The sequence below is a fragment of the Leguminivora glycinivorella genome, chromosome 4 (assembly GCF_023078275.1).
Source record: "Leguminivora glycinivorella isolate SPB_JAAS2020 chromosome 4, LegGlyc_1.1, whole genome shotgun sequence".
NCBI lineage: Eukaryota > Metazoa > Arthropoda > Insecta > Lepidoptera > Tortricidae > Leguminivora > Leguminivora glycinivorella.
Genome location: NC_062974.1, coordinates 18,623,395 through 18,767,573, shown reverse-complemented (window position 1 = coordinate 18,767,573; position 144,179 = coordinate 18,623,395). Strand labels below are relative to the sequence as shown.

General features: G+C 36.3%; 3 protein-coding genes across 3 annotated transcripts; 2 read left to right on the top strand and 1 right to left on the bottom strand.

Moving 5' to 3' along the window:
- Positions 1 to 10,397: 10,397 nt before the first annotated feature.
- LOC125225398 lies at positions 10,398 to 17,268 on the bottom strand. Its single transcript, XM_048129101.1, has 4 exons — positions 17,103 to 17,268; positions 16,756 to 16,841; positions 15,228 to 15,488; positions 10,398 to 11,011 (listed from the first exon to the last, which is right to left on the bottom strand). The coding sequence occupies exons 1-4, from the start codon at positions 17,115 to 17,117 to the stop codon at positions 10,783 to 10,785; spliced, it is 591 nt and encodes a 196-aa protein (XP_047985058.1). The 5' UTR covers positions 17,118 to 17,268; the 3' UTR covers positions 10,398 to 10,782.
- A 24,968-nt stretch (positions 17,269 to 42,236) lies between these two features.
- LOC125225236 (serine protease inhibitor swm-1-like) lies at positions 42,237 to 128,251 on the top strand. Its single transcript, XM_048128845.1, has 4 exons — positions 42,237 to 42,326; positions 109,582 to 109,721; positions 126,012 to 126,229; positions 127,713 to 128,251. The coding sequence occupies exons 1-4, from the start codon at positions 42,237 to 42,239 to the stop codon at positions 127,904 to 127,906; spliced, it is 642 nt and encodes a 213-aa protein (XP_047984802.1). The 3' UTR covers positions 127,907 to 128,251.
- A 1,788-nt stretch (positions 128,252 to 130,039) lies between these two features.
- Positions 130,040 to 143,699, top strand: LOC125225710 (zonadhesin-like). The gene is made up of 6 exons (XM_048129542.1): positions 130,040 to 130,195; positions 136,228 to 136,410; positions 140,803 to 140,988; positions 141,601 to 141,780; positions 142,650 to 142,859; positions 143,574 to 143,699. Exons 1-6 carry the CDS (start codon positions 130,120 to 130,122, stop codon positions 143,603 to 143,605), a joined length of 867 nt encoding a protein of 288 aa, XP_047985499.1. The 5' UTR covers positions 130,040 to 130,119; the 3' UTR covers positions 143,606 to 143,699.
- Positions 143,700 to 144,179: the final 480 nt, after the last annotated feature.

Genomic DNA, 144,179 nt, shown 5'->3' with positions numbered 1-144,179 from the left:
TTTAAGAGATAATAAAAAATTACACCTCCCAATTTATACTTAATAAGTTTTTTATGCAAAAATTTCATTTTTGGCACAAGCTATTATCGCCGACTGTACCTTTCTTTCAACAATCATCTATTGCTCTCCGAGACATTTCTAAAAACCCCTGACTCAATGGGGATACGACGTTTCATAACAGAGTTCCTATGATCACCTTTCTGCTTCATCATCAGATTAGCTCCATGATACCATAATATTACATTGTCACTTGATTTACATATGTGTGCAAAATTTCAGCTCAATCGGAAACCAGAAAGTGGGTCAAATTTAGCTTCTACGTTTTGACTCAAACTAACATACCTACTAACAAGGCAAGTTGAATAAAAGCTTGTATAAAGGCCTCTGATACTAGATTTGCAATAAGTTTACTTGTCATAATTTAAGAACAAATAAGACAGACATATCCAATGAAAAGTCTACACCATTTTCGTGAACTGTCAAATCACCTCATACAATTTACGGCTGTAAGGCAACCAGGTAGGGTTTGTTATTGCACTTTAATTACATATTAATGATTTCTAGCCCGTAAGATATATATTTGCTTTAACAATGGATAGATATTTATGCGGGTGAGAGTGTAATTTAGGTTTTTATAAGGAATCAAATATTTTTAAGCAACCCGATCAGATATTTATGCGGATAAGGACCCTCCCACATCTACCGTCTTGCGATCGTAGTGTCGGGCCAACTGTATGGCTAAGCCGCGCTGACGCGGCGTCTTTTTCCATACAGTTGGCCCGAAACTACGCTCGCGAGACGCTAGAAAGAGAGACGATGTTTTTGCCGGTCACGGAGCATCACAAATTTTTGCCGAGAACATGTCGTCAATATACCTACTTATGGCCCCCTATAGAAAATCAGATATTTTTGCACGGCCGTTCATAGTAATTTATGCTGGTCACCAGCTGGTATTCCATGAATATTTGGTCTAGTTGAGTGGAGAAGTACCATTCAAAACAAGCGCTTTCTAAACAACGATGTATTTTGGTACTTTATAATTATTATTGTTTTCAACTTACGATTACGTGTTCGCGGTATGCACAGAGTAAATCTTTAATGAAATTGAGACATTTTTATATATACAATTAAATTTGAACCAGAAGCACTATACCTATACCCGCTCGCATTCCCCTTTTTTCTATTCTAAGTAAGAATCGATTAATAAGTATCTGAATATGTATGGATAAATTAAATTGTAATTGTTTACATACAACCTGTGAAGTTTGGTTGACAAAATTTGACATATATATTTTTAAAATGACGTACTGTTAATACCAGCGTAATGAAAATGTATTCCAATGAGTAAAAGAAAACATGAAACTTTTTTCAATTTAACCGAACTAGAATGAAATCATTTATACTCATTTGGTTGTGTTCGTTATTTTCTTTAATAATGTGATATATTTTTATTTATTTTTTATGCACAAGCCATGCACCTTTAAACTTTAAATGAGATTGGATCTCCACCTGACATATTTGATTTACCCTATTTATTTTGAGCACAGTTTTACACTGGTATGGTTTTTCGTGTACGTACACTATTTTCTGTCAAAATATTTGTCAAATTTAATTGTCAACGCGGAGCGACCGGCGACACGTCTGCCTCCGATGAGCCGCTCACGGCATCTAATCGAAAGGAGAATTCTGACAGCAATGGCGAATGTATGGAAATTTTACGATAGTTTAAATTTAAGGTAAAATTTCTTTGTTGCCTTTGAGAGGAAAAATATAAAAAACGTCAAAACTTCTAGTCCATTTATCTGGCTTTTAGAATCACTTAATGTTATAACTAAAGTATTGAATTTTTTAACAAAGTTTACTAAACGGCAACATACGTTTTTCTCATTTTAGGTCAACTTTGCGTGGGTTTATTTATTATACCTTTAATAATTAGAGATTCTGAATAGTCAAAAGTTGTAGACACACTCTTTAAGATAATAACTACATTTATTTTATTTTATTTAATTTAGAAATGTGAGCAGCATTTGTTAAACGCCGAATGCACTTTTCGAGGATTTCGTACGACCCCCTCTTAAGTATTTGTTTGTTTGAAAGTTAAACATTGTTTATTCATTAATTACTAAATTTGTAACTTTTATTTGTTATGCGGGGAAGAGTGTAGTATATTGAGTTTCCTAATTTAAATGTTCACGCTTGCGCGGTATGAATATTCTCTAGCTGACATGCTCTCTTCTGTCAAGTTTTGTACAACTAGTGAAATGTAATATTTTATATTAATTAATATAAAATATATTGGTGTGTTTCTCAGAAGTGATTTGTGTATTAATTAATTGCCATCCTCCTGAGGCACCCGGATATACAACAGAAAGAAACAAAAAGTAGCATATGTCACTCTCCATCCCTTCGACTATCTTCACTTAAAAAATCACGTCAATTCGTCGCTCCGTTTTGCCATGAAAGACGGACAAACAAAGACACACTTTCCCATTTGTAATATTAGTATGGATTAGAAAAATGAATACGATCTCGACTCGTTTTTTTTTGTATTAAGTATTCAAGAATCCTTTTAGTAAAAACAAAAAAAAATTAGACGGTGGTAGATATTAGGTAACTAGGTATAGTAGGTATTATCATTGATTATATATTTATAATTTTTTTGCTGTGTTATTTGTTACTTCACTCACCTTCTTTATAATGCTAAAAGTAAGAGTTTGTGTAAACAGTGTGTTGTAATTCGGGATTAGAAAAGTTTCTAATAAACATCTAAGAAATGTACGAACTCGCATTAAAACTAACCAATTCTTAAGACCTTACTTTTTATATTTTCTGTTGATTAAGATAAAGTAAGGAGATTCAGTACAAATCCGATAAAAACAACTTCAAGTAAATAAATAAATGTAATTGAAACCTAACGCTGTTTTTGGGTTTGTTTCTTTGGGTCTTACAATACAATACAATACAAAACTTTATTTATAACATCGAGTTACAGGTCAAAATACATTCAAGTACATGTACTTAGTAGTTAGATGAAAAAAAAATCAGGTTTATTTATTAAAAGACGGACAGTAATGTTAAATATAAATAGGTAAAATCTTGCACAGTTCTCCAATTTGTATAGTTTACCAAATAATCCAAAACTTTTTTTTATTATGGAATTTATAGTTGACAAAATTCGTTGATAGGAAAATATACTCGTATAGTAGAATCGCAGTCAGTGATAAAAATTATGTGTTTTTTTATATAATTGAAACAAAAAATGAGAAATAACAAATATTATTATCCAAATAGGGAATAAATCAAATTATTGCCGTTTTTTTCTTTCATGTATGATATATATTTAAGTTAATGAGTATTTTTATGTTATTTTATAAAGCGCACAAATGATTCATAAATATCAATTTGATAGTTTAATCCCTAATATGGAGTAGATCCTCTGTATCATTATTTTCTGTGGGAGGCGCCGGCGCCCGCCCTTCTTCCGGCCGAGACCATGGCTACTCGTATTTTATCATCGCTTACAAAGCTAACTGCATCGCCGTAACCAGTTAGTATGATTTCTTATTTCTTTATTTTTCATATCACAAAAATTACAAACAGAGTTATATATATAGGCCCTAGCTGTAGGCATTCAATGGAGCCTTATGGATGTCTGCAACTATAAGAGTGGCATCTCATATCCCACACTTTTTTATATACCACGTCAATGGAAATAATTAAAACTATAGCTTGTAGAAATTTATTGGAACCTAGTGATTCCTGCAACTCCAAGAACAATAACATGTGCAGTGCCGATCCTTTCAAAACCTTTATATTTACTGTTTGAAGAATCCGACTCTGCAGCCTCCTAAAAACCTCAAAACGGAACTCCTTGGCAACAAGAACAAAGAACTTAAATCGCCCTTTTACACCCAAGATTAAGTTAGCTGAATACTGTGCTTGCTACCAAAGTGTTAAAGTTTATAATAAATTACCCGTTGAGCTCAAATCTATTTGTGATCCCGATGCCTTTAAAATTAAGTTGCGTTCATTTTTGCTTCAAAAATGTTATTATTCTATTGATGAATTCTTTTATTGTGACATTGGAAATTAATAATAATTCTTAATACATTGTAGATTACTTTTGTTTGTATTTATTACGTAATGTCTTTGGCAATATCTGTCTATTAAATTGGTTTCTATCTTTATCTTTTCAACATTATTTTAACCTATTAATAACTTAATGTTAATTAGTAATTTTCTTGTGGACATTTATTTTACCTACATATATATATTTTTTAATGTATCTTTCAATGAATTATTATTCTTTAAATTCTGTTATGTAATTGTATTTTTTCTTCCTCCTCACTATTTTGACAAATGAATTATTGAATGTTATGTTTCTCTAAATATTATGTTTTGTTATTGCATGCATGTGAATATTATGTTTTGATTTTGTGTGCCTAGATTTAAGATTCAAACATAATGTAATATTGTTAATGAATAAATCACTATGAACTATGAACTATGAACCTTCCCCGTCAAAGGAAATATATTTCTAGAACATTTACGAGTAGGTTCTTGTCTGTGATGATGAACATCCTTCAAAGTAAGTCAAAGCGATTTGTTTTCAGAGGACCTACCACAAACCACGTTCCACGTGTTGCTCTGTCACAATTAGATTTTGATTATTATGAATTTTCGCAAAGTAACGCCTGATTACATCAATTAATTACATGAAAATGAAATAGTACGATAATGGTTCGCTGTAAGTCCTCAATAATGTGCTATTAGGCTCCTTCTGTAGACTTTTGCGTGATCTCCCCATAACCATTAGTTTCCAAGCTTTTGGAGTAACAGCTTAAATCGGCCGCAGCAATGCCGCTAACTATTGCGTGCTCCATTTTGGGGATTTCGTTGTTGGTTACATTAGATTATTATCGCAGAGTTAAACGTGGCCGGTAAGTGATTGGTATGACGATTGTGGGTCTAATTTTATTTGTGAAAAGGCATAGTCATGAATCAGGTTATAAAAGTTATACTACAGACGCCATTATGGCGTAAAGCTGTCGGCCGTCAATTTTCACCATATTTATGATAAAAAAGTTAGGGCAAAAAAATCAGAATCTATGCAGAAATGGGAACTGCAAACATTGGCATATACATTTTTGTGTATTCTGAAAGGAATATTTTTACTAAAGTTTGTACACCAACTGATTGTTTTACCCAAATAGGTATGTATTAGGTATACAAAGAAAATAATCCTGTAAAATCATATACAACGAAGGACAACTTTGAAATTTATATTTTTAATCTATTTTAACGTAAGTATTTAATAAAAGGTAGTAAGTGGCAATCAAAAACTTTATTAAGTGCTTTTAAAATGTCGTCCAAAACAGAAGTCATTATCGACATAATTAAACGCCCACGGACGCTTCCAATTTAATATAAATAAAACGAGGGCATTAAATTGATACAAATTTCTGTTGATTTTTATCTTTTTGACTTCCTAAATCGTATCGGTGTCCGGTCCGCCCATTAGTATGTCTGTTCATTTCATTACACATTACGAATATCGCGTTTTATGTGATAATTAAAAATCGTCTGAACAATGGTAATAAACTTGTAATTAAATACATGCTTTAAAAAGTTTAACATGCATTGATAACAAGGTACGCTGATTTGCTACAGAAAACTACAAATTAAGTAAATTAAGTAAATTATAAGTCCTCAATTAGTGTCAATGTTTTTAAAGAAATAATTAAAATAATTCATAATAGGGTACGCTGATAACCTATTGAAAAGTCTAAATTCTTTTTCGAAAAAACCAATTCTTAATTAGTCGTAACGTATTTAAGGATATATATTTTATAAACGATTAAAAAAAGTCTTTATAAGTTGTAAGGCGTGAAACTTGTCAAAAAATACGGAACCTCGCACCTTAAGCCCGCGTCTTGTAGGCTCTGCATTTTTATCACATCTCAGAAGTAGTATTTCATGTCGCGTAACGAAGTAGCAATTTCACGTCTCGCTACAGGCGATACGATAATCGAGCCTGAACTTATTTAAATAAATAAAATAAACGTTTACGATTATTCCCCGATGGTATTTGGGGCGCCGTAAATTTTCATCACGGACGCTTATAAAAGTTCTGTAACAACTGATATCGGACGTTTTTAAACATTTATATGCGAGAGCATGTGCTGAAGTTATTTTACTATACTGTAAATATCTTAAACAAATTTTATTGGGATGTAAAAAGTACTTAAGTAACTTGCTTCTTTGGTTGAAGCAAATAGGTGCACTATTTGTGACCGTATTAAAGACTGCTTTGAAAACTGTAAAGACCATTTTGGTTTGAAAAATAAACCCTCAAAGTAAAATAAGCGTTCTCTTTTTATACCTAATTACCTATACATAAACAATTAATACACTTATTGTCTTTCAGGTCAAATGAATAGGTTACAAAATAAATTCTTGTAAAAAATAAAACAGTCACAAATTATTATCGTGGCTGAACTAATTTACTGGTGATACGTCGTGAAACTAGCGACAGGGGCCAAATTAACAAAGTTTATTTCGATTAGAAGCTGTATTATGTCGGAGTTCAGATTACTTATTACAACTATTTTATTTATTTTTTTATTTAAACGTGATAGACTTAGTGATTAATCGAGTATCTTTCTAATTAATACAGAGAAAAACAGTAAAATATTTGTCACATGACGACTGACACGTGAAGCTCTGTATGATAAAAAAAATAGGGGTAAAGTAACAAATATACAGCGCGTAAACGTAATAAGGGCGATAAATGAAACCAGGCATATAATTCAATATTGTTATCATCAATTAAGGCGTGTTTTTGAGTTACTCTTAATTTTCAGCCCATAATAAATTTTTGAAAAATTTCCCAGCAGCAATGTACTGTAAACGTCGTTGCGATGACAATCAATGACAACTGTCAACGAGCGTTTAACGCGAGTGTGTTTGCATTACGTTGCGGGCCGAATTAATTTGTATGGATAAATAAAATATTTCAATTTGAAGTAAAAGTTATCTAATTCCATTTGTTATGTCCTATACTCACCACCGTTAAGAGGTTCGCCCGTATTAGGTTTACACCCTGTATATTATTTTCTGTAGGATTATCTACATCTAATTTGGAAAAGTAATTCTCAAAACACAGAAATTATTGTGTACCTAAGGTCAAATCTATTTACTTAATATCTCCCATAATAAAGGTTAATTGTATAGATACTTTAACGCCTCATAATAAAGACATTATCGTTATAGGCCTATCGAATTTTTGGCCATGAATTTCCTCTAAAGTGGGAATGAATTGTATAGCATTGTTAGTCCATTTTATTATGAAGTTAAGGGATTTAACGCCGTTTGCTATCTATTTACTACGCAATTTTTTTTTAGATAAAATCTCCATGTACAGTAGATACCTATTTAAGTAAAGTCTTCCAAAAGTTAAAACATGAGTAATTTTTTTTTAGTCTATTTATGACATGGTGAATCGCATTCAGGGTACAAATAGTAACACACAAAAGGAGAATATGTACTTGTAGTGATAAGTTCCTTCTACGTGATAAGCTCCTTTTAAGAGTGCTTAGCCCCTGTGACCTTAGAATTCACAATCGTCCATATAAAAAGCGCTAAGTTTTTATTCTAAAACGGTTATAAATTCCAAAGTTTATTCTGCTAAGACAAGTAAGTAAAATTTACTTAAAATTTATTTAATACTGGCTAACTGTGAGTAGGACTTAAACAAAACCGGCCAAGTGCGAGTCGGACTCGCGCACCGAGGGTTCCGTACAAACCTGCATTTGATATGAATTTCAACTTGATAGCTCTACGCGTTCATGAGGAAAAAAGTAATAAGTTTATATTTATTAAAAAATATATATTTTGTAATGTAACTAAAAATTTAAGGTTTTCGGAATTTTTCCTTTATGTGTGCTATAAAACGTTGCTTCATGCCAAATTTCAAGATTCTAGGTCGGCTGGAAGTACCTTTTAGGTTTTGATTCCCTTGCGAGTACTTGCGAGTTTCAAAATATGCAGTTTAAATTGCTGTTTCTTTTGATTGCGTTGACATAGAAGTTTGATTTTGTTACAGCTTAAAGGTATTATAGACCTGAGTATTTGGTATGAATTTCAATTTAATACCTCTACGCGTTTATGAGGAAATGGGTAGTAAGGTTAAAATTATTAAAAAAAATATATTATGTGATGTAACTAAAAATTTATGGTTTTCGTAATTTTTCCTTTATCTATGCTATAAGACGTTGCTTCGTACCAAATTTCAAGATTCTGAGTTCACGGGAAGCACCCTGTAGGTTTTGATTCCCTTGCAAGTGTCGAAAATTTGCGGCATAAACGGCTGTATCTTTTGATTGCGTTGGCTTAGAAGTTTGATTTTTTCACAGCTTCAAGACACAGTAGACCTGAGTAATTGATATAAATTTCAGCTTCATACCTCCACGCGTTCCTGAGAAAAAGGGTCTTGACAGACGGACGGACGGACGGACAGACGGACAACAAAGTGATCCTATAAGGGTTCCGTTTTTTCCTTTTGAGGTACGGAACCCTAAAAACAAAGTGATCCTATAAGGGTTCCGTTTTTTCCTTTTGAGGTACGGAACCCTAAAAATAATACTAAAAACTGTAAAATTAATATGGTTTATAATATATTTAGTGCGTAAGCTCCATTAGCAGTTACCCGTTATATTTTTATTTGTCTCCTTTTATGCCAACTTCCTAAATTGTCTATTCTGCGGTCTAGGTGAAAGAGTCAAGAGCTCTATCTTAAGTGGAGACTTCCGAGACCTTGAACGTCCTTGATACCTCTTGTCTGTTCGGTCGACCTTAATTGGGGAAACTTGTCAAGAAATGCATTCGAGTTCTTAATGCTGTTGAACAAACACTATGTGTGACAAAACTAAAACGAAATCTACAAATAAATAAAAGCAAAAAACGAATAACGTCGCTGCATTTTCGTGTTTACGGTTGTTTATTTTATTTCGGATTAAATTGTAAGATTTGCGCAAGTTGGAAGGATAAATCAATTAGAGTTAAGCGTTGTTTTAAAATTGCGAAGACAAATTCTGGAGCGCAACGGGTTCCGGCCGGCGTCCAAACGGGAACGCAAAATGTATCGTTGGTATAATAAATAATTTCGTTAGAGAAGGAGAGATAAGAGTGCGCAGTGCAGCTGGGAGCATTGCGTCTGAGGCGGGCAGAGCGGCGCCGGCCACTTGGCACCGCTCTCGGTCATCGTCCCCGCGCCTCCATAAAAGCCTCCACAGGCTTGAGCCAAAACAATTTCGACAAATTCCTTCGGCAGTGCCTTAACACGCATGACTTTACGATCCTTCCGCTCTGTACCCGCGAACTCTCGTTTATTTTTGGCGACGCTCGCTCGAAATATTTTTATTGATATTCGAGGCTGCTTGGTATTTTTTTATCGCGTTATCAGATCAAATATTGCCCTTAAGCGCCGGGTTATTGCTGAAGGTGCCGGGTCGGCGCTTCGAAGAATGTCCCCAATTTGACAAACTGAAGCAGCACTACCTGCCTAAGTAGTTTATTAAAATCGGATTACGTTTTTAATAGTTTGGCAGAGAATTACTTTTGAATCTTTAAGACCTTGCAAATTTATCACCCAAAAAAAAATTTTTGAAAATGTAAACGGTAATTAATGTATAAGAAGTGAGCTTTGTACGTCTCATTATTCTACATATGAAAACATTTCCATTACTTAAGTATAACTTGCAACTGTTTGCACTGCAAACTTAGCTTGGTTTGATGTTTTCTGGCTACGAGCTACGTTGCCAACATGTCAATCACGTGCTTTTAACTGCAGCGAACTAAACGCAACTGCCACTATCCCACTAATATGTATAGAGGAGTGATAGAGGGACACAAAGAGTATCATTGGCGTAGCGTAGGCGATTGTCGCCTTGGATGAGTCAGCAAGACATGAAAAGTTATGACATATTTGAGATACAGTATTAACGACTGTAATTGTTAATTTCAGGTTCCATGCTAAGCGAACTCTGAAGCGAACTATGTTTAATATTAATATTTACCCCATATATTATAAGATATAGGTTCATATAATATGGAAAGGTACGGTATTTGTATAGACTCGTACATACCTATACCTACATTTCATGTCTCGGTATAAGGTACTAAGGCTGAGATGTGTCATGAAATGAGTGAAATACTTATTTCACGAATTTTGTTCTAATTTAAAATTCGAGAGTTAAAATGACTATCAATAACGTCAAACAATCTTGCAACCCTATTTTTGTGTAAGTACCTAAATATTTTCAAACAACAGCTACTGGTATAGCTTTGGAATAGGTAAGGAGTAAGGATAGGCTAAAATAAATCTCAAAAACAAAACGCATTTTTCATTAAGTATTATAATTTATTATCACAATTATAACATTTCTAGGCATCTACATCTAAATATAAATAAAATAGTCTAACTCGATAATATGGAACGCCGAACTTAAGGAGCTTTTGTACTTTAACTAACTACAATCTGGTACTTAACTCGCTACGGAAGAACATGATTGATAATTATGAAAATACCACTGCGGTGGATCTCAGAGGAAACTAAAATGTTGGGCAAAATCAAAATGTAAATGTCAAGTTCATGAAACAGATCGTGACCTACGAAATGGCAGTTTAAATAAATAGCAGGCGTGCACTAAAGAAATAATTGTTGCCTACTTATATACAATACTGATTTATGAGTGAGTTGGTTTTTGGTATGAATTGATTGATCTAGTAGTTGTTGACTTTTTCTCTAATCCACTTGCCAGAGTAGGGGGTCTCTAACCTCTTCACCTTGGGCCTGAATCCCTTCTCGTCGGCAGTGTAGTCTACGCGGTACATGAAACCGTCGGGCCCTATGTACTCGTAGAAACCTTCGGACGCGATGCCCTCGTCGATCGAGTTCGGGTTCTTCAGAATGGCTTTCTCTTCAGCGCGGATCTTGTTCTCGGTCTCGAAACTGGAAAGAAAATTATAAAGTTAGTTATGCAAATTGTAAACTGAAATAGATGGGATTTCAATAATAATGTGACGAGCCCCCCAAAGGTAAAGGTCAGATTCAAACCGGCGCCTTTAACTATCACGATTGTCGTTCTGAAACCCTGGCTGAATCGGTCTCAATTTCTCAACTAAGCATCTAAGACAAACAAGACGTCTTTGACCTTCTTACATCTACAGGTGCTCTTTCGGATACACATCCCCATGTGTATCTTTTGTCCGTCTTTAACCAGCTCCAAGTCTCTGTTATGGAAGTTCAATCTCTTGATTCCATACACACGTCGGAAACTATAAATCATCATTTTCACGAATGTTGACATCAAGGGCGTTTTTATAAGCTTTTTTGAATGGTTGTTAAATACAAATTTATTGAGAGTTTACTTAATAAAAATATAAATCATTCTTTCGTCCGTCGGATTATGAGCTTACCATGATTTGACTCAAATTTTCAATGTTACGACTTTACCTTCACTATGAATGTGCATAATTGTCTACCGCGATGCTGATGTGCTTACAGTGAGACAACTTTATATATTTAATAGTATTCTTAAAGTCCACAAAACTTTGAAAATTGACGAAAATATACTAAGAAAACGTAATCCATATACCGTAATTATACAACCTTATGCTAAGACTTCCTTTGCACGAAGACAACTTTATGTACTATTAATAATTCTATACAACAAAGTAAATAGACTAATAAACATTTACACAAAGAGCTACGGCGAATGCAAGACACTTTTGTTAAGCTGGCTAAAAAGCAAAACTTACGATGAAACTGAGTCACTCATAGAATAGTCCTGTTACTTACTAAAAAAAAAAGGAAAAAAACAAATTATTGTAGTCAAATCAGCTTCTTTATTCTTCTTTTTTAGAACTGTCAATACGAATTAGAACGAATTTATAATATGTAATATAGATATATACGAAATCGTGTTTAGATATGTCACAGTCAACTTCGTTTACTTAATATCTTTCCATCCGACCTATTAATTAGAATGTGGATTTTAAAAATGACTATTGTCCATGTTTTTTCTTTATAATTACTAATATGATGCTTGATTTCGTGCATGGTATAAAATATTTTATTTTATATTCGTTAATCTAATAATTAAAACGTGATAAATATACTTACTTTGTCGTGCGACTCGCATGTGCGAGTATTTGCATGGACAATCCTCTGTCTTTATCTTTATTATAATAATGTGTTTTATATTCCTGGTTCACCCTGTTTAATATTGAATTTACCTTAACCTAAATTTACTTTCAAATGTACATTCAAATTTAGTTTTAAATTTACTTTCAGATACAAAAAAACATTATTACCTAACTACCTAAAAATCTACTTTGAAAATTGTAATGTAACATAGTTGAGAATAGCATGTACCTACCTATTTTATATAAGATCACAATTGTACTTTAATATTATTTTAAGCGCTGAAGATAACCCTGTATGAAAGAGCGAATACCTCCTAATACAAGTTTTAAACTTAAAAGGAGGATTCGGCCCCTACGCATGTGTACTTTGCTGAAAAATAAATAATTTTGAATTTTTTTGAATTTTGAATTTTTGAATAATAAGCAAATTATAATCAACGAGGACATTTTATTAGAAGACATTATGCAACAATTTGCTATTTAATTAATTATTCTACTTTTAAAATCCTGTTGCATTTATTAATACATTTTTATACGTGATTTTAAACTACAGATTCTATAGAGACTATTTTGTATTATTACGTTTGTAAACAAATACTACATCATAATTAAATTCCAAATGTCCAAACAGGTTTCCATAGTTGTATAATTTTGCACAATTGATATAAAAATAATTTGAATATTCTGTCAAGGTTTCTCTTTGTCAAGGTTACTCTCTGAATGTGTAATCTTAGTATTAGTACTAATACTCATTGCAGTTGTGATTTACAAATGTCAAGATTGCCTGCATAATGATAATCATTTCCGAATAGCAAGTTCAATCGAACTGCGAAATGGAAACAGGTAATAAGTCATTCATGTCCGGCTAAGCAGTAAATTATTCAACTAGCTAATTTTGTAAAACTAGTTGATTAATTCCTTTATCGTAACGATACATCACGGAGCTATTTTTCTATGCTAATGACAATGATAAGCTTGACATTCAGTGAGTAAGGCCAAGAACCTTTACCACGAGTTTCGAACGCTTAGTCGTTACTCGATAGTGTCAACGTCACGGAAATTATAAGTAATTTGTTGTTCTAGTAATTAACTTTTTTGGGTCACTGTTGGTCTAGCCGAAGTGATCATTGACGCTTCGTGGCGATCGAAACGCAGATAGGAACAGCTTGCTACCATACGCTAGTGAAGCGTAATTTAAGCGACTGTGACGTTCAGTGGGTCCCTAATCAGCCGACCTAGCCAAATGACAATCGTAGACGCTAGTCCGATTAAAACGCAGACATGCTCTGTCACGCAAGTACCAAAGAGATCGCTAGATCGCTTCGAAAACGTTATTATCGTGAGCGTTTTGCGCATTCGGCTATGTGCAATGAATTGCAATGCAAGTAAGTTTTAAAACTACAGAACCCCAAAAAAAGTTGATAACTTATGGTAGCGGCTAAGTTCTTTCTGCCGGTAAAATAAATCTTGCATGTTACATGCCCAATTTGAAAGTAAAATTAGAAATTAATTTTGAATTGAAACGGCAATGTAACTTTCTTTTCCATTGTTATATTAATGATTATATTCTTTTTTCTGCAAATTATACCGAAAGCTCAATGAATGAGTTTCCAACTAAAGTAATATGACTTATGACTGATAACTTCGCCAACCCAATTTTAGGAAAACCATTATTATAAAACTTAATTCAACCTCTATTTTAATTTAGGATAAGTTCTCAATTTTATATTTTTTTTGCTTGTCTATTCAAAGTAGCGTTCTAAATAGGTACAGTCAGTCAGTAGTTGTATAAGTCCTTTTAAAATGGTATATTTTTGAGTTTTTGAGAATCTGTATACTTTTACATGTATGTGTCTGTAATACAACCACTGTCATAATAGTAATGTCATCACTATGAGATTCCTACCTATTAGATTTTAATTTGACCTGTATTTTATTGTTTACATATTTACTTAATGACGGTAGTTTTGAAATACCATTTGTAATTCAAATTGTTCTTTCATGTTTTCTATTGCTTATGATTACCATTGACATTAATATTATTGTACCTCTTATATGTTTGCATGCCTAATTATAATTATCATTATTGACGATCATAATGTAAATTCATATAGGTTAACGTAGATTAATTTATACTGCAATTTATCACTATGTAATAAATAAACTAAACTAAACTAAACTAATGTTTATTTTCCTCAGTAACGTGCAACAAATAATAAGCGGAGACATAAACATATCCGTTTGGTTTTATTTTCTGACAGTTTCTGGTAATGTAATTTTCACGAAGATAAAGCGTTTATATCTTTGCTATCTCTGTTTTACACGAGATATTATACTAAGGATTACTGATGTGCCGACGGAAAGTTTCCGAAATTCTGAAATGTTCACATAGGAAAACTTCGGAAACTTTCCGTACTTTGTATGGACAATTGTATGGATGGAAACTTTCTATTTCATAAATTTAAATTCCCTTTGTTTTCGTGAAAGTTTCGTGAATTTTTCAAGAAATTTAAGGTTTTTTTGAAAAGTTTCCGCAACTTGCACATCAATACTAGGGATACATTGTTTTTAAATTTAGTCCGACTTTTGTAATTATGCGCACTATCAATTATGTTACTTTCTAAACAATGCCTATTATGTCCCCTTGTGGTGACGGATTAAGAATTTTATCACCACCTTTCCTCCCATAGGTGTCGTAAAAGTCGACTATGGGATATGGGTTCCATTGTGGTGTGGGCGATGGGTTGACAACCTGTCACTGTATCACAATTTCGTTTTCATTGAACCCTTGCTAAGAGTGTCAATGAACTTATATTTAGATTCATATGCTCTGCGTACCCTGTTTATATAATTATGTATGAATTTAACGATGTAGGGAACAAATCAAATTATTTAATTAATTTTATTTTCATTTGTTTTTTTACCAGTGGGCTTGATCGCTTTTTCTTTAGTGTATGGTATCTATTTCAGTTTATAATGTATAAATTTATGTATATTTTTGTATTTAATTGTTTACTTACTCAAAATCGTATTTATCCTCATGGTAATTATGCTTCTGGCTGATGATCTTAATCCCGTTATTCCTATAGTATCCTTCCTTATAGTACGGATTGTCATCGCCAGGCTGCAGCACTAGTCTGTACTGGTCAACGGATTCTGCACCCTCGTAGGGCTCATATAGGTGTGCGTAAGGCCCGTAGCCACCGTCGTATGGGTTGTCGATGTGTATGTAGGGGTTTGGTATGTGGACGTATTTACCCTCATCTCGTGGTCTGTTGTACCTGTGATAGAAGGATACGACGTTTGAATGTACAGTCAACCAATTGGAACCCTCTAGAACAAGGCCACTGTAGAACTATATCATAGTGACATTATAAATCAGATTGTAAGAAATCTCTTACTGCTTGTCATTTTGACATGGTTGTAGAGTGGCCTAGGGTTCCAATTGGTTAGTATTACTGTACTCGTTTTAAATAATATTATACAAAAACTTCAGTGAACTACATTGTAGATTTTTATCAAATCGATATAAAGTACTGGATGGCAATCTCTGCTGGGCTGTTCATGTGTTCATATATGACACTCTAGTTAATATTTAAAACATGGAAAATGTTTTGATTAGTAGAAATTAATCCGCAGTCATGATTGTCGCCCTGTACCTTACGTAAGTAAGACCGATAAATAAGTAGGTACTTTTTTTATTCTATTAGACTTGAAGCGCGAAATATATTAAACTTAATTACAAACCATCCTGCTAGAGTTCGAAAAATTAAAACCATATTTTATTAATATATTTGATATCATAAATGAATACTTAAAGGATATTGCTATCCATGTTTGCAACAGAAATTCACATTAAAATGTCAATGCTCACTTAAGGCACTGAAAATTAATAACGTGATATTTAATGACTACCAAATATGTAAGCACTAAATTAACCTTTTGTGTATCTACTTAGTTCAATGTTAGATGAATATGGTACCGGCGCCTACACTGAGAGAAATTTGCATTGTGAATTTAACAAGTTCGACTTGTTGCGGTTTATCCGTTTGAATTAGCCAAACGTATGTTTAAAACAATATGTGTCAGGTTGTTTTTATAAAATCGACTTGTTGATTCAAATATATTGCCGATTCAAATGACAAGTAGCTTGTTGTTTGAACCAAAGAGCACGTAGGCGCTATTTTAACCAAAAAACTTGTTGAACGAACATGAAAACTGGTTGTATTTTCTCTCAGTGTAAGATGACCCGTCATTATTTTTATTTTTTATTCCTCTTATTTTTATGATCAACTTTTGGGTTTGCTTAATTATTTATTTGAAACTTTATTGCACACAAAAAAGTACAATTGGCGGACTTAATGCCTTCAGGCATTCTCTACCAGTCAACCATGCGGCGAAACAGAAATGCGTCAAGGTACATATTATGGTAAGGTAGGTTTATGGTATTAACGAATGAAGATACATAATTTAAGCTCATTTGCACTTGCAAAAGTATGAAATTTTGAAAATGGATATAATTCAAACAAACTGGATATTAGATTTTACCTGCCAGATTCGCCGTACTTTTCAGGAATCCATTTGCCACTGCTCACTGGTGAACCCACCGCCGCTGTGCTGACAATAACCAAGCACTGCAAAAAATAAAGGAACATAGTAAAATACTAAAATGTATTATATTAAAAAACAAAAATAAAAATCAGTCGAATTGAGAACATCCTTTTATTTGAAGTAAGACTTTATTTACTAGAATAAATTCGTTTTTATGAAAAAAAAAATTAAAACAGTGTCTAAACCATAACAAACTTTAGTAATTCAAAACTATTGATTACTTATAAAATTATTAACTGCCTTTAATCAAAATTTCTCAATTTAAACCAAATAATTTAAATTACCACTAAACGGAGCATCCTTGAAACTCCAAGAGTCCTTGTAAAATAACACGTCACGTTACAGTTCTTTCAAAAAATCACTTATTCACTGCACCCGTGTGCACGATGCGGAAACCGCTGCGTATGTACACTCCTTAGAGGATTTCAAATCGTTGTGTTGATTTCGAAATCGACGCTTCGCTTTTTATACATTTGCAACATCAACTCATCTGCAGCAGCGAACACGCGCGAGTCTACGTCACTCCGCATACCTACCCGTAACACACACTACTTATTTTTTTGTTGCATACCATTGTTGATCACTTTATTGGGGTATCCGTGTTACAAAAATGACTTTCCAAAAAGCTATAAAATTCTAAATCGCGGGTGAGCGTGAATAATAACTGTGTTAAAAGGTGTATTGTTTGCGAATTTCAATTGGGGTTGATATTGGCCGTTTTTTGACTTAATTGCTGGAAGAGCAACGATTACATGATTCACTTTGAAAGAACGGATTTTTGGTGTCGAATGACTTCTATATTTGGTAGGCCCAATGCAATAACATTAAAACGCGCCTTTTAATTGTATTACAACGCAATTGAGACTTCATTTAAGCTGTTATTTAATATTAAAACATTTTTTTTACAAGGTTTTAAAAATATTTAAACTAAGTATTTTTTAAGGCAATAAACCTCAAAATAATTAAATTTTCATTAAATTATAAAAAAATATCAGTCTTCCCTTCCCTTCCTTCCCATCCCCCTGTCCCTTTCTTTCTGTGGGTGTCGTAGAAGTCAACTGTGGGCGAAGGACTAACAATGCAGTGGGTAACCTTATGATTGTTAAGAGTGGCAACTTGAGCAGTTTCATGTTCTCTGCCTACCTCTTTTAGGCATATAGTCGTGACTCTATGTATTAAAATTATATGTGTGTATGTAAATCATAAATCATTGATTTACATCGTATTAAGTATAGATAGGTACCTACTTTAATATGTATGTAAGATCAACGGAGATATTTGCGTGTGGTGAATGCGTCTTTTGAAGATGGAACATTTTAGTACCTACTATTGCAAGTATTGCAACCCTTTTTTTAGTTTCGAGAATTTCTTCAAAAGACGCAATTACCACACCAAACACAAACGGTTGACCTTTGACCCAGTACGAAAAAAGTAAATTTTGTTTATCTAACAATCGCTCTATCAACATCAATAGTGCAATATTTTAGGCAAATTAAAATCTGCTTTCACTGCATTCCTTTATTGCGACCTTGTAAAATTCACTTGACAAATTAGTGTTTAGCATACACGAGTGGTTGGTTTCCTCTTAATGGGGGAATTTACGCTAAACATGACATAAACATGTTTTGTTACTTTTTAAAAGAATGACGAAGCAAGAAACTTGTACTTTCTTTGGGTTTTTCAATTTAAAAGATGATGTTGCTATTATATCTACTATATGCTTAGGTGGTCCATTAATTTTGCTTAAATATATTAAGTATGTGCAGATAATTATGTACCTCCTATCTCTGCATCTAAAGAGATGTTTATTGATGATTTATTATAATTCCTCTCTCATACATTGTACGTCGTTTTCAATCTAGCATTATTTCTGCTTTCATAAGTTCCGTTTCCCTATTTTTTCAAGTTTTTTTTTGGGTAAGTGTTTCAGACTGCAATTAGTCTTTGCATTTCAAATTCGCATAACTTTCCTAAATGAAAAGGTCCAGAATCAGAATATCTTTATTTGTGAAAACATAGGTACATTTTAGGTGGTAACAGTACATGTTGTTTCTCTATGTTTTACCCGCGAGTGCAGGTATACAAACTTTTTGATTGCAAGCAGCGTGCAGCTTAGCTATAGAGTAGCAATTTATACAACATTCATTCAAATTAAAAAATAAATCTCTTTTTACTTCAATTTGACGACCGGTCTGGCCTAGCGCGTAGTGACCCTGCCTGCTAAGCCGCGGTCCCTGGTTTGAATCCCAGTATTGGTGTGATGAGCACAGGTATTTATTCCCAAATCATGGATGTTTTCTATGTATATAAGTATGTATTTAACTATATAAGTAAGTATATCGTCGCCTAGCACCCATAGTATAAGCTTTGCTTAGTGTGGGGCTAGGTTGATCTGTGTAAGGTGTCCCCCAATATTTATTCATATTATTTATATACTCATAATTTCCATTATGGTAAAGTCCTGTTTCTATTTATCAATAATAGAGGTATATTACAGATAAAAACATCACGTCATCAATAGTTCAAGCGCAGTTGTCACGAAAATTCTTTCCACGCCCCAAAACGGCTTTATTATTCGGATCATTTCATAAATTCCTTAGTGTTTACGTCGCCGGTCAAAGTTGACAAAAATATTATTTTCAACGATTATGTGTAACATTTATTTGTCACCAAATTCATTTGAAATAGTTGAATATGAAATTAATGTTTCCGTGAAGTGTGACGCAGAGGTTGCGGATTCTCGGCGCCATGCGCTAGCGTCGATAAGACACGGGGTCAATAAACATGATTGAGCTATTAAGTACCTATGGAGTGTTTGTTTGCATAATTAGGAGCGCTTATTTGAATAGATATGTAGTTTATTTCAAAGTATAATTGCATGCTTGAGAAGATAGTGGACGACACAAACTTAGTCCATAATTGTTTTCCTTCCTGGATGTTGAAATTATGGAATGTGTTATAAATATCTGTGTGTGTCGCAGAAGTCTACTGTGGGATATGGGTTAAATTGTGGCGTAGGCGAGAGGCTGGCAGCCTGCACTGCAATGTCACAATGTAGTTTTCTTTCATTTCAACCCTTTTTTGCCAAGAGTGGCACTGAAACTTGAATAGTTCATGTACTCTGCCTACCCCTTTATAGGATACAGGCGTCATTTTATATATGTTACTAATATTCCTATATTTATTAGTATAATCTCTTGACATATAGTCATAGTAAAATTTTGTTTTTGGAAGTTCATAATAAAATTAATCAACAATTTAGATATTTATGATAAGTCGATTAGTGGGAAAGATGCCTTTAAAATTAATTGAACTTTAGACAATAACTAAAAATCATAATAATTATTATGTTAAGTATTTCCTTTTCAAACACGCGCAAACTGTTTCACAGGAATTGTTTACCTCTGCCTCTGGTTATTATTTCGTCTGGCGGATGTTCAGTGATTCAGGCAAATTCTAACCGAACTCATGACCTTTGCCAGTCTACTCTGAGAATTAAAATCAATTTCTGGCCACAATAATATTCCAGTTACAAATAATATGAGTGGGCCATTTTATTGGTAAAGCCCCAATAGTAGGAAGTCGGAAATCGACTTTTTAACAGAAACAATTTGTTGAATCACTCGTCTCAATTGATAGTAATATAATTATAGTTTGTATTACAGAAAACAATACATAATGCAAGAGACACGTAGTGAAATTTATTTGTGTTTTAAAATGAGGATTCGTTATTTGCTATTATGTAAAACTAGACTAGAGGCAGTTTTTCGTTAATTGGACAAAAATATTTCTAAACGTAAGTATATGAATCCATGGGATCGAATTTTGAATTTCGAACGCACGAATTCGCCGTTCGAAAGTCTGTGGAAAACGACGTAATGCTATTTTTGAAAAAGGACGACTAGTAATTTTAAAACAAGTGGTAATTACCACTCGTTTTCGATTCTGTTAATAGAATTTAATTCGTTAGTAGTGGACATATTATTGAACGAATTTCACGAAATCGACTGGCCGAGATTCAAATATCGGCCCCCAGGTCCAAACACTTGTAGATTAATACCAAAAGTCACATAAAAAAGTAGAATTGCAATGAACATTCCACAGGACGTTAAACACCAATATAACTTTTATGGTACTTACTTTTTAAGCAACTATAAAAGAAAACGTTAGCACGAAGAAGTGTCTCGCTATCACATAATTCACGTGCCAGAAGGGCAAAAAACAAGACTGACGCAATGAATAAACAATATCGGGACAAAAAAATGTCGAGCGACATCGAAACCTTAACAAAGAGGTACCGTCTTTTGCAGACACACTTCAAGTCACTTCACTCGAATCCTTATATTATCATCTTATACTTTTATAGCACACCCACGGTTTACTGTAAAAGTTTAAAGAAAAATCTTAGTATCCAAAAACCTTAATGGGTGAGTCGTAAAGTGTCTGAGTCAGATATAACGACGAAATATCGGTAAACAGTTATAAAACCTTAATCGTATTAAAATACTTCATAAAGCCATCCGCTCATACAAATCAGAATCGTTTTGTATCGTTAGGGTTTAAGATATGGGTCTGGGAACTTGGTAGGTAGCGATGCTGTTGTTGATGTTTTAATGACATTTGAAGAGGCTAACAATCTAATTATTTTCCTTCGAAGACTTTTAAGGGTTTGTAAAATAAAACGTGTCATGCAGGATGGCGCCGGACAATCGCTTAAAGTATAACAAATGGGCAATATTTTAAAAGATGAGCTTTACAATACAAATACGTTTTGGTTCTTTGAAAAAATAAATAATTTGCCCATGACCTTCCTAGAACTCAGTGTCAGTGTCAATACTGTCATTCGCGACTGATTGCACAGAAAGTATGTTATGCACAATCATGCTAGCGAATATTTACCGACTCATTCACTTGATGCCTCTTAAATGTTACTGTTTTATAAGCATTGTTTTAGTTTGCTTTTCCTCTCACATTTTAAATAAATAACTATTAACCTACCATAAAAGCATACATTTAATATACTTACGGTAAAGCGGTGTGATGCCGACACATTGTTAACGTAACGCTGTTATATTTTAAATTATTTGTTCTAATATGTCCTTTATTTCCAGCATTTCTTCAGCTACGCTACGCGCGACGGCGCCATGTTATTGCTACAATATGGGAACATCTGCTACGTTCCTTGCTACGAGTTAAGAGTAACGGCCCTATTCGATCTCTCAGATACATCATAGATACGATATGGATTGGATATGTCAATGACAAGTGATGTATTCTTTGAACATATCCGGAACAACAACGGCATTTTATCCGAATTGACAGGTATGCACAATCGACGGGGTTTCGTTGCAAAAGCTATGAAAGTCCTAGGCCTATCCGTGGGTATTTAAATTAGGCTAAAAAAATTGAAATCAAAAGGCCGAAACATTAACTTGACATTGCATTCTAGAGAATATCTAATTAAGTTATGAAATGAACTAAAAAATATTTTTCTCTCTATTTTGTTAATTAGCCAGTATTACTAAGTACCAAGTACCTACTTGGGTTTATTATAGCAAAAATATTTTGATAATATTGTATTTACGAAATGCTTGGGATGAAAATTCGCAGAAGACTAATTTGAGTATAATTATTTGACGTCATCCAAACATCTGGTGCCGGAAACTACCGTCACGCTTGTGACGCTCCAGCCCTCTGCGCAGCTATACAGGGTGTTTTTTAATAACCTGCAATATGTTACGATGTAAATAATATACATACAGGGTGAAATGACCTCGAAAGTCACTATGCAAAGTTTGAACGATCCTTTTTATTGTATTTTAACCAATACGCTCCATGATTTTGATCCACGATTGGTCGTAGAGAATGGTCCTAGTCTGACCCCCTGATTTAAAATTCATTAAGATTAGCGTTTTCAGATTATGGAAAAGAGCGAGAGTGCGAGAAAAGGTCATTTTTTAGGGTTCCGTAGTCAACTAGGAACCCTTATAGTTTCGCCATGTCTGTCTGTCCGTCCGTCCGTCCGTCCGTCCGTCCGTCCGCGGATAATCTCAGTAACCGTTAGCACTAGAAAGCTGAAATTTGGTACCAATATGTATATAAATCACGCTAACAAAGTGCAAAAATAAAAAATGGAAAAAAATGTTTTATTAGGGTACCCCCCCTACATGTAAAGTGGGGGCTGATAGTTTTTTTTTCATTCTAACCCCAACGTGTGATATATTGCTGGATAGGTATTTAAAAATGAATAAGGGTTTATTTAGATCGTTTTTTGATAATATTAATATTTTCGGAAATAATCGCTCCTAAAGGAAAAAAAAGTGCATCCCCCCCCCCTCTAACTTTTGAACCATATGTTTAAAAAATATGAAAAAAATCACAAAAGTAGAACTTTATAAAGACTTTCTAGAAAAATTATTTTGAACTTGATAGGTTCAGTGGTTATTGAGAAAAATACGGAAAACTACGGAACCCTACACTGAGCGTGGCCCGACACGCTCTTGGCCGGTTTTGACAGAACTTTTTTATACCAATTTGGTAGCTGCCTTCACTGACCAACTATCAAAATATAACTTGGATAGACATACTAAGCAAGCAGAAAAAAAATGTACTGACCCTTAGAAAATATGAAATCCGACTAACCAAACTGTATGAAATCAGTTTTTGGTTTACTAGAGAAAGACGCTAAGAAGTGATAGGGTAAGAAATATATTTTTATTATTTTTAAATACAGCTTGAATATTCCATACCTACAGGCGAATACCTTAATAACAATTAGTATCGGACCTGAGGAGCCTAACTAGATTTTTTTAATAGATGAGATTTTTTTTTCATACATAATATTGTATATATAATAATATGAATGTATTACGTCCACATCAATTAGTGTACCCTTCGTCAACTGAATACAAAATCCGTTATTAGCTACAAGCTTCGTCAAAAAGTAAATAAAAGTAAATAAAATAAATAAATAAAGTAAATAAAAGTAATTAGTGTACCTACATAAATGTCATTACGACATGACGTTTATGTCATGTCAAATTAACTTGGACGGCGTACATTGCTGCTTGGTCAGATTAAAAAAAAATACTCTTCATTAATGACACTATTTAACAAAACCTATACGATTCGTATGATCAGATACTATAAGTAGATTCGCCTGTAAGGAATTCACACGCTGTATGTTTTGTCTCTTAATACTTTTAGGCCGGAAATGTACAATAGGCGGACATACTAAGTAAACCAACATGTGCCTGATACGTATAAAAATGCCTCGTTTATATACAACCTGCATATTGAAGACGACACATTAATATCGATTACGCCGATGAAAGTGAATCATCAAAAAAAGAAAGCCAAGTTCCTGATGCTTTTTGCAACCAAATAAATAAGGCTAAGTACTTTTTTCTGTAAGTAAAAGATTCACGTTCACAGGACGCCATCGCGAATTATAGTGCCAAGTGTGTGAATCTGTTTATAACCCTTATAAATTGTATGGGCGGCGCATAAATTGAAGAATACGGTCAAAGATATGTGCAAACGTTATTTCATTACGTTTGATAGCCTTTCACTTCGCGATAAAATAATATGTAGACGGGTTTTCAATCAAAATGTGTAATTGTGTTACGATAAATAACTGTTCGTGTCTGATTCGAGTAAATGGTTAGATATTAGACATATGTAGGTATACGAGTATATGAATAATAATGAAAAAATCTCGACAAGTTGCATATCTGTATATTTATAATTTATAAAAGAGCAGAATAAATTGACATTATTATTCTTAAACTTAACCGTGATCTTAATTTCATTACATACATATATACATACAATCACGCCTGTATCCCATAAAGGGGTAGGCAGAACACATGAAACTACTAAAGCTTCAGTGCCACTCTTGGCAAATAAGGGGTTGAAATAAAACGAAACTGTGACATTGCAGTGACAGGTTGCCAGCCTCTCGCCTACGCCACAATTTAACCCATATCCCATAGGATTTAGAGCACATCCGTCAGTTTCCTCTTTCGTCAGATCTCTCATATTTTGCGTATAGGTCAGAATTTTTAAACTGCTGACTAAACAGCATTCTCGTGACGAACACGTCCGTCAGATTCCTCTTTCGTCAGATCTCTTATATTTTCCATGTAGGTCAGATGTACCATAATGTTTTAGGGTTCCGTGCCTAAAATCAAAAGGGTAAATCGGAACTCTTATGATCATTTTGTCCGTTCATCCGTCTGTCTGTCTGTATAAAATCTTCACTCGGGCACTCGTGGAGAAAACGAGTGGAAAGTGAAACCATATAATATACGTACCACAGTCTTGAGCTACAATTCTACACCCTCAAGAGAGCGTCCATTAATCACGTCATACGTTTTTGGATTATTTTGGACATTTATTTTACTTACGAATCCGACTCTCCCAAAGAAAGAACTGACGACAGCAGAATCTGACGAAAAAGGCGTAAGAGGTTTTCCGCATAGGTCATGCCTGACGAAACTGAACTAAAATGATAAAAATAACTGCTTCTGACGAAGGAGGAAAATGACGAACTTGTTCTAATTTCATTTCGATCTCAAATAAACAACTGACGTAAGCGGAATCTGACGAATAGGGCGTGTAAGAGGTTCTCCGCATAAGTCATTCCTGACAAAACTGTACTAAAATTCTAAAAAAAACTGCTTCTGACCAAAGAGTAAACTGACGGATGTGCTCTAAATCTCCCATAGTCGCCTTCTACGACACCCACGGGAAGAAAGGGGGTGGTGAAATTCTTAACCCGTCACCACAAAGGCTCAACATCAACTGAATCATCAGGTTCATTAAGAAACTAAAATTGAAATTTTATTATTTTTTAACAAAACAATGACAACAACAATGTACATCATAGTATGCACCTATCTTAAAATGACAACTCTTGAGTGAGTCTCGTTTAGACAAACTCGCATGTTATTTTAATATTGTTGTACTTAGTATTATTTTAATATTGTGTGTATATGAATTTGTAAAGTTGAATAAATATGTTTTATGTTTATATTTTTAGTTTAGATAAATTGCGGACTAGGTAATTGAGGTCACATCCAATCCAGCACGACGATAAAATTGTTTGTAGTATAAGTTAGCTGTTACTTAACGTACGGACTGACTAATAAGAGTTATAATAATCATGGAGCTACCTACCGTCACACTATGCAATAGCATAATTAATTGCAGGCTGTCAACGAGTTTGTAAGCATACGCCGACACCTTACCATCTGAATTGCCTGAAAAATACCCGCTGAATATGACGTACGATCTTAGGCACAGATTCCTAGGTCAGTATCTCATTCTAGCGATTTAGATTTATTTTAATTTGCAAGTCATATGTTATCATTATAAGAATGTTAATGGCGTCAAATATATACTTCGCTCATAATTATTAAGTGTCTGTTTATTTAAATAGCATTTAAGTAATACTGACGTGACGTGACAGACGTGTCAAGAGAAAAAAATTTATCAAAATATTTACTTTCTTACCCATTTTAGCGCAAAAACCTAAATTTAATAATAGTGAAGTTTCCTTTTCAGCCCTTAAATATTGTGAGTTTTCATTTTAAACCGAGCTCTGCCTAGCAGCGCTCAAAATACATCTCAGTATGAGAGATTCCTGTCAGACGGCGTTTTATACTATCAACTGTAAACAATACCACCAAAAATAGATATGCTTACGAGATTGCGTAGTAAAGCTGGGATAAATATACGACCTTCACCTCGGCCCGTTGCGCCCAACACTCTCCGTGGGAATTCTTCTTCCAACGATGAATTTGCATCAGCAACCGACACAGATGATTCTTGCGATGAACGCGGATCGCCGCTGCTGTTCCTGCCCCTTTCCTTGCTACCGCGGACCCCGTCACCGTCGCTGCCATCGGTGCTGCCACCATCCCCGCAGCCACAGCCGCTGTCCCCGCCGCCGCCGCCTCCGCCACCCCAACCGCCGCCTCCGCCACCATTATCATCATCGCGACAAGTTTTGCCACCACAGCCCGTATGCCCTGGGCCTACGGGTCGGCCCGCTCCGCCCAGCCAGGATAATTCAACGCTTTGTCCCCTTTGCCCTCAGAGTCGCATGTTTAAGGGACAGAGAGGACTCAACGCCCATTTAAGACTCATACACGGCACCAACCACAGCATTTCTGATACCAATACCAATTCTATCCAAGCCGGAAACTTGAGCAACACACCGCAGGCAAGATACCGGCTGAGTGACCTGCCTCGGCTCAAATCCAGTGTTCCAGTGCTGAGACACATCCCCAAAGGAGCCCGCTGCCTCGCTGCTGAGAAGCTTTGCTCGATTATCGACAATTGTTTACACACGAATAGCGTTGACGACTGGATTGACCTACTGTCGTTCTCATACACAGCCTTAAAGTTGCCAGATGCCACTGATCGCCACTCTCTTACATATAAAGTAAAAAGTAACATTAATACAATTAATCAGTACTTTCCATCCACGCAAACCACAACCAAACCTACCTCTTTATATCGCACCATCGAGACTAAAGTGCATGACGGCGATTTGAGGGGAGCTGTTCGACTGCTTCTGTCAGACTCCGCCCTTGCTCCTTCTAATGAGAATACACTACTTGCTTTGAAACAGAAGCACCCGCCTCCATCTAGGTTAGTAGTTTTGCCACCTGAGCCTTGCATTACAAGCCCGTTTCTGACCGTAACGCCTTCAAACGTAGCCGCGGCAATCGCATCTATCTATAATGGGTCTGCCTCTGGTCCCGATGGGTTGCGACCCCAGCATCTCAAAGAACTGATTTCACCTGCCGCAGGTAACAACGGTCCCCGTTTGTTGGATTCCCTAGCCAAATTATGCAATTTCTTACTGAAAGGTATGCTAAACCTGGAAGTAAGACCATTTCTTTATGGGGCCTCCCTTTGTGCCCTATCTAAAAAAGACGGCGGAATCAGGCCAATTGCGGTTGGTAGTATTTTTCGACGCCTCACGGCTAAACTGTGTTGTCGAGCAGTCAGAGAAAGCATGGCTTGCTTCTTGCAGCCCCGACAGTTGGGGTTCGGCACAATTCTGGGTTGCGAAGCGGCAATACATGCCACGCGCCACTTCGCAACAGAACATAATAGTTCTCATGACATCATCATCAAGATAGATATAAAAAACGCATTTAACAGTGTAGAGAGAGACACAATTCTGAATGAAGTCCTAGATCAAATTCCACTCCTTTATCCCTTTATCTACCAATGCTACGCCTTGCCGAGTAATCTCTTCTACTCGGGTAACCTCATCCAGTCACAAGTCGGCGCTCAACAAGGCGACCCCTTAGGACCTCTTTTATTCTGTTTGGCCATACACAAAATTATTTCCGCAGTAAGCGCGCCATTGAACGTATGGTACCTTGATGATGGTGTCATCGGGGGCAGCCCAGAAGTTGTAATTGAAAACTTAAAAACTCTATTACCGGCCTTAAAAACAATAGGATTAGAAATAAATTCTACAAAATGTGAATTGTTCGCCTGCGGTAATGTAACTCCCGAAACACTCACCAATCTGGAAACAGTTCTGCCGGGATTGAGACAGATTGATAAATCCTCTTTCCAACTCTTAGGTGCTCCCATATTTTCCGAGGGTGTCAGCTCTGTATTACAAAGTAAAAGGCAGGCACTCGCGGGGGTACGTGAGCATCTGAATCACCTGTCGAGACACGTCTCTCTCATTCTTCTGCGGAACTGTTTCTCAGTACCTCGCACTACCTACACCCTTCGAACATCCCCAACCTGGCTATATATACAAGACCTACAACACTACGACGACACTCTAAAACTCATCCTGGAATCAGTGCTGAACGTAAGCTTGAGCGGAGATCAGTGGCTTCAGGCAAGTTTACCCGTGCGTTACGGTGGTCTAGGTGTTCGTCGAGTCCAGGATATCGGCCTGGTGGCCTTTTTGGCTTCAGCATTCGGTTCAGCTAATCTCGTCTCACGTATACTAGCTATAGATAGCGCCGACACCTGTATACCATTCGCATCCGATGCTTTAGCCAAATGGGCCACATTATGCCCTTCCAACGACCGGCCGGAAAACCCGGCTGTTCAGAGGGGCTGGGACGATATCCTGTGCAGGCTCCGTCAAACTAACCTACAGGCTGGTGCCTCGGGATACGATCTAGCGCGACTCAAGGCGATTTCCAAGCCTGAGTCGGGTGCGTGGCTGCATGCCTTGCCTTCTCCTCAACTGGGGACACTGCTGGACAACGATTCCCTAAGAATCGCAGTGGCCTTAAGGCTAGGGAGCAAGGTGTGCAATGTTCACCGATGCATTTGTGGGGCGTCAGTTGAGGAGAACGGCCACCACGGACTCAGCTGCCTACGTTGCGCCGGTCGTTTCCCCAGGCACCACTCGATAAACGAAATAATTCGTCGTGCGATGCTCTCGGTAAGTGTTCCGTGCCTCCTGGAACCGCCAGGTTTGTCTCGAACCGATGGCAAACGTCCCGACGGGCTGACGCTGGTTCCTTGGCAGAGAGGGCGGTGTCTTATATGGGATGCAACGTGTGTGAGTACATTTGCTGCATCCCATATCAGACACACAGTTAAGACGGCAGGCTCAGCAGCAGAGACTGCTGCCAAAAACAAACGCCTGAAGTACTCTGCCTTGGAAGCCACTTATGACTTCGTGCCCTTCGCGGTTGAGACAGCCGGGCCCTGGGGAAGGGAGGCGCGTGAACTCTTCCGAGAGATCGGAAAGCGCCTCAGGGAGAAAACAAAGATCCCCGTTCCGAGTCATGGCTTGTCCAACAGGTCTCCATCGCCATACAGCGGGGTAACGCTGCTAGCGTGATGGGGACCTTTGGACCCGGCATGGCCCGGAACGGGTTCCTCTAGGTATCCTACCTTCTTTTTTATATATGTAGTAATAATTGTTTTTTTTTTATTTATTTTATAATTGTACGCAAGTTTTATTGTAAATTATGAGTTGTGTTACTTCAGTATGTTGTAGAACATTCTAGGTACTTCTAATGTGAGGGTATATAAAGCCGCCCTCGTGATTGGTTTAGTTAGATTGAAATAAAATGGACGAGCGACAAGTTCGAACACTTTACTTATACGAGTACTTGTTAGGCCACAGTGCGCGGGCTGCGGCTGACAATATCAACACTGCATTGGGCGCTGGAAGTACAAGCCATGCCACGGTGTCCAGATGGTTTGACCGTTTTAAATCAGGAGACAGGAGCCTTGAAAGTCAGTCACGCTCAGGGCGACCACCTGCATTCAATGATGACGATTTACGCCGCGAACTACAGTCGAATCCTGATGCTACTACTCGTGAATTAGCGGAAGCACTTAACTGCAGTCACCACGCTGTGGAATACCATCTGTATGAGCTTGGGTATCGAAAAGTTTTGGCTCGATGGGTACCGCACATCCTTACCGACGCCAGTCGTGCAGTCCGTGTCGCCATCTGTCAATCACTTTTGCTGCGACCCCGACGTAAAGAGTTTTTGACTGATCTGGCTACGGGAGATGAATCATGGATTTATTGTGAGAACGATACACGTCGTGCTTTTTGGCTGCCTCGAGAAGAAACGCCACCAACTCAACCGAAGCTGAGTCAAAAGAACCGCTTAAAAGTTTTGCTTTGTTGTTTCTGGGACTCGCAAGGCATGCTGTTTCATGAACTATTACACAATGAAACTGTAAACGCTAACAAATATTCAACACAGCTCACCGAACTATCTTCTGCTATCAAGAAAAAACCGGCCAAGAGCGTGTCGGGCCACGCTCAGTGTAGGGTTCCGTAGTTTTCCGTATTTTTTTCAAAAACTACTGAACCTATCAAGTTCAAAACAATTTTACTAGAAAGTATTTATAAAGTTCTACTTTTGTGATTTTTTTCATATTTTTTAAACATATGGCTCAAATGTTAGAGGGGGGGGACGCACTTTTTTTTCCATTAAGAGCGATTATTTCCGAAAATATTAATATTATCAAAAAACAATCTTAGCAAACCCTTATTCATTTTTCAATACTTATCCAACAATATATCACACGTTGGGGTTGGAATGAAAAAAAAATATCAGCCCCCACTTTACATGTAGGGGGGGTACCCTAATAAAACATTTTTTTCCATTTTTTATTTTTGCACTTTGTTGGCGTGATTGATATACATATTGGTACCAAATTTCAGCTTTCTAGTGCTTACGGTTACTGAGATTATCCGCGGACGGACGGACGGACGGACGGACAGACAGACATAGCGAAACTATAAGGGTTCCTAGTTGACTACGGAACCCTAAAAACGACGAAGACGAGCCACTGTAATTTTACTACATGATAACGCTCGACGTCATGTCGCATCTACCGTTCGCCAACAGCTGCAGAACTTGGGCTGGGAGACGATACCCCACCCACCTTATTCTCCAGACCTCGCACCATCACAGACTTTCATTTGTTTAGAGCCCTGAAACGACATTTGCGGGGAAATCAATTCAATGATTTCCATGATGTACAGGTGGAGTTGAACAACTTTTTCGAGGCACAGCCATCAGAGTTCTGCGCGAAAGGCATCCAAACTTTGCCGGATCGTTGGCAAGAAGTCATAGATGCTAATGGTGATTACATCATCGACTAAGCTTTTTGTATTGTAATAATAATAATAAATATAAAACGTAAACCAAGTGTCTCATTACTTTTGTGCCAACCCAATATGTTTCAGACATGTTACCGTGTCAGTGGTGTTCAAAATGACATTTCTTCGAATAAAGACGTCACCTTTGACACTGACTATTATCAAAACTGTATTTAATAAAACTTTACACATTGCACACAGTATCTGACGAGAAGCATAGCAAATAAACGGTTGATTCGTGCGGGCTTTTACCTAACACCTAATTTTGTGTAAAATTCTTAAGACAAAAAAGGTTTCAAATTTACGTTAACCGCCCACGAAAAAAGGTACCCGAAGACGGCACTTACTAAGGGTCCAACTAAATTGCGGTATTTGATTGGTATGCTGAATAGTAAGTAATCTTACCTGTCCGTAATGTAGCTAAAATAAAATGCAAACTAGTTCGCCGTCTAAATGAGCTCTAATGAGTACCATGAGCTTACTCAATAGCGTAAATGTCGCCCAACGTCACGTCACGTGTCCCAAACGTTTACTTACTATAAATAATTCATAATTTCGTTTCAGCGAACGGTCTCATAGCGAAGAGTCTCGGCCATCTTGAGAGACTCTCACTAGGTGGTTGGATAGGTGCAGAATGCAGTGGTCTTGGACACAGCGGGAATAGTCCGGCGGCTCCTCTCACTGCAGCCCTAACCATCGGCAGCTTGTGCCTCCTGCTCCGCTGCTGGCGGTACCCTAGGTTAGGTTTTTTATAATGTGTTTATAATAAAATAAATATTATAGGACATTCTTACATAGATACGGTAAGCTCAAGAAGGCTTGTGTTGTGGGTACTCAGACAACGATATACATAATATACAAATACTTATATACATAGAAAACAACCATGACTCAGGAAGAAATATCTGTGCTCATCACACAAATAAATGCCCTTACCGGGATTCGAACCCGGGACCGCGGCGTAGCAGGCAGGGTCACTACGCGCTTAGGCCAGACCGGTCGTTAATTATGTTTTATATTGTTTTGTATGTGTTTTTTTTTTGTACGTAATATGAATAAATGTTTTGTTCTTTTATTATTAAATGATTGAATGATTTAAGAGCTAGATTAAAATGTATTCTAAAACGTCCAAAAGTGACGATGACCGCTTCCGCTCAGGCGACTTTTCTGCTCGTTTACTGACTGTAAAAAAGGCACCTTTTCTTGTAAAACGTCACAAATGTTGACCCACCGGAATGCGACCTTCACGCCGTCCTCGAGAATGCCCGCCTCCGCCGTAAAAAAATGCGTTTAAAGTCAAACCGTCAATTTGCTACAGCTACTTCAGCTAAATAAAGTAAGGCACATTAAACGCGGAGCTACGAATAAATTAAATATATAAAAGGCGAGATTAGGAAATACCTGTTAATATCATTAAAATAGTTTGTAAACCTCATTTTTTCATCCCTTAACTATGTATTATGGTATTTGATTCAGTAATACTAAAGCTGAAATTCAATTATTCATCTTTTGGGTATGAGTTTTTTGTCCGCTACCTACTTACATATTTTCCATCTCCAATAATTGTAGGCGTAAATAATATCCCTAAAAAAATATTCTCTAATTCACCTGCTATAATAAGGATATAATTATTATATAACTTTTAAAACTAGGAACATTTTAGTTATGCTTACCTACTGTTAACGAAATATTTGCTTCAGGATTTGTATCCGTAATTTTAAAAAATCGTTGACATGTTATTAATAAAAAATTTGATTGTGCAACGAATACAATAATAATAATTTTCATTAAGAGTCTCGACCAACATCTTAAGAGACTCTCGCTAGGTGACTGGATCAAGGGCCAGATGCAGAAGGCGGTGATCTTGGACACAGCGCGGATAGTCCGACGGTACCTCTCTCTGCAGCCCTAACCACCGGCAGCTTGGGCCCTGCCCCGCTGCTGGCGGCACCCTAGGTTAGGTTTTTTATAATGTGTTTATATGTTTTTTATATTGTTTTGTATGTGTTTTTGTATTTTACTTTTATATTCATATTATAAACAGCCTAACTTAAGAGGAAAGATGAATAAAGGAAGTCATAATTAAATCTCATGTACCTAAACTTCTTTTATAGTCTGCTTATCAAAAATGTGTATTTTGTACACAGCACACACTTACCTACTCAACTTTCTAAATCTTACCTACTCAAATTTCTAATACATAAATGCCTCGAGATATTACAAAGCCCTTGATTCTTGGATATTATGTATGTAGCTAACAATAAGTTGATTGTATCTCGGTCGACATTTTGCACCTATCAATATGGGCGTGAGTTGTAAATGTTATGATACTTATGATATACAATAATGACATGACCTGCTCAAAACGGAACACCTGATCGAGGTCACAGAACCTAAAACTCTTCCTATAACTTCAATGTTAGTAATCCGTAGATCACAATACTGACGACCTTAGTAAAGAATTTTAATGCCAGTACATAATCGTTTTTCAATAGCAGTTGGATTACTATAGAATTTGTGTATTGTGTAACGATACGTGTAATTATTTTGTTATTTGTTTACTTATTACATTTAAGCAGATAATTAGTGATAAGTACCTATTATAAATAGGTATGTTGAACAAACATGACAGGCTAATATTAAAAAATAATTATCTAAAAAAAATCGTGTAGTGCTTGTAAATGAAGCCGAAATCAAGTAATAAAAAACAGAACTGCTTTGAATACTTGTTGCCCTACGGCCATTGACTCCAATGACAAAAACATATAAAAGCAAGAACGCGTAACAGGTTTGGGAATCATTGCCTCTTTTTTCCATTTTTCTGTATCCAACACCTTTCATTAGTTCGCAGTATCTGGATAGAGAGAAACAAATGTGTCAGGTAAATCTTTTAATCAAGGCCCGGCCGTCGGCTGATTGGCGACGGCTGTGTGACTGATAAGCAAGCTGCATTAGAGATCCTGGATTTGAATGTGTTCCTTTTAATGAGTGAGTGAACGCTCAGTAGGTAAATTCACGCAGGCGTGTAGCGGGATTTGTAGAAAAATTTTTCTTCCGAGGGAGTTTAATTATAAAAAAATCTTTTTAGTAATTTTTTGTGTGTATCTAAGTGTGATGAAAATCATCGTGTATACTCAAGGCGTAAGAATATTGCAAACATGAGTCTTTAAATCGCGGCGTCGTGATTTAATTTACTCTCGTTTGCAATATTACCTTCCGCACATTGTATACGATCATATAACAACAAGGCCCATATTACAAATACCTTAGAGTATGTATACGAATTTTAATTAAATACTATTTAGACGATACAACCCGCAGAAACGTCGGTTCTTCTGTCGCATTCTGCAGTTTGCTGGGGAACCTTCGAAATGGGAACCTGGATGATCCCCTGCGAATATAGGTACCTACATTTTGTGGATGCTGTAAATTTTGTGTTTTGTGTAGACACCCGAATCTTCAAATAGGATCTTAGTCATCTAAAGCTTTAGCCAATATAAATCAACTTTCTTAAATGAAGTTAAACTGGGAATCAAATCCGGGACCTCAACCAAAAGGTCACACCACACCGCTATTGTATTTAAATAGCAAATAAACGTCACGAGCGCCCTTTACCCTCCCGTATAAGACTTAATGCGATTCGGTGACAGTGCAAAGAAACCAACAATGAGAGATAATCGCGAGCGAAACGTATTATTTTTAAAAAGGTCGTTTTTGTCAAGTAATGTTTTTCATTCGTCCTGCGACATTTTGCGTGCTCACGATGTACTTCCTTGACGTTAATATGACGGTAATTAACAACTTGTATATTGTAATTGTGAGCTTGTTCGATGAGATCGTTTGACCCAATTTATTACCGATAAGTTTTTTTTTGTAGGTAAGTTTTTGTTCGACTTATGTTATTTAAGAAATAATTGATAATCAGAGGCTGTCTCACAAAAAAATGCTTTAAAATTTCATAAATGCTCCATAATTTTTTTTTATACTTTCAAAGAAACGCCCAATATTTAGTTAAATGAACACAGAATTCCAACTTAATACGTGAGTAACCCGCTTAAAATATTTTTAAATATGTATGAGTCTCACGGGAGTTTTATAGTTAAAACAGAATTCCAAGTTAGAATTTAATTTATTTTTACTCACATATACCCAGAAATCTTGACGTTTTCATAAAAAAAATGGTTGAAAGCTGTGGGTGTTTACGACTTTAAAAGATGATGGCTGAATATATTGCACATAGGACGTTTAGCTGAAGTTGCGTTTTTTTTTCTTGGGCAGCAAGAGGTTCATGAAATAATTTTACTTCTTATCACAATACTCAAAGGCTTACAAACTACTTGCCTATTTTGTTTACACTTTTATCTCAAATTATACTTTTTTATTACATTACCGTATGGAGTTGAACATTACCCGTCGAGTGTCAATGTTCACAAGGGTATAAGAATGGTTATAAAGGAAAGCCGTAACTTAATACAAAACTTAGAAATTTGAACGAACTTTTCATTAATTTCTGGAAGACGGAATTCATTGGCAACGAATTTTACGACTAGGCTGGAAAAATTACTTTGATCTATTGCTAGTCGCTGCACATTACATTGACCTTTTGGGTTATGTTTTGTTTTACGGTTATATTTTCACGTTTTTTAACACACCGCTTATTTACTTAGCTCGTTATTCATATCTTTTGCTCATAAGTTTTTATATCCCCGGCCATTTAGTTTGTAAGTCTATGTTTTATAGTAAATATGTATAATTATTGAGCTTTCATTTAAGAATGCATGCTGTTGGAGATGGTGATAAAAACCATAATATACCTACTATGGTATACCTACTTTTAATAGATTATGTTATTCGTTACTAAATGTTATTATCATATCTAAATACGTAAAGGAATGTTTGCTCTAAAAACATAACAACACGCGAGTATTTTTATAGTCCTCTGTATAAATTATAAGTGTCGCCAGACCATAATCTGCATACTATAACAATAATACTTGTTTATCGAGACATATGATGTGACGATGCGTAAATGTTAAAGAAGCCCAATAAACAAATAGTTCACAAATATTTCCTAAACACGTGTAAGCGTGTGAAATATGTTTTTCCCCTCACTACCTCGGAAACACGTGTTTTGTCCTTTAATACCAGCGGGTAAAAACGCATTTTATCCACTAGTGGGTAAAGTAATTTGACCTTGAATAAAGTCAAATTAACTGCTTTAAAATTGATAAAAGTAGATGAATCTAGTAATAAAGATGATTTACCACCTGTGGAACTACTGGAAGCAGTGATAAACGCATTTTTTGCTTAGTTTCCTCGCTATAGTGAGGGGAAAAGTTTTGTGTTACACTCGGGTGCAAATGTATTTTACTTCTCTTTTCGCAAATGTATTTTACTACTCGCTTCGCTCGTGGTTCAACTATAGAATCCTTTCACTTGCTCGTTTTTCAATTCCACACTCGGCGTTAAAATACAACTTTGCCCCCCTTGTATAACAAATAACTATTATTTATACTGTGACAGCCAAAGCGCAAATATATCGGAACATATATGTTTACTTTTATGGATTCAAATAAAAAGGATAAAAAATAAGGATTATAATTAAAAGGATTCTTATAAATGAAAATCCTTAACATAGCTATTTTAGACTCTTGGTACATTTTTTTTATACGACGTCGGTGGCAAACAAGCATACGGCCGCCTGATAGAAAGCGCTCACCGTAACCTATGGACGCCTGCAACTCAAGGAGTGTCACATGCGCGTTGCCAACCCATTAGAAACTTGTACACTCCCTTTTGCTGTGTTTGTGTGTTATTTCATTTTTATTTTTATTTTTTATTTTATTTTTACTAAATTAATCTAACATAGTTATAAGTTCTAAAGCTACTAACCATATTAGGGAACCTGTTTTCTGCAACAAATGATGTTTATTTTATTTTTTATTCATTTATACCTAGTCATTTAATCAAAGGTGTGTTACGATATGTTTGGTGCTTTGACTGTCACAGTGCATTCAAGTCTGACTGTACAAACACCAAAAATGTTACTTATTTTTTATCCACTTGCGAGATAAAGTGAAATGACTAACCAACTTACTGAAACTGCCATTGCCGTTCAAATGTATTTTTAAAGGTTTGCCTTAAGGTTGATCATGAATCTCCCTATATTTGGGCGGTGTAGGTGGCAAGCGTGGCGGCTAAGGGCGGCCACAGACAAGCCGCGGTTACGGCGCATACGGCCAGATTGTAGCTACAGCGTTATGGCGCAAACAGTGTATGTGCGCCGTTATTTAGAGGCCACTGGGAAGGGCGTGTCTGCATAAGTAAATACAGGTCAATTTATAAGGGCTGGGCTAGAATTTGTATTGTTCGTGAATTGAACTGCAGTGCACTGCACTACACAAACGTAGCCACTACATATTATAAGCACCTATTGCATCGACTAGCCCCCTACTGATTTTTTTTCATAGATTTATGTGCCGGCTCTTGGTCCTCAAATAAATCATTACTTATCAGCTTTCGACTCCAGCTAAAATTAGAAAGAGCATGGAAATGGGAGAGTTATGACTGATAAACATGGTAAGGTGTTGGGGTTAGTGACCCACTAACTATTCGTCCCGTTTCGCATGCATCTACCCACGCCGTAACATTTTCGCTCAAACCCACCGAATTGCAACAGTCCGCTGCGCTCATGTAACACGGCTTTCAAAGTGATATTTAAGACGAAACCAGGTTTCCATACAAACTTGGTGTGCTTTTTCTTCCAGATATTGTTGAAAATAGAAAAAGAAATAATAATATAATGAATCACATGTAACGACACGGTGAATCCCATGTACAGGAATCACATGTATTTATCAAGACCATCATAGAAGGGAAATTAGAGGGTAGGCGAAAAAGATGAAAGCAAAGAAAGGTAAACACATGGACCAACTTAAAAAAAAGAACGTCGTGTCAAGTCTGTGTGTGGAGGCTGTTAAAGAAAAATACCAAGGAAGACATAATCCCACTTTATGGTGATGATGACTAATTTCGTATCAAATGCAAAAATGATTAAAAATGTGAAAAAAGAATCGCAGGGGCATGAGCATAGCTGCGGTTGACATTCATAAAATTGTATTAAAACGTTATAATTATTATTATCAAAAAGGTGGCATGGCCGACTTGGCACAGAACCGCCGCTTATAGAACAGAATGGAAATCCATGAAAGAGGCATAATATTATGTTCAGCAGTGGACGAAAATATGCTGAGAAGAAGAGAAGAAGAAGAATAATTATTATATACCCAGATAAATGTATAGACCTACCCAAGGAGGAAAATGAGTAGGTAATACTACATTTGTACGAAAAGGCGATTTCGCACGGGTCGTCCTTTTTCGTCTTATGCGCACGCGCCGCGTTCCGCGCCGGCGCCTTCGTATGACGCCAGCGTTCTCCCTAGGCCCAAAAATCGTATGTCCCCACAGAATATTAAGCAGTTCAGTTGTTTTGACCGAAACAGATAAAGTTCGCGACACAACATCCGCCATACAATTAATATCTGGTACATTCCTCGCATTCTTACGTATTCCTGTTTTTGGTAATGGTCTACATCGATTCAGTTATCGAGAACGGCGCCAGCGCCTGTTAAACGGTATCGCTATGGCGCCAAGCTGAAGAAAAACGGTGCAGGTGAAATACGATGAGCCGTAATGTGTTGTAAGAGTTTAAGGGCGATGTGATAAAAGCAAGATTAAGGTGATGGCTATTGTTTGAAGCGCTAGTAGCCTAGCGTCCGACTATCAATGCGAAGGTCACGGGTTCATACGTCCGATCGTGCCAATTAGTTTTTCGGAACTTATCTATAAAATGCCAATATATTTGCTATTCGTTTTGGGTGAAGAAATATGTAAAGAAACCGGGCCTGTGCTAATAATCATCTGTTTCATATATCTGCCGCTCTTGTAAAACTAGGGCTTTAAGTCTGGCTAAGCTCTTCATGATGTGTGTGCAAAAAATACCCACTTAAATACTTCCTTTCTGCTAAATATAGACTTCTGAGACGAAACAAACATAAAAGATGAGCCTTGTTATGTAGGTAAATTCTTTTGAGAGACAAAAAGTGAAAGGACAAGTAGTACTAACTGATAAACTCAGTTATTTTATGAGTTCAGGTGTAGCGTGGGTGTTATGTAAGACATAAGACTTTACAGTCATTTAATTTTTTTATTTCTTAACTGTGAAAGATACTTAACCACGGGTAAGTAAATAAATAAATAAATATTGTAGAACATTGTTACACAGATTGACAGGTGAGCCCCACGGTAAGAACAAGAATGCTTGTGTTGTGGGTACCCAGACAACGATATGTATAATACACAAATATTACATACAATTATATACATAGAAAATATCCATGACTCAGGAACAAATATCTGTGCTCATCACACAAATAAATGCCCTTACCGGGATTCGAACCCGGGACCGCGGCTTAGCCGGCAGGGTCACTACGCCCTAGGCCAGACCGGTCGTCAACAACCAACGTCAACGTCAGTAGAAATAACCTGGTATAAAACATAGGTACTTAATGCCAGTTGCATCAACCACAAATTAACTCATGCATTTTTTAGGTAAACTATGAAACTTGCACTAAAATCATATTTAGAGACCTGTAACAATTTTATTACACTTAAGACTCTTGAGAGAGAGTTTGGTAAGTACAATTCATCATTAAGACTTTATTCCTATTACATTTTGAACAATCATCAAGTCCTCAAAACTAAATATTAAACATTTAACATCCTCTCAGAGAAAACGAACCAAAACCGTGAATAAGTAGGCGGACACAAGAGTCCTCGTAACAACTCACACTTAAGCATGTAACGGTGTGAATTCGCTATCAGTGTCAAGAAGAACAATATTCACCCATTTTGAATGACAATATTAATGCTCACTCATTTTATACCACTAATAGAATCATCAATAACAATATTCAAGTGCTTTTCAAAAAAAGTACCGATTTATTGTAATGACGACGGACTTTTGGACAAAGAGCCCAGGCCCCGTAGCCGAATGGCATTTCTCCGACGCCAAACGAAAGCGATACGCCGCTGGCTCTGTCGCGCCAATACGCAAGCGCGATAGAGATAGATATCTACTAGCGCTTCGTTTCGTGAGCGTTTCGTGAGCGATTGTGCCATTCGGCTAGCCACCCAGGCCCCGTAGCCGAATGGCATTTCTCCGACGCCAAACGAAAGCGATACGCCGCTGGCTCTGTCGCGCCAATACGCAAGCGCGATAGAGATAGATATCTACTAGCGCTTCGTTTCGTGAGCGTTTCGTGAGCGTTTGTGCCATTCGGCTAGCCACCCCGAGCCGCCAGACCTTCCTCAAATTCTCAAGGAAGGACTAGAGTTCTTATCGACGTTTAATGTCTGCATATTACTTAGTTCGGCCCGTCGGGCATTTTTTTGCTATTAGGTTTTTTTAAATACACTTACTTTCCTTACATTCTCAAGGCTAATTTATATATATGTGTAAGAAAATACTGTTAGGAATTGATAATCATCACGTCCTAACCATTTGCGCCGGCCGTAGCCTGAGAAATTAGGGTAAGTTAAAGAGACTTTCAAGCGTCTGGTAAAAGTTACAGCCGGCGGAAATGGTCTGGAAATGATGATTATCAAACACTTACAGTCTTTTCTATTACATATAGGAAAATTAGCCTTGAGAATTTAAGGAAAGTGAGTGTTTTAAAAAAAAAAAACCTTATAGCAAAAAATGGCCGACGGGCCGGTAATATGCAGACATAAAACTTCGATACGAAACGAACTCTACAAATTGTCCCAAAGTTTCATCCTTGAGAAAATGAGGAAAGTCTGGCGACTCTGGGCTCTTAGTCCACTTGTTAAATATTTACTCTCCTAACGTTCCATTTGACCAACATGTAATTATCAATCATACTACTCATAAGCTTTTTACATTTGAATTAATAATTATTAAGGGTTAGCGGAGATATAATTAAACTCAACCGATTGGAAAGTAAAGACATCAATCACGAAATCTATGCCAACACTTAAATTTAAGGAATAGAAATAAAAATCTATTCAGAAAATGAAAAGGAATTACTATCTACTTTCTTTAGTCGTTATAACATACTAGCATTTGCCCGCGGCATCGCTCGCGTTAAATTCTAAAATTGCGAAATGCTCCATACAGATTTCCACCCCTCATTTTAGGGAAATGGGGGGTTAGAAAGAGATAAAAAGTAGCCTACGTCACTCTCCATTCCTACAACTATCACTACTTATTATAAAATTACGTCAATTCGTCGCTCCGTTTTGCCGTGAAAAACAAACATACACACTTTCCCATTTATAATATTAGTGTGGATTATCGCTGATCATAAAATAACCAAAATGTAACTTACTGAAGCACTATGCAATTAAGTGGGTGTGACTTTGACTAATGATTTGACCTCCAGCAATAAATTCTCTTTTCATTGATAAGTCAAATTAAAAGCTTAATTTTTTTTTTTTTTAGACGCGGGCAGTTACCTATATGACAAGATTTACAGTTTCAAATATTAAGAACATTGGAATTTTTATAACAAAACAATATTATTTATTATCAAAACAAGCGTGCTCTAATATTATTATATTAGAACATTGGACCAGTTTCTTACAACGCAAAAAATGGCATTCTTAACCTCCTGCTACTACAAATCCTGCCTTTTGGAAGACGTTTAAGGTTTGAATTGGCATGTTGTTGTTTTATGTATTCCGGATTGCAAGGCTCGTGCTCGAAATGTCGCAGGTCGGCGTGTCATCCTGGTCGGCGACCGCGCAAGGCCGCAGAAATCCGATGACCTCAGCTGCCATGGATCTACGAAACTTAGTACGCGCAAGCTTACAATAGTTATTTGTTATACAAGGGTGCAAAGTTGTATTTTAACGCCGAGTGTGGAATTGAAAAACGAGCAAGTGAAAGGATTCTATAGTTGAACCACGAGCGAAGCGAGAACTTGCGAGTTTTTTAACACACGAGAAGTAAAATACAGTTGCACCCGAGTGTAACACAAAACTTTTCCCCTCACTATAGCGAGGAAACTACAACGCAAAAAACGCGTTTATCACTGCTTCCAGTAGTTCCACAGGTGGTAAATCATCGTCATCACTAGATTCACTCACTTTTATCAATTTTAAAGCAGAAAAATGACTATATTCAAGGTCAAGTTACTTTATCCACTAGTGGATAAAATGCATTTTTACCCGCTGGTATTGAAGGACAAAACACGTGTTTCCGAGCTAATGAGGGGAAACATTTTTTTCACCACACTAACTGTTAAAGATCAATTTTGCTATTCGAAAACGGATAGCAAAATTGCATTTTATCCACATGAGGGCAAAGTAATTTAACTTGATGCCTTGAGCTGACTGGTCGAATTAACCTGCAAATAAACATTTTGAATCATAAACATTGAATAGGCTGCTGGATTTCATTTAGTTTGATGTTATTATTAGTCAGTCAGTATTTTGTTCGTGGATGGTGTGGTGAAAAATTTTGTGTTCCACTCGGTGGCAAAGTTTATTTAATCTACGTGCCTTGAAGCCCTCGCAACGCTCTAGATTCCACTTTTTGAACAACTCCCGGTACTCGCGGTTCAATATTGGAATCTTTCGCTTGCTCGGGTAGCAATATTGGCACGTGCGGTTAAACAACATCTTTGCCCCCGTGTAAAGCAAGTAACTATTGCTCCCGACTTTGGGATATGGGTTTCATTGTAGTGTGGGCAATTGGCTGGCAACCTGTTACTGTTTCGTTTCCTTTTAACCCCTTATTTTGCCAACAGTGGCACTTAAACAGTACAGTACAGTTTCATGTGCTCTTTAAATGTGCTATTGACGGCCGGTCTGGCGCAGTCGGTAGTGAACCTGCCTGCTACGCCGCGGTCCCGGGTTCGAATCCCGGTAAGGGCATTTATTTGTGTGATGAGCACAGATATTTGTTCCTGAGTCATGGATGTTTTCTATGTATATAAGTATTTATATATTATATATATCGTTGTCTGAGTAACCACAACACAAGCCGTCTTGAGCTTACCGTGGGCCTCAGTCAATCTGTGTAAGAATGTCCTATAATATTTATTTATTTATTTATTTATTTATTTATTGCACGCAGGCGGAGCGTGAGTTATAGAAAAATCATTCTCGCAAGGGAATAATGAAATTTCTTGTACCGTACTTAAATTTTTTACATCTATTTACATATTTTTTTACATTGCGAGTGTGATGAAAAACATTGTGTGTAACTCGGGGAGTATGAATATTACTAACTTGAGTCTTTAAATCGCTCCGACAAGCCGTCGCGATTTAACTTACTCTCGTTAGTAATATTCAATTTCCTCCCCCTGTTGCACAATGTACTACATATATTACACACATCATTTGACTGGATTGTGGTTGTTTGACAATGGACACAGAAATCCAAATTATTATTATTCCATTCGATTTAGGTCCTTCACCAAGAAGATACACCTAAACCAGAAAAAAACGTCATGTAAAAAAAAGTTTAACGAAATTACGGCTTTTACATCCTACATAGGCTAGTATGTAGTAGGAAAAATATCCATCAATGTTCACTTAGCCCACATCATAATAACACCTACCTACTTCTTTGCTACAGCCTCTTATTGTAAAAAAGAAAAACAAACTGACGACTTAATGTTTTTGTACTACGTATTCAAAATCTCTTAACAGAATCTCTTGACAGATAAAACATTTACACTTAATATTAGTGTGGGCTGGTGGAAGAGTAAAACTGACTCCAAAGTTTTCTTTTATGGCTGGCTCTTCGTTTGCCTGGGTGCATACCTAATAAATATTCGTACCAATATACAAGTTTATAAATGTCAACCCCACCCAAACCCAACCCATTTTCCATTTTGGATTTGATATGCATTCACAGATGTGTACCAAATCAAATACAGCACTACAAATAATAGAACAGTTTTTTTATTCGTAAACACTGACAAAAAAATTACAAGTTATAACAGAAACATAGAAGGAATGAAGTGCCACGAAATATTCTCATCTTAGTGATTATCGTGTGATAAAATTGAATTAATATTGAAATCGTGTTGAGTGACGTCACAGCAGTCAACTCATTTAGTTTATATATTTCTATCCGACTTATAAAATAGAAATTTGATTTAAAAATAAATACTGCCCATGTTTTTCGTATAATGAAATTATTCGTGCATGGTATAAAATATTTTAAGAACAGACAAGTTCCCTCCCTATTAAGGGGTTGAAAGAAAATAAAATCATGATATTGCAGGGTGTTTGCCCAACGCCCACATCAAAATTGGGTCTCCCTCGGAATCCCTAATAACGTTTGTTCGAAAATCACTTGGCCTAACTCATTTGACCGAATTATGAAATGCCTAACGCTCTTTTAGCCTAACGATCATTTGGCATAATTTAAATTTTGCCCCAAAAATGACATTACCCAGAACCGATTCGCTGTTAGAAAGGTAGGTTTAGGTTAGGTTAGAACCGTGACCTCACACAAATCCGAATCGCTTCTAAAAAAGTGGGTTTAACGGCGTTAGGCGAAACAATATTAGGACATTTAAATTAGGCCAAATGATCATTATGCCAACAAATATTAGGCAATGTAAAAATAGTTCAAAAAACTTTAGGGATTCCGATATAGATCCATCAAAATTAAACCCATACCGCACAGTCGACTTCTGCGGCATCCACAAAGGTTATAGTGACACCAAATGGGAGTGGCGAAATTCTTAAGCCTTCTACAAACTGGCTACACTATCATCGTCAAATGATAAATGATATCCCAAATTTCATGTTTCTATCGTCAGTGGTACCTATTCGAGTTTCCTGTCAGTGACATGATCACGAAACTATCGGAGTGACTTGAACTTTATGAGGTTAAGATTCGTGGAATGTTTTTTGCTTGCTCTTCTAGTTATAGGCTATGATATGCATCTGACATGTCACTGTCAAATATGACGTTTCTTCAATCAAATCGCAGCGTGCATTTATAGTATTAAAAGTAGATAACATAGATTACGAGTAAGCAATGTCTCCACCTCGGGCGACAATAGGCTACTTGCCTCCTAGTCAAATCAGCTTCTTTTTAAGAACTGTCAAAACGAATTTGAACGTTTTGCTAATATGGAATCTATATGAAATCGAATTGACTGACGTCACGGTCAACTTAGTTACTTTATATATTTCTACCTGACTTATTAAATAGAAATTGGATTTAAAAATAAGTTCTGTCCATGTTTTTCTTATAATTATCTGATGCTTTATTTCGTGCATGGTATAAAATATTTTATTTTAACTACAGTCAAGTTCCCTATTACATTACATGTGATCTGAGGTTTTCTTCTTTACTGTTTAAAGTGTGTACTTATACTATTTTTTTGCTACACGAAGTCGAGAAGCGGTAACTTTTTTTAGCGCAGAGGCCTGAAATTTGACGCTTTCTGGCTGGAAAACAAAAAAATAAGTTTTTTTTTACACAAACGTCGAATATGATATTTTCTCCATAAGCACCTAGCGAGAGTTTTTCCAGCAGCTCCAGACTCTTCGCTAAAATAACTATCGGAATAATGAAAATTTTGTATCATTTTTAACCCCCGACACAAAAACGACGGGGTGTTATAAGTTTGACGTGTCTATCTGTCTGTGTGTCTGTCTGTCTGTCTGTGTGTGTGTGTCTGTCTATGGTATCGTAGCTCCCGAACGGATGAACCGATTTAGATTTAGTTTTTTTTTAATCGGGAGTGTTCTTAGCCATGTTTCATAAAAATCGGTCGCTATGTCGCGGTCGGGGGTTTTTCAAAATTATAATTTTGTGGTTAGATTATTATTAACACATACTACATATTTGAAGTGTTTACGTATATTTAATGCTCCCAATACCTATTTTATTTCTACTTTCGTATCGTCTTTCTTATAAACGCAAAAATCACGTTATTCGAAATACGCGTAAAATGTTTTTACATTCACAAAATCAAAGGCAAGTTTTCCATTATCAAGAAGACAAGGACTAAGTTTTGTAAGAAGACAGCTGTCGGCCTAGCCGAAGTGATAATCGTTGACGCTACGTCTACATGGCAATTGAAACGCAGTCTGGCTCTCTCGCGCCACTACTGAAGAGCGATAGGGAGAGCTATAGCTACGCTTGCGAAGCGTAAGCGATTGTAAAGTTGGTTAAGTGCGCATTGTCCGCCCGACCCCGTCGTGACGTTAATGGCGATTAAGAATGGCAATCCATTAAAATGAGATCAATTCATTTAAATAATGCGGATTATTCATTTTAGTTTTAGCTCATAGTTCAGAACATTGAGAAAAGCTCTGATTAACACATTTTAGTTAAATTGAGTGTAGAAAATAAAATGAGGAGAGCTGAATGGTATTTTGTTTGGAACGAAATTTTATAAAATCAAATGTAAAGTCTGTTGTTTACAGAAAATCGCACTGAATGCGATGATCCAAAACATCATAATTATCATCCATGAGTAAATTACTAAGTTCAGAAAAGAGGAGATTGGAAACAAGCAGCGATTAATTAAAACACGACCGGAGGGAGTGTTTTAAATCGACACGAGTTATTGCTTAGTTGGCCATTATTGCTTAGCTGCCTCTTACTCTAAGTTATCATAACGACGTGTCGAATTTAACGGAAAACAAAAAAAAAACATGGTGTATATTATATTTTAAAAACAAAACGGTAAGAATTTCTTTTCTAACCTGCTTTTCTGATAATTAGCTTAACATATGAGATCAAAGAAAATTGATTTAAAATTCAGGTTTAAATATTCAGTAGTTGAAAGTTGAGACATTTTACTATTAACTTTGATTTTAATTTACTCTAATAAGTCTAATCTGAGATCTTCTAAAACATGGGAGCATTTCACTAATGATACGTATTATAAATTTATAGTGACAAGGTTTTGTAAAAATCATATTTATTTTGGAATTTATTATAAAAGGCAAATTTAATGAAACACAATCGTAACGGTAACAAGAGCAAATAAAAACCCAAAAGTGACACTAAAAACGATGTTCAAAACTGGATCAGTTACTTTAAGCTATGCAGCGTAGGCGTAAAATATGAGTGGTAAACAACCCAAAATCTGGTGTTAATATTTTATAATATGGATCAGGATTTATTATAATTGCACCTAAATGCAGTTGTTTTCTTGCCCAAGTAAGGGCCGAGTCCCGAAATCTTTTGTTTGGCCTCGGCCACAAGTGGGCACGGCACGAGAAATGTGCGTAAATGGGCATCCTCAAGTGTTACAAACGCAATTAAGGTAGGTGGTGAATCAGAGGTAAATTGAAATTAAAACATGTTGCCAGTTTTTTTTAGAGAAACCTCATTTGTTCGCGGCTCTGTCATGGAACAAGAAGCTACGAAAAAGAATATAATAAAGCTATCTGTAAATGTATTACAATACAATACAATACAAATATTCTTTATTGTTCACCAATATAACAAGATTACATCACATAACTTTAATTAACTATGGTAGACAACAGGCGGTCTTATCGCTAAAGAGCGATCTCTTCCAGACAACCTTTGGGTAGTGGAGACAAGACACAAAAAACAACTGATTTGAGTAGGTGATGCAGTGAGTGATAGAAAACGTCAAATAATCTTAATACTAATAAACATACATAAATAGGAATTAAAATAAACCTAAATATACCGTACATATATAAATACTATAACAACACAGCTACGAATGTACATAGATCAAAAACAATGCGGCCAATAGCGATAAAGGAAAATGAAACAGGACCATCAATAAATATTGTATTATGGAATAGATAAATAATGCTCTTTTACTTGACTTTTAAAAATGTGAAGAGACTTAGCATGCCTTATATCAATAGGTAATGAGTTCCACAACCGAACTGCCTGGAAAGTAAAGGAATCGTTGAAGAATTTAGAAGAAGATGACGGGACTTTAAGAAGATAATTTCGGGAAGATCTGATAGATTGAACAAAACTAAAGCGGTCTTTGAGATAGCGAGGAGTTGAAGGGTTAAACAGTATATTATAAAGGAGGAGGAGGTATTACTAGTATTTGAAGCACATAAGTTAAGTAAAACGAGTACAGTTCGATAGAATAAAAACTTTTACGACAGCTCTGTCTGAAGGACCTTTATGTAAAGGGCCGTGTAGGAACATATATATACTTTTCCCCTCACTATTCTCACTAAGGTCGAAAACACGTGTTTTATCCTTTAATGCCAGCGGGTAAAAACGCATTACATCCACTAGTGGATAAAGTAATTTGACCTTGAAAATTGATAAAAGTGGGTGAATCTGTGAAACTACGACAAGTGATAAACACGTTTTTTGCGTTGTGCTTTCATCGCTGTTTTACTTCTCGTGTGTTGAAAAACTCGCCAAGTTCAGGATTATATTCTCGAACTTAATTCTTTTGTAGTTCAACTATAGAAATTTTTCACTTGACTGTGTTTCAATTCTACACTCTGCGTCAAAATACAACTTTGCACCCTTGTAGAAAAAGTAACTATTATCTGTCAAATTCGTTTCTTCATCGTTAACTCAATGGCACATTTTAGGTACAGTCAAACAATTAGAACTGTAGAACTATGTCATAGTGACGTTATAAATCAGATTGTGAGAAATTTCTTACTCCTTTTCATTTTGACATGGTTGTAGAGTGGCTTAGGTTTCCAATTGGTTGACTGTACGTAAAGTCACCAGTCAATTTAGATGATACTTTTATGAGTTTCAGGACACCCACCAGAAGAGCATTAATAAGACATAAATGTAACCTGGAGAGAAGTAAAAACCAATTGTTAGTACGGTTTCGCGGAAGAAAGGTTGTTAAACGGTTACAGTATTCAATTTCAGTGTTGTTTACTGATCGTAAAAATATAAGCGGAGTCACCACTGTAGCAGTTTGATCCCTGTTAAGGTGCCTATTGGTGATCAGGCCCCGTAGCCGAATGGCATTTCTCCGACGCCAAACGAAAACGAAACGTAGTCCGGCTCTGTCGCGCCAATACGCAAGAGCGACAGGGATAGACATCTACTAGCGCTTCGTTTCGTGAGCGTTTCGTGAGCGTTTGTGCCATTCGGCTACGCACCCAGTCCACCGGATGGAATTATGGAAATGGACTGCCAGTTAGTAGTAAAAAAAGTTTCTATATCTATTTAGTAAAAACGGACGTCTCTCAAGAAATGATAAGCCGTTGCCGCCCGACTGATGATCGCTCACTGATTCGCTGTTCATCACAAAAATCAGTCAATTCTAAAACATAGGACTGCAACTAAAAGTTTTTAAAACAGTGTTGTGTGTTGTCCTGCTGCTGAGCAAATTTGCCAGAGCACAAAGAGGGTGCAAAATGTTGAGCTCGTCATGTAAAATTTGCTTATCTATTAGTTACTCCTTGCGGTGAATTGTGTATTGTAATCAATTAATAATGTAATCTGGTTCTCCAGCTAATTGAGTGAGTGACCAACATTTTAGATTTATTTAATTTCCTGTTTACTTGGATGATTACGTCATATACATTAGCATTTGAAGAATCGGTGCGTTTCAAGTTTTAATATATTGACTACTTAGGTTTAACAACTAGTCAAGGAAGCAACGATCTTTTGACAGGTGTCTTATGAACATCATCGTATTAACATCGATATAAACGTCAAATGAATGATCTATAATGCCTATTAATTAGTGACGTGTATTTGTTTAAATCGTTATTTTATGTCGGCATGCATCGAGCTGACAAATGACAAATTGCAAGAAAATTCGTGAACTCGCATCACATTTTAATAATATTGCGGCCTGTTGAAGTTACTAAAGTTCAGCACACCAATCTAATACTTAAAGCCCTTATAGTGATCTCAAGACATCAGCGTGGACAATATTGTTTCAAGAAATACTTGAACATACTTGAGCATTTTCAGAATTTGGGACCCCCAATAAGCGAAAGTTGTTAACAAAAATTAACTCACTGTCAATTTTCTGACGATAATTAAGCATGAAATTTCAATAGAAATATTGTTTTTGTATTAATTACATAAACTTTAAGCGATAATCTATATTCAGTATGTGAAAAAGGAAAAGTTTTCTGAAAATGCCCATAAGTGAGAAAGACCTCGTAAATCGGTATCTAATTGGTAAGTACATTAAAATACAGGTGCAGAAAAGAGGTAATTCGAAACGAGAAGCGACAAATTCGATCGACATTAGTTACGAGTTCCTTCTTCGCACGTGCATCATACGACGTTTAACAGTACGTGTAGTCCTTTGAAGTTTCTGCATAACAGGAAATGTACTATTTTGCAAACTGTTGCGGAAAATAAGTTATGTTATTGTTATGTACCTACTGTAAAAATATACATACTTTAGTTTAGGAAAATTTTGTTAAAACAGTTACATTTTCAGCAATACAATAACAGTTATTTTCATATAGCAGGATGCTGAGACGGAACATTTTAATACTAAAAACGTAAATCAACCCAGAACAATCAATAACAGCGTTACGAAGCCTCAAGTTACTAATTGATTCGAATACGCCATTAAGCCCAGATGATGGATGCCTTCAGAGCTAATGCCTCCAAATATACATATCGGAACAACACACATTATCTAACTTTGAGTTAAATTAATATTAATTAATACTGTCTTCGGTTACCGCGATAGTTATATGAAATAAAACTATGGGAAACGGATTGTATTGCGTTATAAAAGTTAAACTTTCGTGAGACATATTGGAAATGTTGAAAAGACGTTACTATGGGAAAAAAACAAATAATTTTAACAAATATTTTGATTTGTGTTTTTAAAGTAGTCACACTACACTACTATATATAAATTAAAAATCGAAATAAGATGTCATATATTATTTAAGAAAAAATGACGGACACCACCAGTGGCGAAGGCCGGATTCGAACCGGCGTCTTTATCAATCCGGGCTAACGCCATGAACCCCTAGGCCACACCGTCACAGTGGAAGCCGTCGAAATTTATCTTCTATATGCCATCTTTGTAAGACTAGGCGTCTTTGACCAACTCTTAAGGGCAAGCAGTAGGTGCTTGCACCTACTATACGAAACCTTTTACAGGTTTACGATATAGCTAGAGAGACTGGTGTTGCCATCTATACGTTATTATGGGAACAAATCATACGAATCAACGAAATATCGTGAGCTCGACAAAAACCACTGTTAAATATCTACTCCTTTGTTCACACTGTACACGCTAATACATGTGCTTTTGAATACATCGTGTAGATAATTACAGATATAGTGCGAAAAGATTTGCCTTCGTATTGTTACGGATACGTACAGTCACCGGCATAAATATGTGATGATTTCTGTACTTTGTCATATTAACGTCTTGTTTGAAATGTCATACGAAATTGTCAAACGATTAAAAGCGACAAGAAATCATCACTTCTGTATGCCGGTGACTGTACGAACGTGTCATGATATTTTAGTCAGTCTCAGTGCAAGATGTACTGACATTGACTGAACTAGCATGACAAAAACGAACGTTTCGGGAAAATACGAGTACGAAGGAAACCCCTTTTCACACTACATCTGTATTAATAATACATCCCGTCGGTACCTATGACGGTGGTGACGGGTGGTGGTCGCCGTTTGACCGTCAAGGGTTAGAAACCTAATTTTAAGACCTATACTAACCCTTTTTCTGCAAATAAATCATTGAAATTGAAATTGAAATTTAATATGTTATTCAAACTATATAAATTATTCTTTGAAAGAAAATTAATTTCATTTAGTCTTAATACCTATGTTTGTTTAAAGACTCCGATATTATTGTAGGTTATTATGTTTCACATATGTACAATAAGTAATTACTTAGTGTGGTGGTGTGTTAGATTTGTACCATAAAATAAGAGATAATAAAGATAGACACTTTGCAGACAGTAGTAGGATACCCCCGTTACCAGCCCGGGTCTGGGGCCTGCTCCCAGGACCCCACCACCGCCCATCCATTGTCTTGCTAAACCTAAAAAAAAAAAAAAAAAAAAAAAAAAAAAAAAAAAAAAAAAAAAAAAAAACTAATAGCCCCCCATTTAGATTCATTGCGCTGGGTCTCGACGCTCTCAGAAGCCTCCTTCTAGTATTTACAGAATACGTTCTTTACACAATACACCTTGTGCACGACGGTCACAAAAGGATTACCGACCCTTTCTATTGTTCGATCTGGACTCGGCGCTAGACCATTGTTACCCTACCCAGCTACCTGGCAGTGTCATGCACACCTTTTCCTTGTGTCTCATACTGATAGGTATTTTATAATTAATTTTTAGTATAACTTTGTGATCATATGGATTGCGATTCTAACCTAACCTAACCTAATTAAAATACCTAACTTTTCCATTCGTAACCTAACCAAATTTAATTAAAACCTACTCTTAGTTAACCTAAGTAGTCTAGACTTACCTTTATGAAACCTAACTGAGTTTCACCTACTTTTATTTTTATTTCTATAAATGTAGGTATTTATGAAATGTATTATAATTACGTTTTAACTTAAGAACTTCTGAGTTACATTTAAGTTTATCCAAATACCTAAACTTAACGATCCTATCTAGCGTATCTTTCTTTTTCTCGAATATTTATGATATCTTATACCTATTTCTATCATACATCTCTTTGTTGTATTACCAAATTTGTACATATGATTAATAAGTCAATTTTTGATTACGTCTTAATAAAAGTTAATTTCCCATCTTATCAAACTTTTTTTTTTTTTTTTACATATATTTCAATGTTTTGTATCTGAATAAACCTCGGTAATTTTGTGAAGTTGCGTTTTTGCTTAATTGCTTTATTTATTGTACCTTCTTTGAATAATTTACTTACCTATGTCTATTATTATTTTTTATGACTTGTGTATTGTTTAAGAGAATGCATACTTTCAATAAACTTGTTAAGACGTGAGAAACTGAGAACCGGTTAAAACATGTTTAAGGCTAATTCTATGTGAATAAAAATGTCTTTTGTGCATTTTTAAAGATAATATATATTTATTGTTTCCGTTTATTTGAATAATTCGGGTTTTAGGTAAAGAGATCCTTCGACGAACATGTCAAGGCATGATACTTTGTATTCATATTTAACAAAGCATTAACTGGTGTAAACATGTTTTAGACTAACGCACCGGTAATTCTTGTGACTTGAATTTTTTATTGTAACAACTTAGTTGCTTTATTATAGATGTTTATTGTATTGTAAAATGACAAAAAGTTTATTGTTTGCGTTCAGGTATAAGATGAACTGGTTGAAACAAGATTTATGGTACGTTCCCCTGCTCTCTACCATATTACGAGTATAAAAGCCAAAGAGAGTCGAGGCTGAATAAGTATTCCTGTAGAGGCAGCCTTCTGTACCAGAGCTCCTTGTATCTAGTGTGGTATATAGAGAAGTGGAGTGTGCGTTTAAAAGTGAAGTGTTTATAGACAGATCCAACAATGGACGTGAGTATGTTTTTCTTTTTAAATTACTGTAACCCATATTGCCTTTTTTATAATATTGTTTCGTCTAGTGTTCTTTGTATTTAATTAATAGAATTGTTAATAGTGTTTAAAATATTGTCTTTCATTGTTTCAGTTCTCTGAAAATACTTTCAAGAACTATTACTACCCGGAAAATCAGGGTGATTCAACCGATGAGGAAGGTACAGCTGGTTTCAAAGTTAAGCAAGCCCTCGCAAAGAAACGTCCTGGAAATAATATTGACAGCTTCTTTGAACGACCTAAAAAGCAGTGTAAAACCTTGAAACGGTCTTCGAATGTAAGCAAAAGTTCGCCAGAAGGCGTGGCTAATTTATCATCTGGACAAGATGATGGGGCGTATTCATCTCACTTAATTAAAATAGAGATATATGATATGCAAACAATCAAAAACATCCCACCCACGGAACACTGGAAGCACGCGGACGTCAGACTGAAGTATTTTGCGTTGGAAGACGACTTGGAATTACAAAATACGCGAAATATTGTATATAATATTACAAAACAATTAGCTTCTAAGGACACATGTGTAAAATATTTTATAGATAATAAGAAACAGTGATAAATATAATTTTTAACGATAGCAGTAGGATAGTGTTAAAGTGTTTCACATTTCTTATCTTTCCTTTTTATGATTTAAGTAAATTTCCTTGTAAGATATTCTTTTGCATTGTTTCACATTAAAAATGACGAAAAGTGTTAAGTCGGTCCACTACATTTGTTAATATGTAATAACCCTCTTTGTTTTATAAAATGTATACTCTTTATTGAATTACTTAACGCAGAAACTCAATGTGGGGAGGCGGCCTCGTTTGACAATGGATTCTCTGAACTGTGATGTTTATGATGCGGAACTTATAAGACTCTGTGAAGTAATCGAACTAGATGAAGAGTTATATGAAGCCGCCCGACTTGTGAGCCAATGTCACGGAGAGACGTAAGTTATTTTCACTTAAAATATTCATGTTCCTGCATGTTCAAACCATTTAACGAATACCTGCTTCATGTTGAGTTTTAACTTGTTATGACCGGATCTTGTTTCTACTTGTAGCGATTATTCCATTACCTGCTGAACAATAGGATAGTTTTTTAACGAGGCGATACTTGATCTTATTGTTACGTTGATGGTAAGGTGGGAGAGCCCACATATATAAACGGGGTATCTGAGATTGTTATCATTCAGTGTTTTACCACCGTGCTTCAATAATTGTAATACTTATTTGTGACGTTCATTTCCAAAATGGTTTTTACTTACTATCATATTGGTCCCACTTTACCTCGTGACAAGATTGCACAATTAAGTAAAGAATTTATTTTAAAATGTTTCCATAACAGTATAAGGCTCTGGTACACAGAAAATAAGTTACCTTCTACATTAGTGGAAGATTTTGATATTAAACCATACTTTACACCATGTAGTGGTCATTATATCAACGATTCCAAGAAGAAAACTGTATCTGAAGATGTAATTGACGGTGTTTTAATGATGCAAGCCTATTGTCAGCAGTGTCGAAAAGATTTGAGTTAGTATAAATGAAGTAACATTTAAATATTTTTAATTATATCTTGCATCAGAGTATTTATAAATGTATATGTTTTCGTTGTTTTAGATCTTCTCAAATAGGAGGTGGATTGAAAAGGTCGGCTACAGTTTTAGAGACAGAAGAAGAAGAAGTATCTGTTAAGAAAAGTCGCCTAGCTGTTGAGCCTACATCATCAACGTCATCTAAACCAACCCCTTCTGTCATTGTAAGTACAAATAATAATGCTGAAATTGAATGTTCTGTATGTAAAAAGTTAGTGTCTAAAAGATATTTTAAAAATCATTTAAACAGTAATCTTCATAAAAATAATGTTATAAGATCTGACTTAGAATGGATTGATGTTCAATTAATTGAGAATGCGTTTAAGAATAGGGTGGCCACTTATAGAATACTACTTAATGAAAAAGTTTACCAACCTTTTACACCTGAAACTATTTTACAAAAGAATAGAGATAAAATCTTTGCATTATTGGATCGTTCCCTTGGTAATCATTTTGCATTGAAAGTTAACTTTATTCTAAATGCCGATTTTACACAAGAGAGCAAACAAATCAATAATACTTTTGATTTCCAACTATGTAACAATATTATTGATACTAGTAGCGACAAGGATGAAATTTTCGAGTCCGTGGTTAAGGATATATTAACAAAATTATCTAACTTTGAAAGAAAAGACAGTGGGTGGGGTTTAGTAAAATTTAACTATCTAGATGTTAATGTTAACAAATTTAATCCGTTGCGCGGTTCTTCTTATATTGAGTTACCACGAGATATTCAAAATAAAAAAGCAGTTATTAATGTAAAAAATAGTGATCAAGAATGTTTTAGATGGGCAGTATTGTCAGGATTATACCCCCCAACAAACCATCGTTCAAACTGTACTAAATCGTATATTGTTCATAAAAATAAATTGAATTTTAGAGATTTAACTTTTCCAATAAAATTGGGGGATATTCCAAAATTTGAAAATTATAATAATATGAGCATAAACGTTTTTGGAATTGAATACAATTCTCAAAATAAAAAACATGATATAGTAGGGCCATTGCATTTAACAAAGTGTAGAAAAGATATCCATTTGAACTTATTGTATATATCCAAAAATAGTAACGGACATTATTGCTTTATCAAAAACTTATCTAGATTAGTATCTAAGCAATTATCAAATACACAGCATGCTGTTCATATTTGCGATGGATGCTTATCCAACTTCACAACTCATGAAAATTTAATGAAACATCAAAGAAACGATTGTTTCCATGTTTGCACACATTTACCTTCAGAACAAGATAAAAAGAAAAACTGGTTCAATGAAAACGTTCCCACCAATGAAGTTACCTTCGATAATTACGAACGTAAATTAAGGGTGCCTTTTGTTGTTTATGCTGATTTTGAAGCCTTTTTAAACCCAATAGCAACACAGTCAAATAACCCTACAACATCTTCTACTACAAATATTCAAAAACATGAGGTATATAGTTTTGGATATTATATTAAGTGTTCTTATAATGATAAATTGTCTGTGTATAGAACATACAAAGGTAAAGATTGCACCCAGGTATTTATGAAGTACATAGAAAAAGATTTAAAAAGCATTTGTAAGAGGAATACTTTCGGAAAAACTCCATTGCCTTTATCCACTGAAAATAATAAACATATTGCTCAGAGTAGGACATGTTACATTTGTGATAGAAATTTAAATAGTGATTCTATCATTTCCTACAATTTCCATACTGGTCTTTACGAAGGCGTAGCACATACATTTTGTTCTGAAAAATACAAAGCACCTCAATTTATACCTGTATTTTTTCATAATTTGAGTAACTATGATAGTCATTTCATAGTACATGGACTTGGTTTGGTGGAAGGGGACATTGAATTGATTCCACAGAACAAAGAAAAATACATTTCATTTTCTAAGAAGTTACAAATAAATAATCGCACAATCAAATTGAGGTTTGTAGATTCACTTAAATTTATGCCCAGCAGTCTTGATAAACTAGCAAAAAACTTGTTTCCTAAACAATTTCATGAATTAAAATTGAATTTCACTTGTGAGGACGATTTTAAACGCTTATTACGAAAGGGTGTGTATCCGTATGAATACATGACATCATACGATTCTTTAAAGTTAACTGATCTTCCTCTAAAGACAATTTTTTTAGTTCTTTGACTGATAGTCACATCTCAGAAGATGATTATAATCATGCAAAAGATGTTTGGTCCCACTTTCGTTGCAAAAATATGGGCGATTATTCCGATTTATACCTAAAAACAGATGTTTTGTTACTGGCTGACGTATTTGAAAATTTTAGAAACCTTTGTCTTAAGACCTATGGTTTAGATCCCGCTCATTATTATACTGCTCCAGGATTAAGTTGGGATGCAATGTTATTTACTACAAAAATAAAATTAGAACTCCTAACTGATATAGATAAAATATCATTCATTGCAAAAAATATTCGAGGTGGCATATCGCAATGTAGTAACAGATATGCGAAAGCTAATAATAAATTTATGGATGATTTTGATTCAAACATACCATCGTCCTATCTTATGTATTTTGATGCAAACAACCTTTACGGATGGGCTATGTCTCAATGTCTCCCTACAGGTAAATTTGAATGGGTTCATGTAGATACAGACTTCAATATAGCCGATGACGCTGATCATGGTTTCATATTAGAAGTTGACCTCGAATACCCTAACGAAATTCATGACTCACATTCAGATTTACCATTCTGTCCTGAAAACGTTTGTTTGGGTAATTGTAAAGAAAAAAACTGATTCCTAATTTAAATAGAAAAACTAATTATGTAATTCATTATCGAAATCTAAAACAGTGTTTGAAGAATGGTTTGGTATTAAGTAAAATACATCGCATTCTTAAATTTCAGCAGTCTATGTGGTTAAAAAGTTACATAGATTTAAATACCCACATGAGATCGCTGGCATCATCTGATTTTGAAAAAGATTTTTTTAAACTAATGAACAATTCAGTGTTCGGTAAGACTATGGAAAATGTTGCAAAACGTGTAAACGTCAAATTATTAAATCACTGGGAAAATCGAGGGAAATCGCAAGGGGTTCAGTCTTTGATAGCTAGACCTGAGTTCCACAGTCTATCCATATTCTCAGAGAATTTAGTAGCTGTTCAATTGAAAAAACTAAAGTCTTTTATAATAAACCGATTTATTTGGGGTTTTGTGTATTAGATATATCAAAAACTTTAATGTATGACTTTCACTACAACTACATGAAAATCAAATATCCTAACAAACTCAAACTTCTTTATACAGATACAGATAGTTTAATTTATCAAATTTTCACTAAAAATTTTTATGCAGATATAAAACAAGATCTTAATTTCTATTTTGATACATCTGACTATCCTCCTATCAATAAATATAATTTCCCACTTATAAATAAAAAGCGATTAGGATTTTTCAAAGATGAAAATAATGGTAGAATTTTAAAAGAGTTCGTTGGTCTAAAATCTAAAATGTATGCCTTAGATGTTGAAAAGTATGATGAGAATGATGACAAAAAAGGTAAATATGGTGTTTTATCAAAAGCTAAAGGAGTCAATGTATGTGTTACAAAGAAATTTACTCTAAATAATTTCAAAACATGTTTATTTAATAAAAATGTGCAACGTGCTCAAATGCTAAGATTTAAATCTATAAAACATGTAATATTCACTCAAAAAATTAATAAAATATCATTATCTCATGATGATACAAAACGTTACTTATTAGAAAACACTTGTGACACCCTTGCGTGGGGACATTGTAAAATAAAAAAATAATTTAAATTTTGTCATGTAAATGACAGAACATTCAAATTCGAATTATTGTTTGTAATATATATTTTTTATGTAAATTTGAATAGTTAACTTAAATTTAATTGTAAATTATATTTTAATTAATTGTCTAATTTAACATTTATTCGTGTTTTGGCATAAGAATATTGTAAACATAGATTTATTGTTTTTTATGTTTAAATTTAAATTGGTGGTTGGGTATATAAAATGTAACAATAGATTATAAAGAAAAGTGTTAATATCAAAATAAATATACATATTTTTTATCAGGTTTTTTTTTTTTTTTTTTTTACTCTACTTTAGTTTAAATAGTAATATGTTTATTGAATAGCACCATTTAATGTCTATCCGCATTCATATCAACACTGTTAAACATATTACAGCATTCAAAGATGATTCATTTTTATCATCCTTTCACTACCATTGTCGCAGGTCCCAGTGGGTGTGGCAAAACTCAATTTGTTACAAATTTTTTGAATAATACTAAAGAGATATGTAACATAGAATTTGATGAAATTATTTGGTGTTATGATGAAATGCAACCTCTTTATAATCTAGAAAATGTAAATTATAGTCAAGGAATACCAGATTTTTCAATTTTCGATGGGAAAAACCTAAACTTCTAATAATAGATGATTTAATGAGAGAATCAGATGGACGAGTTGTTGATATTTTTACTAAAGGAAGTCATCATAGAAATTTAAGTGTTTTTTATATAACACAAAACATATTTCATCAAGGAAGAGGTCAACGTGATATTTCACTGAACACAAGCTACATTGTATTTTTTAAGAACCCTAGAGATAAAACTCAAATACGATACCTGTCACGACAAGTTTGTCCTGAAAACTCAAAATTCGTGGATGAAGCCTACAAAGATGCTACAAAGGATGCTCATGGTTACCTTATGATTGATCTGAAACAAAATACAAATGACATATGTCGTTTTAAAACAAAAATATTTCCATTTGATGGACATTGCACAGTGTATGTACCCAAAAAAGGATTTAAATATGATAAAAATCAACAAATTTTAGTCAGTTCTACATGATGCATGCAAGAGTAAACACATATAAACATTTATTAGAAGCATTGCACTTGCTTAAACCCAAATATCGTACTGCATTACTTAAATCTTGTGATGATGAAGAGATCAACATTATATGCGAGTGCATTTATAATGTTCTGAATGGGAAAATTCCTTTAGAAAAAAAGGAAAAAACAAAGTTAAAAAAGTACAAAGACATATTAAGGAAATTAGTTTCAAAAGGTAAACATAAATTAAGAAAAACGGTTATAATTCAAAAAGGAGGTGCCTTTTTACCTATTATTTTAGGAGCAGTTCTAAGTGCCTTAGTTAACTCTTTATCATAAATAAACAAAATGGAAAACACGAAAAAAATGTTATTAGTTGAATCGGACTTTATTGAAAAGTTGAAACGCAATGAGAACCCTCCTGAAAATTCCTCATCTCGGCTAGATGAAGAAATGCAAAAAATTCTCAAAAGTAAAATGAACGATCGTGAAAAATGGATGCTTTATTCTCAAGCATTGCAGCGGTTTCTACATTTTATTGAAACAGATCGAAAACCGTTTAAGATACCTATAGTAATGGAGGGGTTCGATCAATTCAACAAAGAAAGTAATGATATCATAAATTCAAAGATACCCAAAAAGGAGGAGACAGAATATAAGGAATCAGCGAAAGGTGATGTAACTGAGATAGCTGCACCATCTTTGTTTAACACGACACCTGGTGAAATAAATCAAGAATCAATGCCGATCAGTCCATCAAAAATAATAGAGATATTACCTAAATCTTATGAAAAAAGCTAGAACGCTATTAGATTACATTGTTTTAAGTAAACCTAAAATTTGGTGGAAGCAGACTGGTGAAGTTGTTATAAACAACCAGACTATTCAAAATAGCAATATTACCGATTTGGTGAGCGACACGGTTAGATGTCTTAAACGTCCTAAACCAATTGGGTGGGAAGTGTTTGCTTTACTTTTAAAAGATATCAAAGTTCCTAAGTCATGCATTGGTAATCCTACAAATTTAGCATTTATTAATGACACTCCTTTGATTGAGCCCTTTACCCCCTCTACTTCTATAAGAACACGAGCCTCGTTAGATAAAGAAAACAACACATCTACTCCTCTTACTACACGAGTACAAAAATCATCTGCAAAAACTATAAATTGGGAAAGATGGACTCCTTATTAGATATTAACAGAATCTACTATGATATCTCTCATCCCGCTGGTTATAGCAGTTTAAATAATTTAACAAAGGAAATGAAAGGTCAAATGAATAAAGAAGATGTAAAAAAATGGTTACAATCTCAAGACACGTATACACTACATAAACCTGTTCACAGGCGGTTTACTAGAAATAGATACATTCTATCTAACTTTAATGAACTTTGGCAAGCTGATTTGAGTGACATGAGTACATATAGTCAATTTAATGATGGTTACAAATATATTCTTTGTGTTATCGATGTATTCAGTAAATATGCTTTTGCAAGAGCCATGAAGAAGAAGGATTCAGCAACAGTTAAACATTGTTTTGAAAGCATATTTACTGAAGCCAACTCAGTTCCTCGTCATATCCAATCTGATAAAGGTACGGAATTCGTTTCAAAGGTGGTAAGAGATTATTTCAAAAGTAAAAATATTAATTATTATACCACTAATAACCCTGATATTAAAGCAAGTATAGTAGAAAGGTTCCAGAGAACTCTTAAAACGAAAATGTGGCGTTACTTCACTCATAAGAATACATATAATTACATAAATGTTCTACAAGATCTTCTTTATTCTTACAACCACAGCTATCATTCAAGCATAAAAATGTGTCCAGTTGATGTTAACTCTAATAATATTATGACTGTTTGGTGTAATTTATATGATCGCAATACAGATAGACAAATCTCACTAGAAACTGCAAAACTAAACGTAGGAGATCATGTTAGAATCACTAAATACAAACATATATTTCAAAAAGGTTACGAAAGTAATTGGAGTGATGAAATATTTATAATTAATTCAATTATTAAAAGATCTCCTCGGATTGTTTATACACTAAGGGATTTGGAAGGCGAACGCATAATTGGGACGTTCTATTCAAAAGAATTACAAAAAGTAACTTACCTCCCCTCCAACGAGTATAAAATTGATAAAATATTACGTTCACGTCGAGTTGCTGGCAGAAAGGAAATACTAGTGAAGTGGCAAGGTTATCCTAATAAATTTAATTCTTGGATACCTGAATCAAGCTTAAAGAAAATATGAGTGATAATAGCTTTTATTTAACTTTGTTAAGTAATAGTTCATCCGATTATTACACAGATAATACGACTGCACATTTTTTAACAAAATTACCAAAGACCATTAAATTGGATGGAGAATGGGTAGTTGGTTTGGTGGAATTTCAATACCCTTGTTCTATGTATAATGTACAAGAGCATGAAAACATAATTTATATAAAGAAAAAGTGTTTTCGCCTGCTGACAAGACTTCAAAAATTGTGGATATAAAAACTCATATACCAGCCACTACTTACGATAATATAGATCACTTTCTTCAAGCGTTTAATGAAAACCCTCAGTTAAAAAATAATGTAAAATTTCGTTATGATGAACTAACAAAAATGATAGGAGTAACAACATCAAATAAAGATATCACTTCTATCATAACAACCCCAATACTAAGTCTTCAAATGGGTTTTAAACCAAGAACAAATTTGAAACAAATCACATTGGGAAAAAACCCAGCAAATTTATATTTAGGTTTACCATCTCAAATATTTGTTTATACAGATATCATTCATCCACAAGTAGTTGGAGATGTTATAACATCGTTACTTAGAATAATACCTTTAGATCCAACTAAGTTCATTTATGGAGCTTATAAAACACATATTTTCTCACCTGCTCACTATGTACCAGTTTTACGAAGAGAGTTTGATACAATTGAAATAGATATAAGAACAACAACCGGTGTTAGAGTACCATTTCAATTTGGGTCTTCTTGCGTGAAACTACACTTTCAACGTGTAAAATGATGTATAACAGATCATCAACCTCTTGTCCTTACGAACATTATTATTCACACCAAGCCGGCTCTGGTGTAGGAATTGTCTATAAGGGAGTTCCATATCAAAGAGGACATGGTATAGGCAGTTTTTTGGGAGGCCTATTTAGATCCGTACTCCCTTTATTATCTAGTGGTTTAAGAACCATTGGAAAAGAAACTTTAGGAGCAGGAGTTGGACTCTTATCTGATATGGTAAATGCTCGCCCTATAGACAGTTCCATACGATCACGATTCAAGGAAGCAAGTGCAAACCTGAAAAGAAAGGCCGATGAAAAAATTGATTCCCTTATGTCAGGATCTGGGTATAAAATGTCCAATAAAAGAAGGGAACCGCTCATTGCTCTAAAAGCATCGCGACGAAGAGGAAGTAAAAAAATAAAAAAGATATAAATAACGATATATTTTCAAACTAAATAATGTCATTTTTACATAATCATTCATGTGAGTGTGCGAAATCTGAATTAGATATATTTGCCCTTCCATCAACTCAAACAAGCATTGAAAGCGGACAGTGGATTCATTATAAACCAATTTCATCTTTAAGCGATGACGGTCCAATCGAATTTCAAGTACCTGGATCAGGTGATGACTACATAGATCTATCACACACAATGATACACATTACTGCTAAAGTGTTGAACCAAGATGGTACTAAATTAAAAGCAGATGCTGCAGTTGGACCCACCAATAACTGGTTACATTCTCTTTTAATCAACTTGATGTATATTTAAATCAAAAACTCATATCACCACCAAACAATACATATGCCTACCGTGCTTATATGGAAAATCTTCTCAACTACGGACCAGCAGCCAAAACAACTCATCTTACTTGTGGATTGTGGTATGAAGATACGCCGGGCTATATGGATACTGTTGACGTTAACAACAAAGGGTTTAACAAAAGGCTGGAATTTATCAAGGAGAGTAAGGAAGTAGAAATGATTGGTCATTTACATGGTGATATATTTAATCAAGAGAAATTCTTAATAAATGGTGTAGAACTACGTATTAAGTTAGTTCGCTCAAAAGAATCATTCAATCTTATTTGCCACCAAGATAAAAAATTCAAAGTACAAATAATGGATGCCAGCCTCATTGTAAGGAGAACGAGAATCAATCCTAGTGTTTTGTTAGCCCATCAAAAAGTATTAGCCACAACAACTGCGAAGTACCCCATTACGAGGGCAGAAGTTAAGGTTCTCACAATACCGACGGGGGTTCAGGGTAAAACATTAGATAATATATTTCTCGGACAAATTCCTAAAAGATGTATTATTGGATTTGTATCAAATTCAGGTTTTAATGGTAATTTAGCATTAAATCCGTTTAATTTTCAACATTATAATATGAATTCATTTAGTTTGTTCGTAGATGGTCATGAAGTTCCTTCTAAAACATTACAACCTTCATTTAGTTCTGGTACAATAGCAGCAGCATATCACACTCTATTTTCTGGAACTGGTATTCATTTCCATAACGAGGGTAATGGAATAAGCAGAACAGATTTTGGTCAAGGTTATTGTTTATTGTGTTTTGATTTAACTCCTGATTTATCTGCTAATTCAACTTCACACTGGAATCTTGTTAGACATGGTAGCGTTCGGATAGAAGTACGTTTTGATTCCGCTCTAACTAGTACCATTAACTGTATTGTGTATGCAGAATTTGATAATATAATTGAAATAAATAAAAATCGTGATGTATCTGTAGATTACAATAGTTAAGAAACATATAAATACCCCGCTCTCTTTAATTTATTTTATTTGGAATTCATCATTGTTTGCATGATCATCAATAATTTGTATATGTTACTTAACTATGGATACTAAAGAAATTCAATTTTGTATGAGGAAACTAAACCCATTGTTTAATTCAAATGTTTTTGCTGCCAACAAAATACCTATCCGGGTTAATCTACCTACCTTTATTGTCAGTAATTTGGACCCTGATTCAAAACCGGGTTCCCATTGGGTTGCTATACACATTGATGTAAATGGTGTAGGTGAATATTTTGACTCCTTTGGCAGGAAACCTTCCGGTTATCATAAGTCATTTCTAGATAGAAATACGAGACGGTGGTTTTACAATAATAAATCACTTCAAAACCATTTCACTTCTGTTTGTGGTGAATATTGTTTAGTTTATTTGTATTTTAAGTTTCATGGAAAATCTATGAAACATATGCTTAACTTGTTTTCTGATAATTCTTTATGTAATGATCTAGTATTACGAAATATGTTTAAGACCTTTTTTGTGAAATAAATAAAAATACGTGTACTGGTAATAATGATTTTTATTTTTAATTCTCACATAGTTACCTTTATAAAACTACAGACATTTGACACCATTTTATTTCTTATTTATTTTGTTTGGAATGTGAAACAATGCAAAAGAATATCTTACAAGGAAATTTACTTAAATCATAAAAAGGAAAGATAAGAAATGTGAAACACTTTAACACTATCCTACTGCTATCGTTAAAAATTATATTTATCACTGTTTCTTATTATCTATAAAATATTTTACACATGTGTCCTTAGAAGCTAATTGTTTTGTAATATTATATACAATATTTCGCGTATTTTGTAATTCCAAGTCGTCTTCCAACGCAAAATACTTCAGTCTGACGTCCGCGTGCTTCCAGTGTTCCGTGGGTGGGATGTTTTTGATTGTTTGCATATCATATATCTCTATTTTAATTAAGTGAGATGAATACGCCCCATCATCTTGTCCAGATGATAAATTAGCCACGCCTTCTGGCGAACTTTTGCTTACATTCGAAGACCGTTTCAAGGTTTTACACTGCTTTTTAGGTCGTTCAAAGAAGCTGTCAATATTATTTCCAGGACGTTTCTTTGCGAGGGCTTGCTTAACTTTGAAACCAGCTGTACCTTCCTCATCGGTTGAATCACCCTGATTTTCCGGGTAGTAATAGTTCTTGAAAGTATTTTCAGAGAACTGAAACAATGAAAGACAATATTTTAAACACTATTAACAATTCTATTAATTAAATACAAAGAACACTAGACGAAACAATATTATAAAAAGGCAATATGGGTTACAGTAATTTAAAAAGAAAAACATACTCACGTCCATTGTTGGATCTGTCTATAAACACTTCACTTTTAAACGCACACTCCACTTCTCTATATACCACACTAGATACAAGGAGCTCTGGTACAGAAGGCTGCCTCTACAGGAATACTTATTCAGCCTCGACTCTCTTTGGCTTTTATACTCGTAATATGGTAGAGAGCAGGGGAACGTACCATAAATCTTGTTTCAACCAGTTCATCTTATACCTGAACGCAAACAATAAACTTTTTGTCATTTTACAATACAATAAACATCTATAATAAAGCAACTAAGTTGTTACAATAAAAAATTCAAGTCACAAGAATTACCGGTGCGTTAGTCTAAAACATGTTTACACCAGTTAATGCTTTGTTAAATATGAATACAAAGTATCATGCCTTGACATGTTCGTCGAAGGATCTCTTTACCTAAAACCCGAATTATTCAAATAAACGGAAACAATAAATATATATTATCTTTAAAAATGCACAAAAGACATTTTTATTCACATAGAATTAGCCTTAAACATGTTTTAACCGGTTCTCAGTTTCTCACGTCTTAACAAGTTTATTGAAAGTATGCATTCTCTTAAACAATACACAAGTCATAAAAAATAATAATAGACATAGGTAAGTAAATTATTCAAAGAAGGTACAATAAATAAAGCAATTAAGCAAAAACGCAACTTCACAAAATTACCGAGGTTTATTCAGATACAAAACATTGAAATATATGTAAAAAAAAAAAAAGTTTGATAAGATGGGAAATTAACTTTTATTAAGACGTAATCAAAAATTGACTTATTAATCATATGTACAAATTTGGTAATACAACAAAGAGATGTATGATAGAAATAGGTATAAGATATCATAAATATTCGAGAAAAAGAAAGATACGCTAGATAGGATCGTTAAGTTTAGGTATTTGGATAAACTTAAATGTAACTCAGAAGTTCTTAAGTTAAAACGTAATTATAATACATTTCATAAATACCTACATTTATAGAAATAAAAATAAAAGTAGGTGAAACTCAGTTAGGTTTCATAAAGGTAAGTCTAGACTACTTAGGTTAACTAAGAGTAGGTTTTAATTAAATTTGGTTAGGTTACGAATGGAAAAGTTAGGTATTTTAATTAGGTTAGGTTAGGTTAGAATCGCAATCCATATGATCACAAAGTTATACTAAAAATTAATTATAAAATACCTATCAGTATGAGACACAAGGAAAAGGTGTGCATGACACTGCCAGGTAGCTGGGTAGGGTAACAATGGTCTAGCGCCGAGTCCAGATCGAACAATAGAAAGGGTCGGTAATCCTTTTGTGACCGTCGTGCACAAGGTGTATTGTGTAAAGAACGTATTCTGTAAATACTAGAAGGAGGCTTCTGAGAGCGTCGAGACCCAGCGCAATGAATCTAAATGGGGGGCTATTATTTTTTTTTTTTATTTATTTATTTTTTTTTTTTTTTTTCTGTTTTTTTTTTTTTTTAGGTTTAGCAAGACAATGGATGGGCGGTGGTGGGGTCCTGGGAGCAGGCCCCAGACCCGGGCTGGTAACGGGGGTATCCTACTACTGCAGACGCAAGTGGTCCAGCGTCATAAATATTAGGGTAGTAACACATGATACGTAATCAGGTTAGACAAATCTACCAAGGCAATATAGCGTGAAATAGTACATACCTATGTGTTGATAATTAGTATGTTATTTTTATAAACAAAGCAGTGGGACATGCCAAGCCAATTTTTCCATTATAAATGGGCACTAAATTCAATATGTACCTATCTATTTATCTACATGGATGATCGTCCTGAATTCCCGATTGTTGTTTATTTTTTTCGCTGACAATGTGAAATTTGAATGTTAAAATAATGTGCTGCATATAGTTGTTTACACGTATTCAATGTTCTTAATGTATACATGAATACATACATATAGTCACGCCTGTATCCCATAAAGAGGTAGGCAGAGCACAAGAACTATTAAGTTTCAGTGCCACTCTTGGCAAAAAGGGGTTGACAGCCTACACTTACACACATACACACATACATACATAATACACACACTACACAATACATAATGTATCTTGTAAAGTACGTGGGTATTTAATGCTACGGATTTGGTAACCAATCCGGACAGATTTTGCATGCGCAGGCCTTAATACAGTCATGTGCAATACCGGGATTGGATTAATACACAATTGAATCACGGTAAGTGCTGCACAAATCCAAGATGATCACTGCAGAAGGGCCTTAGGGATTTGCGTTTCTCAATAGACCATAGTAGTTACTATGCAAGTCAATTTGCTTCGTAAGCGTATCGTATAGCTAGCTCTCTCTATCGCTCACGAAACAAAACGCTCGTAGATATCTATCTCTATCGCTCTTGCATATTGACGCGACAGAGCCAGACTATTTTTCGCGGCGTTTCGTTTTCGTTTCGCGTCGGAGAAATGCCATTCGGCTACTGGTGCCGTAGCCGAATGGCATTTCGAGAGCGTTTGTGCCATTCGGCTACGTACCGGCGCGAATCAGGCTGCGTTTCGAAAGCTGAGAATTTCTTTTTTTTTTGCCAATAATTTTTTTTTATTGTTTTAGGGAATTTTAGGTCAATCGTACTTAGAATCACGAGTACTTTCAGACTCACTGGGAGACAAAAAGTGTCCCAGAATTTCCATACATTTTAGTTACTTTCCTCTTTTGTTACCCCATACAACATGTACGGAAAATGGTCACAAAATAAGAAAAAATCGTATGGGACAATTTTTTTAACTACTAGGATTGAAAAAGCTAGTAATTCTGAGTAGAAATAGCATTTTTTTTTTTCAAAAATATCACATAAAAGTGGCAAAAAAAAAAAGAAATGCTCAGCTAAGTATCGTCAACGATTGCCACTTCGGCTAAGCAGGCAGCATCTGAGTAGTACTCGGACAATGCCTGCTGATTTAGTGATCGCTTTGCGTTTATCATTGCTTTATCTGAAACGCTTATGTGTTTGAAACCTATTTACGAGTGTCTATAGGTACGGTTCGTGTCGACATACCTGTAGGTATGTAGGTACAGAATTAGGTACTTGTAGCACAGCACATGCTAATAGAGTCATACTAAGTTAAATTAGCAGCAATTTTGACAGCCTCGCCGGTGCAAATGTTATTTTAAAGGTAACGCTTTTGCCTGTTTGATATTATTGGCGGAGCTATCAAAATTGTTGACCACTTAACTTTGACTGACTCTAATAACTTATTGATCAATATAATTACTACGCTGACGCATAACCCGCTTTCATTTTTATACTGCGACAACCAAATGTTGGTTTTTACTCGGATGAAATAATCTAGAAAGTTCCAGAAGATACCTGCATCACAAAGGTTTGACATGAAAAAACAACGGAAAATTCTCTGAATTGAGTGAATTTTTTACACGCTAACCAAGATTTCCGCAGACTTTAGTATTCACCTCACATTTTTACCCCGACATCCTGTACCGACCTTTACACAGAATCTCCCCCAATATTTATCAACATGTTACCGAAAACCGCCGGCACGGCATAGCGTTCGCGCTGCAAATAACAGATAAGCACGTACCCTGACCACAGATCCGTGCCTCACGAAATAAATGCGTGATTTATAGTTTCAGTGTCTAAATAGACCGATCAACTAAGAATTTTTACCACTGGGTGCCAAATAGGAACATAGCTCAATTTAAATTAAGAACAATTTTGACCACGTTTGTACGCTGGACGTCTTTAGTGGTATTTCTATCTGAAGATACCATGCAAAGCGCAAAGGTTGTTATTTCTATTATATTTGGCACAGCGTTCAAGAATAGTAAAAGAGCGACAGATGTAGGTGAGCATTTTCAGTATCACGCTGAACGCCAACACTAATTGCTACGTTACTTATTTATTAGTCCCATATACAGGTATTCTTTCAAGGTGCTTTAAAGTTATATTCATAACATTTCAAACAGGTATCCTTATTCCTTATATTTATGTTGTTAGAGTTTAATTTCTCTTCCTGCAGTTAATGTATCTTCAATTTACGCAAAATAATAATACATACTTGCCATAAAACCAAACTATATTTAATACTTTATTGGCCAGTTTCTGTTATAAATACAAGTACTTACTCTCATTGGTTAATTAGGTCCTTAAAAATAGTTTTTAAACAACTGTATAAGAAAAAAAATACAAAATACGGTTTTTCTCATGAGGATATTACCCTATTGAAATTCGATTTACAACCCTCACTCACTTGTGTATTTATAAAGACGGAACCAGATTGTATTGCAGTAATAGTAGTTTATGGTATACCCTTACTACAATAATCAAGTCATTGATTGGTGTAAAAGCTAATGCGGAACCATCGCCGAGTAAGCTATGTCAGCCAGGAATCCAGACCAAAGGATAGTGGAGACAATCGAATGCTGTATGTGGAACGAACCATTAGAAGGTCTATCATGACCTTTAGTACCAAGTTATCACCCATCAGAATTCTTGCCTCGTTCTAACAAGTATTATGTAAGTGCAAAAGTGACGCATGACGCGATAGGTGATAAAAATCCGACTTTGCTGACACCGGTACTTTGATAACATCTTATTACATCAACACATAACTGCATAATTTAATGTCACTGTTTAGATTCTTGGGGTTATGGGATTAGAGGATATACACTATCCCGTCGTCTATCCAGCATGCATACAATAATGTACTGGTAATTTCGAAATACAGAAATGCTTGGCTAATTTCGAAAGGGGAATCTTGATACGATAGAATATTATGGTGATTTCTATGTGACTTTCGAAATTAGACGACTTTCGAAATTACCCCAATGCACCCTAATTGGATTTTTTTATACTACATCGATAACAAGTTATGTATAGGCAGTTACATGAAACGTGACTATTCAATTTGAATAAAGCATATAGAAGTGCATGGAAATAGTTACATTTCTAGTTTAACTAGTGATGATTCACTTTAAAAGGAATCTCGTCGTTTTGCATATAAACTTCTTAATAAATGGATCATTATCATCATTCAGTATTGGATTACATTTACAAAATAACACTATGTTAATACATAGTAATAATTACAGAAAGTGAGAAATACATATACATACATCGTACTAAGTGGTTGATATATAATACCAAAGAGGATCGAGTATTACAGAGAGTTACTGTCGAAGTAAAATGTGAAATCACAGTGCTTAGACTGCCATATCTTGACACAGGCTTAAAACTTTTGAACCTCAGTTTTGAAAATTTGGCCCATATTCTTAGCTTGATATTATGTTTTAAATGTCAAATATTAATGTTAGCGCCATCTAGCTGAGCGTACCTCAAAGGGGTAATGCTATCTAGGCCACCGTACCCTTTTCTGTAGGCATAGTACTGAGGTACGTTTTTTCTTAAACTTTATTTGTCTATACGGAGTTATATAAATGGCTTTGATAATACTTAAACATAACATTAAAAAACTTTGAATTCATCTTTCGTACTTAATCATACGTAGAGAATTGATTAATATCTTATATCTTAGAGATAAGGAATGACGCTACTGGTTTTCTATTTACCTACGCTTAAGCTTAAAACTCTACAAAAGAATAGATGTGTGTTTATCTAAGTATGTTTCGAGGTAATGAGGTAAAGGTGCAAATACAATCATGTATTATTTCCGTTTGACTTCAAAACAAAGAAAGTAAATGTGTATAAATAATGTAAGTGTGTATTTAACATGTTATACACCGTCTTTTTATTGAATTCCGTTAACTTCGGCATAATAATATGGTTAGGTCCATTATAGGAAACAGAATAATCATAGTTTCTCAATCAGAAATTGAAGTAACATATATCGCAGGTTGTTTTTTAGAAAAAAATACGAACTTAAGAAAACTGTGTCATTCTGTTTCCTATAATGGACCTAAATATATGCCGAAGTTAACGGAATTCAATAACAACACGGTGTATTGCTAAAGAAATTCAAGCGCTACTTCCAACTAAAAGAAAAACAAAACTAACCACACATGAAACTATTCAAAGGAAGAAACTGCATGTATCTAGCAAATGTTTGCTCGATCTCGAGAGCACATACAGAAACCACTTAGCTAAATGGCTCGTCATTCTATAAGAATAATATTCATGATTTTCCCTAAAATATTAAGTTTTGTATTTGTGCGACGTCTGTCGCTGGCATTACCATCAATCATTCTGCAGTCAACTCTTAAACAGCAGAATTACTTTTGAGCATATCTGATGCTTTTGTGCGATAAGTTTGAGAAATGATCTCACTCCGCGAAATGTAAAACATCTCACCTTTTAAACTTTGCGCTTTGATATATCAAGAAATGAAATCTTAATTAAAGTACTCGAGTTCAGTTCGGTAAATTCGTAAAGGATTCACGTGTCGACACTTCATCAATCAGATTTAAATGACAGCTTAGAAGCAATTAGTCTGAGAAAAATATTTCCTGAAGATGAGAAACTAGTACCACTATACTGACCGGGATATAGACCGTGATTACCTTTTTGATTGTTATCGAGCTCACGATATTTCGACGCAGTTGCATGCATGATGATCTTGGAAAACTGCGTCGAAATATCGGGAGCTCGACCAAAATCATAGAGGTAATCACGGTCTATATCCCGGTCAATATAAGTCTAATGAAAATAACCGTGAATCATTCAAAACTCTTAGTAGCACTATTTTGTTACACTTAGCAGCATAATTAAGCTTTGTACAAAAAATAATTAATGTTTTATTAAATTTCCCACTGAACAGTAGTGTGATCTAATATTTATAGCGGTAACCCTAAGGAATTCAGATTTACAACAACGTGGTTGGACGCTCCCAAGCGGATTATTCCGCAAGGTTCTGCTCACATTGCTAAGTGGCAATTATTAAAGTTGGTTGGTGATTTTTGACCACCCTAAATTGTCAAAATGACCCTGAATGAATTTCTTCTGTGGCATTACACCCTCACCGGCTGCCCTAAACAGAAATCAAGTATCTGGGTTTTGTCAAATTTTACAGTAGAGCGAAAAAACGATTTTTTTTTATTTTTCCTGATTACATGCTTATTAATCAATTGATAGCCTTTGAAACAGACGAACTTTATTATACTAGATATCATTAATAGTGTACTATAATTATTTTTTCAAAATTATTAGCACAATCATTTTAAAATACAAAAACAGCTTTCTGCGTAGAATGCGATAAGAAAATTTAAAAGCTTTTCTACAAGAAAGCAAGTATCTTGAACTGTTTTCATTTAGCTTCGGTAGGCTTGTTATTTTTAACTGTATCTAAAACAAAAACTACAAAAGGGATTTTCATGCGGTTTTCACTAATGAATAGAATGATTCTTGGGAAAGGTTTTGATATATAATTTGTTGAGATCTTGTGTGAATTGGTTGAAATATGTCAATTTTTGCTAATCAAGTCGGACAAAATTCTGCTGGCTGAGAGCTTTAATCGAAAACGCTGCCCAAACTGTTTGAGCTATATCAAAACAATGTATGGCAAAATTATGTATCTTTCATAGACATACAAAAAAGTCCGGAATAGCATAATTATGTCTATCTTTTAAGGATAAATTACTATAACCATTTTTATGATAGCCCCGTGCGCAGCCGGGGCGGACCGCTAGTATATGTATACAATGTATACATTTTAGATAGATGCCTTTAATGTAGTGTATGTCATGCTTATGTAAAAAAGGTTTTAATATAAATGCAAAATTGGAGTAATCCACGGAAAAGAAGCTCTGGTTGTGTTTGAATGCAAGTTGTCTTAAGATTATAGGTTTAAGAGGTTTTTCTATCACGAAGAGTTCAAAAATACTCATTAAACTTAATCAATTACTTACGTTGTAGGAGACTATTTAAATAACAAAAAAAAACCTCGAAAGCGATTTCCCGTGGAACGCACAATATTAATTTAGTAGGTAGGTGTCTAAATACTCGAAGACAGAAAAAAATAATGAAAGTTATAGTCTTCCTTAATTATAATAATAGGGAACTGTAGTTAAAATAAAATATTTTATACCTTGCACGAAATAAAGCATCAGATAATTATGAAATAACTTGGACAGCAGTTATTTTTAAATCCAATTTCTACTTAATAAGTCAGGTAGAAATATATAAAGTAACTGAGTTGACCGTGACGTCACTCAATTAAATTTCATATAAGTTCCATATTAGCAAGTCGTTCAAATTCGTTTCGACAGTTCTTAAAAAGAAGCTGATTTGACTAGGAGGCAAGTAGCCTATTGATCAACTAACCAACATGCAATAATTATTATGTTCGTTATATGTATTTTCGTATTTTGTATAAAAGAAGTTACATATTAAATAAGACAAGTTCCTCGTGCTTTTACTGTTTACATCTGGTTGTTTTTAATACTAAGACAATTTTCTACCTGAAACCCAAATTAATACATGTATAAGTAATTACAAGCTTTTTACATCATCACAAAATGATAGACGCCGAAGTCAAGTAACTTCGCAATCAATATCAATAGTTCTACGCTGAAGTCAAGTAACTTATCAATAAATATCAATATTTCTACGCTGAAGTCAAGTAACTTCGCAATCAATATCAATATTTCAACTCTGAAGTCAAGTAACTTAGCCATCTAATATGAATTGCAAGTATCTTTCGCAAGATACTCGATTTCAAGATAGAAATAGGGTAGATACTTGACTTAAGCTTAGAATACCCCGTTAAAAAAAGATACTTGAATTTTTTAAAGTTCTGTATTTTGAAAAATATACATTATAAAAATTTCAAAAAAATACTGAAAGATGTATTTTGAAAAAATGAATCGAATGATGTAAAAAACCATTTTTTGGAAAAAATTGAGATACTTGATTTCTGCGTAGGGCAGCCGTCACGCCTAGGCGAAACACTACCAAAACGACGCAGACATGTAGTCTGGCTCTGTCGCGCCAATACGCAAGAGCGATAGAGATAGATAGCCACGAAAGAGATATTATCGTGAGCGTTTGTGCATTCGGCTACGCACACAGATCTACCATAACTTATATACCTACAATATGGCGTACATTTTGATGTCACCACCGCCAGCCGCCGAGTTTCCTAATATATAATTAATGTCTAGTAAGCACAACTATCTCGGGGCGCGAAAGCCACTGGCGTCTGACACATCCAATTAACAAGGCTTCCGGTTGGTGGTGGGATCCAGTGCCGACTGAGTCTATTTGACGTTTCCTTTAGCCAGCTCTGATTTGCTTAAGGATTCACACACGATTATTAATTCAGGCGTAATATGGAACAGAAATAATTAATTATTCATATATTATGGTATAAGTAATGCTTGTACACAGTTAGATATATATTTGCATGTTACATCTTCTATCCAATTAAATGTAATTGTCCTGACTGGTCTTGTGCACTAAGTTGCATTTATAAAGTGAATTCCACCCCTAAGGGGACTGAAGAGGGGATGAAAGTTGGTATCGGGATCAAATTTTATTTTGAGTTAGGAACGTGAAACTTGGTTAAAAAAGGTGATAAATAAGAATAAAAGAAAAATAATATCAGCGTTTTAAGATTCTCCCAACAGCTAGTACCGATATTATTTGATCAAAAAATACCATGACAAAAAATAAGTTTAGGCATGCCGAAGCTAATAAGTACTTTTTCTTTACAGGTGGACGAGTAGATTCAACATTTTAGCCTAGAAAATTCCTCGGTTAGGTTTACCCGTGGATAAACTTTTCTCTTTTACTTAGGTAGCCAGTAAAATAAAATGGAAAACAAAATATATTTATATAGGTACTTTTATATTCTGCATTCTAAATAAGAGACTGTACAAAGAAGCAGTCTCTAGCTGAAAAATGAATGCTAACGTCACTAATGTCACTATTAATTTGACATTATTCAAAAGCTAAGTTTATGTTTTAAAGTAGCAAAATCTATCAATATATATTCGGTAGTCCATCCTATTTCTCATAAATATTTTAGATACTTACATCACGCTGTTTTATGACAACTGATTGACATATATTGACCATTAAAACAACTTACTATCCTTAGAATCTATGTAAAATGGTTTTTATTCGGAGAACATGTATTTAAAACATAAATTATGTCATTTTTTATAAAATAGGTATGGAAAACCATATAAACTAGGCCATTATGTGGAATAAATAGGCTGCTGTCAAAAAACAAGCAACATAATTATATTTTCCCCTCACTAGCTCGGAAACACGTGTTTTGTCCTTTAATACCAGCGGGTAAAAACGCATTTTATCCACTAGTGGGAAAAGTAATTTGACCTTGAATAAAGTCAAATTAACTGCTTTAATATTGATAAAAGTAGGTGAATCTAGTAATAAAGATGTTTTACCACCTGTGGAACTACTGGAAGCAGTGAAAACGCATTTTTTTGCGTTGTAGTTTCCTGGCTATAGTGAGGGGAAAAATTTTGTGTTACACTCGGGTGCAAATGTATTTTACTTCTCGTGTGTTCAAAAACTCGCAAGTTCAGGATTCTATTCTCGAACCACTCGCTTCGCTCGTGGTTCAACTATAGAATCCTTTCACTTGCTCGTTTTTCAATTTCACACTCGGCGTTAAAATACAACTTTGCCCCCTTGTATAACAAATAACTATTATTACGTTTTTATCTAATTCCTTTACTTCCTATAGTTTCCTATAGACAGTACTTAAGAACTACAATACAACTACGAAATAATTGTAAGAACCCAGAAACTCTGTAAGGTTGTCTTCTTTGTGTTGTTTTAATGCAAAGTTTCCATGGCCTAAAGCTAATTAGACAGGATGCCTCTCCATCATCAAATAATACTTAAACTTAATAGTACCATTAGTTTACGGAAAATAAAATTAAGTAGGTAGATACATTTTTCTTATCGGCATGCACGGAGGAACATCCAATAGTACCCATTAGAGATGCGTAATTTGAATTTACATGTCTGTTTACACATATGCCCACAAAGTTATCCGGTTTTGCAATGCTGAAATAAAGTCCTCCTACCTATATGTCAATATGTGCCCTTTCACGGTTGCATCATAACAACTGCTTGGCTAATTCAATTTAAGAACAGCCTCTACTAACAAGGTCTCCCTATATGAATTTTCAGACTTCTGGCATCAAATTTTAAATAAGTCTCATACATACTTTCATCACCCGTTTGAGGGGTAAGAGGGTGAAAATTTCAATATCTTTTGTTTTTTTGTGTGCTAAAAGTAGCTTACATACCACATTTCAGCTTTCTAGGACTTCAGGAAGTACCCTAACTTTTGTATGATAATAAGTGAGTCAGTCAGTCAGCCAGTGACGAAATCAGGGTTTTTTTAGATAGTATCAATAAAATCCAAGGTAAGATATATGCAATTGAGACTTTTTATGTTTAATAATGTTGGTAATGACATCATAATATCCTGAACATTTTTAGCTAGCATAACCCAGACCCAAGTTGTGAGGGTTTAAAAAAAATACTAATCACTTCGAGAAAAGGTGGGTCACTGCCCTTGCGCTTTGCTGGGCTCGTTTTAGCGGGGGCACTACCGTGCCCCCAGATTCTTGATGCAACACACTCTTATATGTATATGTACTAAAATCTTATTAACACGACCAGTCGAGCACCTACATACCTATATTAATGTAGCTAAATCCTTCTCAAGGACAGCAACCCACCTTACTCTAATTAAATCGCATGTGTCAAGGATATGCTTATGTTACAGCCCGTTTACTTAAGTTTTGCATACGAAATTAGATTGTACCAGTATGTACGTGGGTATACCAGTATCTAATGTTGGTATTACAGGTATGGCGTACGATATCGCACAACTATATATAACCGTGTGTTAAAGCGTGTATTCTGTCCACTGTGCAATGCCGATCACTACAACGTCGCTATTTGGACAATATTTAAATTTTTACTTCAGGAAAAGTTATAACCTCTCTTTTGGATGTACCTAGTATAAAAAATCGATGCACTATGGAAGAGTCGATGTACAAAATAGTACATTACGATACAAGTGCGGAAAAAAAGAAGTTCGAAACGAGTGGCGATAAATTAAAACACAACCGGACACTCCCTGTGTTTTAAATCGACATGAGTTACGAATTTCCTTTTCGCACGTGTATGACGTTTTTCAGTACAGATGGCCCTCCGTAATTTTGACCTGACAAGAAATGACCCACTTCTTGCACTAGTGCGTAAAACAGCACTGTACTGAAATAACTATTTTTTACAAACAGGAAACAGTTCATTTTGCCGGTCACATTTCCCCACGCGATTTCTTGAATTGTTTTTAGTAAGTAATAGCTTATAGACCCATGCGATACTGTTATGGTCTACCACAGGTATGGCAAGACACATGTAGGTAAAAATAATCTTCATTGTACATGAAAAGAAACACAAGAGACAAAGACACATATAACAAATGCACACTTGTGTTTATATATTTTACATATGTCATCCGTTAGAATGGCACAAACGCTCACGAAACGCTCACGAAACGAAACGCTCGAATCCCTATCGCTCTTGCGTATTGGTGGCGCGACATAGCCAGACTACCTATCTCGGCGTTTCGTTTCGCGTCGCAGAAATGGCATTCGGCTGCGGCACCTGAAATGTATCTATTGAAATGGTCGCACGTGTACCTAGCAGACTATGTCTAGGCACTGGACAGTGGCGGCAGCACTGTCGGTAAATTATTTATGCACTCATCACCATAACGCTGGTTATGATGTAACATTCCGGCTGATGCAAAATGGTTTATGACACGTCTGTCTATGCCATAATGGAGAATGCATAGAGATTAAACTACGTTTCAAATTCGTCTACTAATCCAAAATGTATTGTTTATACTAACTATGGCAAGAAACGCGGATTATGCGCCTTAGAAACTTTGATGAATTTCATTAGGAGAAACTGAAAAAGGTCTTTGGACGATTACAGACAATGGAAGACAAAAAAAAGTTGTCACTTGTCGAAAATACTGTGATAATGGTATATGGGTTCAATAAAACATGACAAAAAATAAGGTATGAAAATAAAAATACACACACACATATAAATAAATGCACAGATATTTGTTCCTGAGTCATGGATGTTTTCTATGTATATAAGTATTTATATATTATATATATCGTTGTCTAAGTACCTGCAACACAAGCCTTCTTGAGCTTACCGTGGGACTCAGTCAATCTGTGTAAGAATGTCCTATAATATTTATTTATTTATTTATTTATTTAAAAATCAAAAACCTTTTTGTACCCTTTGGTGTAGAAACTCTAGGTCCATGGGGCCCCAGCGCGAACAAGTTGTTCACAGAAATCGCGAAGCGTCTGGTTGAGGTAACTGGTGACCGAAGAGCTGGCGACTTCCTCGCTCAACGTATCAGCATTGCGATACAGCGAGGAAATGTCGCCAGTATCCTTGGTACAATGCTTCAAGGGCCTATTTTAGACATTAGCTAGCTTTTAAGTTTAGTCTTAGTTTCTTATATAATTATGTAAATATGTTCATGTAAATAAAGAAACTGAAAAATCAAAAAATAGTTCAATGTCAAGTGAAAATTTTCCTACAAAATTATGTCAATTTGATCTCTTGACGTCATTTGGCCATGTATTTTGATTGATTTTAATATGTTTAATTATGTATTTGTGCGAACTCGTTCTAATACCGATCCAGTTAATAACATTGAACAATGACAAACTTTCACGGTCAATGATGACGTTAGTTTTAATGTTACTGTTGCGACATTACTGCTATAGTGTTGACGCGAGCGTAGTAACTTTACTACATTTTGGCCCACTACGTTACTCTGTCTGGCAACATATTCGATGCAACTGAATGTTGTTAAAACTGTTAGATTTTTTATTTAAAGTATTTTTGTTTAAGAATAAGTTAGTGTTTATAAGATTCATATACTCGTATACACAACATATTTAGCTCTTAATAAAGTTTAAACATTGAGATAAACTTTATATATTTGGTTTTATCTACGAGGCTTGAAACAAGTAAAACTTTAGTTAGGTATTTGCTGGCTTAATTAATTGAAACCTTTTAATTCGAATAGTTGCGTTCAGTCATTGTCTTATCCAACATGTTGTCAACTAAACTAATTCAAATTGATTATTAATTTTGCCTAACAACGGCGCTCTCTCAACATTACCGCCTTACAACAAACAAAACCAAGCAAGCAAACAAGGGCTTAATTTAATCAAATCACGTAACATCGAACGTATTTAATAGGTGTTACGTAATTATCGGCGAAGGCAGATAGAATTCGGGATAAAGACATAAATCAAAGAATGGTAAACAGGCGGAAACCCAAAGGGTATTCCATATTAATTAACGTCGGGTGCGGCGGCGACGAAGACAAATGCCAGAAGCTTCCGTAATGTATTTTTCCGGGCCGACCGGGTCGGGAACAAATGATAATCGGCAAAGAATGAAGTCAACATTAATGAGTTTCGATTAATTATAGTTCCTGCCTCGGTAATGGGTCGCGTAATGTGATAGTGACATCGGCTGCCGCTGATGGGTTGGAGATACAGCTTGGACATTCTGCGGATTTGTCAAGATTCAAGATGGCATCCCAAATTTTTCTTGCAAATCCAAAGAGAAATTCTGACCGTTCCTGGCTATAGATAAATACTTCAACAATAGTTTCATTGCCTGCGGGGCAGCCGAAACAGCTTCTGGCCGTCTTAGCTGATCGCTGGGATAGTCAGCTCCTCATACACTGGACTAGAAATGCACTCGGTAGTGGCCACTTACACATATAACTGAGCTGGCTATTACCAAGGCACTCAGCTTTTTGTCCAGTACCTACATATGTTAATTTTTAAGATGAACTTAATTAAAATAAGTTTTTTAAAGTGTATTCCTCACTGTATGGACTTTGGTCTGAAATAAAGATATTTTATTTATTTATTAAATTTTTAATAGTTGTTTTTAGTAGTTGTTCTTTAAAAGGAGCAGAAAGTCTATTAATTGACACCCACAACACCACCGACCTAGGTTCGTTATCAGTATTGCCTTAAAATAGGGTTGAACGTGACAAGAATCAGAGGCGACTGGCGAGGGAGAAAGCTGACGATGGGTAAATGTTATATATCTTCCTCGTGGCAAGGCGTAGGCGGAACGAAACGACAAATTGAATTATGATATCGAAAAATTAAATAAGTAAAACAATAACCTGATTGATGACACGATTCCTTCATCTTAGGTAAATGAAATGCCAAAGACACTGTTTTATTATTAATCTAGAATTGCAAGAGGAAGTTATAATTTGAAATATCTAATCTGCGGTGGAAAGTTTTGCATAGACAGACAGTCGGGCGTGATGGATGGCCGGGGGGAATGCGGATGACGCGGACTTTCCCGCACTCCAGAGGTAACAACTCCGACCGCTTTCTACGAGCGACTCAAGGGTTTTGTACATCCAGTATATGAAACATCTCTGAACAAGTATAGTTTGCATGGAGCCAGAGTTCACGTTACATTGGTTGAGTCAACCGCACGTTCGGAATGGTAACAAACTACCCATTGGTTGATCAGTTAACTGGACTGTTTTCAAAGATATTGTCTGAAAGTGTTTGTTAGTACTTACCAGGTGGACAGTTTTGATGTGAATGTCTTATCTTAGCGGTTCGCCAATTTCAGGATCCAGGGCGCAATCATCATCTTATCCTGAAACTAGGAATTCTAGTGCTGTAGCCGGCATTTCTGCGACGCGAAACAAAAACGCCGCGGAAGGTGATCTGCCTCTGTTGCGCCAATACGCACGAGCGATAGAGATAGATATCTACGAGCGTTTCGTTTCGTGAGCGTTTGTGCCATTCGGCTACGCACCCTGAAACTAAACTTTTGGCTTAGCCGTAAGTAACTACTTTTAATAATTACTTATATGTATACATTTACCTACATACCTAAAATGACGCCTGTACTCCTAAAAGGCAAAGGCAGAGTATAAGAAACTGATAGTTTTATTGCAATTTCACTCTTATAGCAATTTAAAAATTAGGTACTCGTAATACTAAATGCTCCGCTTATGTATAGGTATGTGGACTTTTGTATTTTAGGACACGTACAACAATGTTGCCATGTCATATATAGTAAAAGAACATGGCATAGAATGAGTTTTCGGATGCACTTCCAGAAGATAAGTTAATATTGTGTTGTTGAAAAATTTTGCATGATATGAACATGCAATAGCGAGTGATGGATGACCAAAGAAATGTGCATGACGTAACGTGCAGTTCCTCGCAGACTAGTCAGTTGAGCCTCAGACTTAGCAGTCCAATATTTGGTTCAGACCGACTACTTGTATATCCTACCATCAAAGGATTTTCTAGTTTGTTATAATTATATTAAGTGTCGTTACTTGGGACACCATGAAATCCACGTGGACTTCCCACAATCCATTTTGTAAGTTTCATCTGAATGTGTAATTAATTATGTAAGTACTTTTGAGGAGCTGAAAAGAAGGCTTGCAGCTTGGCGTTCAAAATGCATGTGCGTTTCCTGTTTTTAGGATTATAGTCAAATTTAACAAAATAGTGGATGGCGAATTCTCTAATTCTCATTTTGCCCTGGATACAAATTATGTAAAAACATCAAACTAAATTGGCATAGCTCGTCGATATTTCGTGCACATAACTTAAAGCCACCGTCACTCATAAAGCGTTTTGATAGCGTAGCGCAATGATAGCGGTGCGCCGGCGGAATGCTGGAATTATCTTTGTATAACAGGGTGGGCCCTGTAACAAAAGCAAAAAAATAAACTATAGCTTAGTAGGGTGGTTTAGCCGGTTATCCGACCACCTCTGGTTGTCGGCCACCACACGCAGTTAATCTACAATAACATGACAACTATATAGTATTTCTTCAAAAAATGAGGGTAGATACATAAAGTCACTTGATATTGACATGTCCTACATTTATTTTCTTGGTGACGTATTGATTCGCTCGTCAGTGTACGGAAGCAATTTGAGCAGTGTGAATGGTGGACAAATTTTATAAAAAAAATTAGGATACAACATTTTTTCGAGGTATGTAAACATATTGTTTTCGTGGCTTTGAGACCATTGTTGAGGTTAAAGTAGATTGTGAATAAGTTGAACTCATGTTATTTCAATTTAAATGTTCAAAATATGTAATATAATTAAATTAAATTGGGTGGTTGGGTATCTAAATGCAATTTTACAAAGATATTTAGTTGTCGGCCCCCCGGCCGAGAACGGACTTGAAGGACGTCATTTTTAATCGATTGTCTTTCCTATATTATTAGAGCAAATAAAATAAATACTTCAAAAAACACTTATTTTGAACAAAATTGATATTGCATTTAACAGCCGGCCACATGCTTTCTTGGAAATAATTGGTTAAAATCTGATTTATTTTTTGAAATATTTGGCGGCCGAGAACAGGCATTTTTAAAGTTGATTGTCGGCCTAGCCAATTTATGACGGCCGAGAAACAAATAATTTTAATTTAGTTGTCGGCCCTACAATATATTCTCGACCCAGATTCAAAATAATTTGTCTTTGGGGGTCAATTAATTGCGTTGTTTGTAAGGATTATTTAAAAAAAAATGCATTTATTTATTAATAAATACAATAATATCCAATAGCAACACAACTTGTTCTTAGGTAATTATTATACTATTTATTATACTATACATTTTTGGCGAAAAGGGAGTTATAGACGAATCGTTCTCCTAAGGGAGTTATAAAATTTTTAGTGCCTTAATTTAACTTTTTTTATAGTTTTTATATATTTTTCATATAACAAGTGTGCTGAAAAACATTGTGTGTAACTCGGGACGTAAAAATATTGCAAACTAGAGGGTTTAAATCGCTCTGGTAGGCCGTCGCTATTTAACTTACTCTCGTTAGCAATATTCAACTTCCGAGGTACCAACAATTAATTATTTTCAAGCCGGTTATTTCTGTTAAATATTTGTAGGTATGTCTATTTACATAAAGTTATTTTTTTTTTTAGCAAACTAATGATATGGCTGATAAGGAAGATGGTAAGAGTGATGCAATCCCAGGAGTCAGCAAAGAATATAACTTACAAAATTCTAATCGAATGCTCCAAAAGGAAGATTGCGCCCTGAGTAGCAGTGAAGAAGAATTTTCGTTATTTTAATATTTTCAGTCGACGGGACGGCTTATAAGTCTTGTTTTTACGAAAGTTACTGCTGTCTAACCTCCCCTTTTTTACGTCGACTCCTGTCTTAACGAAATTTTCTGTCGACAAAAAATATATTATTATGTAATAATAAGTATTTCCTATATTTGTTCCATACAAACTATTGACATGAGCCGTAGCCTAAGGATGCCAGCAAATTCAGCGTGTCAAATGGACGTTACGGACCATTATAAACCTCATTAAATGTAAAATATTACTAAAAATACATTGTGACATTGACTATTACTTGTTTTATTCCAAAATAAATCCTGTTAGTTCTGACATAAGATTCATTTTAAAACCCTAATAACAGTGGCCGACAACTAACTAAACAAGCGGCCGAGAACCAAAAGAAGTGGTCGACAACCGGCTAAATTGCTACTTTTTCATATTCGGAGCTATATAAAGAAAACTAAGTTAGTTAGTCATAATTTTTTATACCAAAAGGAAACTGTATTAAACTCTTTGCCTAAAAATCATACAATGAGAAAATTTTGTCGAATATGTTGTACAGAAAATCCATTTGAATGCGTAGTTTTGCTAAACTGGCCGACAACCGGCTAATTCACCCTAAGCCTATACTCCTTAAACTGACCAACATTTGTTCAGCGACTTTTAAAAATAACTTCTATTTTGATGTTTATCACTTTTGAAAATTTTTAATAAGAGGTATTGCTAATTTTGTTAAGTGACTGACAATGACATCAATAATGGTGTACGTTGAAATTATATTTATTTTGTATGAAAAAAAACTTGAAACTTCAATATTTTTAAAAGTCGCTGAACAAATGTTGGTCAGTTTAAGCAGTTCACAGTTTAATTTTTTGCCACCCGGTATAAAATAGAATCGCTAAGATAAGACACCCAGTTGAAATGATAATCATAATTTTAACTGTGGTCTACTTTTCGCGAGTAAGACAAATGGAACGCTGCCACCGCATTGTTCTGGACAGTATCTTGGATTGACAAATCAAATTTATCAGAACAAATACAAAGCAATGTTTTGAAACTTTGTTCATTCCGAGAAACAAATTGATTAATTGAATACAACCGGTTTACATTGTTGCCTTGGTTTACGTTTATAAGTGTAAAAGTTTATGATTATGTTTTTGTCGCCCTAGGCTTTAGAAGGGATTTTCAGGGCTGCAATGTAACCTGATTCTTATATACAATAAAAACTTTGAACTTATAGTTACTACTCACCAGGCACCACAGACTACACATTTATTTATGACAAATTCGTAATCCCAGTTTTGATGATAGAGTTCATGAGAAATCAATTTAAGTAAGTACCTATTATTTTTACTTTTTGGACTGAGATAGGTACCTACACGGCAGAAGCTCTTGAATACCTAGTCAAATAACTGGCATCATGTCTTACTTTGTTGACTAACTAATTACCCCCATGAAAATAAACAATCTTAAATACTCAATTAAAAAAAAAGATTTCCCTTTTATTTCATATTCTATTTCCAGCTCTTTAAGGGATTAAATTTGCAAATAAAACCAAAGCGGTTCTGATAGCAAAGCAATTTCACTGAAACCAAACGTCCTATTATATCAATAAGTCATAAACAGAGATTCCCGAATCGCAGTCCCCATAATCGGCTTACTAAAGTGCCTATTAAGTATTAATAGCACTGCGTTGTTTCTGTTGTTCTGCTATAATAGGCGCCGTAAATTATGTTTTTATTTAGAAGTATGTCTTTTCCATCACGGAATAATTGTGTTGCGGACCGTTGGGAAGCGTGCACAAAGTCGAAGACAACACGTAGAAGCCCTTTTAATACCATACTGAAACGTAAGTACATTAGGTATTTTTTTGTAAGTACAAAGTTTCAGCAAACTCGCTAGTCGTTTCAAAATGAGAACGTGCCAACGTTTGTAAGTACATAACAATATAAAACAGACAACTTAACTTCTTTAGTAAAACAGCTAGGCAATCCAATGACGTTATTTTGTTAGTTTTGTTGACTATTTTAGGTACTTAAACACAGTTATGTAAGGATTAGAGTGTTAATCCTTCGACCCTAAGCTTATTCCATTTGTCCGTTTAAGCAAAAATACCAAGATAGGTACTAACTTGGATAACATCTTTTGATCTACTGTCACCTAGAAGCCGATATATTTCGTTTGTATTTAAACTACTTAAATACTAATACTGGTATTTAAATTATACTTTAGTAACGATGTTACGTGTGTAAAGAATCGAAGTTAAAAAGCTTAAGTTAAATATTTTATATACATTTTTGTTTCCCAATTTAATTTTGCATCATGTTGACTTTAATAAAATGAAGTACCGGCATGTATTCAAAATTTCACAAAATAATCCTTTACAATAAAGCTTAGCTTCATCCTTCCGCTAAGCTGAGTAATGTTTATTTTTTCAAGTTTCCGCAACAACCAAGGCTCTCACGTGAACGAACCAAAACAGGACTTTGTTTACCCAAGTCCCAGTCGTTAATTTCCTAATTACTGTTTCAAAATAAAAGCCTGTTTTTGCTGTCCCATTCGTCCCTTCCGAAGCTGGGCGCAATCCGGACCGGAAGGTTAATGTAAGAAAAATTACGCTGTACAAATTTGCATAACATTTTTCTCTGTCTCCCGCCGAAATTAAGTCCTCTGGCCCTGCATTCACGGCTTTGTTTAAATTACTGAAGTGAATTCCGTGATTCCTCTTGTAATATTCAATTTTGCCGCTTCTCGCTTCGCGTGTTCTCGTTATTCCTTATTAGTTCTGTATTTAACTTTTTTGCATATTATTGTGTCTATTACAAAGTATAATTTTTTTTTGGCAGAGTTAACAATACCTACATATTTTGTGGTAGGTAAGTTAAAAGAATAACCCATTCATAAACGTTCATTAAAGTTATCAAGCCGATAAAATTCGTTTGTCCCTTTCCGACGTATCGGTGATAGAAAAGGACAAACGAACTTTATCGCCTTCATAACTTTAGTGAGAAAAGTAGTTTATGAATAAGGGGGTAAGTGTGTATATGTACAAGGGGAGTACCTAGTGACATTTTCCGTCAAAATAGGTTTACACGAGTTTAGTAGATAATGATTATTACTTTACACTAATACTTGATGTATAAATAAATTACTCGTAGAAGTCGGTTTTGTATACTATATAAGCGGCAAGTTTCTATCTACGCCCACTTACAAATCTGTACTACTTGACTAGTGTAAACATTCTCGTGTGAATTTATCTGGTAACTAAAGCCTCCGCCACACATAAAGCGTTTTGATAGCGTAGCAAAACGCGCACGTGTGGCCATGGGTAGACAGCTTATTCTCACTACTTGTCCCTGTGCTGATAGACCCTAATCCTTTATGCCAATGACAATACTAAGCCGGAACCTATAAAGCAGAAATTACACTTCGTTGTTAACTAAAATTATTGGTTGTACTTAATATAAAAGTTTATATTTTCCGCTGTCTGAAATAGGCAATGATAATAAATATCCGAGTGAATTTCACGGGAAGTTATCGATATAGTCGACCGAGTTGAAACTGGCGTAGGTCCGTTGGGAAATTTGCAATCTTGGCCTCCGCTAACAAAGTTTTCAACTAAAATCCTATTGTGCTCCGTGACATGGGAGACTGGGGGCACTTGATAATTCCGACATATACCTTGTTTAACCGCAACCATTCGTATTGAGTGCACTCCAATAATTATTTACATGCAAAGCGAATAGGAAATGTTGTAGGTATTTATTTTGCGCACATTGCTCACTTTAAATAATCGAGAAAAGTAATTAGTTTGTAGCAGATTTCTACGAAGTTGGGCGTTAAAAGAGTCTATTCTATCTTCACACGATTATTGATTGAGTTTTTCTGAACTTACCTTAAACAACGTGTTGGTAGATGTTTCGAAATTATAACATAACCATATTATAAATAGTAGGGCTTCAGCCGCCCAACTATAGACAATTAGACACCAAACGCCTTCAAGAACAGTTACTATTTATTCAGGTGGGCTACTGACCCTACGCTGAGTCGTATCTTTTTATAGTTTTAAATTTTAGAACGAGTTGACTAACTAGGTACATTATTTTCAACAGACAAGATAACAAAATATCTCCAACACAACGAAATTTATCGCGTAACGCACAACAAATTGTCATTGAAATTTCTTCAAAGCGTTTTGTCGCCGTGGTAATCTCGAAGGCGAACTGTCAAGAGCTAAGCACATAAACACTGAAGACAAAGCCGCCAGAAACTAAACTGGGAAAGAACAAAGCAGAAATTGTAACAAATGTAAACGAGTTTATTTTACCAAGGGCTGCGCAGATAAGAGCAGTGTAAGCAGATGTAAAGAGAACTAAATCTGCCTATTTGTTCTTGGAAATTTGGGTCCGGAAATAACATTATTGAGGAGGGAAATGAATATAAGATGTTTAATATGAAAATATGGGTAAGTACTTAGTACCTACGACTTGTTTTGTCTTATTTTCTTTTTGTTCCTCGTCTTATATAAAGTAGCTACGTATACCAACATTAGGACAACAATTTCAATGGGTACCTAATAAATAAGCATGTTATTCTGAAGATCGCTTCAATAGGCTACTTGACCCTTTTTCAAAGTATGTCTTATATTATTAATTACTGTTGTAGGGTAAGCGACCAGGAGGTAAGACAAACGCCAATGTCAACGTGTATATTTATTAAAGATAGGTACTTAGGTATAGGTACATTGCATACATGGCAGGTCATTCAAACTGGTAGGTACTTCCTAGCTACGGAAAACCTTATAGCGGCGGGCAAGGTTGAGCTCATCCACTATAGGTGCAAAGAGCCAAGGGACAGTCTGTGAACCTATCGCCAAGGCACTAGCTAAACCCTAGGGTGGATCGGGAGAAGACTGCAGGTGGGCTATCGAACTCCCGAGCCAACGAGACTCGCCAAAGGACAGTCGGAGAACCTATCGCTATGGCAGTCGCTAGCTAACTCATTTGATGCGGCGCGGACGCGGCCTTTTATTTGATTCGTTCGGCTCGCGGCGCAGATCTTCGGGCGCGCTCGGCGGCTCGTTGCTGTGACGCGCTCAAGGTCGCGCGCGGTTATAATTTGTCTTGTTACATTCTCCCCCTCTGGTACTCGGTAACGTCCCGTAAGAGTACCAGAATCCATAGTGTTACATTCTCCCCCTCTGGTGCTCGATGACGTCCCGTGAGAGTACCAGGATCCACAGTGTTACATTCTCCCTCTGGTGCTCGATGACGTCCCGTGAGTACCAGGATATCAGGATTTGTAGAACGATTTCTCTTGAGTTAATCTTACAGTGCACGGGAGGGTGTTCATCAAACCCTCCCCCTGGAGTGAAGCTGGTTCAATACTATATTGGTGTTACTGTGAAATCTTCGGTTCTTCAAGTGGTTTTGTTACTACCCTCTTTGTAGTTGATACGTCGTTTGCCTCCTCATTTATTTCGTATAGTCCCATTTTATGCGTAGGGTACTTCAGAAAAATAATGTAGGGTAGATGCAACTTCTTCTTTACAAGAGTGGGTAGTTGACAAAATTGAGCTTGTCAACTCATGATGTAGAAGACCAAGGGACAGTCTCTGAACCTGTCGCCAAGGGACCTAACGAGCCTGGGAGAAGACTGCATGTGGGCTATCGAACTCCCAGCCCAATGTGACTCGCCAAAGGACAGTCTGTGAACCTATCGCTAAGGCGGCCGCTCGCTAACTCCTTTGATGCGGCGCGGACGCGGCCTTTTATTTGATTCGTTCGGCTCGCGGCGCAGATCTTCGGGCGCGCTCGGCGGCTCGTTGCTGTGACGCGCTCAAGGTCGCGCGCGGTTATAATTTGTCTTGTTACACTGTCTAATTAAACGAAAAAAAATAGTACCATATTTTATTACGACTTAAAAACCCGCAAAAAAATTATTTAAAGTTTACTTTTACGTGATCAGGCAAAAACAACATCAGCCATATTAATCTATAGAATATCTATGACATGACGTCAGTATATTTAGAAAAAATATTTCACATTGTCACACCCGTCAACGACTATGAATTTTAATACAATAGAGGTTGCTTCTATGGAGATCAGATTACTACCTCTAATTTCCATAGTTGATCTGAATTATGTGACGTCACTCCATTGGCCAACACCGTTTTCGGAGTCCATAATTTAAAAAAAACATGCACACATCTTTAATTAAAAATACGCAGTCATCACGCACGTTTAATGCCCGCAAGCTATAAATATTGATTTCTTAAGTCAAATACTACAGAAAACAATAACTTGATGTGCTAAATTCGATACGAGTCTAGTAGCCTATTATGTACGGTCGAAGAAATTTATTCTTTAGCAATTTGCGGCTCAAGTACATTTTTGTTGACACATACTGATGCTAAGCGATGTCAAATGTAAAGTGAACCGTCAACTGCTAAAGAATCAATTTCCTCGACCGTACATTGTATTGAATAGCTTATATAGTATTACACAGAATGTCAACTAAAACCATTAATTATTCCAACCCGTTTAAGTTATACGGAACAACCTTTTTTTAATGCGGTAGCCCTGAAATCGCAAAAAAGTACTTATCGCAAATGGTACCCTCCTATAGAAAATGTCAGCATCAAACCAGAAAAATGTAAAGAGCCAAATTTTTTGTTCGTGTATTCCAGGTTGATCCCATATTATGTTGCTCAATGTAACCTTAGAAACATTAAAGGGTTTGAATAAATGCTGTTGGTATGTATTTATTAATGCAGGAACGTAAAAAAAAACCTCAAAGCAAAAATTTGGAACTGTCTCTTCCAGTACAAAATGTATACAGTAGGTAGCGTTTAGAAGCGGGCATACGATAAGCCTTGCGCCGATAGGATCTTGCCAAATCAAACACTCCCCCGACGGTGGATAAGGTAAGGGGGCTCGTGGGAACGAACCGTGGAGGAATGACAGACAACGAAACAAATTGCATACTTTGTTTAGTTATTTGATGGTTGGCTCGTCATAAGCGAATGTTCGTGTTTTTCGTGATGAATTAGTGTTTACACTTTTCGGCGTACCTACCTTAGCTTCTAACTAGTTTTCTTAGTCTGATATATTTTTATAAACGATCTAGGGATATAAGACTGAAAGCTTGTGAACTGATTTTGTTATCTTTATCATTGTCATTCAAAAGTCAATAAAAAAGGTTAAAAAATCGTTATAGATCCGGCGAAAATAATCTTCGAAAATGATGTGCGTGGAGGCCCTCCGCGCGGAAGAAGTGAAACTGCGTAACATAACCTCAAAAACATTTTGTTAAGTGACCATCACGTTTTTGCGTTTACTTACGTCCATCTTTTTACTGTTTTTAAACTATTTCACATTGCTACTTTCTCAAATTATTGAAAAAACAAACATAAAATCATTTTGCACTCGATCTAAATATAAAACACACACATTCCAACCAACCATTCCACCATTCAAAACCATTCTGTCACTGACTGAGTGAATAAGTGAATGAATGGAATGAGTCAGTCACGTTCAGCGCAACGACACTGACAGAATGTTACGCTCTGAGTGACCGGCATTTCACGCAACGTAACACTGACTGTTACGCGCTGTCAATTGGAACTCCCATTAAAAGTTTCACTTCAATAAAACCTGATAAGATTGATAAGTTACTTCGATAACTAGGAGTTTAATCAGTAGGTAAATAAACTCAGTTAAATTATATAAGCAATGCACCGATATAATCAAGAAACTCGGTCACTGATCGTCAAGGAAATTTACTACAACACCAAAGCAGCTTTGGTTTGCTTCAATGGCCATTGAAACTGGCTGCATTGAGACACAAGTGCACTGAGTGCACTGAGACATGTGCGTTGCTCAACTGTCTGCCACCGATATATGTATCGGTATGTATGTATATATATGTATGTATAACTAGTATACTTTGGGAAACTATGCAGCTGAAGTAAATTTGGCTGTTGCGACTTTACGTACGTAGGGGCTGGTAAAGATAACATTCGTTCGGGGAAAATGCTCAATGGAGAGTTAAAATGTAGCAGGCTGACAGATACTACGAAAAGGTAGGTACGTGACTGTTTTGAGATCCATTTTAAATTTCGATAATAGGATTATTTTATCAACGATTACACATCTTGATTGTCCTTGTTAGAAATTAGACAGCATCGCTGTTTGGTGATATGTGATCGTGACTTATGATTATTAAAATCTATTTTTGATAGAATTATACAATCACAAATACGCAATAGTACAAATATACCTACATACTAAGTACATTAAATTTGTAAAGTAACAGACATTGAAATATTACTATAATATACTGTTCCACCATAGTATCTTCTCAAATATTCCCGGAACCCCGTACTCTCATATAGTATATCAAATCAGATTGGCTTACATATTCGTAAATCGTGTACGCTGCACAAGGATATATTCAATTCAGACTACTTAAGGTAAGGTAAGTACCTGTTTAAAAAACCGGCCAAGTGCGAGTCGGGCTCGCGCACAAAGGGTTCCGTAGCAGCAAATATAATAAACTTATTATGTCAATTTATACACCTGCCAAAATTACAGTTAAATCAACCTATCTCAAAAACTATAAGAGATACTTTGATCAAACCAAAAATCGTTGAAAGAGTTAATTAGCATGCATCACCTCTATTTTATTTAGAATTTTATACCCCGTAGTTATAAAAATAGAGGGGGGGGGACATACTTTTTACGACTTTGAGAGCTGATATCTCAAAAACCGTTCACTTTAAGAAAAATGTTTTTTAGAAAACTTTATATCATTTTAAAAGACCTTTCCATTGATACCCCACACGGGTATGTACATCGAAAAAAAAAATTTTCATCCCTCAGTTACATGTATGGGGGCCCCACCCCCAATTCTTTTTTTTTACTATTTAGTGTCATAATTTTGTAGCGGTTCATACAACACATATTCCCATCAAATTTCATCACTGTAGTACTTATAGTTTCCGAGTAAATCGGCTGTGACAGACGGACAGACGGACAGACGGACAGACGGACAGACGGACATGACGAAACTATAAGGGTTCCGTTTTTGCCATTTTGGCTACGGAACCCTAAAAATGCTATTTGATTTTAGACTAAACTTACATTCGCTACATAATAATGTAAGTTTTTTTGTTTATGTAAATAATAAAGTAAGTTTTTTTGTAAGGGTAAGCCTACTTCACCACTCATTTTAATGACAGATCCCTACGAGTCTACAGAACAATAAAGTATATTTTAGTTACTACCCATAAGTCAATGAATAGGTACCCGACGTAGTTATCCATTAATTTTCTGGAGCTTAATTTTATAATTACACATTTTTAATATAATGCAGGCTTTTAATCAAGATGAAAAAATTAATATTAATATATACTCTTTGATGTGTCATAATTAGCATACCTTTCATCATGTATTAACAAGTAACTTACAAAAGCCGCAACATACGTTATTAGGTATACCTACCATAATATATTTGTGTGAAACATCATACTACGAACTTCCAAGTATTTATATTGGTATCATAAATTTATTAAGAAGGGGATGCCAGCACGCACTTGACTCCCGAGCAAGAGAATAATTAATGACTCTGAATATTTTGAATTCTCGTACACCTTGTGCATTTGACGAGGAAGTTGCTTGATGTGAAAGTTTCTAAGTTGTAAGGCTCTTGCACATAACATAAACATGTACTTTATTGATTTTAAAACAGCCGCTAAGCTTAATGGGACTGGGCGGGACACGTTTGCCATTCAATTTATGTATCTCCGTGGTGAATGATTGTGACTATGGGATCCTGAATACCGCGCCCAATATGACTTTCTGTTTCTGAAGTCTCCATAGTGTTTTTATAACATTTTCAACAAAAACGAGTATATGATTTTTTTAAAGGTAAACTTACCTACCTACTCGGTCATTGATCTACTGACATCTGAGACTAATTTTGTTTGCGTGGCAAAATATTAATTAGTCTGGTAGGTAAGTAAAAAGGTATAACCCAAATTACCTGATGTCGGCAAGTCTATCATTGAGCCATACTCTACGTAATAAGTACCTACGTATGATAAAAATAACTTGCTTAAATATAGAGATATCAAAAAACTATCTGCAATGTTCGTTTTGCTTTACCTTTTTAAATATATTCTAAAAACGAATATGAAAATTGAGACCTTTCAAAAATATCGTTTGCATAAAAGAAAATATAACTTTAATTAACAACCCAAAATTTCTAAGTAAAAACGGTATCATCTCTTTTATGTACCTAACCGAGTTAATTAAAAAAAAAAAAAACTAAATATTGTTGACAAAAATATTAAATAAAAATAAAACCTAAACATAAATAAATTTTATATTTTTGAGAATGTTACGCGACTTCTCATAACTACATTTTATTTATATTATGCGATATTATTTTATATAATAAAATTAAATGTTAAAAATAAGATGGATGACGTTCATAAATGTACTGATACAATTGACAACGTTTAAAAATTTTCAATGTCCCTAAATCGAAAACCATTTCGAGATATACGCTTGTAGATCACATAAATAATTTTTTTAATTTTTTTTTCCGTATTTTTAGTATAAAAAATCTTAAAAATAGCTTAAAGGGGAAGTGACGTCAAATAGCTGATTTAGAGCTGCCACTATAACAAAAAAATCTTCCAGTTGGGATGTCACTTGAGTTTGACAGTGACACTTATCACTCTTCGTAGCAAAGATATTAAAAATTTCATGGCTTAGTCTATGGTTCCTAGTCATTCACTATTGGTTGACAGTGACACTTGAGTCACTTGACAGTCAAGACATACCGAACTGTTTGAGCTGACTGTTAAAACTTTTTTTTTAGAAATGATTTTGTCGTTTTCTTAGGTGTATGAAACAACACATGTGACGTCACGAAGCTGTTGTCTTGACGTTTGTAACTTACGCTCTTTCTGCTCGAAGTAGTAATAAGAAGGGATTTTCTGATTAAAATAGCAGTTTTTGGAAAAATAAAAAAATACGTGTATCTTTTAGTATTGAGTTCTTTCAAACCAAACAATAAAAAGTTGTACTCAAAAATATGAAATGTTGTCAATTGTTTCAGTACAGATGTAGTTTTTTTACGCACTAGTGCGAGAAGTGGTTCATTTCGTATTTGTCAGGTCGTAACTTCGGAGAGCCATCTGTACTGAAAAATAATACACTCATTGTTTATTAGACTTCCACTGTGTTACAATAAAAATTTAACCTCCATAACCCGTATCCCACAATCTAGTTTGAACTTTAATTAAATAATAATTCAAAAGTACAAAATTACTCGGGCCGCACGAGACTATACAAAATATAAGATAAATCTGAAGCAGTCACTGCCAATAAAAAGAAAACTAAACTGGACTAACTACTGAAGGATCATTGTTATGTAAATAAATGAAAACTTCGTTAAAACAAGTAGCAACAACAACTGTTGATTATGTACTGATCAATTGAAAGCATTGTTAAGATGGTGCTGTGAACTACCAATTAAATAGTTTGAGAACTACGTTACAAACAGGCTGCGTAGACAAGAAGCCGTTCCCGCTACGTATTGTACCTATCGTAATTATTCGTCTCAGTGGCACTAATCCAAAATAAGTTTTTTTGCAAAAAAAATATTTTTGGCACAAGCTTTTATCGCCGACTGTAACTTTCTTTCAACAGTCAAGTCATCTACTGCTCTCCGAAACGTTTCTAAAAACCCCTCACTCGATGGGGATACGACGTTTCATAACAGTTTCTATAATCACCTTTCTGCTCCATCGTCAGATCAGCTCCATGATACCATAATATTGAATTATCACGTGATTTACATATGTGTGCAAAATTTCAGTTCAATCGGAAACCGGGAAGTGGGTCAAATTTAGCTTCTACGCTTTGACCCAAGTTAACATACCTACTACATAAGGGCCACTTGCACCAACAAAAATGGAGGGTTAAACTACCATTTTATATGGAATTTGATAGATGACAGCCCACTAACCCCGAGTTAAATGTTTGGTGCAAGTAGGCCTAACAAGGCAAGTTGAATAAAACTTGTAAACTTGTAAAAGTGAACGATTGTTACCTTGTGCAGGGTGCTATTGCAATTAAAGTTATTAATCCATAAAGTTACACAATACACATATGATATAAGTAGGAAATTAAAACCTTCAAGAAAAGAGCGTGCACCCATATTGAAGGCCGGCAACGCACCTCTAACAGTTCTGGGGTCTCAGGTGTCCATGGACGGCACGGTTGGCCTCCTCTCTCCTATCCTGTTATTTAGGAAAAAATATTATTTTAAAATACCTATTTTTATTAGTTAATTTCTTTATACGCACTACCTACTACACTCCTATTATCCAGTGTGATATCCCCACCTGCTATATCTACTTATGTCACAAAGTCTTCTCAGCAAAGTTAATGTCTTTTAGAGCCCCGAGATACGTTTAAGAATCATTTCCAGCCATATTTTCAGCGTAATTTTATTCAGAATTTCGCAGGTTAGGTTTTTCTCACATAAAACTTACACGTTCTACTAATCCACGCATGTACTCGTAGGCACCACAACATAAGGCAAACTTTAAGTTAACTAAGTTGGCAACTTTGCCACGGGGACTTATTAAAGGGTAAGTCTCATAGAGTACGTGGTCTGGCTATGAGAGCTTAGGCCGAAAACAGTACCTACAAGCTAGATTATTGGCTGGGGAACTAGGCAGAAAACTTTCTTACATTAACGTTAAATCAAGCTAACATGTACGAAATCCTTTATTCAACTTAACTGTGAGTTTCTGACGTTTTGAAACACCTATTGTAACTCGATAAGCGTTTACGTTACAGAGAATGAAGTAGATAATAGAGGATCCATGGTAATACTTTGGGACAGTGTTCACCTTTGCTAATCCCTTGTCTAAATCTGTTCTAAATCTCCAAATATGTACTCGTGTCCTTCTAAAATTTCAAATAGGTAAGTACGCAGAGGCTCAGATTCTTAAAGCTATTGTGGTTGATGTCCGTAAAAGCGTGAGAAAGTTGCATTTTATGTACCAGCAACCAGCGTGTCAATGTAACGCTTATAAATATTGATTTTTCATTCTTATTACTTTATAAAAATAGGGACAATAGATAGGGACGGCCTGCTATTTTATCGTCTATCGCGCGACCATGCTTCCCGTGCTGTTTTCAATTTCTATTAAAGACGTTTTGTTCAGCGAGTTGTCTTCGGAACTTGTTGGCTGTGAAATTTCAAAGACAGAAATTTCCTAGCCCATTCTATTTTTAAATGTTAAAAGGATACTTAAGCTCGACATAGGTACAGGGTAAAATATTTACCCCTAGCCATACTCTGGATATTGGTCATATTGAACAAAATTTACAATGACACTAATAATGAGATCGCAAAAAATAAATTGGCTATTTAATATTCCCGCGGATGCAGTGCTGCTGATTTCTATGGAACAGGCAAAATTGTTTTTCGTGATTTCAGCCTTGGCTCCGCAAGTCCGCAGCAAAATATTCACCAATATTAATGACCTATAAAATTATAAATCCTCCTGTATAAAGTTTCTTTACTTACTAGCAGCATAGAAGATCATATATAACATAAAAACAAAAATTTTGCCCTATATTTTACATTACCTAAAACTTTAATACGCACAATCATTTAGCCACGGGTTCAGCTGATCTAGCATAAAAAGGGTCATCTATCAAAAGGCACTATTACGCCAGGCTCCCGTCAGCTTACTCAGCACTAAAGTAAGCCCATAAAGTTTTATTATTATTAGTTATTTGTTACAATTTACGGCAGCACAGCGTAAAAAACTAGTTACGTACTCAGAACCCTTCGGGCGAAAGTGAATGATCTAAAAAGTTTGTTAGGAACATATTGAACGGGCTCATTGGCGTTTGTTGGGAACTCGGTAACGAGTTCAGCGGTTCGCTGATTGATGAATGTAGGTTCGAACGCGACGTGCGCCGCAACTGGTACGAGTGTGCATTGATAGTGTCACGCATTATTTTGCGTACGAAACGAAACGAACGTTTGCCTAAACGCTGTCTGTCCGTTTGGAAACATGAAAAGGACATTTGGATTTCTTTTTGCGCCATAGCTAAACACTGGATGTGAGAGATCCAAAGGTAAATTTAACTGGTGGGTACTATGTAGTCAGATACCTATCTACATAATATATTTGCATGCTGTGCTGGAAAGTTTATGAAGTAGACACTTTAATGTTTTGGAATTGGAAGTTAGTACGAAATTAGTTCTGGGTAGATCAACTAATTTACACATACACGCTTAATCTTCATTCTTTTGGTGCTAATCTGAAGGTTACTGTGACAGAAACATTGATCGATTCCATACACTTAATTGAATAAAATAGTAAATGGATACGGAATGTTTCTTGTCCGTCTAATGGCTACATAGAAAATAAAAGAAAATGGAACATAAAGTCCGTCTCACTAATTAATTCGTCCTGGTTTCCAACGGACTGTTTTTTTTCAACCTGCCATCCCTGATTTTCAATTTCTGTAGCGAGAGATTAATGGGGAGCGACAGGTCCCTTCCTTCGAGTTTTATCTACATTTTATAATTACTCACAGTATTTTTAAAGTTGTTTTTGTGGGATAATTAAATCGGTTTTTGCTCAAGAGTGCTTTTATCTTGCCTATAGGGGTCCATTTTCCTGGCTTTGAAAACAGTTAATAGAGAAAAATTGGGATTTGAATAGGAGTATACAACTTTCAGTGTTCCACCAGCCTAATTCCATGAGTGAATAACCAATAGGATCGGATTTAAAAACATAAGTAATTCATAATATCATAATCTAGTCCTTGACGTGACGTGAAATAATGTGAATAGTATAAATTTTGTTACTGCCATGCCTTCAACGCCTACCTAATATACAGTTTTTGTTATGAAACTAAATATCAAAATTGCATCTATCCTACAGAAATCAGTGGCATCATAACAGTTGGAATTGGTAACCAATGAAGTAGGCATTTTTTTCCGCGATTTTACTACGCAAATAATGGCAGGTTAAACAGTAATAAATTTGTAGATAGGTAAATGTACTAAGTATGTTGTCTTCCCCCAGCAGTGGGACATATCAGGCTCTCAATAACCAATAACAGTAAGGCATAATAACACAACATTGACTGTATCATAGTGACATTTTTCTCGTTAAGATAGAGTTTACCAGTATCATATCCTCTGTAGGCTCGTTTTACTTCACGCCTTTCAAGATAGCCGTGGACGATTATTCCATATTTCAGATTGCCACGGATTGTAGACTGAGAACCCAATAATGATGTACCTAAAACAATAAAGTCTTAATAACACATTCGTATTAAATAAATAAAAAACATGCAGAATATCACTCATATTATAGAATATTTAAAACGTGATTTTTGGGTAAGTTATTGACGACCTAGATATTTTCAAAATAGATACGCAGATTTGAGGAGCCTATAAGCGGAATCATTCAATTATCACAAGAAACAATTTCTATCTGTGCCCAATTTAGCATTTTTCATTCCTACACGGTAATTATCGTTACGAAGACCACCATGATTCTTCATTTATTACCCAAGAACTACAGAGATAGCTAGTTCCATATTGATAAGTGCAATGAAGTAGAAAATAGAATGTTCAAATCAGATAAATTATTATGCTTCAACGTCGAAGAAATAGGGATCAAATAAAGGATCAAAACGACAAGGAAAAAAAAAGTTCAAAATAAATAGATATATTTCAAGCACACCATAGATCAAAATGGACAATACATATCTAAAACACCAACAAGATCCGCTATCACCGATCGGATCTCCGGCTACTGTATCGCGATGGCCGCGATCAGGACGCGAGTAAATCAACCGCCCCCGCTGATAACGATACAGTAAATCATAAGGTTTGTTTTCGTATGGTAGGTAAACGGTCCGTTTCTACGTATTTTGTTATCTCTTGTTACAACACTGTGATTGGTGTTGTTTATATCCATGTTCGGAGATGTGGATCGTGGGCCCTGGGAGCCAATTTTTGAACGTCGGTCATTTGATTTCATGAATTTCGTTCTAAAATATCTCCACTACTAACGATTTAAACTCTACTAACAGAATCGAAAGTGGTAATTACCACTAAATTTAAAATTGCCTACTAGTCCTCCTTTTTCAAAATTAGCACTTCGTTGTTTTCCACAGACTATCAAACGGCGAATTCGTGCGTTCGATATTCAAAAATTGGTCCCCTGTTGTAAAAAAACACACCTCAACACACATCAACTTAGCCCAAAACTAAGCAAAGCTTGTACTATGGGTGCTAAGCGACGGTATACATACATAAATAGATAAATACATACTTATATAGAGAGAAAACATCCAAGACTCAGGAACAAATATCTGTGCTCATCACACAAATAAATGCCCTTACCGGGATTCGAACCCGATTCCGGGATTCTGCAGCTCAGCAGGCAGGGTCACTACCGACTGAGCCAGACTGGTCGTCACTACACGGGACCGGTGCCAAGCCTACGTCACAATCTTGCAAGCTCTAATATGGAAGAGAAACGTTAAGTACACAGAAATCGTTTTCATATCGGACAGCAAAGCGATCACCCCCTTGTATTACACAAGCCCTGAGACTCCTAAACCGAAAGTTGTGGATTCGAATCCAGGCTTAAACCAAGAATTTTATTTTAATACCGCAAGTTTTTATTTATGAAAATGTCGCTAGAAAGTATTTTCTTGTCTAGTTTTTTCACTGGTTAGGAACGCCACAAACATTAGACTACAAGTCACTTTGCTTAAATAATTTTCTTCAAACTGTGAAAGCGCTTAAATAACAGCACTAGAAGATGACAAACAAACTAATTTGGTTGCCGATGCAAATATCTACGAAGCAGTCAAGTGTATTGAAAGTTAGGCATTTACATAAGTTACAAGTAATACTTAGTTGGCAAGTAGTAAGTATCTGTTGGTGGTGCGGCGCGTCAAACGCACGAACACAAACTTGGCATGACTTGATATATATCATAAGTTTATAAGATATTGGGGAATAAATGTATAGTTTTAATTTAAAGTCATATGATATGAATATAAAAGTAAAATTGCAAAACCATATTTTAAAAAACCTAGGGTGCCGACAGCAGCGGGGCAGGACCCAAGCTGCCGGTTGTCAGAGCCGCAGAAAGGAACCACCGGACTAACCGCGCTGTGTCTAACGGCCCCGCCACGACATTGGTCTAGCAAGACAGCCAGCGGTGAGCGGCGAGCGGCAGCCATACGTGCGAATGAAAAGTCCCATCGCTGTGTCTCGCTCCAATGTATGGCCGCCGCTCACTATTGTCACGCTTAGACCAATGTCGTGGCCACGCTGTAAGTGCGTTTTCACATTATCCGATCCGATATCGGATGTCGGAAGGATTTCAATGGAAAAAATTCAAGATGGCGCCTGTAATTTATGGGATATCGGTCCGACATCCGATATCGTATCGGATAATGTGAAAACGCACTAAGGCTACTGCCATCTAAATCTGACCCTTACTCCAAACACTTCGCTAGAGTCTCTCAAGGTAGGTATTGGTCGAGACCACAGTCGAGACATAAGTTACATGTTGAAAATAAAATCAACCTAAAAATATAAGTCGTGCCCAGGAATATGAATAAAAGTCATTGAATAAGCCTGCTTGCTCAAAGCTAATATTAGCTTTGAGCAAGCAGGCTTTACCAAGATCAACTTAGGTAGGTTTGAAGCATGTAAGTATAGAGCTGAATCTAAATCAATAAGTTATATTTGGTTTCTTACAAGCCAGACTCAAATCACACCAAGAGGCTTTTAGATTATGTTTGACATGTTGGTGCAATTAATTAATTAACACTATCTATTAATTAAGTAATAGCCATGACCCGAATCAGTTCATACAAAACATCGCTTCTGTATAATATTGTGGGAATTGGAATCTTGCCTTACTTGTATCACTCAGGAATAATTTTTTGTTACTACTTGATCATCAAAGCAATATCCATTTGTGCTAATAAATTTTCATTGAAATAGATCAAATTGTATGTTTCGGATGGTTTCGGAGAAAAAGGTTTGTGATTGGAAGTCGGAATATCTTTTTGTTCCTATTCTTAACGTATGCGGAATAAAATCTGGACAAAGTTTTGATACCGTACAGAGTACCTAAGTAAATTAGTAAAGAAATAAACTAAAATAATATATAAATGCCAGATTAAAGTTTACATATCTGTCATTTAAACTGGTTCCTTTCCTTGAAATTATGGTCAATCGAGAACAACGACCTCGCTAAACTGTTTGTAATTTCTACATACCAATTTTCTATGGCCGAACGCGAAGCCCGTGGAAGTTTTGTAGGAAAGGTTAGAAGCTAACAGTCAATTTATAATATTTTATATACTACTAAAGTGATTGAATTTACATAAATACGGCACAGATATACATAGTTTGACTCATATCATAGTATTATTGTACGCTTAAAATCATTCTGTAAGAGGGTAGAAAGAAACTATTGGCTACCCAAACAACGAATTCCTTCCACGCATACGCAGTTTCTGTCAATAACTTTAGTAATCCTGTACGGTCAACCAATTTTAATCCTAGGCCACACTAGAACCCTGTGTTAATAACACCGTGCTGTATTTGTCAAAGAAGTCACTTCAACGTTTACTGTGAAAAGGTTCTATAGTGGCCTAGAATTCACATCGATAGTACAGCCGGTACTTCACAATTTGAGCAGTTCTCGTCAACTTTGTACATGGCCACGTCAGCAAATTTTAATTGATCCTATTTTGTTACCAACATTTAGTAATATAAGTCGACTTTCGTAAGATATATACAAGATAATTGTTATAATTAAGAAAATATAGATACTAGGGAACCTTAATGACGAAATAAAACTTACTAAAATCTCAATTCATCAAAAAAATCTTGGTAACAAAATAGGAATAATAAAAACAAATTCAATTCAATTCAATTCAAAATATCTTTATTCATGTAGGCCTAGTTACAAGCTCTTATGAATAGTTCATTACATATATATTATGATCTTAATCTAACCTAATTATCAGAGCAATTTATTGTTGTAAATTATTGTTCATAATAATATTGAGTCTATAATATACAATTTCATATAAAAATAATCGTTAAACAAAAAATATATAATTAGGTATATGTATATATAAAAATACATGTCTAGAATATTTCTAGGAAAAATCCAATGTCCAAAAAAATACAATATTAATTTCATCAATAATAATAATAATAATAAAAAACGTAAAAATAAGAAACCATTTCGAATAACAATTAATCCCACGTTGTTTTATCATTCATGTAGTCTTGTGTTGTATAATAAGCTTTGGAAATGAGTACACGCTTTACATGATTCTTAAATTTATTAATTGACAAGTCAGTAATATGATTCGGAAGTTTATTATAAAATCGAACACAATTACCCATGAATGATTTTTTAATTTTACAGAGCCGTGTGAAGGGCACCGCGAGTTTATGTTTATTTCTAGTATTTATATTATGTACATCACAGTTTTTCTTAAAATTACAAATGTTTTTATGTACATACATAATATTCTCATAAATATATTGACAATGCACTGTCATTATATTAATGTCCTTAAATTTATCTCTAAGTGAGTCTCTATGGTTCATTTTATATATTGCTCGAATAGCCCTCTTCTGCAGAATAAATATGGTATTTATCTCTGAAGCACTGCCCCAAAGTAAAATACCATATGACGTAATGCTGTGAAAGTAACTAAAATAAACTAATCGAGCTGTTTTCACGTCTGTTAAAACAGCTCGATTAGTTTATTTTAGTTACTTTCACAGCATTATGTCATATGGTATTTTACTTTGGGGCAGTGCTTCAGAGATTTTTCAGAGATTCAAATTTAACTTTTTCCTTAATTTTTGTACAAACTCTTCGAGAACTGCTGATTTACTGGCTAGATCACACGTGTTCATAATTTTCGTGCTGCTGCAATTAAATATCACGTAACGAGGTATTTTTTTATGTTTTTGTTGACCAACTTACAATTATTGACTCCCGAAAGCTGCAAGCTACGAATAGAGACGGACAACTCGGTGGATTTTACCGAGTCCATTTGACACGCTAAGTACTTAAAAATATATATGACATCAGGATTATCAGGAATCTCCTTGAAGCTAACCTAATGTAAAACATCCGGCAACCTAAAGCAGTATTCACCTACACATACATGCATATTGAACGTATGCATGCACGCTGGCTTGCATTGCTAATCTCCCTCGTGCAGCGATGTTTAAAGCTTTAGCTTACCTATTTTAATCTTTTTTTAGTTGCAAGTGTTTTTTATTCACCATTAGCTTTTGCCCGTGGCTTCGCTCGCGTTAGAAAGAGACAAAAGTAGACTATGTCACTCTCCATCTCGTCAACTATCTCCACTTAAAAAAATCACGTCAATCCGTCGCTCCGCTTTGCCATGAAAGACGGACAAACAAACAGACACACACACTTTCCCATTTATAATATTAGTATGGATACTTCCAGTAAATTAAAAGACGTTACATTATCTTTAGTTGCATCAATGGTTAAATCCGAAGATACATTTTTAACACAATTTTGCGAATGGAAATAGAACAGAAGCTGTTCTTTGCTTGCTAAACTTTTATATTTATTTCCGTTTGAAGTGCCTTCGCTACCATCTTAAGTCAAGTACTTTTGAACTGAGCTTGGATATCGCTTTGCTAGTTCATTTGTCCATTAGCCACAATCCTGAGATACAGACTTCTGATCCTAGCCGAAGTGACCATCGTTGACGCTACGTGACGAAAGAAACGAAGTTTAGTTCTGTCTCTGACAGAAGAGTGATAGGGAGAGCTAGCTACGAAACGATCATGAGTTGTAAGGGATCGTGACGTTGATTAGGTACCCTGAGATACAGACCTCTGACGTTATCACAGGCGTTAAATCAGCTCGCACCGCCATCCATCATTCAGGCACGTGTCTGGTCGAGACGAGGCCCCGTAGCCAAACGGCATTTCTGCAACGCAAAACGCTACCGAAACGCCGCAGAAAGGTAGTCTGGCTCTGTCGCGCCAATATGCAAGAGCGATAGAGATAGATATCTTCGAGCTTTTCGTTTCGTGAGCGTTTGTGCCATTCGGCCACGTACACGTACCACGGGTTATATAAAACGACTTATAATTACAGACTAATGTAAAAGAGGAGCGGCGGAAAGCGCCGATGTAGCGCAGTAAATATAAGATCTTAGGTGGAATGCACAATTTTGTAGATCTTTTTTGTTTTTGAAAGACTAACCCCCTTATTCATAAACGTACTCTAAAGTTATCAAGCCGATAAAGTTTGTTTGTCCTTTTCTATCACACCAATACGTCGGAAAGGGACAAACGAACTTTATCGGCTTGATATTATTTCCTGCGGTTTCTGTGATGTCATCATTCCATCTTTTTCTTTGTTTCCCTCTGTTTCTTTTTCCAAGAGGACCTTTCCATTTGGTTGCCAGAACAGGCCCCGTAGCCGAATGGCATTTCTCCGACGCCAAACGAAAGCGATACGCCGCTGGCTCTGTCGCGCCAATACGCAAGCGCGATAGAGATAGATATCTACTAGCGCTTCGTTTCGTGAGCGTTTCGTGAGCGATTGTGCCATTCGGCTAGCCACCCAGTCCACCTATTATCTTTGTACCTTGCCAAATGTCCGGCCCATCTCCATTTTTGCCTTAAGCTATACTGTAGCGCGTCTGTTACTTTTGTTTGTGATCTAATAATGGTGTTTCTGACTTTATTTATTCTTTTTAGGTTTAAAAGGCTTCTCTCCATCCCATGTTGGCAAGATAAGATTTTTCCTCGTACTTTCTCAGTGAAAACCCTGCATACTACCCAGTTTGACATATGGATGCCAGACATGGGTTTTCACTGAGAACGTACAAATTACAATGTTATATTATGTAGCATTGTGACATGTACATAAACTAGATTTGTGTTCAAAAGTATTTAGTACATCACTTTTGTTTAAAATATCAGTTGATGAAGTATAATATGCCCTGTGTCCTTTTTAACGGATGTTTAACCTCCCAAATAGCTTTAGTAATGTAGTAGACACGAAAGTTAGAATAAAAATGTTATGTTATTTTTTTACAAATCCCCTAGAGAAATCGAAGCTTCAAAAATATTCATGATATCTTGAGCAGTGTTTTAAATATCGAAACTTTTTTTATACATACCACGCGGTGGCAAACAAACATGCGGCCTGTTGGATGTTAAACAGCCACCGTAGCCTGCAACTCTAGAGGTGCTAAAGTTACATGTCATGCACTTTGCCGAAGGTATTTTTGTTTTAGCGTAGGTATGTGTGAAGGTATACTAATCTACCGCTGGTGCACATTAAACCAAAATCACACCAATACAAATAGGTGGCACTGTCCTTTATGATTTTTTGAAAATACGTATATTTATACAATATTTTTAGCAAACATAGTAGTTAACTTACACTATTATAAATGTAACATGAAAGTAGTTCAGTAAACAAGCATTACCATCCATTATCACAGTTTTAGAACAGCTTGTTGCTCAAAAACTCTAAATATTTAAGCACCATTACCACGTATCTGCGGATGCTTAAAACTTCGCACTCGCGAACTGTTTCATATTCACTAGCGAAGTTTGAATACAGCGAACGTGGCAAAGATATCTACTTTTATAAACTCAGTTGTGGTGGGAACCAGTTTCCTTGTTCGAGTCTACTTTATTTTCTTGGCAAATCGTGGAAGCGATCATGTGGCAAAACGCTCTTATGGATTTGCCCTCCGGGAACTTTGACTTGAAAGTTGGCTACTACGTTCTAGTCGCGGAGCGTTTTGTGCTTCAAACACATGCCTCGTGTTTGAGAGCGAAACGATGTTCCAGCGTTGCTAAGATGTGGATTCGGATAATGTTCACCGAAACTCGAGGCTTTGTACTTCGTGTCGGCAACAAGGATCTATGAAAGCAATTAAATTCACTTCAGTGGATACAAGAATACGTTTGGTAACGTTGTTTTGATTTGGCGTCGAACAATATTTTACAAAACTGACTACTAATATCCCTGCCTAATGCCTCTATTAGACGTGCTCTTGGTCTTCCTTGCGCTTCTTATTATTGAGTGGTGGTTAACTAGATATAATGTGTATTTCCACCGCCTCAAAGGCCATATCAAATGAATTTACCTATAACCTGCTGTAGTTGGAGTCTCGTCTGCCAACAAACCATACTCTAATTTGGCGAAAGTTAGTGATACAATATTAAGTTTTGTGTTTAAATAAACATTTATTTGAGATACCTTCGGCGTATCAAAGGTATATGTGATCATGATGTTTGCAACGCAATATAAGGCGCTCGACAAAAATCAAAAAGGTAATCACGGTCTTTATCCCGGTCAATATACGTATGAAAATATTGAAAAGTTTGAGTTTCCAACATTCATAAATTATGCATGATCTTGTCTATGGATAGATTTGCGCTCAGTTACATTCGCAATCGGATAGAAGCACACTGATCATATTTTATAAAAATGAAACTTTTAATTTCCTATCAAAAGTTTATAAATGATGATCATTGACCTGATTTTCATAAAAAGCCGTGTTCAAAGAAACGGTCAGGGAGGGAAGACCCGCGCTACTCCTAACGGGCTCACGAAATTTTCCGCTCAATAACCTTGCTCGCCGATTTAATTATGTAATTATTACCCCGTCGTCAAAATATACCTTACTTGCGCTTGAAATAGATTGATCATTATAGAGAGTTGTAAGTGACCGGAAAAAAATGGAATAATAAAAACAAACTTTCGCATAAATATGAAGTGGATATAATATCACGACATTATTGAAATGAAATACATACACAATATAAACTAATTTATATTTTGAAACCCTGATTAATATATTTAAGATGTATTAAGGGCAAAGGTATCTTAAATCTGCTAACTAAATTGTGAAAGGAATAATTATATTACGTTTTCTTGATGGTGAAATATAATGAAAAATAATTATATAAAATGCTGATTATCTATTAGAAGATTGTCTGTTTCATAGAGAGGAAACAAGATTTTATTTCTATTTTACTTTCGTAATACCTATGCATATGAATAAGGCAGACTCTGTTACAGGAAAATTGTAAAAAAAATCACGGCGGAATTATATGATACAAGTTTTAATCAGCGGCTCTCAACTCTATTGCGGATTTAAACGAAAAAATGTCCGCTCCGAATATGTGAGTGAGCATTTAACGACGTCAGCATAAAGATAATAGGAAAAAGTTAAATTATGTCGATGCGGCGTCTCAGGATAGCGCCCCACCGTAGATTCTAGAAACCCCTAGACGTTGTGTCGTCATCACAGCACCACTTTTCGACAATATTCGAGTTGGTTAACAAAAATCCATATAATTTTGATAAAAATATTGAGCTACTCGAGAGAAAACCGGCGCTCATTTAAGATCAAGTAGAGTATCTGTCTCTTTCAGTGTATGACATGCTTCATGAGTGTGTAATACGAGTCTAAGATTATTAAGATAACAATAGTACCTACCTACATTGTACATATTGGGGCGGATGTTGAATATTGCTAACGAGAGTTACTTACATACAATGTTTTTCATTGAACTTGCAATATAAAAAATATGTAGGTACATAAAAAGATTAAAAAAGATAAATACAGTACTAGAAACTTCATAAGTCTCTAAGGAGAACAATTATGTACAGGTCCCGCTCTACCTGCGTGCAATAGCACATTTAGTGTGCTAAGTGTGATGAAAAGACATTACACATAAATATTTTGTCTATGGTGTAGGTGGATAGACTGCGTGGAATAGGATTTGAGAAAAATGGGAAAGTACTCAAATCGGAGGAAGGGGGCAAAGAAGCGGAGAAAATGGAAAAGCACTGTAGGCCAAGACCCACAAAGGGTTGTAGCGTCACAGGAAGTAAGAAGTAAGTATTTTGTCTATATTTTTTTCTTTGTCTATGCGCCCGACCGCCACCGAGCAGTTACCCCGCCGCCGGTTATAAAAGTTGAATTTATGACTCGAATTATTCCACTCTCTTTCCTAATTTCGCTACTTTTCCATTCTGTGTCCAGGTGCATGGCATGAAGTTAAGTTTAAAATTGACTTGCAGGGGCATCTTGACATTCCTGGTAAGTTTTATTTTTTATTGTCTCTACGGTGATTCGTTGAGGGTACCTGAAACTTTGGAATTAAATTACATCTCGTTAAAAATACATTATATTTAAATGAAACGGTTTAGTTTTTAAGGATCATTTTATTATACGTCATATTCCATTGAGTGATATTAAATATTTTAATCGATTTTTCTTCCATGAATTTCTGACACAATAAACAATTAAAGGCTCTTAAAATTTAAAGTACCTAGTAAAGATCAGGGCGACGAAGCTAAGCAATTTTCAACAGTCTCCTCGATAATTAAAAGAACACCGATTTTACATCCATTGAAGCAAAAATTATTTTTTTTCAAGAAAAATTAAAACTAGGTATATAATATATTTACATTGTAGGTATATGGGCTGCCTGCCTTGAGGCTGTATTAAATAGACGGCTCCACAATAACATGCCTATATTATCTAAAATAATACCCTACCGTTACATCCGTTGCCTGAGATACATATTAGGTAGGTAACAAATGCATATTGCGAATTGCAAAACTTACATTCATAAGGACTATCATTTTAACTGCACTTTGTTTAAGTACTGAATTTATTTTTTCAAACAAATGAGAACACAATAGGCTAGTTTCCTATACTTAAAATAAAACATTTTATGCAGTGCCTGAAATAAAGCACCACATAATTCGAAGATATATATGGACAGTAGTTATATTTAAACATAATTTCTATTTAATAAGTCAAAGAGAAATATATAAATTAAATGAATTGACCGTGACGTCACTCCTCAGTATTTCATAGTAATTCCATATTAGCAAATCGTTTTGACAGTTTTTAAAAAGAAGCTGATTTGACTAGTAGGAAACTAGCTTATTATGTAAAGTATGTACATTTCATGGATTCTATAAGTAACATATACATATGTAAAGACAGATTAGTCTTAGTCACTTGTGAGTAGTATTACTATAATCGTAGTCCCGAATCTGAGATTACTGAAAAGGCATCAAACTGCCAACCAACAGCTTAGTTCAGACAAGTCCCGAACAGCTAAACACGTCGACCGTAAAAGGTTTGCGGTTGGGACATAGACTCAAAACCAGGCCGCGTATTCCCATCGGTTATAGGCTAGTTTCCTACTAGTCAAATCAGCTTCTTTTTATGAACTGTCAAAACGATTTGCTAATATGGAATTACTATGAAATACTGAGGAGTGACCCCATATAACCATTATCGGTCGTCGTTCCTACGCAAATCGTCCTATTTTGCGTACACAGAGATTTTCGGGTCTCGATTCTTAGTCGCAGTACGGTCGACGTTTAGTCGAGGCTACCCAAATGGGGACGATTGGTAACAGGCACAATTAGTCACAGAACTGTGCACTACCCGTGCACAAATTGTTACTATTTGGCGACTGTTTTCCAAATATCATTCGTTTATTTCTTTCTATTCAAATGGCGAACTGTCAGAGACGACAAAATGAAAAATAAATAAAACTATATGACATTAAAACGTAATGTCGCATGAATTTGCAAAAAGCAAATATTTATTACTAGCTTTTACCCGCGGCTTCGCCCGCGTAATAAAAGTATTCTTATTGAAACGTTTACAAAAAATAAGATTTTCATTTGGATCCGTAGGTTTCTTTGTAAATAGGTACATCTGTCCGCGATTATTTCGATTAAGGTAAAGCGGGGCAATTCTCGACTGGAGGGCCATTGTAACTGATCTATTTGCTGTACGGTCCGGTTTTGGCTGACTGTACCTTACACATATTAATATTGTTTTAAAAGAAATTCTTGCAATGATTGTAGAATTGTTACACAGCGACCACAGCGTAGCCTATATAAATATTTATACTGGGGAAACTTCATACAACCCACATAGCCAGTATCTCGACGCTATGGTCGGTAGGGTAAAAAGTACTTCCTTGCATTATCGCTTACAATTTTTTCCATTTTGCTTATACTTATTGCAAACGTAAACATATAAAAGGCAAGCAAACAACGATCTTCTTACAGCACATTGAATGTAATAGTTTACGGATGCAGGATACTCGCCGATGCCTACTTACTAATACCTTCCCACTGGGCCACCTGCATTTTACACTGCCTAAATATCGATTGCCGACCGATTATTCCGACCCCAATCCCTATTCTTATCCCCGTCCCTATCTCTATCTTTGTCCCCGTCCCCGTCCCGTCCCTGTCCCCGTCCCTCCCCTATCCCTATCCCTATCCCCGTCCCCGTCCCCTATTTTTATCCCTATTTCTATCCCTATCCCTATCCCGATCCCGATCCCGATCCCGATCCCGATCCCGATCCCGATCCCGATCCCGATCCCGATCCCGATCCCGATCCCGATCCCGATCCCGATCCCGATCCCGATCCCCACCCCTACCCCTACCCCTACCCCTATCCCTATCCCAATCCCAATCCCAATCCCAATCCCAATCCCAATCCCAATCCCAATCCCTATCCCTATCCCTATACCTATCCCAATCCCAATCCCAATCCCAATCCCAATGCCTATTCCTATCCCTATCCATATCCCTATCCCTATCCCTATCCCAATCCCAATCCCAATCCCAATCCCAATCCCAATCCCAATCCCAATCCCAATCCCTATCCCTATCCCTATCCCTATACCTATCCCAATCCCAATCCCAATCCCTATCCCTATCCCTATCCCTAACCCTATCCCTATCCCTATCCCTATCCCTATCCCTATCCCAATCCCAATCCCAATCCCAATGCCTATGCCTATCCCTATCCATATACCTATCCCTATCCCTATCCCAATCCCAATCCCTATCCCTATCCCTATCCCTATCCCTATCCCTATCCCTATCCCTATCCCTATCCCTATCCCTATCCCTATCCCTATCCCTATCCCTATCCCTAACCCTATCCCGTTCCTGTCCTGTCCCTGTCCCTGACCCTGTCCCTGTCCCTGTCCCTGTCCCTGTCCCTGTCCCTGTCCCTGTCCCTGTCCCTGTCCCTGTCCCTGTCCCTGTCCCTGTCCCTGTCCCTGTCCCTGTCCCTGTCCCTGTCCCTGTCCCTGTCCCTGTCCCTGTCCCTGTCCCTGTCCCTGTCCCTGTCCCTGTCCCTGTCCCTGTCCCTGTCCCTGTCCCTGTCCCTGTCCCTGTCCTGTCCCTGTCCCTGTCCCTGTCCCTGTCCCTGTCCCTGTCCCTGTCCCTGTCCCTGTCCCTGTCCCTGTCCCTGTCCCTGTCCCTGTCCCTGTCCCTGTCCCTGTCCCTGTCCCTGTCCTGTCCCTGTCCCTGTCCCTGTCCCTGTCCCTGTCCCTGTCCCTGTCCTGTCCTGTCCCTGTCCCTGTCCCTGTCCCTGTCCCTGTCCCTGTCCCTGTCCCTGTCCCTGTCCCTGTCCCTGTCCCTGTCCCTGTCCCTGTCCCTGTCCCTGTCCCTGTCCCTGTCCCTGTCCCTGTCCCTGTCCTGTCCCTGTCCCTGTCCCTGTCCCTGTCCCTGTCCCTGTCCCTGTCCCTGTCCCTGTCCCTGTCCCTGTCCCTGTCCCTGTCCCTGTCCCTGTCCCTGTCCCTGTCCCTGTCCCTGTCCCTGTCCCTGTCCCTGTCCCTGTCCCTGTCCCTGTCCCTGTCCCTGTCCCTGTCCCTGTCCCTGTCCCTGTCCCTGTCCCTGTCCCTGTCCCTGTCCCTGTCCCTGTCCCTGTCCCTGTCCCTGTCCCTGTCCCTGTCCCTGGCCCTGTCCCTGTCCTTGCCCCTGTCAAATTATCATGCTAGGAGGTGAACTTTGAAAAATCCTTTCTTAGTGCTCCTCTAAGGAACTTCCGTGTCAATTTGAAATCTCTTGAACCAGAAGTAAAGATAAAAACTAAAGCTATACTTATGGCTATTTTGAATATTTTAACCCCATTGCACAATAACAGGGGAGAAAATTTCTTTTCCTCCTCATTAGATTTAAAAATCGTTGTATTTATCGTGATCAGCGACCCGATAAACCATAAAAACGATACCCATATTGTGTTTTTGACTTTACCCCCTTTGCACCCCTTTAGGGGTCAAATTTTCAAAAAACCTGAAACATGTATTTAGTCATATGTCTTTAGGAATCCTCCTGTGAAGTTTCGAATAAAATAGTCAAACTAATCTTGTTTCCCCATACAAACTTTGAACCCCCATTTCACCCTTTTAAGAGGAGAATTTTGAAAAATCCTTTCTTAGTGCTCCTCTACGCCATATAAGGAACCTATGTGCCAAATTTGAAATCTCTAGGACCAGCGGTTTCGGCTGTGTGTTGATATGTCAATCAGTCAGTCAATATCTTCTTTTATATATTTAAACCCCATTGCACCACAACAGGGGAGAAGGTATTTCACTTCCGCCTCGTTAGATTTAAAAAAACGTTGTATTTATCGTGATCAGCGACCCGATAAACCATAAAAACGATACCCATATTGATTTTTTGACTTTATCACCCCTTTTTCACCCTTTTAGGGGTTAAATTTTCAAAAAACCTGAAACACGTATTCAGTCATATGTCTTAAGGAATCTTCCTGTGAAGTTTCGAATAAAATAGTCAAACTAATCTTGTTTCCCCATACAAACTTTGAACCCCCATTTGACCTCCTTAGGAGGTGAATTTTGGAAAATCCTTTCTTAGTGCTCCTCTACACTATATAAGGAACCTACGTGCCAAATTTGAAATCTCTAGGACCAGCGGTTTCGGCTGTGTGTCGATATGTCAGTCAGTCAGTCAATATCTTCTTTTATATATTTTTTTGATATTTAAACCCCATTGCACCACAACAGGGGAGAAGGTATTTCACTTACGCCTCGTTAGATTTTAAAAACGTTGTATTTATCGTGATCAGCGACCCGATAAACCATAAAAACGATACCCATATTGATTTTTTTACTTTATCACCCCCTTTTCACCCTTTTAGGGGTTAAATTTTCAAAAAACCTGAAACACGTATTCAGTCATATGTCTTAAGGAATCTTCCTGTGAAGTTTCGAATAAAATAGTCAAACTAATCTTGTTTCCCATACAAACTTTGAACCCCCATTTGACCCCCTTAGGAGGTGAATTTTGGAAAATCCTTTCTTAGTGCTCCTCTACACTATATAAGGAACCTACGTGCCAAATTTGAAATCTCTAGGACCAGCGGTTTCGGCTGTGCGTTGATATGTCAGTCAGTCAGCTTCTTCTTTTATATATTTAGATTAGCGTTTGTATTAAAATGTGGGTTAATTACCATGGGCAATTAAACTACTCGAGTGATTTCTTAAAATAAGTCTAAATTTATCAACGCGCCATCAATTTACCTCAGTTTAACCAGCAATAATATTATTGACTACTCAGTGTTTGTGTATGTCACCGTAAAATTGTAAAAACCGTTAGTTTATAATTTCACTAGCGAGATTATGAACTAACGAAATATTGTGAACCGTAACGTACAGTTCACATTTTGACGGATTATTTTTACGTTAGATTATAATCTAACGAAGCGAAACCGTCAAATTGTAAACTGTCATGGCGTCGGAACGAAGCTAGCGCTCTGATTGGTCGGTTTTATAGTACTTAGATCGTTCTGTGGCCATAGAGTGACTGACACAAATAGACACTGCAATCACAGATGTCAATCAAAAACCTCATTAAACTTTTATCATCAAAATTCGATATATGTAGTAGTAGTAGTAGTAATACACTTTATTGTACAAAGATAAGAACACACACAGTAAAGAAAAAAGAACACACACATCATTTGTACAAAGGCGAACTTATCCCATTAAGGGATTTCTTCCAGTTAACCTTAGAGCAGTTAAAGGAGAATTGGAGACGATAGACGTTGTAGTGTCTATTTATGTTAAGTACTCTAATGACACAGAACGATCTAACAAAAAACTGACCATTCAGAGCGCTAGCTCCTGACGCATATGACAGTTTACAATTTGACGGTTTCTCTCCGTTAGATTATAATCTAACGAAAAATTATCCGTTAAATTGTGAACGTTACGGTTCACTATAACTCGTCAGTTCATAATCTCACTAGTAAGATTATAAACTAACGGTTTTTTTTTCGAAAACTGAATATTAAATCACAAGAAATATATCAATTAAGCCGCCACATAACAAGCAAAGTAACTGATAATTTTGTTTATTTGGCGAGTTCGACCATTTCCTTAAACCAGCGGTTCTCAAACTTATTTTCCCATGGAACCCTTTTGGAAACCAAAATATCTGACGGAACCCTTAAATTAAATAAATGAAAAAAAAAATAGGTTGTTGCAATCTTAATTTTAATAAGTGTTGAACTACCCGACTAGAGAGGAGACTGAGGAGAGGTGTATTTTCGATTTTTTCTCATTGTTACCAATATTCACACGGAGCCCCCAGAGAGGCTTTACGGAGCCCTAGGGTTCCGCGGAGCACACTTTGAGTATGACTGCCTTAAACAATATATCGAATTTTGATGATAAAAGTTTAATGAGGTTTTTGATTGACATCTGTGATTGCAGTGTCTATTTGTGTCAGTCACTCTATGGCCACAGAACGATCTACTATAAAACCGACCAATCAGAGCGCTAGCTTCGTTCCGACGCCATGACAGTTTACAATTTGACGGTTTCGCTTCGTTAGATTAAAATCTAACGTAAAAATAATCCGTCAAATTGTGAACTGTACTTTACGGTTCACAATATTTCGTTAGTTCATAATCTCGCTAGTGAAATTATAAACTAACGGTTTTTACAATTTTACGGTGACATGTACATAACTATATTGATTACTGAAGTTTAAGTGCTTCGGTGCATATACTTTACTGAAATAATAAAAAGAATGCTTAGAAAACCATTAAAGTTGTTAAAATATGGATTAAGGCTAGGTAATATTCTATTTAAAAAATAGTCGACAAACGGTTGACAAACGGTCGCAAAATGGTCGTAGCGTACACGCGTGACCGAAAGCAGTGAATACTTCATTGGATTTACAAAATGGCTTCTTGTATTCATTTCTTCCAGGAATTCTCAAATTTTTTAAGACAATATGCCGTACTCAGTTGTCCTCACTGAGGAAAATTCTTAGATCTACTGGTTAGTAAAGTCATCTTGGTAGGTGCTATACATTGCGTTTATGATACTTCAAATTGCATGCTACCTAAAAGAAATCGCGGTTAAGTAAGTATTTCGTGTCATTCTCCGGATTGAATAAAATCCGAATGTTTAACTGATTTTAATTGTATTCTACCGCGCTGCTGGGTGTTGAAACTGGTGAAGTACAAAATTTTATTGTGGCCCAGAAACTAAAAGTCAAATAAATTGAATATCTACAACGTTCTTAGGTACAGTCGGCCAAGAAAGTGGTCTACCACTTTTGACAAAAGTTTCTGCGAACTCTAACGATCGCTAAGTTTGACTTGACACATGGCATGACGTAAGTATCATATATATATATATATATAGAGAGAGCAATTGTCACTGACATAATATTATTGCAAGGGGAAATCGACCACAAGGTTGAGGTTCGTTTGAACGCCATGAGATAACAATATCTCATGGCGTTCAAACGAACCTCAACCGTAGGGTGGTAAACCACATTTTTGGTCGACTGTACTTGTATTATCGTTCTGTACTTTTCTTAACTTTCCCAGATTTCTATAAAATGTCGAAAAGTGCTTAAAAATGGTCATCGTCGTTTATTATTATTTAATTCGCTCGGTGCCCGATTGATATTCCGAAATAAAATACGCCGATTTTCGGTACGCCGACAACGATTCGCCGACGTCTGTTTTGGCCGAATAACGATTGGAAGATTCTCATTTCGCATAATATTCGTTCGTAAACGGAGTCAGTAGGCAGAAATTTGATACGCCGATTTACTTTTCGACGAACAATCATTTAGTAATTGTAAAAATTGGCCGACACAAAATTGGTCGAAACACAATAGGTCGAGTGACCATTCGGTATTTTTTTTTGGTGAGTTGCCTGGAGCCTGGAACTTGCGTACAAAGTGTTCTGCGGATTCAAGAATCTAGTTGTTAGATCGTTTGTAAGAGTAATTCACATTTATTTCATTTACTTATTTATATTAATCATCATGTTCTGATTCTAAGGATTAATTTTAGTAAATTATTTATTGTTGTTTTCAACTCACCAAATTTTTTACCGAACATAATGTTGCCAGTATATGTAAATTATTACCGCAACGAAAAGAATTTCACATTATACATTGTTCAAGACCCCCCCTTCCCCCCCCCCCCACTTTCTTCCCGTGGGTGTCGTAGAAGTCGACTGTGGGGTATGGGTTAAATTGTGGCACTGTCACTGCAATGTCACAATCTGGATTTCTTTTAACCCTTTTTTGCCAAGAGTGGCACTGAAACTTAAGAGTTCATGTGCTCTACCTACCCCTTTATGGGCTACAAGCGTGATTATATGTATGTATGTATGTAAGAAAGAAAAGTGTCTATAAGTGCGTAATTTTTTTACAACAGCGATAAGTCATTCATTCGAAAATATTTTAACAATGTATAAAATGTGAAACGTTATTCGACTAAACGTGGCCTAAACGAAAATATTACTTTGCTAAATGTAAAATGTCCAATAATAGTTCGGATAATTTGCACAGAAGCGAACTGAACTGTATGCGAATCAAGATTCTACGTAACGTTATTCGACCAAAAGTGACAGCGATAGTTTGATTATTCGGCTAAATGACATTCGGCGAATCGTTGTCGGCGAATCAATAATCGGCTAAAAAATTGTCGGAGAATCATTAGGTAGCCAATTCGCTCATATTTAAATGATTTAAAGCAACCAGTCCACAACTTCACAACAGTTTGAGAAACCTTCGTATTTCAGATTGTCATTTGCGGATACAGTATTGTATTGTATTCTTCTAATTATGTGGTGCTTTATTTCGTGCACTGCATAAAATATTTTATAATACTTTATTTTAAGTATAGTATCTAATTGAGTCTAGTGTATCCTGGAGATCCTGTACAATCTCCTGTTTGGATGGCTAGATGGTCCTAGATAATAATAATACATTACGATACAAGTGCGGAAGAGGAAATTCGAAACGAAAGGCAATACATTAAAACACGACTAAAAGGAATACGAATTCTCTCTTCGCACGTGTATCGTACGACGTTTTTCAGTCCATATCACCCTCTGAAGTTTCGACCGGATAAGAACTCAACTATATTGCGAACTTGTGCGGGAAAAACACCATATGTACTGAAAATGTTATTTATACAAAAAATTAAAAGCTCAACGAGGATGCGGAGTGTCAGGGCCAACAAAGCGCACTTCTGCAGGTTGTAAGAGTTTTGCTACCGACGTAAGTATTAAAACGCACATTTTTGTTTGGTGTGGCGTCATCCCCATGCGCGATTTGTGCAAAGTTGATCGCAAGTGCATTTAAACTACGCGATTAACCTGAAGTCCAACATGACACCACTGTATTGTCACGATTTTTAACCCATGAGTCTCGTCTTTACAAAGTAATATCGTTTGAGTAACCTATTCGGGAAGCAATTGGAATGATGAACTAATCCGGATAATTCCATCAGAAATGCTCGCCTTGGTTTCTGATTTATCAACTCCATTCATCTATTATTCTAATTTTATTTGTAAAATACAGACAAACAGATCATTTTGTAAGCAAAATATTTTTACATAAAGAATTTCAAGGAAACCTTTCACATGGTACCATGATTAGCCCGAAAAGCTTCCAGTCATTTTGAGTTCACACACCAAGACAAAAAGGGCCAAAGAAAAATTGTTTACAGCGGCCATTAAACAATGTACAGGATTATAAGGGAGCGACCACACACTCGCTAAGGCCTTAAATTTAAAGCCGTGTTTCTTAATATGTGCCAGGTCACGCCGGACAGTGACGAAGTGTGGGTTCGTCGGATTACTCTATCAGGGCATTAGGCCGCTGTGACCACGGTAAGAAATAGAGAACAGTAATAAAACTTCTAAACTGGCATAGAAAGCCATTTATTGATTGAAAAGGAACAAATTATCAAAAGATATTGGCAACGTGCGTGAACAAATACATCACAAAATTCACAAATCATATCAAAATCACAAATTCACAAATTCACATAATCTGATAAAGATAAAGACGACCATTGGAACTGAGAGATGAAAAGATGAAAACCCACAGACTGAATCAGGGAAGCACCAATTGTGTACGCCGTAAAGAAAAACGACAAAAATTAAACGTCCATAGATAAATTAAACTTTTCTAAGACAGTAAAAACAAACGAGTGTCAAAAACTAATTGATAAAAAAAAAATCTATTTAGTTTGAATGCACTACATCGCCATCATAGATAATTAATTCATGAAAAAGGTTGACTTACTGTTTTTATAAAATGCGACTTAACTGGAAATCGCCCTTGTAACTTTATTAAGATAAATAAAGGGAATTTCTTATTTAGTCCCACGAAAAACTCGGTCTACTTGAAGTTAAAGTGAAAGTGATACGGATTTTTGTTATTTTTTAGACAAACAAAATTAATAAGCCACCGGTGGTCAGTTACTTCAGCGTCTCAGCACTACACTAGTTTACGTTCCGCAGCGTCCTTAGTCATGTGTATCACTAGCGTTAGCAGATATAATACTAGCGTTTGGTTTAAGTTTGAGTTCGAATGGCATGTTGGATAAGCAACCTATTATGTTGAAATCTTTCATAATTATCTAACCTCTTATTTGGCTTTTTATAGCAAGTCCCAAACGCGAAGTAGAAATTGTGAATAAAAACGAATGTATGTTACAATCTTATAAAACAGTTGGTACTTCATAATGCCTTCACATTTCCCATTGATAATAAAAGTTTTAGATGTAAATAATTAATTCGAGGAGAGAGTTATTTGTTAATATTGTCTTATTCCGCGACTCCGAAACTCTTAATTGCTCACGATGGCGGTCCGCAAACATTCGTCTCGTTACAATACATAGGCTTTATTATTTACTTGTACTTGGCGCACAGTTTACAAAGTTACCGTCAAACATTTTCATGAAATTACGTTGTCAAACTTCAACGGCAACATTTTGATAGTAGTCGTATAAGGAACGCAGGTACATAAAAAAAAACCGGCCAAGTGCAAGTTGGATTTGCCCACCAACTTTAAGTGTTAACATTTTTATATATTACTTGGCACATATAGTTCTGGGTCAACGGGAAGTAAGACGAAACACACAAGCATGGAATACAATAATTCTATGGAAAGGCTGATGAGTATGGGCTGCGACAAAATGCAACCCAAATTCATCTTCCACAAAAACTTCAAAACCAAAGTTCATACCAGAGCCGAGTGGAATGAGGGTCTAGAGGCACCCACCCCTGGTGACAACACCATCATCTGGTACACAGACGGGTCCAAGATAGCATCTGGTACGGGCGCAGGCATTGATGCAAATAACTACAGTGGTAGTATCAGCATGGGCAATTATGCCACTGTCTTCCAAGCCGAGACATACGCAATAATTGCAACAAACCCAAGGGAAGAATATCCATATACTCAGCGACAGTGAAGCGGCACTCAAAGCCTTCACAGCGCCCAAAGTTGACTCTAAACTGGTATTAAACGGCATGCAAGCTCTTACCAAGCTTGGAAGGCAAAACAAGGTGCAATTGGTATGGATACCGAGGCACGAAAACGCTGATGAACTTGCTAAGGCCGGATCTGAAGACAACTTCATAGGTCCGGAACCATTTGTGGGCCTTTCACAAAGAACCATTAAAACGGCTGTGAAAGACAAACAAAGGTTAAACACCAAAAAGAGTGGGATGCCCTGATAGGTCTGAAGCATTCAAGTCTCTTTATGCAGAGGTAGACTCTGGATGGAGCAGAAAGCTAGGGAAACTAAGCAAACGACAACTCCAAATTATAACGGGGGTGTTCACAGGCCATTACGGGGTCAAAGACTTTTTGGTCATGATGGGACACGCTGACAACACTGATTGTCGTATGTGTGGTGAAGAGGAAGCGACCGTCAGACATCTAATGTTTGAATGTCACGCCCTCGCCAGACAAAGAGTGGTGAACGTTGGAGCAGGTTACCTGGTTCCAAAGGACCAGAGAGCTACCCATGAGCCTCATCATCCGATACGTGGAGATGGTCGAGAAGCTCCTGAATAGCTGAAGGATCTTAGGATCGTGGGGGGTAGTTTTACAAAAGATCCCGATGGGTCAAAGTGTATCTGTAAGGGCCCCCGCAGTTTTAAGATAAGATAAGATAACGGGAAGTAAAGTAATTTTGATTCCCTTGAAAATGTATAAAGCGACAGCTTGTTTTCGCATGCATGTAATACTTAATTTTTTTAAGTTTCAAGGAACTCTAGACCTGAGTACCTAGCCAACGTCACAGTACGCAAAAAATGCCAAGACAAGCAGGAAATTTACTTATTATGTTCAGCGGAAATTATTTATCTTGTTACACATGAATAACTTAATAATATTTTAGTTTCATGATCAGCTTAAGTGTAAGCACTGAGTGCACGCTCATATTGGGCGTACAGCGGGCGGCGGGGCGTACGGCGTGCATGTCAAACAATTGAAGTTCATACAAGTGTCCTGAGTCGACGCTGCATAGGGTGGACGCACGCTCGCCCCGCTGCACGCTCCGCTCTGAGCGTCCACTCAGGCACAGTATAATAAAGAGTATTATCGTACAGTATGGCCACTCCCGCTCCCCGCTGAAAGTGCCGCCCACCCCCTCTCGGTTACCTCACAGTTACCGCCTGTCAAAACATGAACAGTCGACATGTCATATTTCACTCATACAAGCATAGTACGCGCTCACCTACACAGCTTAGACTGTGAGCTAGGAACGCGCCTCTTTCATATGATCGCTAGTGTCCGAGGTGTGACTCAGGCACAATAACGCCGTGGCTTGCGTGGGCGACGGTCGCGCGATGGTTGCGCGACGGCCATGCGACGCATACGAAATCAAACCTTATCGATATGGAAGTATGAGACGCGACGGTGACGGTCGCGCGACCGTCGCCCACGCAAGCCACGGCGTAATACTTTCAGCTGGCCTACTGTCACTACACCCACTGCAACCACGCGTTGCCTCTTAGCAAATATTTACCTCTTAACGAGAAACCTGACTTCACCCGCGGCAGCTGTAATAAACTTTTCTATTGTGAGCCGCGGTATTTACCTTGCAGGGTAATCTGCAGTCTACTGAATTACGGTTCTAATTAATATTTGCCATAAGCCGCAATTGACTTTGCAATATTAGGGACGGGATTTAATTTAGATATGGTTACATTTTACATTTTATAGGGTTGCCGGTTTCTTTAAGACGATACGATACAGGTCAATTTTCCATACAAACGCTCTCGACTATTCCCTCCCTGGTTTCAAAATTCAAAAAATTCAAAATATCTTTATTCATGTAGGCCTAGTTACAAGCTCTTATGAATAGTTCATTACATATATATTATGATCTTAATCTAACCTAATTATCAGAGCAATTTATTGTTGTAAATTATTGTTCATAATAATATTGAGTCTATAATATACAATTTCATATAAAAATAATCGTTAAACAAAACATATAGAATTAGGTATATGTATATATAAATATACATGTCTAGAATATTTCTAGGAAAAATTAAATGTCCAAAAAATACAGTATTAATTTCATCAACAATAATAATAATAAAAAACGTAAAAATAAGAAACCATTTCGAATAACAATTAATCCCACGTTGTTTTATCATTCATGTAGTCTTGTGTTGTATAATAAGCTTTGGAAATGAGTACACGCTTTACATGATTCTTAAATTTATTAATTGACAAGTCAGTAATATGATTCGGAAGTTTATTATAAAATCGAACACAATTACCCATGAATGATTTTTTAATTTTACAGAGCCGTGTGAAGGGCACCGCGAGTTTATGTTTATTTCTAGTATTTATATTATGTACATCACAGTTTTTCTTAAAATTACAAATGTTTTTATGTATATACATAATATTCTCATAAATATATTGACAATGCACTGTCATTATATTAATGTCCTTAAATTTATCTCTAAGTGAGTCTCTATGGTTCATTTTATATATTGCTCGAATAGCCCTCTTCTGCAGAATAAATATGGTATTTATCTCTGAAGCACTGCCCCAAAGTAAAATACCATATGACATAATGCTGTGAAAGTAACTACTTAAAATAAACTATCGAGCTGTTTTCACGTCTGTTAACTGACGGATCTTGCTCACTGCAAAAGCTGCAGAACTAAGTCTATTCGAGAGGTTATATGGGGACCCCACTGAGGTTTAGAATCTAAAGTTATACCAAGGACGATTATAAAGGACCAGCAGAGTCCATACTAAATACCGTACCCCGTTGGCAGCCGTAAATCTATGTCACTAGATGTCACTAAGAGTGTCATTTGAATAAAAATGACTTTTTTTTTAAATACGCACGCGGTAGTTCAACGGCATTACAAGTGATACAGTGAAAAGTATATAGATGACGCTAGGGGCCCGTGTCATGTTTCAGTCCCTGTTTACAACGCAAGCCATCGTTCTTATTTTGAATTATGACAATCATGCAAAAGAGTACCATACTGTCAAATTTTCTATCTCTTTCATTTTGAGCGTGACGTCAATGATTAGTAATATTACTTTCAATATATTTAAAATTTAGATTTTAATGAGGCCATTTCGAACGGTGTTTATGATAGATAATATATCATGTTGACAATCAATCTGCTGACCGTCTCGCTCATACCAATCCTATCCTATATTTGAACGAGTGCGACCGAAACAGTTGAGTATTATTGAAGATTTTTGAATGTCTAAAATTTCAAAAATCTTATTGGTTGTTGTCGAAAACCCGCTTTTTCCATAAAGTGTTGGCGCGACGTCAAGTGGGTGATAGGCGTACGAGCAAGTACGCGTTGGATGGTCGACTACTATGCGCAGCGGTTTTTACGCGTACTTACGGTGACACACAATCGAAAAAGGTCGTCGAGCCATAAGTACGCATACCTGCTCGTATCGTACGTTTATCACCCACTTCAGATTGCGTTTCGATCGGCGTTTAGCGACAATGATTATCAGCTCGGCTTCATGGCTTTACGAACCTTAGCTCGGACCATCGAATATGAAACTTATAAACTTCTTTATACACAAGGGTATAAAGAAGTTTATAACCAGGTGCTCCATGACACCATTGCACCAATCTGTCGCCGGCACCGCTACACTTCAACGGCCAAGTCACACAACATCCATACTAATATTATAAATGGGAAAGTGTGTGTGTCTGTTTGTTTGTCCATCTTTCACGGCAAAACGGAGCGACGTATTGACGTGATTTTTTAAGTGGAGATAGTTGAAGGGATGGAAAGTGACATAGGCTACTTTTTGTCTCTTTTTATATCCCCTCACTTCCTTAGAATGGACGATGGAAGTTTGTGGAGAGATTTTCGAATTTAACGCGAGCGAAGCCGCGGGCAAAGGCTAGTTAACTATAATAATAAAGAAATCGCAGTAAGGAACTTTATGTAGATTTCATTACTTTTTAGAGACGGCTATTTTTTACAGAATGTTTTTGGTGGGATATACATAGGCATAGGTATATAACACTAACAAGGTATCTATTGTCTTAGTCCGTTTTCACATTATCCGATCCGATATCGGATGTCGGAAGGATTTAAATGGAAAAAATCCAAGATAGCGCCTGTAATGTATGGGGTATCAGTCCTACATCCGATATCGGATCGGATAATGTGAAAACGCATTTAGTCTCATTAATTATTACTTATGTCAGAGTTTCACTAATTATTTCCTTTTATTCATTTATTATCTCAGTTTAGGTTTATACGAGTACCAAACGAGTAGTATACGAGTAGAAAATATATTACCAAAACAATACAAACTATCATTAATTTATTATAAAAACGTAATCCAAAGTGCCACACCTGGCGGCTTAACTATCCGCGTTGTGTCCAAGACGAAGCCTGACCGACGAAGCTAGCAAGTCTCTCTACATGTTAGCTGAAATATGTACTGTCAAACCATTCACTGTGATTACTCAGATTATTATTATTAATATTGGCACGTGCGGTGAAAAAACAACTTTGCCCCCTTTTAAAGCAAAAAACTATTTCTTCCAGCTATACAGTGCAGTGGCAACGAAGTGTTCTCTTCATGCACCAACGGGGGCTGTGATGCCCGCAACTGTAGTCAGCTTGGGAAGCCCGTACCCTGTGTTAAGTTGCGAGCAGACAGCTGCATCAAGGGATGTCTATGCAAACCGGGATATTTGAGAGCGGCAAGCGGAAAGTGTGTGGAAGAGGCAGAATGTCATAAGGGTAAGTTTCAATTGTAGTCAGCTTGGGAAGCCAGTACCCTGTGTCAAGTTGCGAGCAGACAGCTGCATCAAGGGATGTGTGTGCAAACCGGGATATTTGAGGGCGGCGAGCGGAAAGTGTGTGGAAGAGGCAGAATGTCATAAGGGTAAGTTTCAATTGTAGTCAGCTTGGGAAGCCAGTACCCTGTGTCAAGTTGCGAGCAGACAGCTGCATCAAGGGATGTGTGTGCAAACCGGGATATTTGAGAGCGGCAAGCGGAAACTGTGTGGAAGAGGCAGAATGTCAAAGGGTAAGTTTCCATTGTAGTCAGCTTGGGAAGCCAGCAGCCTGTGTCAAGTAGCGAGCTGACAGCTGCATCAAGGGATGCGGGATGCAAGCGGCGATATTTGAGGGCGGCGAACGGAAAGTGTGTGGAAGAGGCAGAATGTCATAAGGGTAAGTTGCCATTGTAGTCAGCTTGGGAAGCCAGTACCCTGTGTTAAGTTGCGAGCAGACAGCTGCATCAAGGGATGTGTGTGCAAACCGGGATATTTGAGGGCGGCGAGCGGAAAGTGTGTGGAAGAGGCAGAATGTCATAAGGGTAAGTTTCAATTGTAGTCAGCTTGGGAAGCCAGTACCCTGTGTTAAGTTGCGAGCAGACAGCTGCATCAAGGGATGTGTGTGCAAACCGGGATATTTGAGGGCGGCGAGCGGAAAGTGTGTGAAAGAGGCAGAATGTCATAAGGGTAAGTTTCAATTGTAGTCAGCTTGGGAAGCCCGTAGCTTGTGTCAAGTTGCGAGCTGACAGCTGCAAGCGGGGATATTTGAGGGCGGCGAGCAGGAAGTGTGTGGAGGAGGTAGAATGTCATAAGGGTAAGTTTCAATTGTAGTCAGCTTGGGAATTCAGTACCCTGTGTCAAGTTGCGAGCTGTCAGCTGCATCAAGGGATGTGTGTGCAAACCGGGATATTTGAGGGCGGCGAGCAGGAAGTGTGTGGAGGAAGTAGAATGTCAGAAACGTAAGTTGAAACTGCAGTCACCTTGGAAAGCCAGTACCCTGTGTCAAGTTGCGAACTTATAGCTGCATGTGTGCAAACCGGGATATTTGAGGGCGGTGAGTGGGAACTCGTGAAGTGTGTAGAGGAGACTGAATGGATGTGTCTATAACGCGGGTTTAATGAGAGTATTTTCCATTCTCTGAGAAATCGTTCGTTAACAACATCCAGACGCTCTCAATTGCTCAATCATCTGTAAAAGAAATTATGTCATGATACAATCAAATTTTTCCATGAGGCGTCTGGTTAGGAGGGTTGGTGAAAACCACTTTTGCTGCCGTAGAATACGACTTTCGGATTCAATTGTGGTGTGGGTTCAGCCTGTTACTGCAATATCAGATTTTTTTTGCTATAAGTGGCTCTGTAACCTGAGTCTCCAGACGTGAGTGAGACGTGAGATTATGACATTTGTATGTGTATGTATAATTTTAGTTCTATTTTGTCTCCCAGAACGCTGTACGGGCCCTCACGAGTACTACTCATGCGGCGGCGCGTGCGACAACGTCTGTGCAACGTTACACGAACAAAGTCAGAACAACTGCCCTATAAGGAACATTAGGTGTAACGATATGTGTTACTGCGAGGAAGGGTATGCAAGAGACGGGAACGGCATATGTGTTCCTATAGAATCTTGTCAACAATAGCTACCTACATTCACATCTGCTCAATATTACACGAACAAAGTCAGAACATCTGCCCTATAAGGAACATTAGCTGTAACGATGTGTGTTACTGTGTATGCAAGAGACGGGAAGGCATATGTGTTCCTATAGAATTATGTCAACAATAACTACCTAGATTCATGTCTGCTCAACGTTACACGAACTTAGCCAGAAGAATTGGCCTATATAAGGAACATTCTGGTGTACCTAACGAAGTGTGTTACTGCAAGAAAGGGTATGCATAAAGGTAGATATGAGAAGATGGGAAAGGCATATGTGTTCCTAGTATATTTAATTTTTTAAGTAAAATAAAATATCATACCTGTCTAGTGTGTGTGACCACAGTTTAACCTATAATTCCTCCAAATAGGTACCTACGACAAGTGACAAAGTTTCGAATAAAATAAATGAATACCGAAAAACAATTAAAATAAGTTTCCAATGAATACAATTACAGGAAGAGTATAATAAGGTCAAGTAGGGAACAGTGGCTCAAGTCGCTTAATACTGTACCTGTACCTACTGTAGCACTCTCATAGTCACGTGCTATTAGATAAACATTGTCCGTCCTATTGTGTGACAGTGTTTTATTCACAATGAATGTTTGCTTAGGTACTACTCCGCTCTCTCGAACACAATTATTAAAAAAAGAATAATAATTTTTAAGAAAAAAAAAACCGTCGCCTTTCGGGTTCTGGTGAAAGCTACTTGCGAATGTTGGATTATGTAGAAATGTGTAAGTATTTTTTAAAACTGCTTTTAATGCTTTAATTATTAGATGGAAACACAAATGAATATACGTATAACGTTAAGGTTTGAGGAGTTTCCTCAATTCCTCATGAATCCGATTATATTATAAGAAATCGAAGCTTGACAAACTTTGACTTCAAAACATATGCTTAACAAACATAACTAAATAAATGTCACTGTTCTGAACTTAAATGCATGCTTTTCTTACAAAAATACCAAAGTCACTATGAGTGTGCCGTTCAGGTTTGAGGAGTTTGGTTCTGGCCATCATCAGCAGTTCCACTGCACCAAATGTCACTGTTCTGGACGAAAGTGCATGCTGTTCTTATAAAAATACCAAAGTCACTATAAGTATGCCGTTCAGATTTGAGGAGTTCGGTTCTGACCATCATCAGAAATTCCACTGCACCAAATGTCACTGTTCTGGATGAAAGTGCATGCTGTTCTTATAAAAATGGCAAAGTCACTATAAGCGTGCCGTTCAGATTTGAGGAGTTTGGTTCTGGCCATCATCAGCAGTTCCACTGCACCAAATGTCACTGTTCTGAACGAAAGTGCATGATGTTCTTATAAAAATACCAAAGTCACTATAAGCGTGCCGTTCAGATTTGAGGAGTTCGGTTCTGACCATCATCAGAAATTCCACTGCACCAAATGTCACTGTTCTGGACGAAAGTGCATGCTGTTCTTATAAAAATGGCAAAGTCACTATAAGCGTGCCGTTCAGATTTGAGGAGTTTGGTTCTGGCCATCATCAGCAGTTCCACTGCACCAAATGTCACTGTTCTGGACGAAAGTGCATGCTGTTCTTATAAAAATACCAAAGTCACTATAAGCGTGCCGTTCAGATTTGAGGAGTTCGGTTCTGACCATCATCAGAAATTCCACTGCACCAAATGTCACTGTTCTGTACGAAAGTGCATGCTGTTCGTATAAAAATACCCAAGTCACTATAAGCGTGCCGTTCAGATTTGAAGAGTTCCGTTCTGGCCATCATCAGCAGTTCCACTGCACCAAATGTCACTGTTCCGTACCTAAATGCATGCTGTTCCTTTATTAACACAAAAATCACCATATGTATGCCTTTCAGATTTGAGGAGTTCCCTCGATTTCTCCAGGATCCCATCATTAGAACTGGGTTCTGAGAAAAATGGGACCAATCTGTATGTATATACATTCAATCAAAAAAAAAATTTTCAAAATCGGTCCAGGAACGACGGAGATATCGAGGAACAAACATAAAAAATAAAAAAATAAAAAACATACAGACGACTTGATAACCGTCCTTCTTGAGATATGAGGCGACGGTTAAAAAGAATCTGTTACTAATAAGCACGAACCTGAGAAATAACATCCTTTGTTGCCACAGCTGTACAAATAATGTCTAAATTATTAATAAAGGCGGAAAGCCAGTTCGGTCAGAGAAGACTCAGCGGCTGAGCAAGATGGCGAAATCATTAGCGTTGTTAGCTGTCGTTATCATATCTGTGGGAATCTCAGCGGCTGCGGCCCAGAGCACAGGTAAATAAAAACATGTTATATTTTATATAAAATTATTGGATTTGTTGGTTAATTAAAAAATTACGGTTTAGTACCGTTTCGTAAGTATATTGTTTTACTTATTAGCGCATCTCTGGTGGAAAGTTATCCTAAAGGGCCAGCAACGCGCATGTGGAGGCTCTAGAGTGGCAGGCGTCATAGGCTACCTTGACTGCGTATCACCAGGCGGATCGTACCCGTATTTACCATGATGTGGTACCTATGAAAAAAATTACATTGCTGAAATTTATGTTTCAATTACTTCCCTTCATCGAATTTATGATTTTTATCAGTTTTAATTTTATCAAAAAAGTGGAAAATTGTTATATTTTTGCTAAACATCAACGCTATAAATTTTTTTGCCGCCTAATTCCTCATAAGTTGATACCAGAGACGATTTTTAAATTTTAGGATTTTTTTTTCATAGTACTTTTTCATACAACTTTTGGCGGTCGAAAAAACGCATTTTACAGAAATATATTTTACTATATTTTTAGTATGTCAAAAAGACACACATAAAGAACTAAAGAAACCAAACTTCGGTTCTGTGGGAATTATTATGACCCCTCCCATACAAATGCTCGTACAACTCCTCTATTATTAAACATAATACCCTGTAGGGTCATGTTGTTGCTATGTAACCATTGTACCTAGTGTAAGATCTGTACACCAACATGAGAGCAATAAATAGTTATTTGTTATACAAGGGGGCAAAGTTGTATTTTAACGCCGAGTGTGGAATTGAAAAACGAGCAAGTGAAAGGATTCTATAGTTGAACCACGAGCGAAGCGACTGGTTCGAGAATAGAATCCTGAAATTGCGAGTTTTTTAACACACGAGAAGTAAAATAAATTTGCACCCGAGTGTAACACAAAACTTTTACCCTCACTATAGCGAGGAAACTACAACGCAAAAAATGCGTTTATCACTGCTTCCAGTAGCTCCACAGGTGGTAAATCATCTTTACTACTAGATTCACCTACTTTTATCAATTTTAAAGCAGTTAATTTGACTTTATTCAAGGTCAAATTTAAAGTAATTTAAATTTGACCTAGTGGATAAAATGCGTTTTTACCCGCTGGTACTAAAGGACAAAACACGTGTTTCCGAGCTAGTGAGGGGAAAAAATCTATTCTATTCTATCTTTAAGTGATCTCGGGCTCCAAATCCAAAGCTATGGGGACGTTGGCACTGGGAGAAAGCCAGCCTGCCAGGCTGTCGTGAATTAACACACGTTTGTAATATTCCCCTTACCTCCCATGTTGCACAATGTACTATTAACTTTTTTTAACTCTATGTACATACTTAAATAGCCTTAGGTATCAAAATTACGGTAGTCTGTTCGGAAGAGAACAGTATAAGGACGACTCAGTAATAATTCTTCTAACAAATTCGCAAACTTCTAACAAAACGCTCTGCGCGAGCGAGATGCAGAGGGTACATGCGGAACCGGATGATGCCGGTCGCGTCAGTACACGCCGCGCTGCGTGACTCTGCCAAGGTCGCGCGCGGCGCGTGCGAGAGAGCCAAATACCGATCGCGGGAGATTAACTGCTGAGTCGTCCTTATAGGTACTGTGGAAGAGTCGTGAAATGTATGGGGTCTCATACATTTCACTACTCTTCTATGATAATAAAATTACGTTAGGTATTTAATTAGGTAGCTATTGAAAAAAATACAATTGTCCAAACACGCCAAAAAATAATTACTATTTATACCGATAAACTTACTTTACCACTAAACTTAGAACCGAATCTCTCATCATAACTGTAACCTCGACATGCGTTCTGAGATGGCGAGAGCGGAGGCCTAACGTTGCTGGTTCATGAGTAGGGTTGTAAATAGAAAAAAAAAAACCATTTTTTTTTCAGAATTGTGAAAAAAAAACATGAAAAAATACTGCACATCACGGTTTTTTTTTTTTCAAAATATGTTTTTTTTTTCAGATCAACAAATAATACGATAAAAACGGTTTTTCATGAGTTGTAACGCTTCAATAAAAGTAACGTACATTTTAATTCGATAAACATAGTATACAAAGTTTATTGGAGAATCCCCGATGCGGCGTGAAGCGCGGTGGTGTTGCCAACAGAAAATAGCGATAACTACCAACTACAGATTTCGTAAATGTTAGTTTGGTTTTATAAAACCAGAAATTAACATAAATTCTATTGAGATTTAGTACTTTAGAATAACAAAAAATAAAACCGCCTTCAAAAAAAGCGTGTTACAAAACACGGAGAAACTAAAAAGCCAAAAATAATAAACCTTCGAATTCAGATTTCTTATCGGATTGCAATAATCTAAACATCCAAATTATAAAGAAATCAATTATTTTTGTAGTCGGTACCAGACCAGTTCGTCGCCTTGCTATTTCCTGTTTGCCCCACCCAACCATACGCAGGCTGGCCCCGACTCCAAAAAGAATTGATTTGTTTATAATTTGGATGTTTAGATTATTGCAATCCGATAAGAAATCTGAATTCGAAGGTTTATTATTTTTGGCTTTTTAGTTTCTCCGTGTTTTGTAACACGCTTTTTTTGAAGGCGGTTTTATTTTTTGTTAAAAAGTTAATTTATTTGTTGATTTTTAGTGGTTCCTAGTGATATTATATGTATCAGTCCGAATATATGTACAGTAGTGAAAGAATTATCCTTTAACTCCTAACCATTGAGGAGTTGACCTTCCATCATCAGCTCAGCCACATAAAATTAATCATCAGGCGTAAATACTGGTATACCTTTGAAAAATACACTAAAAACAATACATGTGCCTATAACATTTGAAGAGTTCCCTCGATTTCTCCAAGATCCCATCATCAGACCCCGACTTGGTGCCAATGGGACCATCTCGGGGACCCTTCGATCAAAAAAAAAATTTTGAAAATCGGTCCACGATTCTCGGAGATATCGAGTAACATACATACAAAAAAAAAAAACATTCAGTCGAATTGAGAACCTCCTCCTTTTTTGAAGTCGGTTAAAAAAGACATATTCCAGAAAAAACTGTGTTTTATTTCACGGTTTTTTTTTCATGCTTTTTTTTTTTCAAGCCAGAAAAAACCGTTTTTTGCAACCCTATTCAAGGGCTATATTGTTTATACAGCTTAGCAAAAAAGAGTAGAAATGGAACTATTTTTTTTTATCATAGCAACACTTAATCGTTCTCATATAAAAGTATCAAAAATATCAAAATAGTTGCCACATGCAAAACGATTTACATAGACGGAGGCGCCCCTATTATTTTCTACTGTTTTTTGCCAGGGGTTTACCCTTGAATCGCCGACAGACACTTGTTCGAATATTATTTCAAAGACAACGTTTCAAATAATTTCATTTCATCGACAGTTCATGTCGTAGAACAATCGATACAAGTAAAATCAAACCGTAGACTTTTATTTCGTAGATAAGTTATTCCGAGTATACTTCATATCGTGGTATTTCGTTTCGTGTTTTTTCATTTCATATTGTTTTACATTAAATATAATTCATTACGCATAATATTATTTCAGTTATGATTTTTTCTAAAATTTTACAATTTTGTAAACTGTTTGTTTGGGCACAGTTCTAACCTAACCTACTTTAAAAAAGGTACGTTGTTGTGTAGGGTCGCAGTTCTAACCTAACCTAAACCTACTCTGTAAGCTGTTTGTTTCTGTGTGATCACAGTTCTAACCTAACCTAAACCTACTCTGTAAGCCGTTTGTTTCTGTGTGATCACAGTTCTAACCTAACCTAAACCTACTCTGTAACCTGTTTATTTTTGTGTGAGGTCACAGTTCTAACCTAATTTAAACCTACAATATGTATAGACCGTTCGTTAATGTGTAGGGTCGCAGTTCTAACCTAACCTAAACCTACTATATGTATAGACCGTTCGTTGATGTGTAGGGTCGCAGTTCTAACCTAACCTAAACCTACTGTGTAAACTATTTGTTTTTGTGCGTGGTCACAGTTCTAACCTAATTTAAAAGCCATTCGTTGTTGTGTAGGTCGCAGTTCTAACCTAACCTAAACCTACTCGGTAAGCCGTTTGTTTCTGTGTGATCACAGTTCTAACGTAACCTAAATCTACTCTGTAAGCTGGTCGTTTTTGGGTGAATTTCTCAGCGTGATTTTTTTGTGGCGGAGCTGAAATTCATTGTGTGGGCTAATTGTTTCCGGGTTTTTATTTTTTTTATGAAAACCAATCCTAAAATACTACCTTCGGCAACATTGCAAATTGTTACAAGTGTTATGTATATTTATTTAAAAATAATTTTCCATCGAAATTCTAATTTTGGTGTAGCGTCCAGAGCCTGTTTTTAGCGGATTATTGCTATGGTAAATCCAGTAAATCCGCAGCTATAAAGATAACTTGCCATAACTTCATTCTTTATTACATTAAGTATATTTTAAGATGATATAAGTCAATATTATTATACAATTTGACACTTATAACTGAGCACCAAAAGTTGTCCGGGGGAAGAACCAATTTTGGTGGTAAGTATTGAAATCATTTTTATGGTTAAACGAGACGCAGCAAGACGAACAAACGTGTCGTAACATGTCCATTCAGGTTCGTTCCTGCATTTAGACATGACACAAGTGTCATACTTTGCTGGATTGGTCCGCCCCACACAAAAATATCTAATTTTGGTGGGTCGTAATACTTTTTCCACCAAAATTACATAAATTTTGGTGGTGAACAAATTGAGGGCAATAACGTTTTTGTTTCTATTTGAAAAGTATTTATTACATGTTAAAAGTTTATTATTTCAAGTAGAAAATAATAGAAAAATGAATAAAAGGCTTTATTTTTGTTTTTATTTTTTATTTTTGTGGGTAGACCAATTTTGGTGGCGACCATGTCATTGAAATCGTAATTTCTCTAAAACTACTTATTATAATGAAAGGTCATTGATACATAACATTGCTAATAATTAGTTATGTAACATCAGTACATAATTTCAGCAAAAATTACAAAACTAAAAAAATCCACCAAAATTAGGCAAATTTCGAGTATGTTGAAATTCACCCTTTTGTGTGGTCACAGTTATAACCTAACCTAAACCTACTTTAAAAGCCGTTCATCGTTTTGTGGCATCGCAGTTCTACACCTACTCTAATATAGCATTTAAGCAAATGGTCATAGTTTAATTATGGACGTACGTGATATGCCACGATAAAATCGACAATTTGAAGTTTCCTAGAATACATCTATAGAGGTAAATGTGTAGTACGACAAATGAGTAAGTTTTTTAATAATACGTCGAATAAATGAATTGGGATGGTTTGTAGTTCTGTTATTTAAAGTTCTTTGAAACGAATCAGCGATGAAAAAAAATTGTTGAATAGTATTTATAATAACTAAGAAAATTTCAAATAAATAGTAGTTGAAACAAAATTACTCGAAACAATTTTACTCGAACTAAACTTTCGATGATTTGTTGTCGATGAAATGATATTCGATGAAAAGTTTGTCGGCGAAACAAGGGTACACCTTTGCCAGGCTGTATCCAAGCTGTATCTTGTTGAAACAGATGTTTAATTCCACGTCGCTATTTGCTATTCAGATCAGGTTTCTAAAAAACAATGCCAAATTTTATTTTTCAGTTAAAACTTTAACAATAGACAGGGTATTTACTTAGATTGAATAGACATTAGTAACTTTGTAGGTATTTACAAGAATTTTAGCTTCTCGTAAATTCATATCTTAATATGTTCTCATTATACCTACATGTAATGTATTTTGTATAGACATACAAAACTCCGTAGGTGCTATCCTCCATCCTATTTACTGTATGTACGGACCCATTTACACGGTGTGAGAACTCGCATGCGATTAAAAAAAACATTGCCTACAGGCTTTAGCGGTTACATTGTATTTACACTCGATTCAGCCAGGGTAACCACCGACCTAACCTATAATGCCGCATTGTTAGTATTGAAACTCGCATGCGAGATTTCGTGCCGTCTAACTAAGTCAGCCCTAAATTGTTGAACAGATTTATACTTTTCTTCTGCACCACAGAATGCAACAAACCGAACGAGGAGAAGCGCTGCGTACAGTCCTGCCCACCGCAGAAAACCTGCCGAAACATGGACATCAAAGTAACCTGCCTGTTCATGATTGAAGAGTGCAAGAACAGGTGCGTCTGCAAAGCAGGGTTCTTCAGAAATGCTGGCGGCGAATGTGTCACTAGGGACTATTGCAGTAAGTGGTCTCAGTAACTTTGATTATTTATTTCATGCAGATGCTAAGCAGCTATTGTAGCCTATGGACGCCATGGGCCAATTCGTCCGACGCCAACGATAAAATCGTGAACGGCAGGTGCAATAGCATGTAAGAACACTACGTAGGCCGAAAAAATATTTGACACAATCCTGATCAATAACCTTCAAACTGTTAATTACAGTTTAAATTGCCTGGGACAGATCTGGAACAAGGCGCTTGAGGGGTTAAGAATTAAAAGTAGACGGCGGAACAGTTATTAAGGGATCATCTATAAATTACGTCACACTATAAATCATGATTTTTGACCCCTCCCCCCCTCCTTGTCACAGCTGGTCACATTTGTGAGACTCCCCCCTCCCTAGTGTGACGTCACATACTTATTTTGCAAATTTACACGTAAATATTATTGAATCAAAACAGCAGTTAGAAATCATATTTCCATTTATGTACTTAAATTATTCTTCACCAACCGTCTTAAATGTAAAAAAAAAAGAATCAAACTAAAGTGTTTGATGTTTTGCAGTTAATATTTTCCACGTGTTGGAGTGTGTGTGACAAATTTTCCCCTCACTAGCTCGGAAACACGTGTTTTGTCCTTTAATACCAGCGGGTAAAAACGCATTTTATCCACTAGTGGATAAAGTAATTTGACCTTGAATAGAGGCAAATTTTCTGCTTTAAAATTTATAAAAGTGGGTTAATCTAGTGATGAAGATTTTTGCCACCTGTGGCACTACTGGAAGCAGTGATAAACGCGTTTTTTGCGTTGTACTTTCCTCGCTATAGTGAGGGGAAAAGTTTTGTGTTACACACGAGTGCAAATGTATTTTACTTCTCGTGTGTTGAAAAACTCGCAAGTTCAGGATTCTATTCTCGAACCACTCGCTTCGCTTGTGGTTCAACTATAGAATCCTTTCGCTTGCTCGTTTTTCAATTCCACACTGCGTTAAAATACAATTTTGCACTCTTGTATAACACATAACTATAACCTGCCTTGAAACCCCCGCAACGCTCAAGATTCCACATTCTGAATCGGTCGACAAAACAATTGGTATCTTATATTTATATATATAATATTGCCTACTTTCAGTTTTTCATCCTGTATTTGTATATGTTTAAGAGGTTTTCATAAAGTAACAGTTTAAAGTTCGTGTTTTAACCCTTACATTATGATAGATTTTGAAATGTAACGTCACGAAATTTAGGAGCCCTCCCACCCCCTTGTCACACATTGTCACATTTTGTAACAGAACAAGCGTCTGTGACGAGTAAATGGACTCGTTATTACATATAAAACTTACGGCGAATCAACTTTTCCTTGACCAACTTTTTGGTGCATATTTCCTTTGGGATTTCATTGAATATTTTAACAAATATAATATCTGTGATGGTTTATCACATGTTCAGTTACGTCATCACTGATAAAATTCACTATTATTTAATGTAAAACAGGTTGGAAAAACGTATTTATCAACAAACTACGTTCACATGGACGGAATACTGACACTGACAGTTGTCAGCTGCGTAACGTTCCGATATTATGTCTGGGTTTCATTTACAAGTCAAAGAAATAATAATGACTAATATGGTTATTATGTTTCCTGAGTATATCATTCAATGTAACATTTAGTAACAGATAAAATACTTCATTGCGAAATTACTTACAAAATAAATAAGAATGTTCCACAAAATAATATTTACGTAAAAATATTTGCGAATCGCTCCACTATTGGACTACATAGGTATCAATATCAATAGCTCTGTCTCTCTCTAAAACACGTGCACTCGGCACGTGTTGATAAGCAAACATCCGTGTGTTAATCGTGAACTCTAATGCATAGGGCATAAGACTTAGTAAACAAAGCACACGATTGAGTAGCCATCTTGTCGGAAGTCGGATGTCAGAAGTCGGAAGTCGAATGTCAGAAGTCGGAAGTCGGATGTCAGAAGTCGGAAGTCGAATGTCAGAAGTCGGAAGTCGGATGTCGGAAGTCGGAAGTCGGAGATAGAATCTATAAAAGGGTCGGAGCGAGCCGACGCGCGTCATTCTTAAAATATCTACAAGACTAACAGTGTCCCTGGCTTTCGTGTGTTACTGGTGAGTGAAGTTGTTCTGCTATTATTTCTCTGTTTGTTTTTACTTGGAAATTATTCTAAGTGATTACTTTGAAATTGTGTCTCTGTTTGATTGTGCGGGGACAATATCGTCGTACAGTTGAACTTGGACCTGTGGTGGAATTGCTTTACCGTCAGTTGTGGGGTTATTTTAGTGTTCTATTTATAGTGTAGTGTTACATTTAAATTAATGTGTATAGTGAAGTTTTCTGTGCTTTGATTCTTGAGTGCCGTCAAGCAATACAAAGACTGGGTCGATGTATGGCTGGTGCTTGGAGAAAAGTCTGTGTTTGGTTTTGTAGGGAGTAATTCTTGCAAAACTAAGCTTAGATTATAGCACATATAGGAAACTTCACTCGTTTGTTTAGTTGGTCAGTAAAATTGAACTTAGTAATTTTCTATGGGGTTATTATGTGAAAGTTATAAGCCAGATCATTGTTTGTGACAGACTGTTGTCCGGCTAAGCGCTTTATACCTTGCGGCTGTTAAACATAAGGCGTTTAGGGGTCTTTTTGTTCCAAGTGGAGGCTTGGGCGTCTTTATTTACTTACAAAAGGCGTACTTTCTCACCGGTCTCAAAGAGTCCAACTGTTAGATGGAAGTGAGGACTTTCACGATTGACGAAAGACATTAGGAGTAATCCTTGCTCACTGAAGTCGGCAGTATTTGAGGCTGGGGTCCTATATATATTTATATTTATTTACTCGGTGCTCTGGTCCATGCTGGCGTTGGTCGCTGGGGATTTCGGTTGTGATCGATCCACATCTAAGTAAAGTTGATCGCAGCTGGGTCTGTCATGTGGCTGGTACTGGTGTGTCCCAGAATACTGGATATATACACGGATAGGGCGATCTACTCTCTGCTACCCTAGCCTGCGGGCAAAAGCAGAGGGGGGGGGTCTAACCAACTCAAGCCTATAGGTTGCCTATCTCAGCTTCGCTGGCTGAACTGTACAGCTTATGGTAGGGATACACTTGTGCATATTTTGAACACAAGATCTATGGTAAGTGACGGTCTGTGTTTCAGATATGCTAGAGTAGGGAAAACGATAGGATTAGGGTAGAGTCACACACTATTTCTATGAAAGTAGAGTTCTTTTATGATTGGTCTTGGAATATAATTGGTCAACGTGTATTGTGGAGAAATAATTTAACTACTACTATTATGGTTTTAATGGACTTTAAATGTGGTGTTTACTATATTAAAATATGTGGTAAAACTGGTAATTTATAAAAACTCTTATTACTTAATTTATTTGAGTGAAATTAATAATTGTGGTAGCAATTTCTGATTTTTTCGGTGTGGCTGCGGGACACTTAGTGTTGCTAACTGGTTTTAAAGGTAAATTCTATCAAGATGGTTAGGGAAACAAACTATTCTTTGGAATAAAAAGCATAGGTTTGTTATAGGGCCCAGTGGCATGCGAGCGCCGTCCACTGATGGAAAGTCAAAAGCTTAGAAAAGTTAGTAGACTTAGTTCTTATAAAAGTTAGCAACTGCTCAGTGTTTCGATAAAACATTAGAAAGATCGAGAAGTTATGGTCTATTAGCAGTATTGGGGAACGGGGGGTTTAGCTAGGGAAAAAGGAACAAAACAAAAAGGGGGTTAGTTCGTAGATAGATAGCCCTTCAGGCTTACTTGCTTAGGATCCTGATAAAGTGGTTTGATCAGGTCAGGGGTCCCATACCGTATCGCAAGCCCTTGCCCAAGCCGGGACCACTAATAAGGCGTAGCGGATGATTACTAAAATATTTTTTAATATTTATTTCATGTATGTTTCACTCACTGACTTCTATTCTAAAAATTTCTTCATTACGTCATTAATTTTCTCACTCATAACTTTCTAGGCCTAAATCTGATAAAATACTCTTCTATAACACTATATTATTATGCTACAATAACCTTTATTCTTCTTTAAAATATAAATAAATAAAATTTTAAAAATTAGTCAAGAATACAGCTGATACTCATTAAAGGATCTAGGTTATCGCGGTTCACATCGAAGGGTTCTACATAATCACACTAGACGACACGAGGCCAAAATTTACGGGGTATATTTAAAGGGGGTTAGCTATACTGTCGGTTAGTCAAGTAAGTAAGGTGAGCGGAGGTTTAGTTACAATTTCGTCGACCCCCTCCCTCCCCCTTAACGTGTGACGTAATTTATGGATGAGCCCTAAGTATCTACTCTAAATCTACCAAAAAAGTTCCGCAAAGGAGTTCAAAAATCAAAATACCCTCTCCTTTCCTTCCAGCAATGTGCGGTGGCCAAAACGAATACTACTCGTGCCGGGTTCAACCAGACCAGACGTGTGCGGCGCCCGAAGCCGACACGACAGCAGACCAGAACAGTGGGCAGTGTAAGGAGCAATGCTACTGCAACCCTGGTACCGTGAGGGACGAGAACGATGTGTGCGTGCCGACCGACCAGTGCAACAAACGTAAGAACTCAGAAAATATAAAGTATATCACTAAAATATTAAGTATAATTTATTGGGCATTTCTCTGAGCGCTCCAACCGCTTTAACTTCGGTGGTAACATTTTTACGTGAATTCAAGAGCCACATTCGGGTTTCGGTTAAAAATGCTGCCACCGAACCGAAAGTTAAAGCGTTTGAAACGCTCGTATAAAAATCCTTTTTAGAGTTGCTGAGGTAGCCTGCTTGGTCACAATCACAACGCTAATCCCACTTCGATTGAGGTATTTGACGTGCGATGTGGTGGTGACCGCGCATTTGCTTTATCACGGCTGACGATCCTCGGTGACCCTGAGGGAAAATCGTCGAAACCATTTCGACTATCAGGGTACTTCTCTTTCGGTCTTCCTTATTCGTGCCCTCTGGTATAAATAATATGGTAGAATGCACCTTGATCGTAGCTTATTCACACATTTCATTCGTTAGGTGTACCTAACTACTTTCTACCCCAAGTTAGCAGATCCTCCTTACGTTATCCCAGCATTTTGCCACAGCTCATGGGAGTCAGAGGTCAGCTTTGACAACTTATAGTTAGGTTAAATACCTAGTTAACAGACCATAATCCATGTATTCCAGCATGCGGTGTCGACGAAACAAAAGACTACTGCCCAGCTGACTGCGCCTCCGACTCTTGCCCAAAGGGCCCGAAGACCGTGGCTTGCGCTCGCCCGAATGTCTGTCCCCCGCCCCAGTGCAAGTGCAGATTCAACCACCGTCGTGCTGAGAATGGAACTTGCATACCTACACGCGAATGCCGTGAGTATTCTTCGCTGTTTTGTGCTTCTATTCTACGACTTTTTCCCATCATGCTGTTGAAGGCAAAAGGAACAGGGAATCCAAAATTCCAAATACGAAATCTATCAATATTAGAGGAAATCCTTAAACTAAAAGATGAATGATGAATAGCCCCAAGTTTGAAGTGTCTTTACATGTATAGTCACTCTGTTTATAAGAATAGCCAAGAATGGCTCGATCAAACGCCTATTTCACGGCATTGCCCCTGCCTGCTAAGCCGCGGTCCCGGGTTCGAATCCCGGTAAGGGCATTTATTTGTGTGATGAACACAGATATTTGTTCCTGAGTCATGGATTCCGATTAGGTACCACAACACAAGCCTTCTTGAGCTTACCGTGGGACTCAGTCAATATGTGTAAGAATGTCCTATAATATTTATTTATTTTTCTTCAGACCGCTGTTCTTAATCGATTTAAGGCGCCATCTAAATAAATAAATAAATAAATATTGGGGACACCTTACACAGATCAACTTAGCCCCAAACTAAGCAAAGCTTGTACTATGGGTGCTAAGCGACGATATACATACTTAAATAGATAAATATACATACTTATATACATAGAAAACATCCATGACCCAGGAACAAATATCTGTGCTCATCACACGAATAAATGCCCTTACCGGGATTCGAACCCGGGACCGCGGCTTAGCAGGCAGGGTCATTACCAACTAAGCCAGACCGGTCGTCTAACCTAACTCTCATCTAACCACTCAAGTGCTTCATAAGCTTTCACTGACTAATGTAACATAAATATGACATCTGATAACTACAGTCTTCAGATACCAAAAACAATTGGCAAGATTTATATTACCCTTAACTGTGTCCACAGCCCCATTCAAATGTGACCAGGCCAACGAAGAATACGACCCCTGCCCGCCGCTCTGTCCAAACGGCTCCTGCAGCCAGGCGACGCCGTCAGGAGACTGTCCTCCAATCTTCGGAAACATTGGCATCGTGCTGGAATGTAACCCGAGCTGCCGCTGCAAGAAGGGCTACTTCTGGAACGAGGACAAAGTTTGCGTGCCTTACAATCAATGCCGTACGTTGACTCGTTTTACTTTTACCTTTTTACAAGCAGATACGTCAGCAATCGATGCTTAGAATAAATAAAAGTTGAAAGTACTGCCTTGGATGAGACTTGAACTTCACGGGCTCATATATATGTATTTCAGCGCTCTGCCAACTGAGACACCAAGATTTCAACCAAGCCAGCGAAATTTTCCACCATATTGGTCATTGGAACAGCTCTTTAAGGATACTTTTCCCATTTTAAACTTGTTCTAATCTAACTTATTAACATTAAATTGTGGAATTCATTATATTCGGAGTGTCCTTAATTAATCAAACAGGACAAGCTTCTAACCACTGACTGGACACTTTAGACTAGGTACTTAGTCCGGAAAATGCACTTCTGGGAGCTGATTGAGTAAGCTCAAGAAGGCTTGTGTTGTGGGTACTCAGACAACGATATATTATAATATACAAATACTTATATACATAGAAAACATCTATGTCTCAGGAACAAATATCTGTGCTCATCACACAAATAAATGCCCTTACCGGGATTCGAACCCGGGAACGTGGCTTAGCAGGCAGGGTCACTACATATTATCTTCTGCTACTTAGAATGTCTGCTTTCATATCAACTGAATTTTAATAACAATAAGTACCTTATTGTCTTTGTCTCTTAACTGTATCTTCATTTTAAAATCCAGAAAATACACTTAAGTACAAACTCTTATTTTGTTTGCAGCTGGCAAAAGCGACTCCAATGCTTCGGAATAAAGAATGAAAGTACTTCAAGGTATTTAGGTGATTAAGTAATTACCTAAGAAAGTAGATATATTTACTATAAATAAATCGAAATATGAGAACGAAATAAGTTTATTTTCATTTCTTATTCATGTAATCAATAATCATCGGCATCACTCATCTGGAAAAACAATAATCAAGGTCTTATTGAAGTAATTATTGCTAATATACAAAAGGTAGATATTTAACTATCTTAAAAATCTCTAGATTGAGTTTTACCAGGAAAGTCGGGAATCCAAAATTTAAAAAAATACACAGATTGACATGAGTCCCTCTGCAAGCTCAAGAAGGCTTGTGTTGTAGGTACTCGGACAACAATATATGTAATAAGTAAATACATTCTTAATTTCTAACTACACGAAAAAGATCCATGACTCAGGAACAAATATCTGTGGTCATCACACAAATAAATGCCATTATACGAACGACTTAGCAGGCAAGGAACGACTTAGCACTATCAACTAAGGCAAGAATCAAATAATCTTACCACACTCCTCATATCTCACGCACCACGTCCCCTTCCTGTAATAACCGCTATCGCATACGC

Excerpts from the sequence above, each read along its gene's own strand:
- LOC125225398 (XM_048129101.1), bottom strand. Across the intron at positions 15,489-16,755 it reads AAGTACGGCGAATCTGGCAG|GTACAACAGACCACGAGATG; the intron begins GTAAAATCTAAT and ends CTTCTATCACAG. Across the intron at positions 11,012-15,227 it reads GAGGATAAATACGATTTTGA|TTTCGAGACCGAGAACAAGA; the intron begins GTAAGTAAACAA and ends TTTTCTTTCCAG.
- LOC125225236 (XM_048128845.1), top strand. The coding sequence starts at position 42,237 with ATGTCGCAGGTCGGCGTGTCATCCTGGTCGGCGACCGCGCAAGGCCGC. Across the intron at positions 42,327-109,581 it reads CCATGGATCTACGAAACTTA|GTGGATAGACTGCGTGGAAT; the intron begins GTACGCGCAAGC and ends TCTATGGTGTAG. Across the intron at positions 126,230-127,712 it reads AGAGGCAGAATGTCATAAGG|AACGCTGTACGGGCCCTCAC; the intron begins GTAAGTTTCAAT and ends TTTGTCTCCCAG.
- LOC125225710 (XM_048129542.1), top strand. The coding sequence starts at position 130,120 with ATGGCGAAATCATTAGCGTTGTTAGCTGTCGTTATCATATCTGTGGGA. Across the intron at positions 130,196-136,227 it reads GGCTGCGGCCCAGAGCACAG|AATGCAACAAACCGAACGAG; the intron begins GTAAATAAAAAC and ends TCTGCACCACAG. Across the intron at positions 142,860-143,573 it reads CGTGCCTTACAATCAATGCC|CTGGCAAAAGCGACTCCAAT; the intron begins GTACGTTGACTC and ends TTTTGTTTGCAG.